Consider the following 144,179-nt stretch of genomic DNA (forward strand, 5'->3'; position numbering starts at 1 on the left):
ACATGGTTAGTCTGAGTATGGAACATTTTCATCGAATTGATTGACCTACTTTCTTTGGCCTTTGTGGCATCCATGTAAGATTTTTTTATTGTTTCTCTTAGGAAGAGGCCTAGTTCAACGGACGTGGGCAGGCAGTTGGGTTCTAGGCCCGGCTTCGCCTTAGGACGATACCAACTTTAGGTAATTAGATAGCTACCTTAGAATGGGTCCTTCAACTCTCTTAGTCTCCACTCTTCTGAAAAATGGGGAGAATTATATGTGCCCAGATATACTTCAGAAAGGTGTTGAGAAACCCAAAGAGCAAAATTAATGAGTGGGAAAGTGTTGGTACCATAAAAAATGCAATTATCGGTGTTAGAAAATTAAGATTAGTCTTCAAGCATTATTTGGTAACATGACTCCCTTCATCAATCCAAGTAAGATCCCTAATTATAGATGTTTATGCTTTCATCAGTTGACTCTTGTCAGGGAACTGTGATGTAGCCATCATGATGTGGGAATTAAAAACTAAGTGGTTGAATTTGATAATCCTATATCACATCAAAGGTGTTCGGCTGGGGAAGAGAAATACTTTTCTAGTACCAAATCATATTGTTTTCTGCTGTCATCGTGGACTTGGGTACATCGAGATACATTTTCCAACAAAATCCTTTGGTCTTTTCTTCATCTTCATTTATGGTAACCCTGCATCATTTTCTACTGCTTAATCTTATTAATATTATCTATGGTAATAGTTCACATTTATACGATCCTATAGGTAATATTAGTAACTGAATATTTTAGATGTGTCCAACACTCTGCTTCATGTATTATTCCAATCATTTCTCCCAATAACCCCATCTGATGAGCACTGTTACTATGTCAGTTTAACAAAGTAGAAAAAAAGGCACATAGACAGAAAATGGTAGAGCTAGGTGTGTCCGATACCAAAACATGTGCTTGTTGTCCTAGTGATGAAGCGATGAAGTGAGGGAGCAATCCTTGGTAAATTGTTGCTGGACCATTGCTGCCCTCTTGTCTCTTTAAAGATGGGTTCTTGGTCGTTGTCTTTGTAATTCTTACAACTACCATCACGCTTTGCACATAGCAGACACTCAATATGGGTCAAGTACCCTGTAAAGTTCGTTACAGACATTAACCAACAACGTGATGTTCATAACAAAACCCAGATGTATATGTGTTACTATTATCTCTATTTTGTAGAGTTTAGGAAAATCAAAATGACTTGCCCAAAGTGGCTCAGTCAAGCCAGGAGCCCCTGTCTTGAGCTTCTACCTCTCTACTAGGTCCCTGCCCTACAGTGGGCACCTCTGGGACTCTGCCCTGGAATTCGGAATCAGTGACGCCTGGTGTGCTGCCTGAGGATGCCCCCATGTCCCAAAGCTCAGGCCGGTGAGTGTTTGCTCTAGTATTCTCCCAACCCAGCCAGCAGGGTTCCTAAATAATCTATTGGGTCATATTTCTTAATACTATTATTTCAAGCTCCTATATTCTTTCTAACATTTTGTCTGCTCCATCTAGCAGTTTCGAAAAGAGGCAGGTTAATGTTTTACACCATGAATGCAGATTTGTCCATTTCTCCTTGTGAATGTATCAGTTTTTAAAGTCTGTGTGGTTAGGTGATCATGGTTAATATATATTCTTGTTAGGTTGTTACTTTTATCATTATGTGATGTATCCCTATATGGGCTTTATGCCTTAAAATTTATTCTGTTTGATATCATTACTGCTGTCCTCGCATTCTTTTGGATGGTATTGACATAGCATATTTTTTCTGTCCTTTTATTAACCTTTCTATATATAAAAAATACAGATTTTTTTAGGTGGACCTTATAAGCAAGGTATAGATTTATATAGATGGATTTTTAAAATTCAATATGATAATCTCTGCCTTTTAATGTGTAAATTTAATCCTTTTCTATATATTAAATTGTTGCTATGTTTGAACTCGTTTCTACCCTCTTCGTTTGTATTTTCTATTTATGGTATTCTTCTTTGCTTTCTTTCTCCATTCCTTCTGTATGTAGATAAAATCTTCTATCTTTAAATTTTCCCCTTTTATCAAGCTCTGGGTATTATTTTTATTCTTCAAAGTGGTTATTCTAAATGTTTACTTTGTACATATTTAGCTAATTAGCCAATATTTCTATCCCTCTTTAAAGATGATACGGACATGAATACACTTTACCTATTGAACAATGTGTCCCTAAACTTCCTATTATTGTTTAGAAGATCAATTTACTGTTTCTTTGTAAACATATATCATTAGTTATTTTTATTTTTATTACAGTCAGTTTTTTGTTAAATTTATGGAAACATACCTTCTCATTCTGTGCTCACAATTTTTTTCTTGTATCCCAGGCTTTGCTTCTCTTTCCTTCATTTCTTCTTCCTTTTTCCTTTCTCTTCTCTGTTTCTTACTTCCTTAAATTAAAAGGTGCAATTATTCTCTTTGAGTGAGGACTTGTGGGTGTTAAATGCTCAGATTATGTGTATGTGTGTACTTTGCTATCTCCTGAATCACAGTTTAGCTGGGTATAAAATTCTAGCTTGCCAAATATATTTTCTTGCATTTCGATGATATTATTCCATTGTTTTTTGGTGTGTATTATTGTCAATAAGAAGCCTCTAATTGTCATTTATTTTTAGGTGATCTATCTTTTTCTCTAATAATTCTTAAAGATGTTTCATTTATTTTTGATGTCCTGCAGTCTTACTGTTAAGTATCTACATGTGGATTTAGTTACATTTTTCTTACTTGGTACTTGCAAAAAAAGGACATGTAACAACGCTTAATTCTGATAAGTTTTCAACTACTGCCTTTTCAATTATTGCTTCATTTCCTCTATTCTTTCATCTGGAACCCTTTTTACATGTATTGTGCAGTTTCTCAATTTATTCTACATGTCTCTTAACTATTTTTTAACACTTTGTGTTCTGGGTGAATTTTGTGATAAGTCATCTAACTCACTAAGTTGCTCTTTAAAAGTGCCCAGTGACCTATTAAGTTTTTGATTACAAAATCTATTTGTCTAAGTTTGTTTACTTATTTATTTTAAGAGAGAGAGCACAAGCGGGGGGTGGGGGGCAGAGAGAAAGGGAACGAGAGAATCCCAAGCAGGCTCTATGCTGCAGCACAGAGCCTGATGCGGGGCTCAATCCCATGAACTCATGAGGTCATGACCTGAGCCAAAATCCAGAGTTGTATGCTTAACTGACTGAGCCACCCACGCTCCCCCAAAATCTAATTTTCTTTCAAAATTCTGGATCAATTTCATTGTGTAAAGCTGTTTTTATTTCTGTCTGTCTGCTTTTTTTGTCTTTATTTTTACGAATCTAGTTTTAGCATACTAACCACACTTATGTTTAAGTCTTTTCTTAAAATAACCTCTAAAACTTATTCCTAATGGAATAATTTGTATTTTTAATTCCTGATCTTGATTGTAGTCTTTCTTTATCTTAGATTTCTTCAAATGCAGTCATTTTAATTTTGCAAACTCATTTTGAGAGGGGGATTTGTTCCTATCTCTCTTCTCTGTTTAGTTCATTTGTGAGTGCTTCTTATTAGTTTCCCCCACCTTTTCCCAGGTATCTGAGTCTAGAACCAGATCTTATGTATATGGATGGGGGCTCCTGCCCTATGATGATACTGAGGACGTTTTAGATCCTGTCACCAGACCAGTGGGCAGCTTGTTTTGCTTTCTGCTTGTGGGATTGTTTCTGTTTCCTACCTCCCTCTGATTCCTTTCTTCCTTTATAAAAGCTGAGAGCTCACACATTAGCCAACAACAGTTGTCTTTTACAGCTTCCCATCATGGTCAGGTAGGTATTTCTGGCTTCAATACTTAATCTCATGTGGAGCACATTTGGTCCCCATTATTCTGCAGGAACTGACCTCCTAGCCATGGCTGTGCCTCTAGACCAGAAGCCTGGGAAGCCATGGCTTCAGCCCTGTTTACTTTTTGATGTTTTTATTTTTATTTTTTCTGGGTCATGGAAATTGTTATTTTCTTTTTGAACCCAGTTGTGTTATTTTAGTTTTGCTTTGTTATAGTTATCTATTACTGCTGTATTTTAGAGTAAAGGGATGTATTAGATTTGCCGCCTCCACTGGAAATTTTAACCCCATCGTTTGGCAATAAAGAGGCAAAGGGATATTTCCCAGGTTGAATACAAAGTATGTGTGCTTATGTATTTATTTATACTTTGCTCTATTCTCTAAATGATTTGAGGAAGTTTTATAGAACACTTACAATAGTAAAATATAAGTAAGTCTTAAGGAAAATACAAGTTAAAATAGAATATTAAGATTAGTAGAAAAACATAAAACTCACATATTCACATATAGAGATTATAAGGTCCCAAAAGTTGGGCTGTATTCTTGGCTGTGAGCTTCCAGGTGACCAAAGTGAAGAAACACAATTGATTACTTAGTTCTCTCTTTCCACCAAGAGAACACTTGCCAGTTCTTTGAGAAAAGTAAAGATTTTTGCCCACAAATTCTAAAATAAACTTCACCTGTGTGCATCATAGAGAAGACACTGAGAGGTGGGGTAGACGACGCTTTCAACAGCTTTGCTACAACATAAATTAGCAAGGCTGACTCTCACAGAGTCTCCCAATGAGATGCCAAGGCCTGATGCCCACTCAGCAGGCAAATGGGTGAGTTGAGACAAACTCAGGTACGTGGCTTCCTCAGGTGTTTAAACCTCACAATACTTCCTTCTCTCTAGGCTTGAAAAGATTTCCATGTATGAACTTTGCATTAGAACCCTTTGGCCAGCATGAGGCAAGAGGTGAACTCCCTTATCAGTTAACTTATTGTTTTTGTCGTTGTAGCAAGTGATAGGAACTCAACTCAAACTAGCTTAAGTAAAGCGAAATTAAAGTTTTTACAAAAGTCTTATTGAAACCAAGTGAATGATTGTAGAGAGGACAGGGTGGATCTGACTGCAGAGACAACCGACTCTAGGGAATCAAACACTGCCAGGATTCTCTCTCCAGCTTCTCTCTCCTTCTGCCTTTGTGTTGCCCCAACTCCTTTGTTCTCTCTGTTGGACGGTCTGGGTAGCCATAGGCGGCTGTAGCTTCCCAACCTTACACCCAAAGAGGAAAGAGAATGCTTCTTCAATGGATTGAGTTATAACAATCCTTGGGAGGGATTGCTGGTGTGGTTTGGATCATATGCCCACTGTGGACTTCTGCTAACATTTGTTAGGCACTTACTATGTACAGAGCTCTGAACTAGCACCTTTGTGTGGATTAGGTCATTTAACCTTCAGAATAATGTTCTAGGAGAGGTAGAAGGCAAAGGAGAAACAATCAGCCTTCTATGGGCCATTTTGCCCTCTCTGTTCCTTGTTCTCTCACCTGCAATGATCTTACCCTCCACTTCACCAGTCCTCACTCCCATGGTTATACGCTAAAGTTTACCTTCACCAATAACGGCATAATTCCTATTTCAAGTGTCCCACTCTTCAATCCCTACTTCAAGTACTCTTAACTTCAACATTCTTGGACCTCATTGGGTCTTCCAATCCTTCCAATAAGATCCTCATTGGATCTTATCACCTTTCACTGTCTTATCAACACTTGCTTTCCCTACCCCGCATCATATTTTTAATTCTCTCCCAACCTGGCTTAAAAACTATGGTTCATCATTGTCCTAGTTTGGTTCTCTCAGAAACGGACTCTGAGACAAGAATCTGAGTGTGAGTAGTTTATTTGGGAAGTGATCCCAGGAAGTGCTGAGGGGAGTATAGGGAAGTTCTACAGGGAAGAAAATGAAGTGAATAAAGGGCATTTATTGAACAGGCATGCGGAATAATCCTCAGAGTTATTTTCCCCTCAGGGGCAAGGAAACAGGGATATCCCATCCATCATTGGCTGTAGGTCATTGCCGGGGACACTGACTTACCGGCATTTCTGGCATGCCAACAACACAGATCAACAGGAAGTCCCCAGATAGAGAGTTGCAGGTGCTTCATGTAAAGAGCCAACATATGTATTGTTATGGGGAGCACTGAGAGTGGGGAAGGCACTGATGACCATTACTGGCCATTATCCCTTTAGGATACACTCCTACCCATAACTCCATCCATTGTACTCCCCTAGTACAATCCCAATCCTAGTGAAACCCAATCTCTTCCTGATCTGAGCAGGTGAAGTCATTGGAGAAAAGCACACAAACATGCTGATGGGTCTCACATTGAAAGGTCCGCCAACACCAAGTTCATCCTTAATTAATTCCCTCGACTACCCTCCAACACATTGGTTTCAAACTTTCTCATCTCTTGCCAAACCTTGAAAGACCCCCCTTCCTCATCCTCACATTTGATTCTTCTTGCTCCTTATTTCACAAAGAAAAGAGATGTTATCAGAAGACATCTTCCGTGTTTCCTTCCATGTTGCCTACCATGTATTTAGAGAAACACCTCCTCATACACTCTACCTTCTCTTCAGTTATAATAGACAAGTATTTCACAATCATTGGTTTTCATTGCCACCCCCCCCCTTAGGTAGTCTTTTTAGATAGAGTTTTTGCTAATTGCACAAGCTCTCCCATGAGATTTTATTACCACAGATATACTGTATATCTGCTCATCTACTGTAAGTATATGCACTTTACACCCAAAAAGAGGAAGAACCAATTTTCGCGCCCGTTGAGAATGTATGCAACACGTGAACCGTCCATGCTGCCACCATAGGCTAAAGCTTCCACTGCGCACTGGGTTCCAGCCCCTCTCACCAACTCAAGGGTATCATTCCCACCATCATCCCCTCTCTCCTCTGCCATTATTTCCGCCATTCTACTAGATCATTCCCTTCAGCCTACAAAACTGTTGTATGTTCCATCTATGAAAATCCTCCCTTGAACCTGTGTCTCGCTTCGTCAGCATGTCCCATTTCCCCCGTACCCCTTACAAAAAACTCAGAAGACATGCCTGTCTTTGCTGCTTTTCTTCCTCTCCCTTGTTCTCCCTTCAACCGTTTCTCATCAGACTTTCATTCCCGTGGCTTTACCAAATCTGCCATTGTCACCATGTCACTGTTCTCCACCTTGCCACGTCCAAACGTCACTTCTCAGCGTAACCTTCCTGACCTCTCATCAGCATTAGGCAGAGTGGATCATTCCCTCTTTCTTGAAACAATCGTCCTGTTCTCCTGGCTTTCCTCCTACCGTCTTGTTCTCGGCGGCTGGATTCTTTTCCTATTTCCTGCTTCTAAATGATGGCGTGTTCTTCCAGGTGTGTTCCTATGGCCTTCCTTCCTCTTTGGATGAGTTCAATGAGTCTTGTACTTGAAACATCATTCTTCTTTGACCCTTCTTCCTTCAAGGGGCGGGGTCTCTCTCCTTTCTCCTTTGAATCTGGGCTCTGCAACCACTTGATCGGTAGCACATCGTGACAATGGCACTGTGCCAGCTTCCAAGCCTAGGCCTTAAGATACGGGCAGCTTCCACCTTCTCTCTCTTAGGACGCTCACCTTGGGCACCTTGAGTGGCCACGTGGGCTGTCTAAGGGCTCTGGGCTGTGGGGAAGCTGGAGTGCAAGATGAGACCATGCGCCGGGGTATCGGCTGACAGCCGGCATCACTCGCCAGAGGGAAGGTGTCTCCAGACGATGCCAGGGTGAGCTTGAGTCAGCCCATTCTCCAACCTTGAGGTTTCCTAGCTGGGACCCCAGACATCATGGAGCAGAGACAAGCCATCCCCACTGTGTCCTGCCCCAATTCCTGACACACAGAATCCGTGACTGCTTTATGCCATTGTGTTTTGATGTGGCTGGTTACACAACAGGGATAACTGGAATAATCCATCATTGCAATCACTCCTCAATTTTTTGGCCCCTCTTCCAATTCTTTATTTTCACGTGACAAAATCCTACCCACCTTGGTGAATCCAACTCCCCTGCCTTATTCCACACCCGCAGCTTCATAGCAGAGCATGTTGGAAATGCTCGATCTACCCAGGTCGACCTGTGCCTCTACCCAGGAGGCACAATCCTTAACACAACCCCCCCCCCATCTCCACTCTCTCTCCCTTACTCTGCCCCTCCTTGCTATGCCTGAACTGGCTTGCCTGGCACGCTTCTGCCACAGGACCTTTGCACTCATTCTTTCCACTTCCTGAGGGCCTCCTTTCCCGGCAAGACATGGCAGGCTCCTTCACCTCCTGCAAGTCTTAGTTCCAATGTTACGTTCTCGGTATGGACTTTTCCAACCCATCTACTGAAAACTGCAGTGGTCCCCCACCCTGTTCCTCTTCCCTGTTTTATTTCTCTCTTAACACCCCTTGATGTTTACCGCTCATCTTCTGTATTTTCTATTCCCCACCTCCCCCACCCCCCCCACCCCCGCCTGGAATGCAAGCCCTGAGAGAATGGAGATTTTTGTCTGTTTCATTTACCGCTATTTGCTGATTTCCAATATGTAGAATAGGGCCTGACACAAAGTACACGCTTAGTAGGTATTTTGGAGTGAGTGACTCTCACTCAGGCCCTGCGGAAATTGTACAATAACAGCTCCCTGGCATCGGCAAGCCTAACTGTCTCACAGTCTTCGGTAACTGCTTGCTGGGGACACTTCCATCCCAGCCCCTCTGGAATGCAGCCCCCTGGCCACGTGGCACCTCTCTCTGGACCCTCTGAGCGACATTCATTGCTCCTCTGTCCAGGCAAAAGCACTCTGCTCCCGGCTGCAACTCTGGTCCCTCCCCCCACCCTCCCCACTCCCCTGTACCCGCACCCCCATCTTGGGGATTCAAACAGGCTTAGTTGGGGGCCAGGGGTGGAACCCCGGCCTGCACAGCAGCGTACCTACCCCTGTGCTTCCCCCGGGCCCAGAGGTCAAACCAAGGCCTTATAGAAACACACCCTCGTTTCCCTGGTGGCTGGCTATCCAAGCCCCAGGTTTTTCCATCACCTTCCCCGGAACTAAAGAGTAGATATGCAAACGAGACCCCTGAAGGTCAGTTATGAGAGAGCTCAGCCCTATTCCTGCCCCGTTGAACTAGGAGTTTGCCCACATGTCTGCACTTGGTGTGGATTTCCTGGTTTTTACCTCAGTTGGAAATGTGTCCACTGTAGCCTATTGATTTTAGGCGGGTTGTTTCACCTCTATGGAGACTTGGTTGCTGGTAAGAAAATTCCTTCTTTCTGGGATCATTTGAAGGTGAGGTGAAATATGTTAGTTTTAGGAGCCTTGGACAGTGATAAAAGGAACAGTAAAGTTTCACTCTCTTCTTTCCCCGGACCTTCACACTGCCTCCCATATTCTTAGATGAACTGAAGTTCATTGAGAGAAGGAGCCATACCTGCCACTTCTTTATGTTCTCCATGGCCCACGGAGTAGAACGTTTAATAAATTCTTATTTATTGTACTCCCGGTGTGGCCACCCCGAATTGAACCAGAGGATACAAAAATCTCCAAAGCAAAAATTTCTAAATAACTCTTAGTTGAAGGTCTTTTGGTATAGAATTCTTTTTTTAAAAAAATCACGTGAACGGGGCCTCTTGATTTCTGCTCAGGTCATGGTCTCACAGTTCGTGAGTTGGAGCCCCAAGTGGGGATCTGCACTGACAGTGTGGAGCCTGCTTGGGATTCTGTCTCTCTGTCTCTGTCTCTGTTTCTCTCTCTCTCCCTCTCTCTCTGTGTCTCTCTCAAAATAAATAAATAAACTTAAGAAAAAAAAAAGACTCTAGGGGCGCCTGGGTGGCTCAGTCAGTTAGGCGTCTGACTTCAGCTCAGGTCATGATCTCACGGCTTGTGAGTTTGAGCCCCGTGTTCGGCTCTGTGCTGACAGCTCAGAGCCTGGAGCCTGCCTCAGATTCTGCCTCTCTCTCTCTCTCTCTTTCTCTCTCTCTCTCTCTCTGCCCCTTCTCCACTCACACTCTGTCTCTCAAAAATAAATAAACATTAAAAAAAATTAAAAGGTTCTGTATGAATAGGGCGCGTGGGTGGCTCAGTCAGTTAAGTGTCCAACTCTTGGTTTCGGCTCAGGTCATGATCTCAGGGTTCGTGAGTTCGAACCCTGCATTGGGCTCCATGCTGACAGTTGGGATTCTCTCTCTCTCTCCCCCCGCCCCCACCCAAATGCTCGTGCTCACACATACACACACCCTCTCTCTCTCAAAATAAATAAAACTTAATTGAATTATAATTGTGCTAAGGAGAGAGATTAGTGCTGGTGCTCTTTGAATTATTGTGTAATGCTTGTTCCTCTAAATAAATAGTTTCTTAAATGTATCCAATTTGCAAAATCTCTTTGTGGGTCTTTTCCTTTTTCATGTCTCACTTGATTGACCACTTCTTGCCTGGAAGTTAAGAAACCAGCATTATGAACCATTTTACAGCCTCAGAGACCAGAGTAATAATCTCTTGCACATAAGAGGGTCTAAACACATTTCTTAAAGAATAAGACAATAATTTTCAACATCCCTATTCTTACACATTGACATGAAACCTGAAATTTTTGATTGAAAGAGAAACCTCTTTGCTTCTAATGAGATTACAAATTTGAGCAATCTGTGAGTTCTTTTTCATATTGTACCTTTTTCAATAAACTCTTGTGTTTTTTTAATTTAATTTAATTTAATTTAATTTAATTTAATTTAATTTTTTTAGAGGTCCAGCCCTCAGTGAGTGCTTAACTTTGCCGAATTTTGAACCCTTTTGCTTTAGGCTATGGGTCTTTTCTATATTGGCATTCAAAGCCCTGAATGGTACGGCTTCACTCTCTTGTTCAGTTTAATCTCTTTCCACCCCTCCGCACACCCTCCCTTCTCCTTTCTCTTTCCTCTCTCCCATCCACACATGCTCCTCTCACATCTGGCCCTTTACGCTCGTGTTTTCTTTTGCTTTCTGCCTTCTTCACCTGGCAAACTCCTAGCTGTATCATCTTAGTTCTAGTTGCTTCTTCTTCGGGGAAGCCTCCCCTGATCACCAGGACCAGGTGAGCTGCCTCCCCCAAGGCTCTGTCCTCTAACAGAATAGAAGATTTTGCGGGGCGAGGATCTCTCTCCCCACACACTGTACATTCCCCAGTACGCAGCAGACTCTCCAGGAACACACAACTCTGTTGAATGAGTGGAAAACCTGGCTTCCTGGCATCCTTGAAAGGAAGTCAGAAAATGTCACTGGAGAGATGATCACTTCATCATTTCATTAAAATATTTTATATGTTGGCAGCCAACTCCAACAGCGGCCAAGTTATGTGTTTGCCAGCCCTTCAATATACATTAATGATACTTTGTAAAAAGCCTGGGAGAATCTTGTAAACCGATAGGCAGTTATTTAGAGACAAAGCATCAGAATAGGAGAGGAGGGTTTAGAGTACAGTAATTATGATCTAGAAAGTAGTAGAGACACATGAATGTTCATGGCAGCATTAGTCCTAAGAACCAAAAAGTGGGGATAACTCAAATGGCCATGACTGATGAATGTATTCACAGTGTGGAATGCGCACACACTGGAATATTAGTTGGCCATGAAAAGGGATGAAGTCCTGAGACACATTTCCACATGGATGAGCCTTGATAACAACCAAAGCAAAAGAAGACAGTCACGTAAGGTCACATACTATATGAGTCCCTTCACATGAGCCGTCCGGAATAGGCAGATTTATAAAGGCAAAAAAAGGACATCAATGGTTGCCTAGAGCTGGGGTAAGAGGGAGAGTGGGGAGTGAATGCTAGAGGGTTTATTTCTGGGATGCTGAGAGTGTTCTAAAGTTAGATTGTGATGATAGTTACAGAGCTCTGTGAATATACTAAAAACCATTGGATTGTGCAGCCTAAATGGGTGAATTATATGGCGTGTGAATTATAGCTCAATAAAGCTGTTTTTAAAAAGTAGTAGAGAACATTTGTGGCAAAGTTGTACCTCAGCAGACCGTAAAAAAATTATTTTTCTAAATAATCTTTGTTTGGAGTGGTTCTACTCGATGCTTCTTGGTAAGCAAAAAAAACACCAAATCTCTAAAACTTAGGCCTTGGAGACCCTGGGCCCACGGGCCAGGCCGCCCCACTCACTGTTGACCGGGCAGTTGGTTAGAAGTCACAATTACAAGGTGGTAAAGATGCCAGCAAAGCTGATGCTGAAATCGGTGGGGAGGGCTGGACGCGAAGAAAATGGAAAGACTCTTCAGAGGACACAGCGTAATTAGGAAGGACACCGCAAAATTACGCTTATGGTGTACAGTATAAACCCATACCTAGAATCTGACAGCTTGTAGAAAATGGGACTGTTTCAGGGTGGACTCCTTCCTGGCTCGCTGTTACATCTGGGGAGTCTTCCAACTGATCGCCAACTCATGCGATTGGCCTAGTTGGAAGGAGTGCTGATCTGGGACTCGGGACACCCACATTCTCGTCCCGGCTCTGTCACTCATTCACCATTCAGTGAACCACTGTTGGAAGCCCACCGTATGCCAAGCATTGCACTTTAACCCTGGGGACCCAAAGTTCCAAGACACAGACCCCCTCAAGCATCTCACTTTTCAGAGAAAGACAATACAAAAGCATAAGTGTAACAGGAAGGAAGGGACCTATTCCCTCTTGAGGAATGGAGAAAGAAGAGGTAAGGGGTGAGGAAGAGGCTTGCCATGCATTGAAGTCGTATTGTTTCTCCGTTGATTGTTTGCTCTCTGAGGAGCGCGTCAGCCCCTTCAGGAAAAGGGAGACTTTTCGGTCTTACTTGTTATTCAAAGACAGATTTACTGAGACATAATTCACATACCGAGCAATGTATCTGTTTTAGTATGCAATTCAATAGTTTTTAGTATACTTACAGATTTGTACAATCGTCAGCACAATCTAATTTTAGAACGTGTTTACTACCTTGGAAAGAAACCCATTAGCAGTTACTCCCCATTCGCCACCCGCCCCCTCCCCGACCCGATCTCCAGACCTACTTTTTATACATTTCCAAACATTTTGGGATGTTTGACATAAATGGAATCTTTTTTTTTTTTTCAAAAATTTTTTTAACGTTTATTTATTTTTGAGACAGGGAGAGACAGCATGAACGGGAGAGGGTCAGAGAGAGAGGGAGACACAGAATCTGAAACAGGCTCCAGGCTCTGAGCTGTCAGCACAGAGCCAGACGTGGGGCTCGAACTCATGGACCGCGAGATCGTGATCTGAGCCGAAGTCGGATGCTTAACCGACTGAGCCACCCAGGCGCCCCTAACATAAATGGAATCTTACAGTATGTGGCCTTTTGTGCCTCCTTTCACGTTGCACGGTCTTTTCAAGATTCATCTAGGTGGCAACCTGTCTCACCACTTCATTCCCTTCTTTTAAATAAAGCTCTTATTTTTTTGAGAAATCTCTATACCCAACATAAGGCTCCAACTCACAACCCCAAGGTCAAGAGTCCCATGCTCTAGCTACTGAGCCAGCCAGGCACCCCAGAACTTCATTCCTTTTCATGGCTGAATAACATCCCATTGTATGGACGTGCCACAATTTGTCCATTTATCAGCTGATGAGTGTTTGAGTTGTTTCCACTCTTTGGCTCTTATGAATAATGTCACTGTGAACACTTGTGTACAAATGTTTGAGCGGACAAATGTTGCCGTTTCTCTCACATGTTGTGTATCTAGGAGTGGAATTGCTGGGTCGTGCGTTTGCTCTGTTTAATCTTTGGAAGAGCTACCGGCCTGTTCTCCACAGTGACTGTGCCATTTTACGTTCCTCCCATCAATTTCTCTACATCTTTGCCAAAGCATGTTTTTTGTCTTTTGGGCCATCGATGTCCTCGTGGGCATGAAGCGGTCACCTTATCCATTTTTGCATCCTGAGTGCCTTAAAGAGAACCTGGCACGGGCAGACGCACAATTTATTTGTTGAGCAAATTTGAGAACATGGTAAACATCAGCCATCTGGGGGCTCTCTAGCATCTGACCCACTTTTCTTTGTTTGGGGTCATCTCATAATTACTGGAAGGAAGCAGATCCCAATTACAACATAGAAGTAAAAAAAAAAAAAAAAAATGTCAGCTCCTTGTTGGTCCAGCTCTGCCGGCAACTAGAGCAAGAAACTTACGCTAAGCTTAGTAACCCTGATGGATCTGCCCCAGGCTTCGAAGAGGGAGCTCTGGTGATGCAGAGCAGGGTGGGTGCAGAATCCATTCTGATGACAGTAACAGGCACTGCAGTGACATCTGGTTTCCAGGGGCAACAGCACTGGTAATGCCAGTGGCAGGGGGTCCAGAGTCCAGCGCCATTGACCTGGAAGTGTAAGCTGAGGTATCCTGTGTTGAATGGTGGTGGCAGTGACGGTCACCTCCCCAACATGTTGTGCTGTAATCTTGGCTGTGACCCTAGCTGCTGCCCAGACTTCCTTGTTCTCGCTTATCGTCTGGCCTGCTTCTGCAGCCTTCTTAGCTATTGTGTCAGCCACCCCATAACCTGTCACAAGCGCCCTTTCTCCTAAGTCAGTAATGGCAGTTTCTTCTATGAGTTGCAGCTGAAAAACCTGACTGTTAACCATGAATACCGGATGGGGTGGGGGGGGGGGGAGGATGGGTGCGTGGAGGCATCCACGGCTGAATGGGACTTCATGGAAATCGTTTTGAAGTATGAGGAGGGGTTCATCAGGCACAAACATATTCCAGGCAGAACCAAGAGCACAGCATAGGCACTGAGGAATGAGACGGCCCAGTGTCCTGCTGGGAATTCAGTCTGGCTGAGGTCTAAGGAGCAAGGTAGGGAGTGGGGAGGTGTAAAGAGAAAGAGACTAGCCTGGCACAGATCAGGAAGGATCTTACAGGCTATGCTAGAGAGTCTTGATTCTATCCTGAAAAGAAAAAAAAAGGGGGGAGGGGAGGGGGGAAAACTATCAATATAGTCAAGATAGTGACATTATCAGCTTTGCATTTGTAAAACATGCTCTAAGGGAAGTAAATGTTGGCAGCGGGGAGGAGAATGAGTTGGAAGGGAGCAAGGGTGGAGACAGGAGGACTATAGTTAAGGAGCTAGAGCGATAATTCCCACGAAAGATGATGTAGCCTGAATCAAGGCAGTGAGCGTGGAGAGGAGGCATTGGTCCGAGATATGTTGAGGAAGTAGAGCCAGGAGGAGTTCTGCCCTGGCTTTGATATGTGGGAATTCAGCAAAAAGGACGATCGTGATGACGCCAAAGTTCCAGCTTAAATGAGTCAGTAGATGGTGATGCCATTTATATATGCATCCATTCATTCAACCAAAATTTAATTAGCAGTGAATAAAACAGACCTGACCCTCCCTACTGTTACTGTGGTACTCCCTTTGCTCTATATCAGGCTCTGTTTACGTGTCTTAGATTGTCTGAGCCTCTTGCTGTGTCTCAGCTGCCACCACAATTGACTTAGTTAAGTCCCTTCTGGTTTGACTAAGGCCAACCAGCCACATATCCATAGTCTTCTCACACCACTCCTGGACTCCAGGGCAGGTCACCTGGCTTTCTGAGTCGCTATCAGAGAATATGGATCATACGGTGGGAAGTATGGGAAAGTGAGCTCCCTTTGGGACCAGGTTTGACCAATAGGAGACAGGCGACATGCAGATAAATGTCTTCCCTTCCTCAGATTGCTCTAAGGCATGACTTTTCCTTATTGTCCATCGGAAGATGTCCTGTATGGCCCAGTGGCTGCACCTGTCAAGAGACTGGCTGTATCTTTTCAAGGCTTAGCATGAAGCAGTGTTTAGCATAGTGATGCATCTTTCTGCATTACTCCCCATTCTTCCTTGCTTTTTCTCTTGTGGTCACTGCTCTGGGATAATACCTCCTAAATAAAGCACCGGCATCCTTGGACCAGGCTGTATGTTCCAGGGAACCGGGCTAAGGCACACTCAGAGAGGAAAACAAAAGGAGTTGATCAACTTTCAGTTGATGTTGAGTTTGAGTGAAACTCATCCAACTATTCAAAAATATCTATTGAGGGCCTCCGTGTATGGTTAAATTAGGGATAATGTGGTGAACAAGAGAGACATGCTCGAGTAGGGATACTGTGGTGAACAAAGCGGACATGCTTCCTGCTCTTATAGAGCTCACATTTAGTGGGAAGGAGTGACAAATGATAGATCAGTACAGAAATAAGTGGATGTACTTCTCAATAGAGTTTGGAAGAGAAATTTAAAAAGGTGATAGGATAGTGTGGCTGCTATGCGTGTTTTGGGTGGGTGGTATATGCTAACCTAGACTAGGTGGCCAAGGGAACCGAAGGAAAAGCCTTTTCTAGGAGGAGCAGGTTTTTCACAGGACATGGCTGGAAGGATAGATCCGGAGACAGACATATAGTCTAATGCTAGGGGTTTAGGTGTGGACAGGAAATGTGTCCCTATTTTCACTGTGAAATAGTTGGTCAGGACATGTGCATAGAAGGTAATGGGAACAGGAGAATTGAAGAGAGCAGCAAAGGCATGGGTGAGGGTAGAGACCAGGAACAGGGATGTGAATTAGTGGGCAGTGTCAGAGCAGGAAAGGTAGATACTATGTGTAATTTCTGGAGCTAAGTGGCCATCGGACTTTGAAGAAGCTTGGGCCTGGGTTTCTTTATCTGAAAATAAGAGCATTGATCAGGCTCCGTGACTGTATGCATACTTCAAGGCAAGCAGGAGCTGATATGAAGCTTCTATGTAGCAATATAATTTACTCCTTGAAATCCACCATTGACGTCTTTAGGACCCAATAGTAGTTGGCCCTTTCCCACCATTAATGATGTTCTGGCCACTCATCAGCTAACCCAATCGTCAGACTTCTTCAGCAAAATGTCTTTTTCGTAGCTGAGGACTGTTTACAGTAAGGACAAACAACTGGGGCTCATTAATTCAATCATTAGGACACTGATTATGCATCTATTGTCTACCCTAGTCAGTTATGTTAAATAAGCTCTTCATTCTTCATCAGAGCAATTATGCTAACATGCTTGAAATTTTCCAAGAGCGTTATACCTTCATACATCAAACCTGCCTAGCAGCAGCCTGGCTCAGTCAATATTGTCACACACAGATGATTATAATCAAGGCATAAAGCCCTATTGTTGACATATGACTACCAAGTTACCCCTCTTTACAATAGAACTTTAAATAATTTGTACATTGTTCTTTTGGCATTTAGACATGGGCCTTTGTCTAGTTTTTCCCAAACGTATAGATCTTAAATAATATTTAAATGCCTTTATGGGCATGCTCGTTGCATCAAAACGGTTTTATAATTTACCAAGTAATATTTGAGCAGTCGTTAGATTAGCTATCCAATAATCAATTGATCCAATGATTATTTACACTTTTAAATGTATAGATAAGAAATATATTAATAATCAGATGCCTGGAGAACGATGAGACATACGTTTTAAATTTTCACTGAATGTTTTTCTCAACCAGTGCCAACTTCTCAAATACTTTCTCCCTTCAGATCTAAAAAACCCTAAACAAATGTCTTCTTTTCTTGAGAAATGTTGGCCATAAAATGAGAATTTTCCACCATGCTTTTATGATAGGCACATAACAGACACCAGATAAATGCCAAATTTAATTCTTTTTTCTTATACATACTTTATTCTCCAGCATTTCCATCAGATGTTAAATTTTTATTATTTTTTTTAATTTTTTTAATGTTTATTTATTTTTGAGAGAGAGAGAGAGACACAGCATGAACGGGGGAGGGGCAGGGAGAGAGGGAGACACAGAATTTGAAGCAGGCTCCAGGCTCTGGGCCATCAGCCCAGAGCCCGACGCGGGGCTCGAACTCACGGACTGCGAGATTGTGACCTGAGCTGAGGTCAGACCCTTAACCGACTGAGCCACCCAGGCGCCCCAGATTTTTATTATTTTTGATAAAAACTAGCATGTGAATAAAGACTGTGTGTACACAGAGGCAGGTACACATCTTCAACATGAATTCGTTTAAAAATTCATTTAAAAATTCATTTCAAAAAGTGCTATTTCGTCATATTGAGATAAAAATCCAGCTGGTGTCAGATTTCTTCATCGTCATTTGCAACAAAAGTAACACCATACCTTTGTTCTTTACAATTTCTACTTAGGTTATCTCATTTAATCGGTGTCCTTTTAGTTGTAAATGACTGGATCTTTCTTTAAGAGGTAGTAAGCTTGCTGCAATTGCGTTCCACCAGGATGAGCGAGTATACAGACTGGATGCTGATAGGATACTCAAGAGTTGTGTCAAGGGCAACTCAGAAGATTGGACAAAGCTGTGCAGAATGCCTGCAGACCTTTGACACACACAGAGCATATTCCTGCTACACAAATGCTCTATTTCACCTTTTTTCAATTACTTAGTAATTTTTTTTTTTTTTTTTAATCTCCGAGTTTGGGAAGACAACTGAGAACAAGATGCTGTCCTTGTCCTTCAGGAATTTACAATCTACACGGGGGAGACAAAACATACACATGAAAAGTTAAAAAACTGCTCAAGACTAAACTAACTGATCAAGGCATTAATCAAAGCGAAGTCATGGTATGTAAATCATTTTGACTACGAGAGAAAATTCAGAGGTGAGTGATATCCTTTGGGCTGGAGTAACCAGGAAGGGTTTTATAGATTTATCAGAGGAGATGGAATAGGAGTTATATCTTTTGAAATATCAGCAAAAGGACAGATTTTTAAAAAACTCAAACTGCCTAAGAATTAATGATGGAATTTAAGTTTTCCAACTTGTGACTCCACAGATCTCTTTCCAAAAGCAACCACCATTACTATTTGTCTTCTTTGTCTTTCCAACACATTTAACTACTTTTAAATTGCTTCTGAATTGATTTTTTTTAAGTTTATTTATTTTGAGAGAGCGAGAGAGCAGGGGAGGGCCAGAGAGAGAGAGAGAGAGGGAAAGAGAACCCCACGCAGGCTCCGTGCCGTCAGCACAGAGCCCAATGTGGGGCTTGAACCCATGGACCGTGAGATAATGATGGGAGCTCAAACCAAGAGTTAGATGCTTAACCGCCTGAGCCACCTAGATGCCCCTGAATTGATTTTGCAACGTCTATCCACATAAAAATAAGACTCAATACAATTTATACAATAGGGACCTACTGTTAGGTCTGTCTTGAGGTACCCCAGTGGATTTCCAAGCTGGTTGTTGCCACGACAATCTCTGATCCATCTGCCTTTAGTTTCTTTCTTGACCCCCTTTAGTTTAGACGCATTTCTAGCAGAGGGGACAGTAGGCATGCTCACACTTCTAAGCCCTTTGGGGACATCATTGTAGTCAGGTTTTCCCTCCTCCCCTTTCCTCAATCCCAGAGGTCCTGAAAAGCTTCCTAAAGGGAAGAGTTAGGAACCCAGATTCTGACACTTCGGAGAGATGGTCTAATGTAGACCTCAAGCATATTACCCATTTACTTAATGTACCCCAAAGCACCTAACTCCCATATTGGGAGCAGATTCTTCTGGAATCCCAGCCACCCTTGCTTTTGTTTCTACTCCCACTCTCCCACGTGGACACCCAAGTGCACATCCGGGTCACAAAGGAGAAAATATTTGTGTGACCCAGGGTAGCTTTTTATAAGTTATTTCATATTAAAACAGTTGGCTTGTGTTAGCAGGAAGAAGAACCAAAAATCAAAAACAGCCTTCCTACTTCTAAATGGAACAGGCTTTGTCCTAGACTATCCTCCCTGATGTCTCTGGGAAGTGGAAATAGAAATCTTAGGAGGTGGAACAGCTCCACCAATTGGCTTCCCGGGTCTCCTTCACAAGCTAATTTTTAAAAGGGGTGAATACAGCTGTCTCTAAACTGACAATGGTAGAATCCACCCTGGAGGTAAACTTGTGAAGAATTTCTGCCGAGTACGTTCATCTTAGCACAAACGCATGAAGGCAACAGAAAGGAAGAAATGATAACGACTATTGACTTTCCTTCCACTTCAAAGCCCTACGCTCTTCATAGTCATATTTATTTTATTGAATCACCACGTAACTATTTTATTCAAAAAAATTTTTTTTAACGTTTATTTTTGAGACAGAGAGAGAGCATGAACAGGGGAGGGGCAGAGAGAGAGAGGGAGACACAGAATCCGAAGCAGGCTCCAGGCTCTGAGCTGTCAGCACAGAGCCCTACGTGGGGCTCGAACTCACAGACCGTGAGATCATGACCTGAGCCGAAGTCGGACGCTTAACTGACCGAGCCACCCAAGCGCCCCATCACGTAACTATTTTTAAAGAGCCATCATTGCAGGTGAATTCCACTTGTCAAAGCTCACAGATTGGGAACACAGCAGCATTCAAAACTACAATTTGCTTAACTCCAGGGCTTCCATATTGGAGGAGGTGGTAGAAATGAACATCTTGATGGTCTGGAAAACATGCAGGACACAGAGAATGGCCAACTATCTCTCCAAGTCGATTTGAAGGCACGCTCTTCAGGGAAGCTTTCATTTCTGAAAAGAAAGAGTATGCTTCAAAACTCTTGCGGTTGGAAATGGTCACCTGGCCTGTTAGAAAACAGATGTGCACTACCAAGTGTCTCTTTCCTCGTTTGTCTTGAGCTCTCCGTTGAAGCCACAAAGTAAGGATGGAGGGGGATGAGTGCGGGCCATGGAGCCAAGAAAACCGAGTTCCGGTCTTGCTCTGGCACCAACTACCCGTGTAAGACCTGTTCCTTTTCGTCTTTGGTTCTGTGGTGCTCCCCGCCAAACGTAGTAGGTGCTTAATAAATACTTGATGTGATTAGCTGGGTTCAATGTTTCAGCATAGGCTTGGGTGTCCGTAGGGTACAAGCGACAACATTACCGAAGTGCGGACACCCACCCACCAGCCTTGGACAGCCAGCAGCTTAGGGCCTTGTATCGCACATGTGCGAAGTTGGGGCCTAAGAACATCGCCTCATCAGCGGAGAATTGAAGAGGAAGGGAAGATAACCCAGCAATTAGGGAGCATCGTGCTAAGCGCTTATCTTTTAGACTTCGCAAGGATCTTTCAGAGCATGCATGACTAGCACCATTTTTAACGAAGACAGAACCAAGATTCCGGTTCTACCTAAATACCTGGCATCCCTTACCCTGGCTCCTAAAGCCCGTAAAAATCCCCTCCTTGGGCTTATTTACATCTCGGACCCCGCCCCGTTTACCACCACGAGGGCCCCGCCCACTCATTCGCCTCTGGGCGGGCCCAGGGTGGGTCGGGTCCTCGGGTTTCTGCGGACCCGTTTTCTGCCCCACCTCGTCCTGTCCCCGAGGCGGACCCCGGGCCCCCTCAAAAGATGAGCACGTGTCCACTCCCGGCTTGAGTACGGAAGGTAGACTAGGCGGCGGCCCCCACAGGCCCCACCCAATGGCGCTGGCAGGAGACCGGGGAGGGGCCCCGGGCCCAGGCGATGAGTGAGGGGTGGTCGGCAGCTCGGCGGGTTCCGTGCCTTCCCTTCCCCTGCTCATCTCTCCCCTTCCCCTTCTCTTCCCAGAGCCTCGTGGGAGCGCGCCCTAGACGTAGTCAACCGAAACCGCGGGCGTCCCACTCCGCCTCATCCTCGGCCGCCCGGCAGCCCTCCCGCCCGGCCGCGCCTCGCCTCACGCTCTACGGGGGAGGCGGGACCAATCAGCGAGCGACGTCTCCCTTCCGATTCGAGGCCCCCGACGCGCGGCTCACACCCCGAGCACCGCGCGCGCTGATTGGCTGCGCGCGCCGCCGGTCCGGCCGGGAGGGCGGGGCGGCCAAAGGGAAAGAAGGTGGGGAGGTAGTGGCCCGCGACTCTCCGAACCCCGCTCGCGCCCCGACTCTTCCCGGGTGCTCGGCCTCCTTCCTTCCCTCCTCCGCTCACCCCGTCTTCCGTGCGCGCCGAGCGCTGCGCTCGGCCGGCGTGCCTCGCGCCCTAACGGGCGGCCGGGGGCGCCAATCAGCGGGCGGCAGGGTGCCAGCCCCGGGGCTGCGCCGGCGAATCGGCGGGGCTCGCGGCCCGGGGTGGGAGGCGGGTCTACCGCGCGGCCGCGGCGGCGGCGGAGCAGCTCCCAGCCAGCAGCCAGCGAGCGCCGAGCGAGCCGCCCGGAGGTGGGTGCGCCGCGCCGCTGCGGCCGGCGGCGGAGGGCGCAGGGCGGAAGCGGAGGTGGGCCGGCGGGAGCGGCGGGGGAGGGCCCGGCCGTCCGGGCGGCCCGAGGGGTGGGGGATGCGGGCGGGCGCGCGCCTGAGGGGAGGAGGGGCGGCGGCGGCGGCGGCGGGACGCGCGTCCCCACCCCCTCCCTCCGGCGGGCGGTGGCCGAGCCCGCGCCCCCTCCCCGCGCGCCGGGCCGCGGGCCGGGCAGTGGCTGGGGGGCGGGGCGGGCCGGGCGGCCGCGAGAGTGTTTTCAGTTCCGCCTCCAATCGCCCCTTCCCCTCTCCCCGCCAGCCCCTCATCCCATTCGGAAGAGGAAGGAACAAAAGGTCCCGGACCCCCGGCTCTGACGGGGCGGGACCCGGAGCCTCGGCGCGCAGGTAAAGCGGCGGCGCCCGGCGGGCCCTCGGGGCTAGGGGTGTGTTTGTGTCGGGCTCGGGTCGGCGAGGCTCGCCGCGTCACATGGCCGCGGGGGCTGGGGGCCGGGGTGTGGCGGGGCCGGACGGCCCGGAGGGGAAGGGGTCGGCGCCCGAGCTGCTCCTCCGGGAGCTGGGGCCGGCCGGGGCCCGTCCCCTCCGCCGCGAACGCGCTTGGTAGTTTGTGGTTCTGATTTTCAAAGCCGGAGGGACGGAGCTCTCGTTTCGGGAGTTGTTGGCAAGCCGTGTTAGGAGCGTGCGATACTTCGCTTCCACTTTCCTCCCCCCCCCCCCCTCGCCCCGTAACCTTTGTTAACCATTATAGTCCCGGGGTTCTGAATTGCTTGTGTGTACTCTCACAAGCACGCACACGGCTGATACTCTGCCGAGATCCTTCTGCATTCACTTGTGAAAGTTGCTCTGCGAGCGGAGCCCATTAGTTTTTATCACACGCCTTTAGGAAAGCACGCTAATTGATTCGCGTATTTCAAACTTGGTTTACAAATTGCAACTGTTTTGTTTTCTCTTGGGGGATACTGTCCTTGGGTTGGGTACTTTGGGCTTTTACTTAACCTTTTTGTGGTTATGGTTTCCTTTTGATCCCAAACAAAAGGAAAACAATACCTAGGTTGGTTTTGTTGTTCCTTCCTCTTGACCCCTTAAAAGTTAAATACTACCGGTTTCTTGTCAATTAAACCTTTAATTAGAAAAGCATCTCCAGGTAAAACGAGTTTGGAAGCATTTTTCCATCAAAATCGTGTCTTGTTTGTTACAGTTTGGAGTGTCCTAAATTTGGTTGTTTTAAACTTCTGAAGTAACACATGTAAAGTAACTGTTAATGGATAAATAAGTGGTCACACAAACTTAACTTGGGAGTAATTACATCTTTCAAAAGTGCTCCTTGAAATTTGAATTAATTTATAGAATTCTTCATAATTCTGTAATCTTTGTTCCTTTTCATTTTTTTCCTGGTTTTCTATGAATTGAACCTGTATCACTGATCGTAAGGATGTTTTTCCTTGAGCCACATAAAATAATTAATTTGCTGTTACTCTGAAAATACATTTGCTTTTCTAGTTTTGACCCCCTTTAAAACGTTTTCTTTAGATAGAAGTGTAAGTTAAGTAGTTAAATGAAGTTTGAGGAGTTTTAATGTAAATACATAAATATGCGAAGCAGATATAACAGAGATGGGAGACATCATGTAAAATAGATTTCATAAATGTATACTGGTTTGAGGATTTTTCTCATTTGCTTTAAAAAAACCATACAGGATATTGGAGGAATTTTCTCAACCAGAAGTTTATTTAGCAAACATTTATATTAAATTAGAAAAGTAACACTGATTTTTGTTTTTAAAGTTCCTTAATTTTTGCCATAAAATTAGTCGTGGTAATGAATATGTTGAGTCTAAGTGCTCACTTAGTACTCTTAATGTTAAAATTGAGTTTAAAGTAGTTCATTGGCAAGTTTTAATCAATGTGATTGGAAATCTCCATTTCTGGGCTTGTTTAGTAAGAAATTGCTCTCAGAGCTTTGCTTTTATGTGTTGTAGTTGTGTCTTCTAAAGTGCTTTTACATTGTAGGTGTTCAGCAAAAGTTTGCTTTTTCATGGTTGTAACTTACCTGTGCCTAGCCGAAAGTGATCAAATCTACACAATCTGTAAGGTTCGTGTAATAATAGTCCTGTAAGAAACCATGAGGGGTAATTTCCTGTTGTTTGTGGCTTGTCAGGCCTGGTATGTGTTTTAACTAAGTAGGAATTTGGGGTTGGTTTTGTATATTTCAGCACTCTTTAATAGGAACAAAGGTTATTTCTATTTCAAGATGGCAAAAGGTCCCCTTTTCATTTTCATATTGTAAATATTAGAATCATGTTGTTATAATATTCATGTTGAGGGGAGATATGTGGCTGCATAGCCTGCTGATCAAAGAGCCATTTATTAAGTTTTTGTATTTAGGTGATATTTTCAGTTTTGGCTCTTATAAATGCCTGAATGCTCTCCTTATTCTATTGGTTTTGTACTTTAGGACTCCAAAGGCCTTGTTTTAGAGCAGCTCTTTTTATACAGGTGTTTTTGTAATGCTTATAAAAGCTGTATTTGGCGCAGTCCGGCAGATGGGGGCTCATTCACGTTCTTGGGATGAGAGTCATTTTTAGAGGGTGGAGAGGGGCATGTCTTTCAGATCCCTTGTCTTTTGATGGGAGGAGAGGAACCGTTGTTAAGCTTTTAGTTTTTGTGAGATGAAAGCTGTTTTCCACTAAGTATTGCAAGGGTATGTCACAAGTGAGAATCCAAAGATTTCAAAACCAATTCAGGAGAGGTTATACATTTATTCAACAAATAACTTGTATTTATTGAACAAGTAGCATTTATTCAACAAGTAAAATAGGCTTTGCTGTGTGTCAGGCCCTGGACTCGGCAATAAAGTATCTAACAGGGAACAAGTATACCCCTGTTCCTTAATGGAATTAGAAAAAAGTAGAAACTCCTTCTATCTCCTGCCTTGTCCTCCAGTCTTCAGAGTAAGGAAATCACTTTATTGTACAAATTGAGGGAGCTTGCGATATGTTACTGAGCCAGTTTCTAAAGTATGCTTGCGTTGCATACTTTACCGTAGAGGACATTACCAGGGAAGACAAGTGTTAACTCATAGTGTCACTGGGAACAGTCTGTAGTTTGGGGAGGAGCTTGTCATCAGTTTTTCACTATCTATACAACTGAGGATGTGGCCAGTGTTTCAGAAACACATTTGTTGCTGAACAGGTGAACACTTGTAGAGCTAAACTTCCTTCGGCCTTAGTTTGACTATCCATTGCCCTTTAGTTATAGAAAGTGGCTGGAGAAAGAAAGCAAACCTGCATCAGACACATTAAGGTGAAAGAATTGGAAATAAAGTGCAAAGACAATGACCGACATCGAGAATAAGGATTGGGCTACAATCTCATGTAGTAGGACGGCCATGGGTTGTGGCATCAGAGAGACAGGCAAATAGTTGGTTTCTCAGTTACTATGTTGGGCAAATTGCTTAACTCCTGAGCCTTGTTTTTCTGGCTGAAAATGGTTGTAAGGATACCTGCCTCTTCAGGTTATTACGAGGATTAAATGATTGTGGTTGAAGTACCTAGAACATTGCCTCAGACATAGGGTCCTCCCAGGTGATCTGTTGCTCTCTTGTAGCTTTCTTTTTTCTTTTCTTTTTTTTTTTTCTTGAGTTTATTTTGAGAGAGTGAGAGCGGAAGCACGAGTTGGGTAGGGGCAGAGAGAAAGACTTCCAAGCAGGCTCCACCCTATCAGTGCAGAGCCCGACATGGGACTTGAACTCATGAACCCGGAGATCATGACCTTAGTGAGCCGAGATCAAGAGTTGGGCCCTTAACCAACTGAGCCACCCAGGCGCCATGTCTTCTGGTTGTAGCTTTCAGCAGTTCTTTTTAAGCTAAAGTTCTAGTGATAGGAGAGCCATCGAGACCCTTAATCGGAACCTGTTGGCATTTATTTCAGGTGTTTCTAACAAAGTTATCTAGCTTCTAAACCCACAGTAGATTAGAAACAAGTAGATTGTGAGTAATGTGGGAGGTTAAGAGGAGTGGAGGGGGGTGGTGGGGTAGGAGGATGGGGAACTGTTTCAGCCTCTGAGTGTCTCGAAAGAAAAAAAAAACAGATAACAGCCTGGTGAGGATAATAGAGATAATCTATAGGACACAAAACAAATATTCAGAGCCTAACTAGCATGTCTGGGACCATTCAGTGCAGGACCAGACCTGAAAGCGTAGTAATGAATGTTCATCAATTAGCTTAAGCCATGTTTGGGAAAATCTTTTTAAGAGTGCAGTAATCTACATAATATGCTTTAGATTGTCATTTGGGATGATTAGCAAATGTTCTTAAAGGGGTAGAACATTGTGCCATATAGAATGACTTGTTTTGTGAAAGATCCAGAGGACCTACTATGAGCAAGATGTTTTTCATTTGTTTTGCTATTTAGAGCGCCACTGTTCGTGACTGAAAAGCCTTTCATGCTAGGCCAGTAGTAAAGAAAGGTGATCTAAGTGCTGTAGCACCCCATGCCACCCCCTTTTTTTTTGGAGTAGGTCATTCCTTGTCAGTCTGCAGGGGTGTCAGCTAAAACATTTCACTCAGGCTTCAAGATAGAGTGTGCTGGAGATTTCGAGGACTGAACAAGTAAGGACAGTTGGCTAGCCTGTCTGTTGAGGGCTTCTTGCCTCTTATGTGTGACTTTGACCCAGTATTTAGCCTTAATAATTTTTTTGTTTTTAGATTATTCTCCTTCCTACCCAGGAAGAGTTACTTTCTGAATCTACTCCGTTAAATGCTAATTGGTGACCTTGTAACACATCGCCTTAGCCATTTTTTTTTTCCAGTAGTACGCAAGTAATTCAATCTTACTCATTTAAAAATGAGTTTGAGGCTTATGGCTTGTCTCTGATCAATTTTGATCATTATTCCAGATTGTTATAATTGCGATGTATTCAATTAGGGCATATTTCAGTGCTGATTCTAGCTAGTCATGTCAAGGATAGCCCTCAGCTTCAGTTTCTGTAATTTCATGTGGGGAGAATATAATTTTGCCAAGCTAGATGGATTTAGACACTGCCTTTGATTTGGCCAGATAGCCAGAAATATTAAGCTAATTCTGTGACTTACATTCTAGAGTACACAGGGTGTACATTCCTCTTAGATGTAATTGAGCCACAGTAGTAGGGCTGGTGCCTGGTAATTTAGATCTCTTTAGTTTGGGCTCTTAAGAAAATAGAGATCCTAGTGAGTGACTTTAATCCCATTAAAATTTGTGAGTTTATTTCATTGTCATATGAAATGGTCACTAATTCTTCTAGGTAGTCCTGTGATTTTTCTTTTTCCTTCTTTTTTTTTTTGTCTTTTTTTTTTTTTTTTTAGTCCTGTAATTTTTCAAAATCTGGAATTACTTTGGCCTGAGGATGAGAGCAGCGGAAAGTAAGTGTAGACTTTAGTTGCTATCTGTTCAGTACATGTGCCCAGTTTGCGTCTGAAAACCTGCATTTCCTTAAATCTGGTGTCCTCCTCCTAACTCCCTTCCATTTTGGGGGAGGGCATAGTTTCAGGCTTAATGTGTTCAGTTGGTAAGGAAGAATAATCTTGGGGGGAGCCATTGGAAGTCCATCAAGTTCATTACCTTGATTCAAAAAAGATGCCATCTGAGCAAGTAACATGGGAAATCTGTGATCTTGTAATTTGCCTGTGTCTAAGGTAAAGTGCATTTTCATATGCTGCTTCAGCTCTTGCAAAAATTCTAGAAAGAGATAATGGTTAGGGGCGCCTGGGTGGCTCAGTCAGTTGAGCGTCCTCCTTCGGCTCAGGTCATAATCTCGCGGTTTGTGAGTTCGGGCCCCGCGTTGGGCTCTGTGCTGACAGCTCGGAGCCTGTAGCCTGCTTCAGATTCTGTGTCTCTCTCTCTGCCCCTCCTCTGCTCATACTCTGTCTCTCTCTGTCTCTCAAAAATAAATAAATGTTAAAAAAAAAAAAAAGATAATGGTTAAACTTTTGTGAATATTAAGGAAATGCTCTGTTTTAATCTCATGCTTCTTTACAAAATACGGGGCGGCGAATCTGATTTGCAAAGTTCACAGAATAAACTCCTGATAAATGCTACAGTGGAAGCAGGGCCGTGAGCTTTCTCCCTTGATTTGAATGACCTGTGGAAACTTTTTTGTTGACTAGAGATGTTCTATCTGTGGCAGTGAATGCAAATTTTCCATGCTTAGACCAGCCTTTTACTTCACAGACAGGTGGTTAGGCAGTAGTTCACGTAAACTGGCCATTTAAACTTTTATTTATAAACTGTTTTAAGTATCAGAGGGTTCGGCTTTGGTCTGAGGTTTGTACGTCATTTCTGCTCTAAGCCAGTAGTTTTCAGACTTAACACGTGCACGCTCGCGCGCGCGTGCACACACACACACACCCACCCACCCCTGTATGCGCACAACAGCACCCAGAACGTACAAAACATTATGCAGAATCTCCAAATGTAAGGGGGATGGGCGGTTGCAGAAGTCCTGCCTGCTCAGTTGTCCTCTCCCGTGGGAAACCTTTGAAGCTCCCCCTGAGAACTAATAGATCGCGGAGAAAAACCTTGGCTGTAGACCCGAACTAATATGGTAGACACTAGCCACAGGTGGCTGCTTAGCACTTGAACTGTGACTGCAGTAACTGAGGAAATAAATGTTAAATTTAATTTTAATAGAAAGTTTTGTTGAACAAGCCTACTCTAGACTTTGCTTTGATTGCACTTGCCCACCCTGAGGACTGTAAGCGGCTGCTCCCAGGTCAAGACTCTGGGAGTTGGAAGGGCATTTGGAGTACTGAATCTTCATGCCGATTTGAGTCTGGGCCAGTGTGGTCTCCTAATAGTTGGAGATAGATAGATATATATATATATATATATATATTTTTTTTTTAATCCGGGAATGATAAACCAGCATGTAATTTTATGTTTACAAGCTGCTTACAGACATAAAGATTCCATACAACTCTTTCAAGGAGAAAGGAATAGAACTCCAAGAATAGGTAGTCTCTTTACACAGCAGTCCGTATGTAATGTGGCCTTTCACTGAGCTAATGACCTGCTTTCAGGGTTAAATTCATGCTCTCACTTTAGGTTTTAACAGTCCATAAAATTGAACACATGAATGTTTTCTATTTGCTTTCATTTAAAAGACACCCATCGTTCTCTAGTGGGGCCACCTTATGTTTCCAATGGCAGGGTCTTTCCTTCCTGGCTTACAGCTTTGGAAAAGAGCATAGTTACAGTGAGAATCGAGAAGTCTGTTTTTCAATGAGTTGTTGTCTATCTTTATATATATATTTTAATACTTTTTTATCCTCATTTCTTTGACTAAAACCATTGTCAAAATTCAGGTCATTAGTTGTTTATTATTTTTTGTTTTTGTCTACCTGTGTAGCACATGTTTGAACAGGATTGCCAAAAATCTTATGGTGATTTTGTACTCTTTCTGGAAGGACCTTAGGTGTTTGAGACAGCACTATTACATTTGAAGTATTTTATGTTGAAAAATCTAGCTTTCTTTTGAAATAAAAATTCATATAGGTATTTGGGGAATATTTTGTATTTGTAATTTGAAGATATTTGAAACCTACATTTGCTTTCTATATTTAATCACTTCCTTTGTTCTACACTTGAACCTTGGAAACGTTTTTTGCCACTCTTTCATATTCGCTTCCTACCTCCCTTTCAGAAGTTACCAGTGAATTCTGAACAGCCAAGTTTAGCAGTCTTTTTTAGTTATCATGCTACTTTTTCCAGTGTTTGTCATTATTGACTAAACTCTTCTTTACTTAGATTTCTTAAAATCACACAGACATGCCAAAGCAGACACAGATTAGGCCCATTCCACCTGCTATAAATGTTGAATAAGATGTAAGAGTTTTCCTTGGGTATATATATTTTTTCTCTTATGTATATAGTTGATCTAGAGAGGGAGGGGGAAAGGAAGGGAGGAGAGGGAGAGAGATGTTTCCAGGTACCAGAAACTTGGAAATCAGTCAGTGTTCAGGAAAAGCTGACTTCGGGGAGTTTACTAACGAATCCAGTTGCTAGGGATGAAGTTGTAATGATATGACTCTGGGAACTATGTGCTAAGTGTGTGTGTATGTATAAAAACTACTTCAGTGTCATTCAAGTATCTGGCCTCTGGGAAAAACAAGCCTCAAAGCTGTCTATGAAGAAACTAGAAAAACACTAGTCTTTATAGATGAACTTACATACCACATGAAGACCAAACATGGTAAATAAAAAGATACCAGCTAGATGCAGAATGAGGGGCTTTTAAGATAGGTAATACATTATTACCATTCAAAATTCAAAAGGTACAAAAGGATATATGGTGAAAAGTCTCTTTCCGAGCCTGTCCCTTGCCACCCAGTTGCCTTTCCAAAGGCTAGTAACGTTACTAGGTTTTTGGGTAATGTTCCAGTAATTCTGTCCATATATGAGCAACTTTGTGCATATATTACTTTTTAGGACAAAGGGTCACGTATTTTATATAATCATCTTATAGATTATTCCATGTCAGTACATAATGAGTACCCATTTACTTTGGTTTCAGAGTATTATTTTGTATGGGTGCTGTAATGTATTTGACCAGTCTTCTGTTGACGGACACTTAGGTTATTTCCAGTCTCAGGGTATTAAAAACAGTGTCGCAACAAATAAACTTAGTTTATTCATCATTTTACACATACATGAGGTAGGTTTCTAGAAGCAGGTCAAAGGATATCTACGTTTATGTATTTATTCTATGGAATGGACTTTATTCATGTTTTTGAGTAGGTAGTACATGAATATGGTGCAAAATTCAAAAGGAACAAAATAGTAAATAATGAAAAGTAAGTCTCCCTGAAAACTCCCACCTCCTACTCCCCAGTTCTACTTTCCAGAAAGGGAACCACTGTTATGAGCTTCTTTCTGGTGTATCATTCTAGAGCTGCTGTGTCCCAACATGTGGCCACCGAGCACTTGGAATATAGCGAGTCAGAACTGAGATGGGCAGCAAGTGGAAAATACACAGGAGATTTATAACATTTAGAACAAAAAATAGAATGTAAAGTATTTTACTTTTTAGTACTGATTGTGCATTGAAATAGTAATTTTGGATATAGTGGGATTAAATTATTAAATTATTTAAATGATTAATTTTATATTTTTACTTTAGTTTTTTAATGTGGCTAGTAGAAAATTTACGATTATGTGTGGATGGCATCCTATTTCTGTTGGGCAGCCCTGGTCTAAAGAAATTGCACGTGTATACAGACATGTATGAATACGTGAAAATTTCTCAGGCAGTTTTTTTCTTCTTTTGCATTGTAGTCTGTGGGAGCAGAAATCTCTTGCTAAGGTGGTGGTTAAAAGAGAGGTATCGGGTGGTTCTTTACTGTATCATTTACTCTTAATCATTTACGATGACCGTTGTGGGGCTCATCACAACGCTTCCATTGACTTTTATGATGTTTGTGCACTTTGGAGAGAAGCCTGGCATTCTTGGCTGTATATTTTTGAACTTGCTCCAGTTTGCATTGGTTGCCTGTATACCTAGGACACAGCAGTCATCCTGGGATCCCTCTTCATTCTTGGTCATCTTATGAGGTTCCTTCACCTTTTTTCTTTGTTAGATCCCTTATTCTTTTGGCTCTCCTTCCTTTTAATGAAACATGTCTGTCAAGACTTTCCTTGAGAAAGGGAATGTGTTGGGTAAATATCTGGAGATGTTACATGTCGAAAATACCTTTATTCTACCCTGGTTGGGTAATAGAATTCTCGGGTGGAAGTAGTCCCCCTGCCCCGAATTATGAAGGCATTGCTCTGTTGACCTCACTTACACTGTTACTCTTGAGAAAACCAAAGCTATTGTGATTCTTTTTAAAATAACTTGTTGTTTCTGCCAGGAGACTTCAGACTTTTCTTTGTCAGTAGCATTCTGAAGTTTCACAGCCACCAACCTGGATGTATGTGGGTGTGTTCTTTTCTATTGTCCTGAGGTCTCGATTGGCCCTTTAGGTCTTTCGGTTCAGGGAGTATTTCTTGATTTCTTTGATTGACCCCTGCCCCGCTGTTATCTCTAATGTCTTTCTGAAGTCCTCTTTGGACATTGGACCTCCTGAATTAAGTCCTTCAGTCCTCTTCACTTTTTCTACTATTTTTCATCCTACTGTTGTACTTTCTGGATTTCCTCTACCTTTCCAACCCTTCTATTGATGTCTGCCCTTTCTGCTATCAAGAACTCTCAAGCTTTCCAAAGCTCTTTAATTTTTTTAATGTTTCTTTTATAAAGCATGCTGCACTTGCTTCAGGGTTGCTCTTGTCTTCCCTCATTTCTCTAGCTATGTTGATGTTTTTTACAATGATTTCTTCTCTCTGTATGGTCTCAAATTTCTTGAGTTGCGTTTTTCAGGTTTGGGCCATTTTTTCCTCAGATAATGAGAGTCATCCTTGATTACGAAGGTAGGGGTCCAAAAAGCCGATTGAAAACTGAGCCTGTGGGTGAGGCTTGTCTCCTTTCAGTTTCAGTGTAGAGTAGTCTGTGTGGGCTGTTTGTTGGTAAACTCTCAGTATTAGTATCTGTACTTCTTTTCTCCTCGGTTGGGTCAGGCACCCCAGAGTCTTGATCTGACTAAATGGTAAAGGTCTGGCTGCTAGTATTTTGGGAGCCAGAACCCAGTGGAGGAAGGGATTGGGAGTCTGCGTTCAGCATGCAGTGTACTCGCGTTCATTTACTCCCTCTCTTTTCCCGGTGATCCCCAGGCCATCTCCTAGTCCAGTGAGACTGTTTTACTTTCTGCTGAGAATAAACATTTAGTCTTCTAGAGAGGGAGAGGAACAGGAACAGGTACTTAGTGACATAGAGTTGGAGAGCACATCTCAGGATCTAATTGCTTCTCAGATATCTCTCACCCAATCCTGCCTTTTTCATCTCCCCTCTCAGAGCCCTCAATTTTTGCTGTGACTAGTGCTGTCTTTTACTTAACCCTTTGAGGATTCTGCTGTGAAAATCAGGATGCTTCCCCATACCTCGCTTAGAGTTAGTAGAGTTAGTAGTCTCTGATCTGTTCATCCATTCATTTTCCAGTTATCAAAATTTTACTTGCTTTCTTTTTTACCCTTCTCTGTTTGCATGAGATTGTCTTTTTCTAATTCCTTTATTATGGTTTTTTAGTAAGCTGTGTTTTCACCTGCAACCTACTGATGAAAGTTTTCCATTAAAAAAATTTTTAAGGGTATCTCCCCACCTTTCCCCCCAAAAAGAATTGGAATTGAATGTATATCTCCAAATGAGGATGAGGGAGTGGAAATGAAGAAATTTGATCATTCCAACAGAAGGCAAAAAAGGAGGAAAAAGCAAAGAAGATGCAGAAGAATTACAAAACACAAAATAAGATGATAGAAAATTGGCCCAGGTATTTTAATAAAGCTTGCTGGTTAAAGGACAGTGGCAACTTAAAAAAAAAAAAAAAACCTCAAATGCTTTTTATTAGTAGACACAACTAAAAGTATGATGACATAGTTTCAAAGTAAAGGAATAAAAAATATACACTAGACGTTAGAATTTATGTCTGAATCCATTTTGGTCTGCTGTAACAATTCTATAGACTTGGGTGGCTTATAAAAACAAATTTATTTCTCACAGATCTGGAGGCTTGAAGTCTAAGTTCAGGGCACCAGCAGATTTGGTGTCTGGTGGGGACCTGCTTCCTACTTCTTAGACCGCTGTCTGCTGTACCTTCATCTGGTGGAAGGGAACAAGGGGATTCCTAGGCTTTTTGTTTTTTTTCCCCCCCTAGGGTTTATTTTATAAGGACACTAATCACATTCACAAGGAAATGTTTGTTACTAAAGAACTAAAGACTAATGCGTTAACTATACAATGTGATGAGTTAGGAAAAGGAAGGAAATAAAGTTGAGAAACATTAATGAAAAAAAAAGTTATAATCGGATCGACTGAACCAAAGGTGCCAAGTTGAAAAGACTACGTTTGACAAGATTGATAGAGGAGGAAAAAAAGGCACAAATGCATTAGAAGTCAAAAGGGGATATGACTACAGACAAATTGAGATTTTAAAGCTGAGAACACGGTGAACAGCTTTTTGCCTTTAAATTTGAAAACAGAATGCACAATTTCTTGTAAAATAAATTACTAAAATTGGCTTAAGAATAAGAAACTTGACTAGATTATAATTTAAAAACTTAAATTAGACAACTACCTACACCAAAATAAAATTAAATAAAAACCCAAAACCAAGAAACCAAACCCCAAGTGAAAACCCCAGATGGGCAAGTTGTATAGAACATACGAAGAATCCATGATTTCAGTCTTAACACGAAATGTTCTAGGAAGTAACAGAAAACATGATTTTGTTAGGCTACTGCAATCTAGATACCCCTGATGGGACGAATGTACTAGGCAAAGGGAAATGAATAGGCCACATCTCACTAATGAACATGGCAATAAAAATTTTAGGTAAAATATTAGTATTTGCTTAAAAAACCATAGCTAGTCAGGGTGTGTCACAGGAATGTAAAGATGATTAAACATAAGAAAACCCAGAAATGAAATCACATCAAAGGAAAAAAGCCAAATGATAATCTTGATGGGTGAAGGGGAAAATAGCATATGATTAAATTCTGTACTGATTCTTAGAAAACTAGGAGTATAAGAGAACTTGCTTAATTTGAGCAAAGGGTGTTGGTTAAAAAAAAAAAAAAAAACAAGTGTACATATGACATTCCAATTATATGAATTTCTAGAACCGGCACAATTACTTTGATAGAAATCAGATCAGTAATGGGTGAGGAGGGTAAGTTGAAAAGGGACACAAGAAAACTTGATGAGATGGTGGAAATGGTTCTATATCTTGATTAGGATGCTGGTTATGTGGATGTATATATTTGTCAGAACTCCTCAAACTATACATTTAGCATTTGTGCATTTCATTGTATGCAAACTAAGCCTCAATAAAGTTGATTTTTAAAGCCAATACATAAATACCATGCATTTCTGTATACCAGCGACAATTTAAATTTTTAAAAGTCACCATTTAAAATGGCAACACAAACTGTAAAATACCTAGGAAAAAATAAAGCCAAAATGTGTGGGACCTTAATGGAGAAAATTTTAAGGCTCATATAATTATAGGGAGATGTATATACTTGTGTTTATGAATGGAAGACACTATTATATATGTCAGTTTTCTTTCTCGTATATTTGGTGTCATTCCAATTAAAATCCCAGGAGGTGAAAGAAGTCACTTTCTCCAATATCAAGAAATATACTTTCACTTTAGTAGTTAAGACATGATGGTATTTGCCTTAAATATAGATTAATGGGGAAAAAAAGAAAAGGACCCAGAAACACAAGTAGCATTGTAACTGCTAAGGAAGATTCAATATATAGTACTCGTATACTTGGTTATCTTTGTTGGGGAGGGAAAGATCCCTACCTCACAACATACACCAAAATACACAAAGCAAAACTTGAGACTTTATGACTTTTAAAAGATGACAACATATGGAGGGATTTTTAAGAAGATACCCACGTAGGGGCACCTGTGTGGCTCAGTTTGTTGAGCATCCGACTTCAGCTCAGGTCATGATCTCGTGTTTCATGATTTCAAGTCCCACGTTGAGCTCTGCTCACAGACAGCTCAGAGCCTGGAGCCTGCTTCGGATTCTGTGTTTCCCTTTCTCTCTGTCCCTCCGCTGCTCGCTTGCTTTCGTGCTCTCTCTCTCTCTTTCTCTCTCTCAAACGTTAAAAAAAAAAAACAAACCCACTTCATTAAAAAAAAAAGATACCCATTTATACATAATATTTAAAATATTGATTAAATTTGAGCACATTAAAGTGAAATCTTAGTGTAAAAAGCCACCAAAAGTCACTTGCTGGGTGAAGAGATGTGGCAAGTGTAATTAACAAAAGGTTATTATCCAGAATCTATAAATCAGTCCCGTGATTTAAGAAAAAGGTGGTGAGTATGAACAAATGATTCAAAGGAATTGAATCCTGAAAAGTCAATAAACATGAAAATATCCTGAGACGACTTAGTAGTCAGGGAAGTGCAAAACATCAGCAACCCTCCGTGTCACACCCATCCTTTTGGCAAAAGTTCCAAGGGACTAAATAATGTCAAATGTTGGTGACGGGCTAAAGAGGAACTCCTACTTCCCTGGTGGGAGTGACAGTTGCTAGAACCATGTTGACAGTATTCGTAGAGTCTGTGTGCATGGCCTACTCTGCAGCCTTTCTGCTCCTTGGCATATGTCCCAAGGCAGTGGCTTTCGTATGTTTTTTACAGACCCTCTTGGAAAATGTATCTTACGTGTGATAAGAACAATTAAAATTTTAAAATAATTAAGTGTACTGTTTTCTATTTTATTGTCTCTACTTTTTATACTTAATTTTCGTCTATTTTTTCTTTTGCTTTTTAAAAGGAATTTTTCATAACCAACCAAATTGATTTCACGTTCACCAGTGGTTCACGACACTCAATTTAGAGAAATAGCAGAGGGTGACATACAGTAAAATGTCTGTTTTAATTGAGAGAGACTGATGTATTTCTCACTGCAGGTCTGCTCTTTTGATCAAGAAGTTTGAAAGTTTCTGCCCCTGAACAGCTCCCACATACGTGTAAGAAGGTACACAGACTACTCCTGGCAGCTCGTAAGAGTGGAGAATTGGAAACGATCTAAATAGGAATCAAAAGGAGAATGGACAGTGAGCTGTAATAGTGACACAGTGGCATGCTCTATGACAGCTGAAATGAATGAGCTAGAGTTGAGGATTATATATGTATCAATGTGGATAGTAATAGTGCAAAAAGCAAAGTGACAGTGGTATTAATGTGTCATAGAAATTTATAAAATGTGCAAGAATTTAGGGGTACAGTATGTACCCAAACCATTTAAGTGACAACAGGGGAAAATCAGGATGACAGTGATCTCTGAGAAGCAAGGAGGAGGGGAATGGAAGTGGAAAGGGGTAGCTAGGGGGATTTGAGCTCTATCCATCTATCATGTCTTATTTCTTCTATCTGGTCAGAATACCCCAGAATGCTAAGAGTTGACAGAGCTGGGTGGGAGGCCCAAGGGTGTTTCCATATTTTTTTTGGTATGACTGAAATATTTAATTTTTTAGATAAGACACCCATTCACAATGAAACCCAAGTACTTGGAAGAATAAACAAATTAAACAAGATGTGTGAGACCTTTCCGGAGAAAATTCTGCAACTTACTGATGGATCATAAGTTCAAAATAAATAGAAATACCTCATTTGCATAAATAGGGATACTCAATATTATAAACATGTTGGTTCTCCACAAAGTGATGTAATCACAATCCTGTGGGACTTTAAAGATAACTAACATACGTTTGAAAAACGAGGAGAGAGGGACTCACCCTGCAGATGATCAGCTTCCTAGAGAGCCGTAGGAAGTAAAACATTGGGATTCTGGTGTAGGTGTGAACAAGTACAATAAATAGAATACAAAGCCTGCAGTCAGACGTTGGTTTCTAGGGATTTGCTTTGTGACAAGAGCCACGTGGATTATTAAAGGAAAGATAAACTAACGGCCCTGATAAAGTAGGCTGTCCTACAGGAGATGTTTGGTCATTATCTCACGCCTTAACCAAAAGCAAATTCTTGGTATGTTGGAAACTTAAATGTGAAAAGCTGTACTAAAACTTCCACAAGAATATCTAGAGAGGGATATCTTTACATCAGGAGCCTTCACGCCTCAGATTCCTCATTCGTGAGTAATGGTAGGATGCTTAGAATTGAGTTAATGCTTAATTACCTGATTCTGAGACTAACCTGTTGTGTCATAAAGTAAGCACTAGGTGCTTGGGGGCAGGAAGGAATTTCTTTAGAAAGAAGCAAAGTGTGTCCTAAAAGAGTCTAAAGTAAAAATTTGTGTACTCTAGAAGACGGTATAGGAAAATGAGAAGACATTCTCAGGATTTGGAGGTTTTTTAAAATCGATATTAAGTGATCAGGTTTATATCAGAATAAAAACAATAAGCAAAGAGCAGCGTTGAAGGCTCAAAGAAATGAACTATAGTTTAATAAAATACGTAGAGAGTCCTATTTGTAAAACTATGTTATACAGTGATTAATAACTTGAAGGCTTTATTTTTGAGTTCAGGATAATCAGACCTTTTACTTAACTGAAACTTTCCAGTGAGTAATCTTCGAATCCTAGTTTTACTGATCTATCACTCGATAAGGTTTCTTATTGAGCTGTACAGATAAAGCCTTCCTGTTGTAATGAATCCTGCTTTGTAAGTCTCATTTATTGCTGGAATTAGGAACAGAATTAGTATCTGAACTTGTTTTTCACTTCTTGCAGATGTTGAAAAAAAAAATCTAATTTCAGTACAGAGCTTGCTGCCACACTATGGAAGGAAATCTGTATATTCCGTAAATGACTCATTTTTCAATAACTTGATCATAAATCTAGTTTTCTTATTCCATTTTGTCTTCAACTTGGAGCATATTGACATGGATACCTTGTAAAAACCTAAATTCAGTCTATTAACATTTCATTTCAAGACTGTTGGCTAAATATATCTTAGCTATTTAAAACGTGCAACTGGTTGAAATGTATTATCAGCATTCCTGAAAAATATTTTACCGAATACTTTAAAAATTCTCTGGAGATAATTAGCCAGGTGTCAGCCAGCCCTGGTTACAAAGACATGACGACTGAAGGCTGTTTACGTTCGGTAGTTACATTGTTCCAAAGTGCTCATAACTTTTTCTAAGACATGGGACGCGGAGATTGTGTGGTTCTACTAGGCCGTGAGGTCTCACAGATGACCCAGAATAGGCTTAAACTTTTCGGGTATTTATTCCCATGAAGAAATAAAATTAGAAAGGTTTCACAGAAAACTTAGATTCCCAAGAATACATCTGACCTCAGAAACATTTCTCCCAGAAGAAGGGTTTCTGTTACTACCTGTTACTACCACTGAGAATCCCTTTCAGTTTTGCTGATGATACAGTTTAATTTTTATTCGTTTTCTTAGGCTGAATTCTCATAAGTGGATTAACCAAGTTCAAGTGAATTAACCTTGAACCAAAGGTATAGATCCTTTCAGACAAATTCTTGTTATATTTTGTTTGTTCTATCAGTTTTTCACAAGGAACAGGGACCCCCTCATGGAACTCAGAGTTTTGTTCTAAGGGTAAAATGGGTGTGGGGCTGGGACGGACCCGGAGAGTCTTCAGAAACCGAGCCTCGAGACTGGCTGCATCTGCTTTTTTCAGCAGGGACGGTTGTCTGCCTTGCTTGGGCACACTCTTGTCTGTGTGCCGACTACCCTCTCCTGAGCCTCTGCGGTCTTCGGTGCTGCCTTCTGGTCACATGGGGGGCATGGTGACTTACACTAAGGCCTGTGTAGTAGTGACCCCGTAAACCGTAGCCTTCAGACTTGCTTCTCTTTCTGGGTTCCAGACAGCGACTCGTGTGCCACTACACGCTCTTCAGTTTGGTTGTTTAGTGGCAGTTGTCTGAGTCCTCCTTTTCCGGGGAATGTCCTCATCGGGGTGGTGAATTGTCTTGGAAATACCTGAAGGAGGAGACTCTCTTTGGCTCTGTGCTCTGGGCTGGCCTTCCCCTCCCCTGCAGCGTGCCTACCACATTGTTTCCTTCTACCCCATATTGTAGCGATACCTGTGGATTTTGTAACTCCTGGAAACTCTTTGGAAACATGCTGAACTTTCTGCCTGATGTTCTCTCTCTCCTCTTAGGCTTCTGCTCTGGTGTCCCTTTTGTGATCCTCTCCCTTCTGAAGGTTGAATTAATCAGCATGTTCTCTGTGCTCCAAAAAGACTATGTCACATGGTCCTGAGGTTTACACAGCTGGCTCCCCTTTAGCATGCTTTGTGGCAGAGGAGGAATTCAGCAGAAGCCACAGATAGGCAGGTATACCTTTGGCTGCCCGGTAGTCCCAAACATCTGCTTCGGTGGATTATTACATGTGTTTGATGGAATTTTGTGTGTGTGCTTTATTTTTCAAGTTGTAGTTTTGTGTACTGGCTTGCTTATTTATGGGTAGTATATAGAGTCAACCACTGTAGACAGCTTAACCGTGCTACTCAAGTTCTCGCTGTTCTTTACTTACCTTGCAAATCCCTAGCTCTGGGCAAACCTCACCTTCTCGCCATGTCTGCTGTATTGCTAAAGAAAGTCACAGAATCCTGCTTATTGGCTCCCTTCACATTTTTAGTGTCTAAACCACAGCTGGACTTTCAAGAGTGCCAGGGCAGCATTGTTACATGGTTCCAGGAGATATCCCTAAAGAAATGTACCCATTGGCTGGATAAATTTATGAAATTTGGCATACGGTATTGGCTCTTCTGGGAGACCCTTGGGACAGTGTCCTGAATTGGGGCTGGGGACCTTAACCTCATTAATTGTTCTTCCCCTTTGAGGGAATGAGTAGGATTATTTATTAGGTTGTGATCGTTATTTTCTAGCAAACTGTCCCAAGGCCCAAGTGTCTTCAGTTGGAAGACCATTTTGAGAATGGTCTTTTGAGAATCCAAAGTCCTTTTTTGAGAATTATATTTCTTTTTTTTAGCAAATGTATACCTTTATCACAGCAACCTTACCACCATGCAGATTCCATGCAGTTTTCCATGGAGACAGTCATATCACCAGAGAATTGCTTCTTTCTTTCCAGTCATTTTATTTTATTTTATTTTATTTTATTTTATTTTATTTTATTTTATTTTATTTTATTTTATTTTATTTCATTTCATTTCATTTTATTTCATTTTATTTTATTTTATTTATTTTTGTCTCTTGCCCTACTGGGCTGGCGAGAATATCCAGGGCTTTATTAAATAGAAGTGGCAACAGTGGACGTCCTTGTCTTATTTCCAGTCATAAGGAAAAGGGATTTAATGTTTTATCATTACATATGTTGCTAGCTCTAGGTTTTTCATAGATGTCCTTTTTCAGAATAAAGAACTTCTTCCTCTTTTCTATTTCCAGTTTGCTGAAACTTTTTAATTGCGGATGGATATTAAATTAACATACCAAATGCTTTCTTTTTTTCTGCATCAGTTAAGAGAATCGTAAAGTTTTTCTTTTTTATTACGATAAATGAGGTGCTTTATTTATTTGTTTATTATTTTACCGTTGAGCCAGTTTTGCTCCGTGCGGTAAACCGTGCATTGTAATGATGTGTTACCTTTTCTGTATGTATAACTGAATGTGACTTGCTGATACTTGTTACAGATTTCCCCATCTAGGAACAGCAGACCTTTGCTTTGTGTTAGTTCAGGATCTTGAGTCCCAGGCCAGTTTCTTGCTCCTGTGCCAGTGTCCGATAGCTTTTTCTTCTCCTTATTTCTCAGCATCAGTGTATCCTTGTCTGGGACTGGTGGTGACAGTGTTTCCTGCCTTCTTGTAGCACTAGACTGTGGTTATCGTTACAGGGGGAAAGGCTGGTGTGTGTGTAGCAAGCAGGTGGGCAAGTAGGTTCTGCCCCGTCCCCCGATAGTACCATGGCTTTTGCTCTGCTCTTCCCCTTGAGGCATGCTCTTTCCCTGGGCCCTAGGTGTGGGAGGTTTTCCTGATTCTCTCCTCCTAGTTGAAGGCTTTTGTTTCATTTGAGATGCTGCCAAGGCGGAAGAGCTCTCTCCCATCTTTCGCACCATGCGAGTCTTTTTCAAGAGATCTCAGTTGAAGCCCTTGGAGAAGAGCTTATGAATGAGTGCAGGTTCCCCTTCTGTCTGGATCTTCAGTGAAGTTTTAGCTGTCATCCTCGCTGACACTCAGCCTTTATCTTTACTCCTGTCTTTAACATTCAGCCCATTGACTGTGACTGTTTCCTTTGCACTTGTGGGTTGATATCTGCCATCATTTCCAGTAAGTTCTTGACCATTATCTCTTAATGTATTTTTTTTCTGTCCCCTTTTCTCTTTCATCTCCTTCTGGGACTCCAGTTAAACTCCAGTTAATAGATATTTGGTCTCAGATATTCAGGGTTTTGCTTTTTTTTTAAATTTATTTTTTTCCCTCTTTGATTTTCAATTTGGGTACTGTTTGGCCTGTTTTCAAGTTCACTGTTCATTACTGTCTTTTATTAAATTCATTTAAAGGAATCTTTAATTTCTGTTACTGTAGTTTTCATTTCGAACATTTCCCTGTGATTGTTTCTTTTCTGGCTTTAGTTCTGTAATGAAGTTCCCCGTTTCTTTAGTGTTTTTGTCATAGCCATTTTAGTCTGTTTGATAATTCTAACATCTGGGCCCTGTCTAATCTGATTATATTAGTAAATTCATCTTTTGCCTGTGGTTTGCTATTCCCTGTATCTTATAATTTTTTTTTTAAGTTTATTTTTGAGAGAGAGAGAGAGCTAGTGTGTGGGAGCAGGGGAGGGGCAGAGGGAGAGGGGGAGAGAGAATCCCAGGCAGACTCTGCACTGTCAGCGTGGAGCCTGATGCGGGGCTCCCTACCACAGCTGCAAGATCATGACCTGAGCTGAAGTCAAGAGCTGGACACTTAGCCACCGAGGCTAAGAGCCGACTGGGCCACCCAGGCACCCCTGTATCTTGTAATTTTTTACCGAAAGCTGAATATTTATGCAAAAACAGTACGGATTGAAGTAAATACTCTTTACTTCCAGAAAACTGCCTATTATTTCTCATGTTAGTTTAATAGACAGGTTAAATCCATAAGCTGTGTTGTCGGGCTAGTTCAGGGTTTTTTGCAACTTTAGTTGGTTAGTTCCAGTGTTTTGAGAGCAGGATTGAGACTTGACCTTCTGCAAGATTTGTTGTCTGAGTGTGATTTCAGTTATCTCTTTGTGCTTTATATATGAGCCTTCAGCTTTCTTGAACCTTGGGTGATTTCTCTGCTTTACAGCCCAATTGTCTGTCCCTTAGTCATTCTGCAGTTCTTTTTGCTCTCGTCCTGCCCCAGGCTTTTGTGCGTGGCGAGGTATCTCCGTGCTCATAACACCATTTCTTTTAGCAGTCCTTCCCTTGGTAGTTCATTGTCCGGAGTATCTGGGTGGAGTTTTGGTCTTAGCTCTCCTGTCTCACCTCGGCCCTTGGCAGCTGAACGGCTGAAATCTCTCGGGTTGATTTCTCTCCTTTCTGTCCATTCTTTCCCCCTCCTTGTCAGAGGACAGGTTACTTGCATTTGAGGGTATCTCTCAGCTTTCCAGGCCCATCTCCCAGCCTTCAGCATAATTTGGCAAGCCTGCAGTGGGGCCCAGTGGGAGTGAGTGGCTGGGTGGTACAGGTTTGCTCTGTGAAATCCTTGGAATTTTTGTAGATCTTGTCAGCACACATGTTGCTGTTAAAATTTATGAAAGGGTAAGTTGGTTTCTCCTTACCCTCCTCTGTGGTGGGATGATTCCTCCTTAGCCACTCCACCAGGAAGGAAACCATTGGGGGGGGGGGAACGGCTCTCTTTCACGGCTCAACACTTTCTGGAATTTAGTTCCACTTAGGTGGAACTTTTTTTTTTTTTTTTTTTTTTTTGCATCCTGAGCTTTGACAGGTTCAGAAAAACCATGATTTTGTAGCTTTTATCTGGCTTGTTTTGCTTGTTAGGGTGAAAATGATCGTCTGTTGTCATTTCTTCATCCTGATTAGAAGTGGGGCTCCTCCGAAGGAATACTTTTTACTGTGTAGCCTGGCAAATACCTGATCAAGTGTGCCGCCATCATTCTAGCTGGTTTTCTGTAGATGTTTCTTAGAGCTACGTTTCTAAATCTTCATTCTTCTCAAGTCCCAAGTCTCCAGTTCTGTCCTCAAGTGGTAAATGATCTTGTCTCTTATTTTGAGATTAAAGTCATCCGCATTAAAATTTAATTATGGGGCTTATGAGGAGTGTGGGGAGAATTTATGGTAGGTGCAGAGAAAAACTAAGCACATGACAAACTGAGATAAGAAAGAGTTGTACAAAAAGGGAAACATGATTATATAGTAGTTCACTACCGGTCTCATCAGGTGCTAAACTCCTTTGGGAGATAATTATTAAGGCTGGAGGAAAGTGAGTGGTTGTGGTGTAAATCCTCACGTTCTGTAATCGGTAGATAATACTACCCTGGATGTTTCAGGGGATACCATCATGAGCCTGTTACCTGAGATATAAATAGCAAGAATAAAGGGTAAAGATTTGAGGAATTGTACCTCAGTGTGAGAAGAGGAAATGTATTTGACTTTAGTCACGACGCATATTGTTACTTCGACAAAAATGAAAAAATATTTTTACAAAGAGGCCTAATTGAAAGTCTTCTTAAGGGATGGTAAAAGTGAACCAGACCTTGTCTTCACAGACTCTGTTTACCTTTATTTTCTAATTCTTGTTGGTTTACTTCACACTTGATGCCTTTTCCCTTCTTACAACTTTAGGTTTTACTTTATGATACTATGACGTTTTGTTTTTTAAGTTTGTTTCTACCGTTCATTTAAAGTAGTAAAGACCTTTTCGTAGGAGAAAAAGATCACTTCCGAAAGTCCCTGATCTGATTTTCTGCCTCCTTTTCACGTTCGCTTTAGATACAACATTGAAATTATTACTGGAGTTTGAAGTTAGCCTCTAAACCATCCTTTCCGTGTCTCTTCTAGGTTAGATAGAGAAGCGTCTTTTCTCAGTGTGGGTTGCGGCCTTTGGTAAGAGCATGTCGTCCATCTTGCCCTTCACTCCGCCAGTCGTGAAGAGACTGCTGGGATGGAAGAAATCAGCCGGTGGCTCTGGAGGAGCGGGTGGAGGAGAGCAGAACGGACAAGAAGAAAAGTGGTGTGAGAAAGCGGTTAAAAGTTTGGTGAAGAAGCTAAAGAAAACAGGACGATTAGATGAGCTTGAGAAAGCCATCACCACTCAAAATTGTAATACTAAATGTGTTACCATACCAAGGTAAGTGTCGTTAGAGCAGAAGTTCGATGGTCACACTGTTAAATTGCTTAGAGGAATCCGAAGGAACGTCACTGAAATTTTGTTACCTTCAAGTCCCCTGTAAATCGTGATTTTATTAAAAGATGACAGCTATCTTTAACCTGTCGTTTCAGTTTTGTGTGATTGGTTAAGACTGGTTTATTTTACAGATCCTTTTCTTGAACAATGAGGTTTGACCAAGCAAAATAAAATACTTAGTTGTAGTGTTTCAATCTTCACTGCGTTCATTGCCTGAATGCTTCACTGTAGCTTATCCTCGTGTCTGATTGAATGACATTTGAATAAAGAGTCAGAAAGCTTTTTCTCTCACTAGCGCAGCAGTGACTGACCGTTTTCTCTCCCCTTGGTCAAAAATTTGGTCAGTAAAGAGTTAACGGAAGCTGCTAACACAGTGATGAATTTTACTTCCATAATTTTTGCTCGAGTTGCAGCATGGCTTCTTAGAACAGTCTAGGAGGCAGCTTCTTAGATGTCTAGGGAGTCCGAACCTCACTCAGAGACCTACCTGCCTCTCGTACTGGAAGGGCCTGTTACTTAAGAGGGTGAAGTTTTATTAGCGTAAATCTAATTACTCAATAAGTACCACTGTCAGAAATACGGTTTCTTTAACAGAGAGGGTGTTTTTTAAGTGTTTCACTACACTCGTATGCCTTGCAGGGTTTGGGGAGTGGCAGCATACAGCATTTTCTAAAATGACGTGTGGCAGTGTCCTACGTGTAGGTTAGCATAAATAACGTGACCTCATTCTACTTCACAGGTTTCCCGTGAGCTGTGTGTGGCAAATGCAGTCAAATGCTTGTTGATAGTAGATCCCAGTAACACCAGCCTCTCTACTTGCAGATACTAACAGTAGGATGTTTCCTGCCTTATTTAGTCGATTAATTAATTACCCGTTTCTTTTACTTTACCTGTTTCATGTATATCTTCCAAAGAGTCACTCTTTTGGCTTATGCTTCTGAGTGCCTGCTGAGTGCAGGGCACTGTTTCTAGACCCATGGGGATACGATACAGTATGACCAAAACAAAGTTCCTTGCTCTTCTGAGGGATAGGTCCACGCAGAAAGCAAGTGGACAAATTGTAGAACTTGAGACGGTAATGAGTGCAAAGAAGACAGTGACTGAGGGATAAAAAAGCTGCTTTTGATTGGCTTGTGAGCCTCAAACCTGGCTTTGAGAAGTAGCATCTAGCTGGAGGAAGAGTCTTCTGGGAGAGGAAGGAGCCAGTGTAAAGACACCCAGCTGAGAAATAGCTGATTGTATTGGAGGATTTAAAAGGAGCCCCGTGGAAATGGAGGAATACAAAATGAATACAAGATGTAGAAGGGGTCAGATTATATAGGGCATTGTAAGGCACTGTGGAAGTGTGGAGTTTAGTCTAAATACAACAGAAAGCAAATGAGGACTTTGAAGCCTGGTTTTTTAATTTAAAGTGTGTGTGTGTGTGTGTGTGTGTGTGTGTGTGTGTGAGAGTGAGTGAGTGATTGGACAGTGGGTCTGGAAGGAAGGAGATCAAGAGGCTAGTAAAGTGGTCTAAATTCGAGATGCTGGCGGCTGGACTGGCATGGTGGCTGTGCCGACACGTGAAGTGGACAGATTTGGATGGAGTAGACCTGAAGGGATTGGTAATGAATTGGCTGAGGGTAATTAGCCAGTTAGGACAAGTCAAGCTACATTTGTTAATTTTTCATCGTATGGTGTCTGGTATTTCAGTTCAGTAAACATTTATTAAACAACCCACTACGTGTGTGATAGGCTCTTCCTCACCGGAGTAAAAATTCAGTCTTTGCTTTTGAGTTGTTTTTAGAAAGGGGGATAAACTTGACAAAGAAGATAATCTCATGAGGTGTCATAGGTGTTAAGAAAGATGTTTGCTCAGGGAGTTATGTCCAGAGGGGAGGAATTTTGCCTACTCTGCAGCTTGTGGAAGTTTCCTTCTGGACTAGAATCGGTGTCAGAGTTGAATCTTGATGGGTATAAGGGAGGGATTTAGTCAGGAGAGGCCCGGTTTGTCCAGAGTGGCGCTGTGGTCTTGAGAGGGACGGTAAGGGGGCTCTAGTTGAAGGATTTTGCGCCAACTAGTACTGAGTGTCCTGGGAGGCTCTAGATCGGGGGTGGGATGTGGTTGGGCTGAGGCTGTGTGAGGAATAAGGAACCACAACGTGAACCTGAACCTGAACCTGAGCGGGTGAGGGTGGAGTCGCTGAAGAGTCTTAGCACAGCATCGGGCTGCGGTGAGGAGAATGCTCGTGACACTGTCAGGAGTGGAGGCAGGGAGGCTGGTGAGTAGGTTCTCTTCCTCCTCCAAGGGAGCGTGTGTGCGGGAAGACCTGGCGCCATGGTTTTGTGCGCCATCACTGGAGGCTGAAGTGGCTGGTGCGGGGCAGTCTTGACAGGGCCGAGCCTGAGTAGAGCTCGCACGGTCCCTTCCTTTCAGGAGATACGGTGGGTGGTGAGCTGGTGATTGAAATGTGTGGAGGTCACCTTGGAATTCTTTTCCTATTTCCCATTTTTCTTTTGATAGCCTCTTTGAAAGATCCTTCTAGGGTTCTTTTAGGGTTTATCATCATTAAAAAAAAACATTTATTTTACTCTTTTACCTGCATAGGGAAAGTGGAGTGGTAGTCGTTCATTGTCCTGTCTCTTTTACTGTCCAGAGTTCTTTGAAGCTCACAAATTTGACGTGTCTAATTTGGTGGCTTTTGGTTTTTGCTTTTGGAAGACATGTAGATTTGTTAATATCGGTTGTTGTCATCAAGAAGTCTCAGTTTCTAATACTGTGGTTTGGTGCCGTGTATTTTATAGAGTTTGCCTCATTTTTTAGTAGTAGAACACTTCAGTTATATCAGATTATTAGCTATTTCTTAACGAAGTGTCCTTAAACGTTCAGGCAACTCTTTACTTATCTAGACTGTAATGTTTGAGGAATAGGAGTGAGAAAGTTTTGTTATGGATAAATCCAAACCATAGTTTAGGCAGAATTATTGAAAATATGACACAAAATGGTTTTACTGTGTAAGTTGATGTACTTAAAATTGCAAGGAAATTGTTAACAAAAACACGAAGGTTTTACAAGCCTAAAAATACCAACAAGTTCCTCTGATGAACAGGAAACAAATCCCTTAATTTTTAAAAACAGCAAATGTTTTCTGTTAAGATACCTGTTTTGTTGACTGTTCATACTTTTCCCCCTCGACCCCTCTTCTTTTAACGTTAGAGTGGACCAAAGGGCGGAAACCGTCCTGGCTTCATGTCCCTCCCACCCCTCACGCAATTACTCTGCCTCCATGGCTTTGTCTCTGGAGGGATAGAAGCTGTGGTTAGGTATATATGTCACTGCCTCTTCCCTGTTGTTGAAGGTGGTGGTACAAAGTGATTCATTGGTAGAACGTCACCTTCCCAAGCTGCAAGGAGCTGAATAGTATAAAAGTAAAGTTTTGTGAGGTTTTTATATCTCAAACACTTTTGAGACCAAGGAATGGAAGACAACTCCGTTGTAAAATTCGAATGGCATTTGATATTTGGGTAATGAATCAATCAGAAGAAGAAAAAAAAAAAAGGCTTTCAATGCATATTCTCTACAATAAAGCAAAATCTAAACTGCTGTAGGGTTGGGAACTCTGAAGTTGAAGGAAAGGGACTGTGAGGTCTAAAAGGGCCATTTTATAATATCCATTATATGTAAATGTGTAGGAATGAAGAATTCATTTTCACAGACGTGCGTTATAAGGCTTTCCTACAGTGGTGCTTTGACCATATAATCACATTTTTGATCTGTCATCCTAAGAAAATAGGAATATGGTCAGAGATTGCTAGTGTTCATTTCAGTTTTGTTGGTAATAGCAAAGAATTAGAAAAATCCCAATCCTGATCCTTCATTTTCTTACCTCTGATTGTAAAGGAAACTTACCAACCCATTTTTATACCAGAATTGAACATGAATAGTACAAGAAAAGTTTATTATACCAGTGTTACTTATAAAAACAGTTGCAAAAATTGTAAATAAATATCAGAAACTAGAGTTATTGGAACGCCTGCATGGCTCAGTCGGTTAAGTGTTCAACTTTGGCTCAGGTCATGATCTTGAGGTTTGTGGGTTCCGGCCCCGTATCAGGCTCTGTGGTGACAGCCCGGAGCCTGAGCCTGCTTGGGATTCTGTGTCTCTCTCCCTTTCTGTCCCCCCGCCCCCACCTCAAAAATAAGTAAACATTAAAAGAAAAAAATAGGGTTACTAAAAACAAAATCACAAAATCATGACTAGGAAAGGTTTATTGCAGGAAGGCAAATACGATTCAACTGCAGGAAACCTATTAATATGAGATACTCCACAGTCATATTTAAGACAACTCTGAGGCACCTGGGTGGCTCAGTTGGTTAAGTGTCCATCTCTTTGTTTTGGTTCAGGTCATGATCTCATGGTTTGTGAGATCAAGCCCTGCATTGGGCTCTGCACTGACAGCATGGAACCTGCTTGGGATTCATTCATTCATATTCTCTCTCTCTCTCTCTCTCTCTCTCTCTCTCTGCCTTTCCCCGCTCACACACATGCACACTCTCTCTCTAAATAAATAAATATTAAAAAAAATAATAACACTGATCATCTTGATGGATCTAGAAAGAGATTTTTATCAAATTCTGTATTTATGCAAGTTAACAAATTAGAAATAGGAATTTCCTTAACTTGATAAAGCATACTTGTAAAAGTGTTAACACTTAACCATGAATCTTTAGAGAGAATATACCAAATTATTTATGGATACTCTAAAAAAAAGGAATGTCCTATAATCTTTTCCTAATATTTATATATAAAAGTGTGTTTTATTTTTATAGCCAGCACAATGAAATGTTTAAATAGGACTTTTGGGCAATACATAAACTATTTACTTTTTTTTTAACCCTTAGAAGTCAATTTTTCTGTTAAAGGGTAATTGTATTTTTATTTTGTTAACAGTCTTTAGAAACATATACATTTATATCTATTTTCCTTCAAAAAGTATATTTCTTAAAAACAAAAAGTACGTTCCTAAAAAACAAAATATAAGGTGTACATGATTCAGAATTCACCCCTGTATGATAGGGTGGGAAAGGTCTCCCCTACCCAAGTGTCCCCATCTCCTCACCCACTTTCCCTCTTCAGAAATCATTGTATTACTGGGTCTCCTGTATCCTTCCAGGATAATGTGTTTCTTTTTAATGCTGTTATTGATTTTTGGTTTTGTTCTCCATCTTCTAAAGTTGTAAACATCAGAGTACTTTAAAGTAAATGTGGATTGTCAACTTTGATTTCTAACTTCGTATTCCTACCCTTTTACTTCTCTGTATAACCCAGGAAGAATTTTTAAAGAGAAGTCTTTTGAACCCGAGCAGTGGGTTCTTCTTAAACTAGTTCTTCAGTTCTTCTTAAACTAGTTCCTTTTAATTTTTTAGAAGAGAGTAAGAATAACCCTCCTTCCCTCGTTCATACATAAGATATATGCAACTTGTCAGCGTGTGTGTGTGTGTGTGTGTGTGTATCAGCCATAATATGTGTGAGAGAAGTCTGAATTTGAAGTCTGGTAACCCATTGAGTCGGCTTCAGTACTGGATGAATGTGGATCCTGAGGCATGTGATTACTTTTTACTGTTTCTTCACCTGTGAAAAGGGGTGGTAGATACTACCTGAGTACTTCCTCAGTACTATTTTTGGGTCCTTTGAAATAACGTGAGTTTGGTTTGTGAATTGTGAAACACTGTAACCGCATGAATGTGATTTATTTGTAATATTCACAGATAATCCGCGTCTTCATTTTCCTTCCATTTTTTTCTAAGAGGACTTTACACTAAGTTGTAGACATTAACTTGTATTGTCTATACTTAGACGAAGTTTCTGCCAGGTGACATTGCATTATGTATAATTTAGTTTATTCACACTATAACATTTAGTCGTAAAATCAATCAGTCAGAACAATGAAGCTTTTCATAGATGCGAATTAGAACTTGGAAATTATGGGTAATAGCTACCTTTTATCAGCCTCAGCATCCAATTTGTCATTTTCCATGTGTTCTGTGTCTAAGTTGTGAAAGCACTTCTGATGAGGTGCAGGGTCCTGTGAAACGCGGTTGGAAATAAGCTTTGCCTTTATCCGGTACCTACGTTTGCAGTTAGGATTTTTGAGGGAGCTCCTGCTGCGGGACACTGGTATTCAGAGCTCTTTTGTGTACATGATATATTCTCACATGGACATTTTTATCACTTACCTTATCAGGGAAAACAGCCACCTGCTCTGGGACTTTTGTCTCTTCATAAAATCACTGAGTTGCACCCAGACTAATTAACGTCTGTAAATACAACATTTAACACCTGATGCAGTAAGCATTCTCTCCACTTGTTTTTTGTCCCATTAATGTAATGGCTTGGCTTTAAAGAATACATTTATCAACCTGGCTAAAATAATAGGCATTTAAGAAATTACAACCACCTTTGGTTTTTGCCGGCATCCTTGGTTGTACCTGGAGCCATTCCAGCTTTGCTCAGACCATTTCTGTGTTACTAACCACGTTCTGGGAGGATTGTAATTATTGGGGATGTTTAACCATACTGTTTACTCCTTCTCTTTCCTGTCCTGTGGTAGAGTGTTTCCAGGCTGATGTGATCCCCACTAGTGGTACACAAGAAAACGTACGACCATCTAAGGGACCTGAAATAGAAAGCACCACACATGGACTGTGGAGATGGAAAATAATAGTAAAACGCCAGTTTAGGATATCCTGCAATCTTGTTTTAAATCCTCTCTGGTACTTCGGCTCAAACGACTAGATGCCACATATTTCTTATGCTCTGTTCTTTTCGTTCTTTTTGTTTTCTTTTGTTTTCCCTTTTTCAGTTTGGATACTCTGTTGACCTAACTTTGTGTTTACTGATCCTGTTTTATGCTGTGTTTCGTCTGCTGTTAAACACATTTAATAAGTTCTTAATTTAAAATACCTTATTTTTCTGTTTTATTATATGTTCCTTTGATATTGTAAATTCCAACTCTCATTTGAAATTCTTCATCCATTTCTGTTTTCCTTAATCATCTTTAATATTATTTATAATTTTTAATTTTTTTTTTTTTGAGAGAGAGAGACAGTGCAAGTGCGCATGAGATCATAACCAGAGCCGAAGTCGGATGCTTAACCAACTGAGCCACCCGAGCGCCCCTGTATTATTTATAATAGTTATTTTAAAGTTTGTTTGCCAGCTCTAATATCTGGATCATCTCTCGGTCTGCTTTCATCATTGTCTGTTCATTCTTGTGATTATTACATTTTCCGGCCTTTTACGTGCCGTGTAATTTTGATCGTGTGCCATATATCGCATGTCAGGGCATTATAGGTGCTGCAAATGATGGTTTTCACAAAAAGTATTTGACCTTTCCTATGTCAGGTGGATGGAGGGGCTGATCGCTTTAATCTGATCGGGGTTGAGCAGGGTTGGGGCTCAGTTGCCATTTATTTGGATTCAGTCTCGCACTGGCTTGTACCTTTTCTTTGAATAGTGCTCTCCTGGGGTTTTTTTTCATTGAAAGCCTGGCAGGTCTCTGTCTCCTACTCCCTCAAACACTGCGGGAGATTCACATCTTTCTTCCATGGTTTGAGTTTGGCTAATGAGCCTCCTATTGATTGCATCTTTAAAATCTGGCAGACATCTTTGAGGGAGGAGAATCCTGTGACTGTCCAAAGTTCTGTTACTCAGTAGAGTTTCTCTTCCCAGACCGAGCCTGACCCTTCCCCTATTCCTGGAATCTGCAGATGAGCCCTGGGAAGGGATGGCTCACAGTCCTCAGCTCACCTAGATGGGTTCCTTCTTACAACTTTAGTTCCTCCCGATCTCATTACTTCAGTAGCTTTCCAATGTCTTTGCACAATTTTTTGTGGTTGTGGTTATCTTTTTCCCCCTAGTTGTTGCAACAGTAACATTAGCCTTCTGTGACCTGCTTATATCTTAACTGGAAGTAGAATTGTAACAGTATGTTCAAATGAGAATTCTTTGGTATGTTTCCAGAGACTCCCAGTCTGAGATCAATAGATTGCAAGTAACCTACGTTCAAAACTGAGGTGCTATCTACCATTCAGATGTAGGACTTGCGCAAGGGGTTCCACGAGACAGGTATTGCTCTGGTTAACCCATCACTCATCTCTAGGCGATATTCAAAAAATGCAGGAGTTTGTAAGAGGGATCCCATATGAGAACTTCTTTGGAGAGAATAGTATGTGCTGTGGCATTCCCCCTTTCTTTCATCCATATTGAGAGACTTCAGGGCAACTCACTCCTTTGACTTACTGAGGTTTGGGAGATAGACTGGTACCTGACTTCCTCCTGAAAATGGCCAACCAAGTGGGAGACCAGAGGGAGCTGCCTCTGCATCAGTAGAATGAAGAGTAGGCCCGGTGAGAACGGCCTGCATGTTCAGGGTTTGATGGATCAGAGATGCGTGAGTTTTCCCAGGGTCCAGGTAGACTTTACTAAGGTAGTGGAAGTTGTCTGGAAGTGATCAAGAGGCCCAGCCTGGAGAGTCAGAGTGACCCGGGCAGATGGGCCGGGGAAGTGCCTGCACTAGGAACTAGCCGCAGGTAAGAGGCAGCCCTGGGTTTCTGACCTTCAAGGGACCTGACCACCATGTTACCATCACATCAGATTTCAGTCTGATCAGCCCCATGAGACTGTTCCCTTTTCCTCAAAAATTCCCTCTTCCTGCTGCTACGGGGCCCTTAACAACGACAGCTGGGGAGTCCCGGAGGAGGTGGAGTTAGCAAAATTGGTAGGATGAAGTTTTCACTTAGATCGGGTAAAACGTTAGTTTATGAAAAGAGATCTGTTGTTACTCCATATATCTGGGTATGACTACAACAGCCCTGGGTTCTTTCTGAACTGTCATGCAGGAGCGGGGAGAGCAGATGGACGACGGCTTGTTGGGGGTGAACCGATGTGAGAGAAGGCGGAGTCCACCTAGTCTGGCTTGTCAGGCAAGCGCTCTGTGTTCTTGTGGTGAACACTTGGGAATACAAGTTTAGTGGTGCTGGCGATGGGTAGAATGTATGAGGAGAATGGAGGGGCGTTATATGCCATTTGCACAACACATAAAACGTCTTTTCCAAACACAGAATATTTGACCATGATACCAGTCAGCTTATCCAATGAGGCTTTATTTCCAAAGAGACTGTGTTATTATGATTCAGATATTCTTCTTTCACCATCTGCCCCCCTCCCCAAACAGTTAGATCAGTCTTTCAGAATCCAACTTCAGCTCTGCTTTTGGGTGGTTACGGGAAGCCCTGTGCAGTGGTGGTCTTCAGGCTCTTCGAAAATTGAGATCCTGAATAATGCTTACATTAGAACAGAAGTATGTAAGACTTTTGACTAACCCCCTCACCCTGTACCTTTTTCTTTTCTGAATTTGGTTTATTTGTAATGGCTTTATATGTCTGTAAGAGGATATAATTTCTCCCTGATTTGATTTACTCCCAAGTTTGCCAGGCCAGTGCCAGAGGGGGTGAAGGGAGGCTATATGTGTGTTCAGGACAATGTGAAAGTTCAGAAGTAGATACCGAACAAGAATTTCTGAGGCAAAATAATTTAAGTAACTAGAAAGAACTTTTTCCTCATAGTTTTTATGTGATGGCTTGTATAATTTGCATTAACACTTAAAAATAATACATTTATCTTTATATATTACCTACGCATTTTAACTTCTACATGTAAAAGCATATTGTCAACTTCAAAGTGTGATACAAATGTGACTTGATTTTTATTTTGTAGAATGCTAATTTTTTTAATTGTCAAATTAAAAAAGCTTTCTTTACAACCGAATACAAGCATCACAAAAATGTATGACTTAGAAAGTTGAGTTTTTACAGAATTCTATTCTGTATTGCAATCCTCATTTTATGCATTTAATCTTTTAAAAGATTGGAATGGTATGTACTTACATCTTCTGTTGGGATTTTTTTTTGTCATTTATGATACTTTTTTAAATTGTGAAAAACAACATATATATTAAAATGAATTTAGAAAATCCATCAGCTACATTATTTAAATGAATACTTCTGAGCCCACTTTATCGTTAGCTTTTTTTTTTTAAGTGAAAAGTTTGTTTTTGGATGAACTTGAAATATGTGAGCGACTATTTTTAGAATTGATATTTAAATCATTTGTAGGGACTTCTGTGGTGGGGACTGTTTTCTTTGTGTGGGAGACGGTTTTCAAAGGCAGTTGAAACATCTGGCAGAGTCTCAAAGTAGTGTTCTAAACATAACATTTAGAGGTAAAGGTGAAGTAATTTTCCAATCCTTACCTGGTCCTTCTTCTAAGAAGAGCGCTACCAAAACCAGAGAAGAAGAAGAGTATCAACTTTGATTCTAGGGATTCTTTTGTCTCCTTCTATGTTGATTTGTGAGTGGCTGTGCCAATTTACTTGTCTAAAGAATTCTTTTTTCTTGAGAAAGTAACTCTTGGCGCGAAATGTCTAGTTTTTATAATTAAGGATAATCTACGAATGTTTTCCTTCTCTGGGATACTGTACCAAAGTTGTTGTTATTTTAGTTTTGTCTTGCTATGTTTTTATTACTTCTTTTTAATAACTATATAAGAAGCAGACTAGCGTCGATAATTAAGAATACAACTGGCTGTCTGACATGTTCCTTTTTCTTGGTGCTTCTGTTGCCTCCTTTGTCCAGCGGGGTTAACAGGGCCTAATTCGTGGGTTGTTGGAAGCTTAAGTGATATATGTGTCAGGTCTTCATGCTGATATGTACATTGTAAAATGACATCTCTGAAGTGCTGACATCAAGAAGCCATAAATGTAAACGTGTAGCTGTCTAATAAAAAAGCTTCGTGATACAGGTAGTAAAACTTGATAGAATTAATGGATCAGAATCACAAATCCGCACTTATGGTGGAGAGTTCAGTTAGGCCAAAAAAAAAAAAAAACAGTAAAGACACAGAAGATCTAAGTTACACTATTAACTACTGACTTGATATTTGTAGACTACTGAATCTAATAGCGGTGTGATGCACCATCTTCTCAAGTGCTCATGGTAACCTCACCAGAAAGACTATTTGCAGGGCACAAGTCTCAGTAAATTTGGAAAGATTGAAATCGACAGAATATATTCTCTGCCAACAACAGAGTGAAATTAGAAATCAATACTGATAAAACATCTATTAAAATATGGAGATTAAACAACACAGTTCTTTGACCGATGGGTTATTTAGAAGAAAACCCTGAGAGAAGTTAGGATATAATTCAAATTAAATGATAATGAAATTACAGCATATCTGTTATGTGGGATGCAGCTGAAACAGTGCTTAAAGGGAAATTTCTAGCTTTAAATAACTACTAGAAAAGTTACCTAAGACTTTATCTAAGAAATTATAAAAAAAGGTCAAAGAACATGGAGAGTAAGTAGAAGGGAAAGATAATAAAAATAAGAAATTGGTGACTAGAAAAGGGACAGAATTAATTATCAACACCAAAAGCTGGTTCTGTAGAAAGATCAAAAGTTGGCAACCCCCTCTTTGACTAATGACGAGAAAGATGAGAGAGGCCATGAACATAAATGACCTGTTGGAAATGAGAGGGATGGGTATCTTTCTGCTACGTCCTACAGACATTTTTTAAAGCACGATATGCATACACTTTAGTAAATAACTTTATGCTATTAAATTTGTATGGTCAACTTCCTTAAAAAATGTTACCCCAGCTGATGGAAGAAGAAATGGAAAATTTGGGTAGCCTTATATCAATTAAAGAAACTGAATTCGTAATTGAAATCTTTATCACAAAGAAAACTCCTGGTATAGGTGGTTTTACTGGTAATTTCAAACACTGGAGCAAGAAATAACCTCAGTCTTACAGGAACTCAGAAAAAAAGTTATTTTATGAGGCCATCATAACCCCGGTGCCAAAACCTGACAGATACGGTGCCGCCATAATTAAGAAAGAAGAAAATTGATAGATTGATATTTGTCAGGAACATAGATGGAAAAAACCACAAAATACACTCCAGCAATATACAAAAAGAATACATCATGGGTGAGATGTATCCCCAAAATGCAAAGTTGATTTCTAAATTTCAAAAATTAGTGTAATTCACTGCACTAACAAAGGATCAAAAACCTATCACCTCACTTGGTAAAAAGTAATTGACAGAATTCATCCATTCATGATAAACACCCCCACCAAACTAAAATGTAGAGTTTTCCTCAGTCTGATAAAGGTCATTGAAGAAAAACTGATAGCTAAGAATACACTTAATCATAAAGTAGAGTTTTTTCCCAAGATCACAAACAGGACAAGGATGTCCACTCTTGTGTCTTCATTTCATTTCATTATTTTAGTGGAGGACCTAGCCAGTGGAATATGAAATGGAAAAGGCATAAAGATCTGAAAGATTGGGTCAAAACTCTTGCATTTTGTAGATGACATGATTATGTAAGAAACCTTTTAAAAGGAATCTGTTTAAAAAACAGCTACTGAAGCAGATGAGTAAATTTAGCAAGGCTGCACTTTACAGGTCCCATGTATAAAAATCAATCTTTTTCGTAAATATTAATAGCAAACAAATGGAAGTGATATTAAAACAATGCTATGAATAGTTGCAGACTTAAACGTAGTATCATTAAAAATTAAAATACACTTTTTTTAAAAGACACAAGATCTCTACACTGAAATTTCAAAACCCTGAGGGAAATTAAAGACAAATTGAGAATTCTTGTATAGGCAGGTATACTTTTACCAGAATGACACTCCCTCAGATAACAATTAGAAACTGCACAAGATAAAAAGAAAAACATAAGGCACTAGAAAGTAAACAAAAACAGACATATTTTGGAGGGGATTTGACTCTTATAAGAACGGGTGAATTTTCTGTTTTTAATAAGCTTTTTATATCCATGCAGAATGTGCAGGATAGCCAAAATGTCAATCGAAAACCCGCTGTGGTTTTTTTTTTTTTTTTTTTTGTCCTGAAAAACCAGAGGTCAGAGTTTGGAACAACCACAGTGACTGAAGAGTAAGGGGAGAATCCTAGCAAGGAGAAAGCTACGGAACAGAGCAAGAATCCCAGATGCTGCTTAAGAACTTCACCAGAATCACTAGGCTGACCCTTAAACCCTCACATATGTGGGGTAGACTTAGTGCAGCCTAGCTAATGGTAAAAAATTGATTTGACTTATTCAAAGACATAATTTGCAGTTTGAGTGCAAACAAATTACTGCCTGCTGGAACAAAACCAGGTAAGACTTACTGGAGAAATAAAACAGAATCTAGCATCTTTATCACACCAATAACAGTGTCCAGCATACGGTCCCAAATTACTCAACATATGAAGAACAAAGAAAATGTGATGTTGTTTCAACAGGAAACCGGTGGAGACCAGCTCTGAGATGACCTACATGTTGGAATTGACAGACATATTTATGAGTTGGAACACTCAGTAACATTGTCAGTTTCTTCCAATTTAGTGTGATTCAAATTCATCTCCTAAAAAAGGTGTTTTTGTTTTTGTGGAAATGTAGAAACTTACCCAAACGTTTACATAGAAATGCAGAGGGCCTAGAATATTCAAAGCAATCATGAAAAAGAAAAACCAAGTTAGAGGACTTAAATTCTCTTACTTCAAGACTTTCCATGAAGCCACAGTAATCAGTACAGGGTGGTTCTGGCATAAAAACATAGATAAATGGGATAGCATAGATAACTCCAAAGAGAAACATGGTTATTTGATTTTTGCAAAATGCCACAGCATTCTTTGCCAATGTATAATGCTGGAAGAACTGGATATCCATATGGAAGAATGAACTTTGACCCCACCCATACACCAATCAAAAAATCAATTCTAGATGGATCATAGTTCTCTTCTAAAAGCTTCTACTGGAAAATATATTTGAGTTGGGGATAGGCAAAGGTTAGTGTGTTTTTTTGTTTTTTTTTTTAAGGGTATAGAAAGCTGTGGGAGGAATTTGATAAATTAGTCTTCAGTACTAAAGGGATCTCCTCAAAAAAACACTGTTAATAAGCAAATCACAAAGTAGAACAAAATATTTGAGAAACATATTTCTGACAAGAGGATTGTATCCAGAATTTATAAAGAATTTCTGTAACTCAACAGTTACAGAATTTTGAAAATGGGCAAAAGATTCAGCTACTTCACCAAAGAAGATATACCAAGGGCCAGTAAACCAGTGGAAAGTGCAATATTGTTAATCATCAGGAAAGTGAAAATTGAAACATTCTGAAATACCACTGCAGAACCACCAGAATGGTTGTAATTAAGTCAACTGGCCACACCAAATGTTGGTGAGGCTGTGGAACAACCAGAAACTCATAGATCGAAGGAGGGAATATAAAATGGTACTACCCACTTGGGAGGAAAGGTCTGGTAGTTTCTTCTAAAACTAAACACACATCTACCCCTTGACCTCTAAGAATTTCACTTCTAGGTATTTACTCAAGACAAAGCACATGTCCACAAAAAGGCACATACTTACTTGAATGTTCATAGCAACTTTATTCGTAATATCCCGGATCTGGCAGCAAGTCCGAACCATCAGTAAAAAATGACTTAAAAAATTGATTATGTAATGAAAAACTCAGCACCAAAAGAGTAGACTGCTGTCACATGGGTGAATCTCAGAATCGTTAATGCTGAGTCAGAAAAGCCAGATCCAGAGGAGAATATACTGTATGATTCCATATATAAAAGTTCTGGAAGAGATTAAAGCTATGGCAAAAAATATCCACAGATCCATGATTGCCTCTGAGGATGCTAAAGGGGATGGCAGGGAATGACTGATAAAAGAGCCCGAGGGACTTTCTGGATGGATGTTCTTGACAGGGTTGAGGGTTAGCCCATTTATACAATTGATAAAACAAGATGGCACTCTTAAGATGAGTTTCACGTTCCATAAATATTACCTCAAAAAAGCCCACAGGGGAGCAATGAATTCTAGTTAACGTATGCATGTTTAAGTGTCTAGATTTGAAATATCTGCAACTTAATTTTTAATATATCAAAAAATAAGATGGGTTGATAAATAGAGGGGCAAGGACTGAGGACAGCCCAGAACTGTTGTTGGAGTTTTCCAGGGAAGTAATGAGCAATGCCAGGTAGGTATGCTGAGTGAGATTAGGATTGGATAGTTTGAATAGTTTTGGCAGGCTCTGGACTGTAGGGCTCATTCCTAGCTGTCCAGTACCTAGCCCTAGGTGATTTAGGGCAGGAGGAATATTGGCATGATGTGTGAGAGTTTGAAAGAACAGTTATGGGTATAGGCCCTGGAATGGTTAATTTTTATGTAAGAGAGGTGCACTCACTAGAGAGTCTCTTGTTACCTCTAAGAGTTAGCCCTGTAATTAGCAGCTTTCCCATCAAGGCCCCCAATGCCAGGGTATTAATACAGAAAATAAAAAAAGACAGTCAATACATAGTCCTCTAAAAGATTGAGGTTGTGCATTTATACCTTCATCGTGCAGAAATGTGTACCATGAAAAATTTAGGCTCTTAAGCCAGCCAGGGATGGATGTAAGTCCTGGTTCTTATTTCAATAGCTGCAATAGCTCTGTGACCTTCTGGCTTATTTAACTGTTCACAATTTTTTATTTGAAAAATAATGGTGATGTTAACTTTATAGGGTTGATAGGAGTATAAATCAGATAGTATATGTAAAGTATTTTGAATATGCCAGGTACATAGTAAGTACTTAAAATAAGTGTTGGTAATGTTTTAAGTTTTCTGTAGCCAATGAAAATTTCTTAATTGTTTACTTGGACCTTTCGCTGATTTGTTAAGGACAAGAGTGTTCCTAATGCTCCTTTCTTGGTGATAGAAGGAAGGCAAAAGACCTATCTGGAGGTAGGCATTTTCTTTTTTTCTGTTTCTCAGCTCTTCACTGTATAGTGATGATGACGTACACAGAGAGGTATAGCATGTGTAATTATAGACACTTTATTTTTAAAAAATTTTGTTTTAACTTTTTTAGTTTATTTTAGAGAGAGAGCATGAGTTGGGGAGGGGCAGAGAGAGGGAAACGCAGAATCCGAAGCAGGCTCCAGACTCTGAGCCGTCAGCACAAAACCCGACGCGGGGCTCGAACACACAGACTGGATGCAAGATCATGACCTGAGCTGATTGAGCCACCCAGGCGCCCCAAGACTTTATTTTATTTTATTTTATTTTTGTTATAATGATCAGTTCTTGATTCCTGAGCTATTTAAAACACACACTTTAGTCTATATGAAATGAAAGGGGTGTTGTGTTGTAAGTAGAAATAATTATGGATGGGTAGTTTCTGATTTTTCCGTGGAAGTCCGTATTTCATGAGTACATCTGTAAACAAGAGCTGGAGCCTCGAGTGAAGTTTCTTTTGTTGATATCATTCTCCTAATTTGTTACCCCCTTTAATGTCACTCAGTGTGTTCAGCATGCCTTGTAGTCTTTCCACTATGACAACCTGGATTCTTCCTCTTGATTTGTAGAAGAAATACACTCTTTAGGCAAGAAGGTAATGAAAAATAATAAATTGGTAAAACAGTGAGGTTTATTGCTTTTGACAGTGGTAGTTGAGCTGCGTCAGTAAATCATGCAAATAAGGCAAGAACAGTAATACTTCATGGTATATGAATCAATAAATATACATGTCCTTAATACAGTAAGTTAATTAACAAACATAATGTCTTTTGGAACCAAAGTGGTAAATTGTTAACAGAGATGTGCACCTAAAATACTTCTGCATGTATTGGGGCGCCTGGGTGGCGCAGTCGGTTAAGCATCCGACTTCAGCCAGGTCACGATCTCGCGGTCCGTGAGTGCGAGCCCTGCGTCAGGCTCCGGGCTGATGGCTCGGAGCCTGGAGCCTGTTTCCGATTCTGTGTCTCCCTCTCTCTCTGCCCCTCCCCCGTTCATGCTCTGTCTCTCTCTGTCCCAAAAATAAATAAACATTGAAAAAAAAAATTTTTTTTAAATAAAAAAAAAAAATACTTCTGCATGTATATAGTTGGTAAATTGTACACTAGATTTCAATTTTTAACTTCAGTTTTCAAAGGCTGATTTATTCTTAGGTGAAGAAAAGCTTCAGTGTGTTAATTTTACTGATATTTACTGTAAAAGTTTAGTAGGGAAATTCTGGGAATTTCTGCCGTGTTTACTAACAAGTAAACCTAGCTAATCTGGCTGTTCTGTGATCAGTGATACATTGTATGTCACACGACTTTTTTGGCACTTTAGCGTCCTGATGATTTTAATAACTTTTCCAACTTATTTTTTTTTTAATTCAGTCTGTATAAGCAGGAAGTTCACACAGGTGATAGGGGATAATCTGCCTTTAAGAAATTGTGTTGCATACAAAGGACTGCAGGACTTGCATGAGATTCTCACATGGGCACGCTTGCTCATCTGTCTGTGTATTGATGCAGGGACAGCATTGTAGATGATTTACGGTCTATTACATCCAATTTCAACATAGTTTGCAACAGTCTATGTTAATTGCTTTAGTGAACAATATCAAACTTTGGTCAGGCAGAATGTATCTGAGATGTTCATGTTTTTAGCCACTTAGCTTGGTATTTTTTAATACTTAAGAGTTTTAGAGTGTCTTGAAGTCAGATGGTCAAATAAATTAAGGAAATGTTGAGGGGATGTGTCTGGGATAGTGCTGTCACAATGATAATAATAAAAGTCTATACTTTTTTGGGGTATATGACTTCAAGTCGGTTTATTAGTTTAGCATTCTCGGATCTATCCTGTATTATTATTACTCCTAAATAGTTTAATGTTGTGCCAGTAGATGCTTTTCACATTCAGGTACTGTACAGACATTTCTTGTGGCTTCCCTTAATATTGTTTAAATATATAGAAACAGAATGTAGTGTAAACTTAAGCCTATCAAAGAAGGCTTACGTATACCGAGCTCTGTAAGCAAGAAAATTCTGATGTCGGTTCAATGAATGATGCTGTTTTTCTGTTGATACTGGTTTTCTGTTTCCATTGTGGTTGTGGTGCCGCACGCTACCCGTGACTAAAGTTCTCAGGAGGTCAGTGTACTGCCACGTGCCCAGTGTTGCTAAATTCTCCTACTTCTTTTCTCTACAACTGCTGTGAAACATAATTTAAGTAGCACACACCCTGATACCATTTGGCCTTTCTGGTGTGATGTCATCATTTGCACGTTAAGTTGATCTATTTACCCTTGGTGCTGAGGTGCTTGTAACAGATCCAAACCCAGACGTTGAGGTGATAAAGCAATAAAGACTGGGGCTTATCCTGGTGACCCATATCCCAGGGTATGTGGATATGGAAGTTACTATTATCTCAGAATAAAAATGTAACTTAAAAAGTTACTGTGGGAACCAGACACACCCTTGCAAGTACTGTAGTTGAGATGCCCCAGTATCCATAGGCTTTAGTCCTAGAAATGCTGATGTAAGTTGGTATTAAAGTAAAAGCTTAGAAAGCTCTTGGTAGAGTGAGAGCGTTGTTTGGTAAGATGTGGACTAGAATCCTGGCCCTGTCTCTTGTTAGGTGTATGACCTTGTTATTTTATTTTCCCTCTGAGGCTGAGTTTTTTTTTTGTTTTTTTTTTTTTTTTTAATTTAAAATGAAATGGCAGGGGTGCCTGGGTGGCGCAGTCGGTTAAGCGTCCGACTTCAGCCAGGTCACGATCTCGCGGTCCGGGAGTTCGAGCCCCGCGTCGGGCTCTGGGCTGACGGCTCAGAGCCTGGAGCCTGTTTCCGATTCTGTGTCTCCCTCTCTCTCTGCCCCTCCCCCGTTCATGCTCTGTCTCTCTCTGTCCCAAAAATAAATAAACGTTGAAAAAAAAAATAAAATAAAATGAAATGGCAATACATAGCTTGCAGCTTATTATAAGGTCCATAATATTAAAAGTCTTACCTGTACCTGATATGCAGTAGCTAACTCAGGAAGGTAATTGTTAGTCCATATTTCATGGATTCCAAGATGACCATGTTTTCACCTTGGGATGGATCTTGTAAGTAAAATTAGAAGAGTTTTTCCTTTTTCACGGAACACAAAATAATGTATTTTAAATAGGTGACATTCTAGATTTATTGAAATAGGGAATGTGTAAAAGATCTTTTATGTAGTTGTTACCGTCAGTGCTATTTCTTTAACATTTTTCCTGCATTTGTTTCTTTTCACATTTTTATAGGAACTGTCTATACTTGCAATTACAAGTTGCCACTCCTTATTAACAAACTGAAAATCTGAGAGAGCCATTTTTCTGCACTGTTACTTAAAATAGATGTTTTAGTATGATTAGGAGTTTGGTGATTCAGTTTTTAATTTTTTTGTTTTTTTAATGTTTTTTTATTTTTGAGAGAGAGACAGAGCGTGAGCAGGGGAGGGACAGAGAGAGAGGGAGACACACAATCCAAAGCAGCTCCAGGCTCTGAGCTGTCAGAGCGGGGCTCAAACTCACAAACCACGAGATTATGACCTGAGCCGAAGTCTGATGCTCAGACTGAGCCACCCAGGCACCCCTGTGATCCAGTTTTTATGCTATAAAAATACAAATTTAGTCACCAGTACCTTGTTACTAGCTGGTAGGTATGCAGAGATCTTTGGGAGCTCAGGGTCTTATGGGCAAAAATAACATGTGGTTATAAAGAACCAATGTTTAAGGAAGAGGCGGTGATTAAAACTTGCCTGACTTAAATCCCCTAGACTCCGGTTGGTCTTAAAAATTGACCTGGTTTGGTAGGCAAACCGAAAGAATTAATAGTGAAGTCAAAAGGAGGCTAGGAAGGGGCTGTTGATATAAATGCATGTAGAAGAAAATGGGTTCCAAAGGTCCATGTTAGAGAGAGAAGACATTGTGCCAGAAGAGAATCAACAGGGCTCCAGCTGGCACTTTATCGTCTCCTGCAGCGATGCCCAAAGTGAGCTGAAATGACACAGAATAGGAAATAACAATCTGTACTTACGCTTAGTTAACTAAGGTTAGAAGCAGATCTTTTTATAGAAATGTCAAGATGACTTGACTTGCATTTAATTCTGTGGCAGTATTTTCTTTTGTTTCATTTGTTTCATCATAAAAGGCAATATATTCAGTGGTTTAAAAATTCATATACATTTATACATACACATACATGCATGCATACCTACAAACAGCAAACATTGAAAAGCCTTCCTTCTCACCTCAGATAACCTCTGTTCGTGTGTGTGTGTGTGTGTGTGTTTCCTGTATGTGTACACAAATACTTATAGATATTTCTATTTGTCCTTTTCTTTTTTTTTTTAACAGATACCTTACTATACATACTGTATTTGCTTTTTTGCACTTAATATGTATGATATTTTAGAGAGTTTCCCTATCAGTTCATAGGGAGCTTTATCATATACTAAATTACTGTATGAATATTTGTGTGTTGCTACTTTCCATTTTGAGTTTCATTGAGTTCTTTTGGGATTTTTCTTTGGTTTGTTGTTGTTTTTGTAGGTTCAGTTTTCGAATGGCAAAATACATAAATCATAAGTGCTAAATAAGATTAGATTTGACAAATGCACGTACAGGGTATCAAGATAAAGAATATTTTCATCACCCAGAACATTCTTTCATACTCTTTCCCAGTGGTTTTTCTGAGGCAACCACTATTTGATTTTTTTTTTTTTTTTTTTTTTTTTTTACTTTCAGTTTGGTTTTTTTTCCCCCTTCTAGAACTTCATGTGAATGGAATCATTCAGTGTCTAGTCTTTTATGTTCATCTTCTTTCAGCCAACTAAGTCTTCCCAAGATAAATATATCTCATCCATGTTGTATCAGTAATTCTTTTTCAGGATTGTTTTGCTATTCGAGATCCTTTGCACTTCTGATCAGCTTGTCAATTGTTATAAAAGTATCTTGCTGAAATCGTGATTGGGATGGATTTGAAAAAACATAGACCAATATTATCAGGGAATTAGGGAAAATAGACATCTTAATATTGGGTCATTTGATCTTTAGAGACAGGGTAGGTCTTTGTATACTTAGGTTTCTTTAAAGTTTTTAGATGTTAGTGTACAGGCCTTATATATCTTGCATTAAACCTTTTGTCTAAATATTTTGGTTTTTGACACTATCATAAATGGAATTAAATTTTTTAATTTTCAAATTGTTTATTGCTAGCATATAGAAATATAATGGATTTTTATAAGTTGCCCTTATATTCTGTAGCATTGCTAAATTTACTAATGAGTTCTAGAAGTTGCTTCAGAGATTTTCTATATAAATAATTATATTATTGTCCACAAACGCAGGGTTTCTGTTCCAACTTTCTTGAGATTATTGCCATATAACATGTAAGTTTAAGGTTTACAGTGTGATAGTTTGATGCACATTTACTGCAAAATGATTACCTCAATAAAGTTAGTTAACACTTCCATCCCCTCACATTACCTTTTTTTGTGGAGGGAGAGAGAACTTTGTAAGATCTGTTCTCTTAACAGTTTTCCAATATATAGTACAGTATTGTTAAGTATAGTCACCATGCTGTACATTAGATCCGCAGAATTTATTCATCTTATAGCTGAAAGTTTGTATCCTTTGACCAGCATATCCCCATTTTTCCCACTCTCCAGCCCCTGGTAACCAACATTCTACTCTCTGTTTCTTTGAATTTGGCTTTAAAAAAAGTGGTTTTATTTCTTCCCTTCCAGTATTTTGTTTTTACTTTTTCTTGCCGTATTGCACTGGCTAAGACCTCCAGTACAGTGCTGATTAGAACTATATCATTGTTGATTACATCATTAAAGTATTTATTCCTTCTAACATAGTTTTTAAGCAGTAAGTTTCCCTTTAATCATTACTTTAGATTTAGCACCCCCTCTCCAATTTCTTATACTGTAGATTCATTGTCATGTATTTTCTAATTTATTTTGTGATTTCTTCTTTGACCCATGGGTTATTTAGAAGTGTGTTGCTAATTTCCAAATTAATTGACCCTTCAAAAATTTTTTTGAAAGAGCGAGTGTGCAGCAAGCAGGGGAGGGGCAGAGGGAGAGAAGGGAGAGAATTTTACACAGGCTCCACGCCCAGCACGGAGCCCAACTTGGGACTCAATCTCCTGACTGTGAGAGAGATCACCACCTGAGCCAAAGTCAAGAGTCAGCTGCTTAACCGACTGAGCCACCTCCGTGCCCCTAATTGACCTATTTTTATGGCCCTAGCATACAATCGCTTTTTCTTATTGTTCCCTGTACACTTGAAAAGGATTCTGTACATGTCACTTAGATCAAATGGTTGGTTGATAGGATTGTGCAGCTCTTCTGTGATATATGGCTTTTTTTTTTTTTTTTCTTTTTGGCAGACTATCCAAAGAGTTACTGAAATTTCTGATTGTTGATGTGTTCATTTCTTCCTTTAGGTCTGTTAGTTTTTGCTTCATGCATTTTAAAACTGTATTTATATTTGTATTTGTATTTATATTTATTTAGAGAGGGCACAAGTGGGGGAGGGGCAGAGAGAGAGGAGAGAGAGAGAGAGAGAGAGAGAGAGAGAGAGAGAGAGAGAGAGAGAGAGAGAAGAATACCAAGCAGGCTCCACTCTGCCAGTGCAGAGCCCAATCTGGGGCTCAAACCCATGAAGCCATGAGATCATGACCTGAGCCAAAACCAAGTCGGACACTTAACTGACTGAGCCACCCAGGCACCCCTAACACTGTATTCTTAGATGCACATAGGATTGTTAATGTCATCTTATGAATTGACCTTATTATGAAATATGTTGTTATCTCTGATAATATTCTTAGTGTTAAAGTCTTATATTTCTGCTATTATGTTTTATTAAGCTTATTGCTTGCATGAATTGTGTATTTCCATTCTGATATTTTCAGCTTATTGGTATACATCTCTTTTGTAGATGTTTTATATCTTGTATTCATTCTGACAAGTGTCTGCTGCTTATTGGAATATGTGGTGTATTTGTGTATTGTTACTGATGTGGTTAGATTTACCCTTTTACCCATTACACTTTATTCTTTGTTTTCTATTATCATCTGGTCATCTTTTCTTCCTTCCTTCCTTTGAGGTTATTTTTTAGTGTTTCATTTTAATTTTCTATATGCATTTTTTCTCTGTCTCTTCCCCTTTTCAGGGGCAAGGGTTGCTTTCCCAATGACAGTATGAATCCTTAGCTTTGTGACAGTATAGCTGTTTTTAACACATCCTTTTGTTTCTTTTGCTGTTGTCCTACAAATTGCATCCACATGCTTTTAGAGTTACAATTTTTGCTGTAACCAGTCATCTCCTTTTTGTAGAAATTAAGAGAAAAATAAGTGTCTTTTACATTTTCCTGCAAACTTAATACTTTCTAGGTCTCTTAATTTTTCTCAGTGATTGAGAGTTTTCATCTGTTGCTGTTTCTCTTTATCCTGAAGAACTTTCCTTTAGCATTTCTTTGGGCAAAGTCTGCTACAAATGAGTTCTCAATTTTTGTTTACCTGAACATATTTTTGTTTTGGCTTACTATATGAAGGATATTTTTGTGGGATATAGATTTTAGGTTGAGTTTGTTTTTCCGTTCAGCTCTTTAAAGATGTCCCATTGTCTTTTGGCTTCTGTTTCTGATGAGAAATTGTTACTCATGTGCTCATGGCTCTGTGTATGTGGATTGTTCTACTCCAGCTGCTGTCGGAGTTAAAGCCAGATACTGTTTCAAGGTGGTAAAAACAGATTTTATTCAGTAATCACAATGGTAGGAGAAGAGCTGAGCTCAGTTTTGATTTGCACAGAGGTGACTGGGAGAATAGGAGAGTAGGCAGCGGGAATGAATAGAGGCTTGAACGGAGTTAGGGAACTGAAAAGTTACCAAAAAAAAAAAAAAAATGGGTTAGTGGGTTGGTTGGTCAGTGTCAATGTGGCCGTCTGTGTCTGCTAAATGGCATTTCTCAAGTTAGGCTTCTACCCTTTCTCTGAGGATAGCCTGGGATACAGAGGCCTTGTCCTTTCTGGTGACTGATTACATTTCAAAGGAATGGATTTCAGGTCCTTGAGAAAGACACTCCTGAGTTGTAGGAGACACATAATACATCTCAAAGAGACAGGAAAAGGATTGACAAGTGCAAGTTTTTAAAATAAATGCTCTAAGGAAAGGAAGTCAGGGGCCTATGGACTAGTGTTGGTTGGAACAAATGGTAACTTCTTTTGGCCGCCTTGACCTTTTCCAAACAGGAGCTCAAAAGGGTCTGGGTCCTATGAGGGACTTGACCTTAGGCTCCTAGAAGCCATGCTAGAGCTTAGTTAAGTGTCTTAGTGCAGGAGTTTAGATGGAGTCCTTGTGCCAAGAGTTTTGTAATTCTTAACCACTTTGAAGATTTTCTTTTTATCTTTTAAGTATTTCGACAGTGATGTGCCCAAGTGTGATTTTCTTTGTAGTTAAACTGCTTGTTATTCACTGAATTTCTTAGAAGTATCAGTTTAATTTTTCACTGAAGTTGAAGATGTTTTAGGCATTATCATTTCAGGTATTTTTTTCCGGTTTTTCTTGTTTCCTCTCAGAACTGCACATGTTATTGAGACTATCCTTTTTGTTATTCAGTCTTTTTTATTTTGGTTCTTCTGCTTTGACAATTTCTATTGACTCATCTTCAAATTGACTGACTGTTGTGTCTTCTCCAACCATCAGGTTCATTTTTTATTTTTGATTTTGTAGTTTTCAGTTCTAGAATTGCCTTTTGATTCATTTTGATAGTTTTCATCACCAAGCGAGATTCCTGTCTGTTCATTAAGTCTGTGAACATGTTCACAGTAGTTACTTCAAAATCCTGGTCTTTTAGGATTTTGAGGATCTATTTCTATTGGCTATTCTTTCTCTTGACTAGGGGTAACATTTTCCTATTTCTTCATATGTTTAGTAATTTGTGCTTTTTATACTGGATATTTGGGGTGAAATACTGTAGAGACTAAATTCTGTTATCTTCCTCTGAAGAGTTTTGATTTTTGTTCTAGCAGATAGTTTTGGTCAGCCTCATAGTCCAAACTGTCTGCCTCTGATGTAAAAGCAACAGTTGAGATTTTAGCACTTGGTGTTTCCGGACTTCCAAATGCAGGTTTTCGGCAGGCCACATACTCTCCCCCATGTATATAGTTGACAAATCAGTCGAGGATTTGGGCAGAGTTCACATTCATATTTTGATCCCCCCCCCCCCCACATGACTCCTTCTTTATAGGATTTTTCCTCTTCTTTTTTCAGCCTCTCTGGCAGCCCCAGATCCATTCTCTGATTATTTGTGCAAGTCAGTAAAACTGTGGTTTTCTGCTTAAGGTCTAGTTGCCCTGCCTAGCTTAGACTGTGGGGCTATCCTTGGATACAGGGCCACATAAATGCATCTCATTCACTTTCCCCTCTCGCAAAGGTTTGACTTCCCTTTGATGTTGTCCTTTTGGTCCCTCTCTACCATTTTCAAATGGTTGATTTTATTATATTTTGTTCAGAGGCTGTCATTATTGTCTGAAGGAGGGTTTGCCTAATTAAGGCTACTCTACAGACAGAACCTCTATTTTGTTTTATTCATGTACTCTTTTGCTAATTGTGTACAGTTTCCATTGAGAATTTATATTGTGTTTCAGAGTTCTCTACTCTTCTTTGTTAAAGGTTTCCTGATCATTCTTACTTATTTTGGTATGTTATATTTGGAGTAATTTTGTCTGAGCTTTTTAGTGAGATTGTATCAAATAATAAATTCGGCAGAATTGATGTCACTATGATGTTGTCTTCCTGAATAGGAAGATGCGCGTTTTTCTCTTTGCTTAGTTTCCTTTGTGTTCTTCAGTAATAATGAAAATGTTTCTTTGTATAGTTTTGCCACATTTGTACTTACGTTTATTCCAGGTGCTTTTGTGTTTTGTTATAAATTGATGCTTTTAAAAAATACTTTTTCTTATATAAACAAGCAAAAATTTTGCTAGCTAGAAGGAGATTTATTATTTTTAAGTAAACCTTCCAATTGTGGAGAGAGATGTTACCATAAACAGTAGAACTGAGGCTTAAATATACCTTAATATGCAAGTTGGAAAGTGGCAGAGTTAGGCTTGGGATCTAGGTTGGCCTGCCTGTTGATTGATTGCATGTTCTGAACATAATGTTGATTATTTTCTGATTTATTTCAAGGCTTGAATAAAAGCACAACTTAAGCTTTTCTCTCTTTTAGATTCTGGTTCTGTGTCAGTGTCAGAATTACTTTAGTGAAATCTTCATTCTACTCTCATAGGAGCAGAGTTGCCTCTGAATCTAATCTCTTGTTAATAATTTTCCTTGGATTATTTTCAAAGGCTGAAGAGTAAGCTGTATACCTTTCCTTCTGAGGTTTAAATTCAGATTCGTAACACTCTAGAATGTAGGTGATTTTGTTCGTGATTTAAGCTACATGGTGCTATATGTTCTCAGTAGACACTTGATAAATATCTTAGAAGAACCATGTGTGGTCATGGGTTTTATTTATAGTCAGTACGTCTTTGGGGGAAAAAGATTAAATTATTTTCCAGTTTCTTGGCTTTTTCTGACTTTTGTCTTTTGGAAAATGAAAGATTGATTTCTGAAGCCTGAAAAGCGAGAGAATCTGTTAAGTATCTTAAAAGGGTGCTGGGGAGTATCAAAAAATGCATTTGTAAAAGCCAACCAGTATAGTTGCTGTGGCCCCCAAGGCATGGCCTGAAAAGTGTCTGGAGGACCTGGGAGAGGCCCTGGAGCCCCGGAGCCCAAGCCCAGCAGGCCCTGGAGCCCCGGAGCCCAAGCCCAGCAGCGGGGATGTGTGTTTTCGGGCCACAGGAAGACGGCACTTCTCACCATTGTCCTTTGAAATGTTGATTCAGTTAGCTCTTTAGCAGTGTGTGCACCTGGAGTTTAATCAGTTGTTTGATTTTATTTTCAAATATTGTTTTGAAACGATTCTTCCTCCTCTTTGAAATTTTGATGATTTTGTAATATGAGAGAAATGGAGTTTGAGTTTGTTTCAGAAATTACCTTTTGACTCTGATTGTAAAAGTACAGCTTCTGACCTGAGACACGTTGACAGGCACAAGTTCCCATTCCAGACTGCCTTTGAAGGTCTCCTTCCCTCCTCCCACAGATAAGAAGTTACTTTGAAATTGTGGCAGGGAAAATAGGGAGAATTATCTCTGGGCATGCTGATGTTCTGGAAGGAGATGTGGAAGAAAAAGTTTGAGACCTTTCTGGTCTGTGTCTTTCAGGTGCATTGATTTTTGAAAACGAGACACAGCACATCTTTTATATTCATCCTGCCATTTTAGAATTTGGTACTTTGACATATCCTCACAGCAGTTTCTCAGAACTTTTAAGGTGGTTACGCTCTGTTAGAATGACTTCAAAATGCACTTCCTTCTCCATCGTAGCAATAAGAGAGCAGTAATAACTTCCAGTAGAACTGAACGTGTGAGTTTCTCAAACAAATAATGTGAAAATATTAACTTTGGGTATGTATCTAATTTAAGTGAAATTTTTCCTGTATTAAAAAGACCAGTCGACATCCATTTTTAGCTAAGTTTTTAAACTAGATTATAAAACGATGCACTGTTAGTAAGGCTGGTGGCATAGGTATTAGGTCTTTTGCTGTGAGTAGTGGAAATTGGAAGGGGCATTATAGGTATGATTTCATTAAGCTAGAGAGCATTGGTGTTCACATTTTTAAAACATAATCATAACTTATCTGGAGTCACATGTTCCATTTTATTGGCTTCCTTCATATAGAAAATATAGAAACCAGCACTAAAAGCCCGTGAAAAAGTGAAGCAATGTATATATATTTTCTGGGTGAAGGAAGTATTCTGTACATTTTCCATGTTTTACATCATGGTATTTTGAATAACCATGCTTCCATGTTCACATCAATTTTTTGTTTTTCAATTTATGCACAGCACTTGCTCTGAAATTTGGGGACTGAGTACACCAAATACGATAGATCAGTGGGATACAGCAGGCCTTTACAGCTTCTCTGAACAAACCAGGTGAATATTCTGCCCTCTATGGAATCCTAGCAATCTTGGGGCGGGGGGGCTGTTTTGGAAGACCTGTAAGGGGTTGCTCAGTATCATTTTGCCTAGGATGTTTCCTTAATGTAAATAAGGCATGGCATTTAAAATACCTGCTTGCCAGTATTAATGATATATTAAATGTGTCAGCTGCTGTTTTGATCAATGAAATTCTACTTTTGAATCTTCTTTAAATTACTGCATCCCCTAAAGAATAGGAACTTCGATAATAACTCTATTCTCATTTGATTTTGAGACTAGATTATAATCTGTTGTTGGCCTAATTTTCAAGTAGATACCTAACCAGTTTTTGCTAAATTTCTTGCTATCATCTAAACTCATCTTCTTTATACTAATAAGTACGTAGTTATTTACCAAGCCCCTCCTATCACAGTTCACGCTAGGCTAACTCATTTTTATGTTCTCTTTTTTTTAAAGTCACCTTATTCTCTTTTTGAGCATTTTGGTATATGTCCATTTCATCTCATCATACTCATCACCATCTGCATTTATGTGTGAGCTGTAGGAATATACCTCGGTCCTCAAAACAGTCACAACTGGGTAATGAGTTACATTAGATTGAGTAAGTTACTTTACATCATTGTTGGTACTTCCCATTCCTCACACTAGTTCCTTTTTTTTGATACCTCAGTCACCTACAGTATCAATGCCCTTCAAAGCATCCCTAAATAAGAGTTTGATTTACTCAAGATAGAAGTTGACAAAAAGTTTTTCGAGCAGACTCTATGATCCTTTTTTTAAAAAACTCAATTTCTTCCCAAGTGGTTAGCCATTCATTGACATCTGAGTCATTTACGTAGCCTATTTATGAGAAACATCTGTAGCGTGGTGCTGCTTGCTTTTATATCCGACCCATTAAATAGTACATTTTTCTTCCTTGTACTCACTAAAACTAACTAAATGTCTGTCATTCCTTTCTTTATGCTCGTACTGTATTAATTTAGCCCAGTCAGCTGCGCCTGTTTTTTTTTTTTTAAAGTTCCCACGTTTCTTTCCCCTTGCTTCTCGACAGGTCTCTGGATGGCCGTCTGCAAGTGTCTCATCGAAAAGGACTGCCACATGTGATATATTGCCGATTGTGGCGTTGGCCTGACCTTCACAGTCACCATGAACTCAAAGCCATTGAAAACTGCGAATATGCTTTCAATCTTAAAAAGGATGAAGTATGTGTAAACCCTTACCACTACCAGAGAGTTGAAACACCAGGTAGAAAAATTAGATTTGTTTCCTTGTTTTAAATTAAATGCTTGAACTTAAGTAAATGAGGCACTGCTATGTAATTGCCCCTGGGAAATCTTGGTGTAAAATTGCAATAAATTACCTGAAATTTAGTGTATTATTTGGTAATAATTAAAACTACTTTTAAAACGTTTTAAATATGGGAAAATAAACTTGAGAGGATAAGAGATGTCAGTTTCTTGGGATAGCATACTATTTGACCTCAAAATTACATATCCAGAAAATTCTTTTTTTTTTTTTTTTGTAATGTTTATTTTTTTTGAGAGAGAGAGAGTGCGCGTGCATGGGATTATGAGGGAGGGAGGGGCAGAGAGAGAGAGGGAGACACAGAATCTGAAGCAGGCTCCAGGCTCTGAGCTGTCAGCACAGAGCCTGACGCAGGCCTCGAACCCACGAACTGTGAGATCATGACCTGAGGTGAAGTCTGATGCTTAACCGACTGAGCCACCCAGGAGCCCCTATTCAGGAAGTTCTAATCTCCAGATTCACAGTCTGGTTGGAACTAAACTGATACACCTCTGTACCTGTCTGCTGCCTGAGCTGTTTTCAGTCATTTTATTCTTTAGTATTTTCTTTGAAGCACTTTAATGGTATCATCTGTATCTAAGCAGATTGTGAAATCCACAGCAAGACTTTTAGTTTACTTAGCTGCATACTTGAAAATTTAAAAATTTTCAATTTCAGTGCAGCTATGTTTCTAGAAATGGCCTAAATCTGACTTCACAGATCTTCCTGCAACTTTTCCAATGGGGATATATGAATTCTTACGGTAACATTATAGTATTACCAGAATGTCCTTGTTCCTCAAAGTACAGGATAAATTGAAACTTGGAAATTTAGATTCTGGACTCCATGGCAAATTAAGACCAATCAGATTTGTCAATTTCTTAGGAACTGATATAAGGCCAAATGGATGGACCCTAAATTTTAAAAATGAAGCAGGCTACTTCCTTTTTTGTGTGTGTGAATTTTTTAAATAAAGGTCTGGTCTGTCCCCCTTCCCTGGTGCCCATCCTGTGCTCTTTGCCATTAACCTGGGTTCCTTTTACTCTTTCAGTTTTGCCTCCGGTATTGGTGCCACGGCACACCGAGATCCTGACCGAACTGCCTCCCCTGGATGATTACACCCACTCCATTCCAGAAAACACTAATTTCCCAGCGGGAATTGAGCCACAGAGTAATTACATCCCAGGTATTTTCACCTTCTGAATCTCCTGAAAATTGGGATAGATAAACAGATTTTGTTCATAAACATTCACATACTAGTAAATTGTGATTTGACTTTAAAAAAAAAAAATGCTTCTGGATTTTGAATAGAAAAATCTGCTTTGTTGGTTGATTATTTTGTGAAATGTATAAGCCTCGTACTTTAAACACTTTTGTCTGGAGAAAAGTTTTACTTTATATTTCATTTTCTTTTGCAGTGGCTTTAATCAAAGTACTGTGAGAAGCAGAAAAGAAAAGATCTTAGTAAGTTTGTCTTAGTTGTTGAAGCTAAGAGAGATGCAGAATGTAAGCAAAATAACTTGTTCAGGAAAAAGGTATTCCTGAAGCAAGTGTAACTAAAAACCACCCAAATAATCATTTTCATAGATAGCTCGATAATGTTAAAGAGAAATGTACTATGCCTATAGAAGATAAAATATTTTGAGTTCCTACAGATGTAGCAACACTGCTGTACTGAAAATCATAAATCCTCTAATTCGGTTCTTTTTCATCTGGGCCCCAGTCACCTCTGCTGGGAAGTGAATGAATTTAACTACATGGTTCTCAAATCCTGCTCAGATTATTGTAGTACGTGACCTAGTAATACACCACAACGCACTTTTAGTTTTCACTGTTCTTTTAGGAGAACAACTAATATTTTCTTACTTTCTTACTTTGTGTTTCCCTTTTTTGTTTTTTGGGGTTCCCCCCCCAGCAGAAATTAAAGGTACCATATTCAAATGGGGATGAAGCTATCCGTTGGATATTTTAGTGTCTCATTTTTTTTCTCCTTTTGTAACAGCGTCTCCATTCCACTCTTATTTTCAGTATACAACAGAAAATACATAAGGAAGTTAGTTTCCAGTACATTTAAAAGATCTCTTTAATATGTCTCATGGAAGAAATGCTTGTTCGTTGACAATTTAAAGACATAAAAAGGATTTTTTAAAATAGCTAAATTTAAGGTAGAAAGTGTTTCCTGATTGTTTTAATGTGCGTAATTTTTTTTTTTTTTTTACAATTATTTTGTTCCAAAAGAGGGCTTAAGACTGCTTTTTAGGTTGCTAGGAAACACACTTTTTGAGAAGTTAAGAGGGCAGGGCCTAGAGCCGGGTGGAATGCGAGGACCAGCAGGGGAGGGCAGGACTGAAACAGGTCACTCGCCAGGGAAGACTTGGCCGGACATGGTTGTGTGTGGTGTGGGGGGCACATTTTAAGTCTTTGATGTGGGAATTTGTATTATTCAACAATACTAGGAAACCGAGACGTAAGCATACAGTCTTGTAAGACACCTACCCGGTAATTATTTGGAAGGCTGTTAATCAAAACGCTTAGTGGTTTTTCCTTGTGGAGATGCTTGGGTTTATTTTCCTTTCTTTCTTTGTTTAGATTTGGTTTATTTTACAAAGTAGCAAATCAAAAGTGGATCACACCTATTTGCCTTTCTGAACAATGGGGCTTTACCCAGCTCCAGCTGACAGTGAAAGTTAAGGGTTCGCTTTTTGTTCCACTTCAAAGGAAATTTTAGTATTTTCTCCAAAATGATAATAGCTTTATTTATTATTTTATACATAATAATGGAGAAAAGCAAAACAGGATAAAGTATTTAAAAGTTCTGTATTTCTTCCTGTTTAGACCTTTGAGACATGGATGGTTAAACTGGCAAAGCGTAGCTCTGTTTAATTTTATTAGCTTTAACCTTTAAGGTAGTGCATATTGATGTGCATTAGTCTTATTTTTGTGTTCTTTATTGCTTGAGCATTTGAAGGTATTTTATTCTGAGAATTTCATCAGTAACACTTTTAAGGTATTGACACTTAATGAAGAGTTTGAAACTTCAGATTTGCAGTTGGCGTGTTGAAGGGAGAGTGTAAAGGGTTAAACAAAGAAGCCCTTTAACCCACATTTTCTCCCTCTCCCTTTTGATAATTACATTATCTTGAATTGCTTAAAACTATCCAGCCATCTAAATGTTAAACTGTTGATAATCCCTTAAACTTAGTTTTCCTCCTTGAAATTATAATTGGTAAAATTATAGAAATGTATTTATCTTACATGAAGCCTATTCAGCTATTCAGATGCCTCCTGAATGTAAACATCTTGTTCATAAAGCATCTTGGAAATGGCACATTAGAATCTTACTTTTCTTACCTTCAGGGAGTATTTTACCTCAGGTTTGTGCAGTAGTCTGTTTGGATTTAAATTTCTGCTTCAAACACTCAGGATTTACTGCTTAGAAATCCCTGGAGAAGTATACTTTGTATGTGAAACTCAAGCGAGACCAGGCCTGAACCATATTACCCTATTTTACCCATAGAACCTAATGTGAGCCTGTAGTACTTTGTAATCTGAAATTTCATACGTGTGCTGTGTCCTTTAATCACCTCTTAGGTGTAACCCATCGATGATGGCCATTAGTTTAAAAAAAAAAAAAAAATTGTAGGTACTAATGTCTTTGAAGCATACTGATTCAGTACTGAGGCATCTTTGAAGTTCTATTTTTGGCTCTTGCCCCAGAAAATATACATATGGGAATGAGCCAGATATGTAAATAATAGCTAAGAAAATATGCCTAGAGAGCTTGATCATATTACAAGTAGGCTTTAAGGATTCACCTATAAGATTTGGATCAAAACCTGAATTTTAAGCCCTTAGTCCCAAATATTGCTTTTTATAATAATGTTATATACTATTCAGAGTGATTCTTTAGTTATCTTTGGTAGTAGGACAAAGGTGGTGAGATGAAATTGCAACTGTGCTTGATTTGTTCTGAACTTTTGTAGAAACGCCACCTCCTGGATATATCAGTGAGGATGGAGAAACGAGTGATCAACAGTTGAACCAAAGTATGGATACAGGTAAAACTTACCTTTCAAAATTCCTCAACAATGAGATAATATGTTTTTGTCCTGTTTGGAATCCACAAGAATTATTTACAGCTCTTTTTTTTTTTTTTTTTTTTTTTAATGTTTACTTTTGAGAGAGAAACAGCACAGGTGGGGGAGGGGCAGAGAAAAAGGGAGACACAGAATTTGAAGCAGGCTTCAGGCTCTGAGCCATCAGCACAGAGCCCGATGACGGGCTTGAACTCATGAATAGTGAGATCCCAACCTGAGCCGAAGTTGGATGCTTCACCAACTGAGCCACCCAGGTGCCCCTTATTTATAACTCTTAAATTTAGAGAAGTGGGGATATGCATCAAAAAAAGAACCTTCTATATTGATATAATCATATTTGAACCATTGAAAGGAGGGCCCTCTTGTCAATGAAAAATTAACACATGCTGCTGTGCAGAATAATTGTTACCGGTTTCTCTCCTTAGATTGAATGAAAATTTAGAAACCCTCAAATACTTTTTAAGTATTCTGTACTTCTGTTTAAAGTTTTAGTTACCCGATGAAAAAACGTGTTTGTGATGAAAAACCATAATGAACCCAATAACAGATTTTCTGAGGAATTTGCAGATGGGGGATGAGGATCAGCTTTTCAGTACTCCATTTTTTTTTTTAAGTTTTTAAAATGTTTATTTTTGAGAGCGAGCGAGCATGAGTGGGGGAGGGGCAGAGCGAGGGAGACAGAATCCGAAGCAGGCTCCAAGGTCTGAGCTGTCAGCACAGAGCCCGAAGTGGGGCTCAAACTCATGAACTGTGAGACTGTGACCTGAGCCGAAGTTGGACACTTACCCGACTGAGCCACCCAGGTGCCCCATTGTGCTCCTTTAACTTAATAGTGAGTTCTGAATGATAGTAGGTTGTTTACACAAAACACCTTGTACCTGACCAGATTCAGTTAATTCTTAATTTTTAGCTCTCCGCTCCAGATGCAGTGGAGAAAAAGTTTCAGCATGTAATAAATACTACATGTCAAAGCCTTAAAACAGTTCTTCTGCAATAAAATGTATAATCCATCAGAACTAATTAGGTTGCCAGTGAGATAGTTGTGGTGACATGGTAATTGTCTGATTTCCTCTGTTTCTCCCTGTCTGCAATCTTAAGGATTGGATACTTTAGTATCACAGCCTGTCAAATTACACCATCAGTTTTTCTACACAGTTTATACTAAAGCATTCTGTAGTTATGATAATCTAAGTTATTTTTACATGAATTAGCATTGACGGGAGTGGGGGGCTGGGGACTGGCTTTCACAATGATTCTGTTGTTCACATCTTTCCAGTATTTAGACTCCCAGATGAAGAAGCTTCTCCTGTAGCAGATCATACTTGTAACTGTTCAGAGTAGTAGATAACCAAGAAATGTAGATAATCTAATGACCACTGGAAATAACAGTGCATCTTAATGCACACTGTCTTACTGCACACATTATTTGGCTTTCCAAATACATCTTCCTGTCACGCCTGTATGCCAAAGATCTGTATTCTTGAACCGGTCGTGTTCCTTTTTGCCCCATGATGGACAACTGCCACTGTGACATTTAAAAGTGAATGCCAGGAAAAGATGCTCAACATCATTAGTCATCAGGGACATGCAAATCAACAGCACGGTACCATACCACTTCACACCATTACATTGGCTAAATCAGAAAGAGACGATAACAAGTGTTGGTGAGGATTCGGACAAGTCGGGAGTCTTCATTTGTTGCTGGTGAGAATGTAAAGTGGTTTGGTTGCTTTGGAAAAGTTTGTTGTTCTTTAAAAAGTTAAATGTAGAATAACAATATGACCCAGCAATTTCACTCCTAGGTATATACCCAAGAAAATTGAAAACACGTCCACACTAAACTTGTGCACAAATGTTCACTTAGGTATTACCCATAGTAGTGCAAAAGTGGAGGCCACCCAATTGTCCATCAAATGATGAATGGATAAATTAAATGAGGTGTGTCTGTATGGTGAAATATTATTCAACCGTATAAAAGAATGATGTACTGATCCATGGTACAACGAAGATGAACCTTGGAAGCGTTATATTAAGTGAAAGAAGCCAGACACAGAAGGTCACAAGGATTCCAGTGAGTGCATGAATCCCTATTTGATCATAGGGCTGACACAGGGGAGGAGCGATGAGGTGCAGATAATCATTGGTTATGATAAAGGTCCAGTTTGAGAAGGAGAGAAGAAGTGAAATCAACTACAACGGATTCAGTGTTTCGGGGTCTTGCTTTGAACCGAGGCTAATATTTCTAATTCCGTTACAGTGGGGAGATGGTACTTTTTCCAAATGATACATGTAAGTTATTTCTCGTAATGACAGTGTACATACTTGATTCATGAGGTGTTAAAAGTTGGTTCAACCACCAGGCTTCTACCCGCTATCTACTCCTCTCTCAGCACTGTAGTGAGTTCTGACTGACGCAGGGCCCCAATTTAGAGCAAAATTGAACTCTCTTTAAACTCTGGTTTTTTAGAATTGTGGGAGTTTTCTAGATACTTCCTAGATTTCTAACTTAATTCTATTACGGCCCAAAAGAACATGCACGATTTCAGTCTTTGGAAATTTACTAAAATTGTTTTATGCCACAGCGTGGCTTATTTGTAGAGATAAGAGTTTCGTGTATAATTGAAAAGAAGGTCTGTTCTGCACATGTGATGTTCTCTACGTCATTTCGGGCATGCTCAGTGGTGGTGTTTAGATCTTCCTAATCCCCTCTCATTTTTCTCTACTTGTACTGTCAGTAATGGAGAGGAGCGTTAATGTCTCCAACTCAGATATTGGATTTGCCCTTCTCTTCCTGTAGGCCTGTCAGTTTTTGCTTCGTGTATTTTGAATCTCAGTCATTAACAGGTGCACATTTAAAATTATTATGTCCTTCTGATGAATTTCACCCTCATTATAAAATGTGTCTCCTGTTAACATCACCATTTCTTATTTATTTCATTGGTTGTATGGTAGATTTTTCATCCTTTGAGTTTGTTTGTATCGTTGTGTTTAAAATGTGTCCCTTGTGGACAGCATTGTATGTCCTACTCTGTCAGTCTTCGTCTTTTAATTGGAATATTTACTCTCTTTTTATTTCATGTAATTAGTACTATCATTGGGTTTGGGTTACCAGTTTGCTGTTTCTTTTCTATTTGTCCCATCTGTTTTTTGTTCCTCTGTTTATAATTTGCCTGCCTTCTTTCAAATTCATCAAATATATTTATGTTTGAATCCATTCTATTCACTCTCTTGACTTGTTAACAGTAGCACTTAGTAGTATTCTCTCAGTGTTCTAGTGATTACAGTGCCAGTTTGGTCACCTTCTCCTTAGATTGTTAAGTTGGAATGTTTTACAGCTTCCTGTGCAGTGTAAGCATTTTACAACACTAATTCCATTCACCTACCTCTGTTATTTGTGCTTCTGTCGTCCTTTATTTTACTTACACGTGTGTATAATCCCCGAAGGGTGTTATTTTTGCTTTAGACTTTGAGGTGGTGGTTTCTTTAAAGGGTTAAAAAGTAACTTTTTGTGTTTACCTACATATTTACCATCTCTGCCCTTCCTTCCATTTCCCTGGACACTTGTCCAGTCATTCTGGTGCCATTTGTTGAAGAGACATTTCTTTCTCCTGTTGATTCACCTTGGCACCTTTGTTGGGAGTCAAGTGGTGTATAAGAGGGTCTAACTTTTGGTCTGCTGTTAAGCCAATTCAGTGAATTCATTTCAGATCATCTATTTTTCAGTTTTACAGTTTCCAGTTTAAAGTCTTGATCTGGTAATTCCAGTATCTGCTTCACATGTAGGTCTGCTTCTGTTGTCTTTTATCTTTTCATTAAGGGTCAGTCTTTCCTGCTACCTTGTATGTCTCATGTGTTCTTTTAATTGGATGCTGAAATAATACTAGAGAGTCCCGTAGATCACATTCTCCCTTGGAAAGCATTCCCCTTTTCTCTCTCTGGTTGCTAAGTTGAGGAGCTGATCTCTTCCATACGATTAGGAGTTGAGTTGGATGCATGATGATTTAATGTTTTAATCAAATCAGATCACCACAGGCTTGAAAGTAGGGGCAGCTTCCTCCCTCGGCAGGTTTTCAGATAGGAGTGTGGCAAGACTGCAGGACCTCTCACTGCTTTCCAGCCCCACCCACAACTCCCCCTGCTACCCTGTCCTCAGCTAAAGACCTGTGGGTTAACACTGACTGGCGAAGAGGACTACATCCGTGCTTGGTCTTTCAGATTCCATTTGCCTGTGCGTGGCCATTAAAATGTTACTGGGTTTTTCCTTTGGCAAGCCCGGTCCTGTGTGTGTGTGTGTGTGTGTGTGTGTGTGTGTGTGTGTGTCCCGACTTGGCGGATGCTCTCAGTGATGAAAATGGTTCCTACTCTCTGCTTACATAGGAAGACTTCATCCGCCTCTGTAAACTAGTTCACTTAGGCTTCATAAATAGATCTCCAGCTTTTTGGTAGCTCTAAAGAAAAATATAATTTTTTGTGTGTTTCCAGTATTTTCTTCTGGTTAATTTAGGATCCAGGGTTTTTCTCCATCTTCTACATTCTAATTATAAGGGAAACCTTGTAGAAGTTATTAATAAAACAAAAGAAAAGCACCTTTATTCTCATCATAAACAGAATTCATTCTCATTGAAAACTTGAAAATGCATATAACATAATAAAGAAGCACATTTTTGAGCTGGAATTGACATATTACAAGTGTCTTTTTTCTTTTTTTGCCTTATCTAATGTCTCTACCATTTTGTGTCAAATACAGGAGAATATTTTACAGATGAACTTATGCTGCAACATTTTGAATTCTGCAAGTGGGTGTTCATTATAAAAAATTAAAGATAGGTTAAAAAAAGAAAATACAGACATTCCATGTAATTTACATCATCCAGCAATAATTATTCTCTTAATAAAAGGTTCAGTGTTTACAAAGAATAAAAATAAAACAACATTGCAGTGAACGTCATAGAAAAAGAGCTAAAAAGTGAGAGAAATACGCACCTAGGATGTCAGATTCTAGACACCTCATTCTTGACTGCTGCACTAGACTTCTCTGGGCTGGTTTCATGACATAGGGAGAAATGAGATTAATGGCTGAGGTACGACTTGCTTGGTAATGAGGTGTAGAGCTAAGGTTGAAGGAATTACCCCGACATGATTCCCAGTTTCCTGAAAGGTTTGTGAAAGTGATTAGTCTGTATTCAGTAAATTAGATCCTTTTAAAGCTTGCTTTTCAGCAGGTGTGGTATAAAAACAAAAGAGTAGATAATTTTAGTTCTTCAGGGTTTTCACTGTAATATAAAAGCAAAGACATTCAGGTGAAATGGCCTTAAGACCTTTAACTGTCCTTTTGTATATGCCTTTTGAAAGATTAATTCTGTTTTTGTTGTTTTCATTTGAGATCTGTTCATTTATGGTTGACTAATACACTTGAACTTACTAATATATCTTCAGCCATTAATTTTGCTAAAGAAATCCAAACTAATACTCCTCAAAAGAAATTCCAAGATAACCCTGAACATGTAATTCATCTCATACCAAATGAATTCCATTTGGAGCAAACACTTAAACGTTAAAGATGAAACCCTCTAAGTTTTAGTACATGACACTGAGGAATTTCCTAAATAATCTGAACGAGAAATACACAAGGTTTAAAACCATCAGAGACAATATCGACAAGTTTAAATAAATAAAATTTAAAATGTTACTACCACACACCTATGAGAATGGCCAGAATCCAGACACTGGTGACGCCAAACACTGGTGACAGTGTGGAGCACCAGGAACTCTCATGCACGGCTGGTGGGAATGCAAAATGGGACAACCCCTTTGGAAGACACATTATGGCAGCTTCTTACAAAGCTAAACATACTCTTACCTTATGATCCAGCAGTCCCGCTCCATGGTGTTTCCCAAAAGAGTTCAAAATGTATGGACACACAGAAACATGCATATGGATGTGTATAGCAGCTTTATTCACAGTTGCCAGAACTTGGAAACAACTAAGAGGTTCTTCAGTAGCTGAATGGATAAACAGACTGTGGTACATCCAGAGAAAGGAGTATTACACAGCGCTTAAAAGTAATGGGCTACCAAGTCATGAAAAGACGTAGAGGAACCTTAAATTCGCAATGCAAGTGAAAGAATCCAAAGTGTAAAGGCTACATACTTTATGATTGCAACTCCATGACGTTCTGGAAAAGGGAGAACTGTAGAGACAAGAAAAAGATATGTGATATCTAAGGGGCTCGTGGGGAAGAAGAGATGAATAGACAGAGCACAGGGGATTTTTATTTTTTAGATTATTACATGGTGAATATATGTTATATTCTTGTTAAAACCCATAGGATGTACAACTCCAACAATGAAACCCTAGTGTAAACTGTGGGCTTTGGGTGATAACGGTGTGTGGGCGTCGTTTCTTTGATGGCAACGAATAAGCCATTGTGCGAGGTGCTCGTTGCAGAGGAGTTTGTCCGTGTGTGTGTACATGGGTATATGGGAGTTCTTTGTACTTCATTGTACTCACTTTTGCTGTGAACCTACTGCTCTAAAAAAGTAATGTCTGATTTAAAGAATTAATGCTACCTTGCAAGCTATGTCTAAAGAAACCAGAAATGTGGGGAAATAGTTGCAAATGAATGACCAGTCTTAATAACTGACTTCAAAATTCATTTATTTTTTCTAAAGTTTATTTACTTAGAGAGCACACACGTGGGGGCTGGGGGAGTACAGAGAGAGAGGGAGAGAGAGAATCCCAAGCAGGCTCCTCTCTGTGCAGAGCCCGACGCAGGGCTTGATGGCACAAATTGGGAAATTATGATCTGAACCCAAATCAAGAGTCGGATGCTTAAGCCGACTGAGCCACCCAGGTGCCCCTGATTTTGAAATTTAAAACCACTTATAAATCAAGAAGAAAAAGATGGTAGGTAATAGGAAAATGGACAAAAGTACACGAACGTGCTATTTCTAACGAAAATGAAAAGAAAATAGAGTAGCCTCTTTAACCCTATCAAATAGGCAGGCGTCAGAAGGTAGAGGCGCAGAATGAAGATACGCTAGCTCGTAACTTGTGGGACCAATCATTTGGGGAGGTGCTTTGGCACTTGTAAAAATGTAATACGCGTTCTTTTTGATCTAAAATTTCCTCATTGAAAAATGTATCCTACAACTACAGGCAAACTTGTATGCAAAGATACACAAGTATTCCTCTAGATGCTTCGGCTTCCAGTACTACTAGAAACCACTGCCTGAATACTGAAGATACTTTCTCTCGTTACTGGAAGTCGCAGACTTTAGTGGCAGTGTGAATATATGAGTAGCTAATTGGTTAATTATCCGTTGATCTGCATCTTTAAAAAAAGTTTCTAATAAATCGTTAGCTTATGTTAACATTTACACATTTTACAAGTGATTACAGTGAGCCATTCTTTCTAGATCTGGTCGCTTTTGATAAGTGACAAGTACTTAATAGAGGAATCAATAGCTGAAAGATAAGAATACTTGGGCAGTTTCTTCCATTTCTCATGGTAGCTTTGTTTATTTTATACCAGCTTCAGGAAACGGTGAGTTTTAGTTCATTGTTCTAAATATATTTTGACCTTTCTTAGTTGGACCTGTTGTGACTTGCCAGCAGATTTTTCAAACTGAAGAACAAAAAAAGAACTCAAGAACTTAATTTTTTGTTTGGGAAGACGGTTCTGTCTTCAGAAAAATAATTGTCACCTGTTCTCTATTTTTGGTTCATCGGTTTCTTTGGGGGTTGCCATCTCACCTGTTGCCGCCTGGTATTTTGTCCTGGTTATAATGGCGTGGGGGAGGGGAGACCTGCGCGAGGCTGGGGTCTCACCTGTCTTATTCTGCATCTGCACTGTTGCTGTGTTGTTTGAAGTGTGGGGGCTGTGGGTCGTGCTTTTTAGCATAACTTTCCCCAAACGTGAAGAGATGATGACCAAAAAACACAACGTATTCTGTAATTATAAGATTGCTTAACAGCGTTTACGACAAATGCGCTTTAAAATGTAATTGCATGGAATTGGGTGAAGTAGTCTCTGAAAGATTCTGGTTTTTTTCTTCTGTGTTTGTGTATTTTATGTATCTGTGCCCCCTCTCCTTATTGTCTTGATTAGGTTTAACCTGTTTGCCTAAAACAGGAAGAAATGGATAATTTTCTAAGAAAATGTAATTTACCAAAACTGACTCGAGAAAATAAAGCTATCTTAACGGTGAACTTTCATGGAAGGAAAAGAGAAATGTCTTAGGGTAAACCCTAGAAAATTGTTAGCTACAGACAATTTTACACAGGCATTCTATCAAACTATTAAAAATGCTTTATTACAATGCTATGTTAACTGTTACAGAGCTTAAAAAAGACATAAAGCTTCTAGATTGTCTCCACGAGGCAGTATAACATTGCAGTTAGAATGTAAATCCGCAGACCAGTATTGTTTGAGATTATTGTTGCAAAAGTGCTAAATAAGGAATTTTATCTCTCATCCCCAAATCAGCATCCTACTTAATGGGAAAATATTAGAAGTATCCCCTGAAGGTTAAGAGTAAGTCAGGAATATCCAACTGTCACAACTGTTTTATCGAAGTGTGACATATCCCAAAATGATTCACGAATTAAAACACATGATCGTTTTTAAAAATTCTGCTTAATCAAAATTAGGAAGAGTCAGTCTTAAGACAGATGACCAAATATTTACAACCCATATCATAAAAGGACTAATATCCCTAGTACATAAAGACCCTTGTATAAATCAGTGAGGGTGATCAACACCACTGTAGAAACATGAGCAAAAGAAGAGACTGTTCACAGAAAGGAAATGCAATATAAAAAAGTTTAATAAAGCTGTTCCATGTCACTTATAAGAGAAATACAAATTAGAACTCTACTTGTTAAAACCATGTTTTCACCTGTCAGTGATCACACATCAGCATCCTCCTCTCACCATTTATGTTGCCACCGGGAATGTAAACTGGTACCACCTCTATAGATGACAGTTTTGGCAAAATCTATCAAAATTGTGGATGTATAACCCTTTGACCTGGCGGTTTCTCTTAAGAGAATGATATGATTGGAAGTATGCAAGATGTACAAGATTAGTCATTTCTATCTTGGTTCATAAATCAGAAGATCGAAAATAGTCTGAGTATCCATCAATATGGGATCATAATACACCATAATGTAAGATTATGCAGCTTATGTAGAGAGAGAGAGAAGGAGGAAGGGAGAGCGATAAATAAGGAAACATCAACATCCTTGATAAAGTTCGGTAGTGAAAAAGCAAAGTTCAGAATGGTTACCATTTGTGTATAAAAATCAGGGTGGAAGGGCACAAAACAGTATATATTTGCTTGTGTGGCTCATAGACTGTTTCTGGAAAAGTACACAAAGAACTGGCAACACTGGATGCCTTTGGGAAGGAGAACTGGGCGGCTAGAAGCTAGGGCTGCTCATACGCTCGTACCGTTTATATATTGAAGCCTCCAAAATTAAATTCACATATCGCAGTTGCCTATTTTGAATTGTTAGGATGTAAACTATCTGTATTATTTGTGATAGTTACAACCAGATGCAACTAGTTTTACAATTATTTGGTCAGAAGTTCTGGAAGTACTTGCAGATCTGTGACAAAATTGACTCCTTTTGTTTCAGGATCTCCAGCAGAACTGTCTCCTACTACTCTTTCCCCTGTTAATCATAGTTTGGGTAAGTGGCAAATACTTCCTCTCCCCCACACTACCCCCCCCCCCACATTTTATAATATATCCGTTAATCAAATGTCTTCTCTGAAAATTATTTTTCATATACATGAGAAACAGATCTCAATGAATAATCAAATGATTGTTCAAATTAGTGCTTTTTAAAAATGATAATTTGCCTTAATACTATTAAAACTCAATACTATTAAAACATCAATACTATTAAAACTATTAAAACACTATCAAACCGAATAAATCTTTCTATCCATGGAAATCATATTCTTTATGGAAAGTTTTATGATATATTATGGCTAGATTTATATGGGTATGTTTATTTTACGATATTTTGTAATAGCAATTACTAATATAAAAAGGTGTGTGTCTGTATATATACACAGACACACAGTCACAAATATGCATGGGGTATGGAAGATTGCGTGTGTGTGTACATTGTGTAGTTTATCCTTGGCCTTCGTTTTACCTCAGTATTTCCCAATTTCTCTGCAGTTTCTACACATGAGGAGTTTATTCTACAAAATGTTCATGATACTCCTTGGGTCTTTTAATCAAAATTACAGAAGTTAAATTCATGTGGTCCATGAAATATGTAGATTCTTTTGATTCCATATTCTGTTTCTACTTACATGCCTTTTGTGTTTTATTACTTTCTGTTTCTTGTATATGCATGGGTTTTCTATTTGTGTAACTAGGGTAACTCACCGAGAATCTCATGTTAAAATAGACAATGTCAAAAATACGTCGTATTTTGTGTTCTATGATTATGATAGAATTTTTCTTCTTGTGGCGTTTGACTCAGTCCTTGCTCCAGCTTTATTCCACTTTATCCTACAAAAAATTAGTTTTATTATGTAAGTTGATTTACTTTACCCGTGATGGTTTTATATTTGAACAGGAACTAGGACAAAACTAATAGTAGAACATGACCCCCCCAGAAAGTCTAAAAAAGATGTTTGAAGATTAGATGATCGAATGAGATGGGGGAAATTTGAAACATTGAAAATCCGGTATGATCTAATGGAGACTGGAGTCTGTGGTGTAGATGTTAAGTCTGCTTCCTGAGCTGCAGCCAGTTTAGGCTGGCATAGAGCACGTACAGATATCTGATGATATTCTATCTTTTCTTGGCTTGAACTGTTCACACAACATTTCTTGCTTTTATGGGTTTGGTTTTTTTCCCCAGATTTGCAGCCAGTTACTTACTCAGAACCTGCATTTTGGTGTTCAATAGCATATTATGAATTAAACCAGAGGGTTGGAGAGACCTTCCACGCATCACAGCCCTCACTCACTGTAGACGGTTTCACAGATCCATCCAATTCAGAGAGGTTCTGCCTAGGGTTGCTCTCCAACGTCAACCGAAATGCCACCGTAGAAATGACAAGAAGACATATAGGTATGTGTTTTTACCTTGTGTCAAGAACCAGTGCTGTATACTCATAATGTGAGCATCGTGCAGTTTGCCACATCAGAAGATTGTGTGCAGAAACGCCTGCCTTGTCTCTTGTCAGTGTGAGTGCACAGCTTCGCTGCTTTAATAGATCCACTGCTTTAATAGATCTGCAGACTCTGACCTTCGGCTTCTCTTTATTTGGCACCCTTGGTTCCGGGAAGTCCTTTGATAAATGCATGTTAAAATTACTTTGCTGCACCTCTACCAGCCATAAAAGTGTCCTGTTCAGATTTTCGAATTACAATTTTAACAAACCATGACTTTTTTCCAGTCCCCTAGTATTTCCCCCTTCAGGGAATTAATATACTAAATAATTAAATCTGCTCACCCTTAATCTAAAGCAAGATACTTTATTTTATTATTAAAAAATTTTTTTAGTGTTTATTTTTGAAAGAGAGACAGAGTGCGAGTGGGGGTGGAGGAGGGAAGAGAGAGAGAGGGAGACACAGAAACCAAAGCAGGTTCGAGGCTCTGAGCTGTCAGCACAGAGCCCAGTGCAGGGCTCGAACCCATGAACCTTGAAATCATGACCTGAGCTGAAGTTGGACGCTCAACCGACTGAGCCACCCAGGTGCCCCCGAAGCAGGATATTATAAATAAGAACTACTATTTAATACGTAGGTCAAAAAATAGTTCAGAGGCTCTCAAAATGTGGTAGTCTCAGACACCCTTTCAGCAAGTTCGTGAGGTCAAAACTTCTTTCATAATGGTACTAAGATGCTATTTGCCTTTTTTTCACTCTCATTCACTCATGAATGTACAGTGAAATATTCCAGAAGCTACAAGGCATGTGATTTTGCAAGAGATTACATGTAGAATCTGATAAGAATCCAACTTTCTTCTCTTAAGCCAGACATTAGAGAGATTTGCAAAAATGTAAAACATTGCTGTTCTCACTAATTTGGGGGGGGGGGGAGGGGAAATAGTTATTTTTCATAAACATGTTATTTATATTAGTATTTAATAGATGTATTATTTAGAACCTTAAATGCATTATAAATTTTTTTTGAATCTCAGTTTTAATATCTAATGTGCTAAGTTTCCATAGATGCAATCCACATAAACAGCAACTCTTTGAGTCTCCAGTATTTTTTTTGGCAATGAGGTAGAAAAAGTTTGACTAATGTAACTGAACATAGTTCTCATTTCCTTAAAGTAACCTCTTTTAACAATAGTTTGCTTCAGTTTCTAATGAATTAACTCTGACCTCTTGTGAGAAATAATGCTGGTCACTAAAGAGCGAGTATCATTCCGCAAACGTGCTGTAACTTAAAGAGGTCTGTTAATGTTGCTTTGTGTGGAATTTCTCAAATCTTGCTTGATGTATAAATTTTGTGTAATCTTAGGTGTCTTGTGGGTAAGGAAGGCTTCTGAGTACCCACCCTACGTTAACTAAAATAATTCTGGTTTTGCCTGTGTTTTAATTGGGGTTCTGCATAAAAATTCAACAGGTTCCCTCTACCGTATTTACTTCTCTACATAATTTTAGGTTGCCGTAATTATTGGATCTTTTTACTTTCAATTTCTAACTTATTGGGTGGTTTTGATGAGAGACTATAGCTTGGAAAATCTCTGCTTTTTGGATTTAATCTTTTCCTGATGGTCAAGTGTATGTTTGGTTGTTTTACAAATATTCTGTGGTCACAAGAGCAGGGCATCAGGTTCTGTGTTTATGTATTAAATGTTTTCTTAGTTTTCATTTGCTGTGTAACATGTTACCACACGCTTGCCAGCCTGAAACAACACGGATTTATGATCTCACAGTGTCTGCAGGTCAGGAGTCCAGGCATGGGTTAGGAGTCTCCTCAGGATCTTACGAGGGGAAATCATGGCATTGACTTTGTCGTGTCCTCCTCTGGAGCTTGGAGGGCCTCTTCCAAGCTCACATGATTGTCACAGGGTTCACTTCCTTCAAGTTACGGCGGCGAGGTCTTCATTTCCTGCAGACTGACAGCTAGAAGCTGTTCTCGACAAGTGGGTGTCCCCTCCATTCCTTGCCTCGCGGGCCCTCTGTCTTCACGGTCAGCAGCCGAGAATCTCTGGTGTTGAACCCTCTCGCTCACACTCTGAATCACTTTCACCAGGGACAGCCCTGTCCTTTTTAAGGGCTAGCACCTGATTAAGTCAGGCCTGCCAAAAGAGGACCTCCCTTTCTTGAGGTCAGCAGATTTGAGACCTTAATTACATCCGAAAAATTCCTTAACGGCAGCACCTAGATTCGTGTTTGAATAATAGAAAAGATGTCTGCACACCAGGAGTGAGAACCTTAGGTGCTGTCTGAGATCTCTACCTTTCACAGTTGGTTTTTTAAATCCTTCTATCTCTGATATTTTGTGTGTATTTGTCCGATTCTGAAAAAAGTATATTAAAATCTTCCAGCATAATTTTTTCTCCCCTAGTACTGCTTATCTACCTAGGGATTTGGTGGTCACCTTAATATAATTGTAAAAATGGCAAATGACACTAACTTCTTGATGATTTTATTCACTTTTTTCTTAACCTTAGTGGCATCTTTAAGGAAATACTGTCTATTATAACGAAGGTGTATTTATCCAAACACTTAATTCCTTTAGACTTAACTCCATTTATTTTACGTGTTTTAAAATAATACATAATTTGTATGGAATTCTTTACATGTACTTTTTTACATCGTTTACGTACTTTTGACAAGCGTGTATTTTTTCAAATCAATAAAATCATTGTTAAAAAATCCTTGGAAAAATACAGAGTGGTATGTTTCAATGTTAGACCTCAGAAAAGCATTGCTATGGAAAGGTTATCAAAATACCTTCTATCATTTTAATCCTCCTCCGAGAAGACTCTCCCAAAGTCATACTGAAACAGGAGATGTTATGAAACTAATCCCATATGTATTTTGTTTTAGGAAGAGGAGTACGCTTATATTACATAGGTGGAGAAGTTTTTGCAGAGTGCCTAAGCGATAGTGCAATCTTTGTGCAGAGCCCCAACTGTAATCAGAGATACGGCTGGCACCCGGCAACAGTGTGTAAAATCCCACCAGGTATGGATGCATCTGTGTCAGCAGACCTGTTGTGTCAGCGCGCTGAGCTTCTCTAGTTGCTGTTAATTTTAGGAATCAGGAGATGATTGGCGTCCTTGCATTTTAAGATCTGTAGCCCCTTTAAAATTATTTTCTTGATCATGATATTCTTTTCACACAATTTTTTTTCTTTTTTTTCTTTTTTTTTTTTTTTTACTTTTTTCAATCGTAGGCTGTAATCTGAAGATCTTCAACAACCAGGAATTTGCTGCTCTTCTGGCTCAGTCTGTCAATCAGGGTTTTGAAGCCGTGTATCAACTAACTAGAATGTGCACCATAAGAATGAGTTTTGTGAAAGGGTGGGGAGCAGAATACCGGTATGAAATACATATTCAGTTCTTCAGTTTCCACAATGTTTGACTCTTTTCTCCCCCATTCTTTGTATCTTCTGGAGTTCACACGGATCTATTTTCCTTAAGGTTATGGAGTCAGCAGAGCATATGCAAAATCACAAAAGGGAGTTGGAGGTCTCTACGTTCAAAACTACTGCCAGTTGCTATACTGGCAGTGTAGAAGACAGAATTAGAACCTGTGCAGACATGCGCTGTAACGTAATGCAGGGTGTTAAATACCATAAAAGGGGTATATTTGAAGGCTATGTCAGTTCGTGGAAGGAGAGGCGCTTTCACTGAGGCTCTGGGAAGGCTTCTTCTGATAGAGATGCCACATGGTCTGGATTGTGAAAGATGCGTAGGATTTCAGTTAGGGGTTGAAGGGTTGGGCCACAGTGATCCTGGCAACAGAATCCAGTTCCGTGTCACTGGAGTATGGAAGGTAAAGGAGAAGGTGGCTGGACAGACAAGTTGACCAGCTGAATATAAGGTTAAGAGGTAGAACTTTATTCAGTAATAGAAGGGGGTACTTGTTAGGGGCCAGGCACTGTGCTGTGTTTTTTGTTTTTGTTTTTGTTTTTTAATTTTATTTAATTGTTTGTTTGTTTATTATATAATTTATTGTCAGGTTAGCTAACACCTAGTGTATATGGTGTGCTCTTAGCTTCAGGAGTAGATTCCCGTGATTCATCACTTACTTTATAAAACACCCAGTGCTCATCCCAACAAATGCCCCCCTCGATGCCCATCTCCACACACACCCGCTCCCCAACCCCCGCCACTCCCTTGATCCTCAGTTTGTTCTCTGTATTTAAACGTCTCTTATGGTTTGGCTCCCTCCCTGTTTGTAACTGTATATTGATATTTATATTTATATAAATATTTTTCCCCTTCCCCATGGTCTTGTCCTCTGTTTTATTTTTTTTTTATTTTTTTTTTTTAAATTTTTTTTTTTTTTTCAACGTTTATTTAGTTTTGGGACAGAGAGAGACAGAGCATGAACGGGGGAGGGGCAGAGAGAGAGGGAGACACAGAGTCGGAAACAGGCTCCAGGCTCTGAGCCATCAGCCCAGAGCCCGACGCGGGGCTCGAACTCACGGACCGCGAGATCGTGACCTGGCTGAAGTCGGACGCTTAACCGACTGCGCCACCCAGGCGCCCCTTGTCCTCTGTTTTAAATGCAATATCTCACTCATTTCAGCATGGCTAAGAATTAACTGTTTCTGTTCCCTTTTTTTTTTTTTTTTTTAAATAAGGTTGCAAAAAGCGGTTCAAACGAATGCTTATTTGGAAATAGGCTTAGAAAAGATGTGATAATTTGCCCAGGGATGCACTGTAAGTGGCGGAGACGGGGGACCTGACGAAAGCTCTCCTTGACTTTTAGCCCCCTCTCCGAAGGTAGCAGTAACAGTCACTTAATTGAGTTTTACAAAGGCTAATGTGTCAGCAGGGGATAAGATAGATTAAGTTATTACCAAATTAAACAGTGGATTGAATTCCACATCAGAGAAAGCAAAGACTTCCTCAGCATAGTTAAGGCTAGAATTGTAAGTAAAATACTTAGCCTTTCTGCCGCTCATACTCCTCACTCTCTGAACGCCTGCGTATGAAAATACTCATATAGTGTAGTAATAGTATTCCTGTTTCGTCCAGTAGTTTGAGCCCTTCTTCAGAATGTATTTCATTTCATTTGGACCTGATTCTGTATCTTGAACAAATTTTGGGAGGTGTGTGCCTCTTGGGATCATGAGACTTGAGGTCGGCTGGTCAAATGCTCTTATAAGAAATACATAGTGTGTTATATGTTTATATCCTAGAATGAAGACTTGTCATTATTTTGTCCAAGTTCTATCGGTAGAATAATTAATTTTGTGATTTTTCTTTTATTTTAATCATTCCCTTTTGACATATGATGCCTTTAAAGAATGCCGAGTTCCTTTTTGCCTTGGACTTAAATTGACCTGAGTTGATATTAAAATTTAAATTTAAATGGTTACTATCTGATACCAGGCTTTTAGGTCACACATTTTTTTCTTCAAAAGATTAGAATATTACAGAACATGGGAGCAGAAATTTAGTGGAATTCAATGTGAACTGTAGAGCTCAGGGAGAATTCCACATATGTCCGTAGGTCTCCTGCTAACCACAGCTTTAATTGGTGGAGAGAGGTACTGCCCTTCATGCATGACGGACTCTGCCGTTCATTAACTCAGAGAGAATTGAAAATCTGTAATTATGAGAAGCAGTAACACACAGTATGTTTTTATTTGTATAAAGTCCGATAGATCTACCTTGGGTAATAAAGTAGTTTCCTTTAACATTTCCTTTAACAATAATGTCAAATACTCCTATCTGTGAACTATTGGCAGTTACCAGGAACCTTTTATCCTTATTGACAGTGGAGCTGAGGAGGTAGAGCTAATGGTTACATTTCTAAAACTACTTTTCAGTTTCTTAAAATGCCAGCATGTTTGCCAACATTAAAAAAAAAAAAAATCAGGAAGTATCATGAACAGGAAATACAGATGTGCAAAGAATTGATACTTAATTGAGAAATATACCTGAGCTCAGTGGATTGATACTGAAGTGAGTAAATAGGGGGATAAAGAAGTTTTTGGGTGCATTTCTGTGCCCAAATACATATAGTGACAACCTTCTTAAACCTACTTACTTCCCATTCAGTGACCCGGATTAAGAATTATTCCTTAAGGTTAAACTAATCTGGTAATGAATGATCTGATTCAAAACAAACTGAGAAATACCCAGAAGTCCACAAATGACGGGATCAAAATTAAAAGGGATCCTGGCAAAATCCTACAGAATGCCTGATCTGAGGGAGAGATAGAAGGCAGGGGAAGCTTTATGTGAAGAACAACAGAGAACAGAGGGGAAAATGAAGAAGGGTCAGTCCTGCCTCTGCCTCATGGATAACATGAGTGAACTTGTGAAATGTGCCAGTGCAATTTTAGGCTGCATCGACCAAAATGTAGTATCTAAGTCAAAATAAGACGCTGAGTCTGTGCAGATCAGATTTGAGACTGTTGTATTGTGTTCCGTGTGTCATGTTTTAGGAATGATCACACATCAACATGTCTTAGTGTACGTCTCAGACCCTGAGACAAGGATTCAAATGCAAGGAGTTTGTTCAGGAAATGGAGGAAGCACTGGTAAGGAAGGAGGAAGTAGGGAAGTGAGGTAGGGGAGGGAAGGCAGCCAATACCATTATTAAGCCATCTACTATGTTGGGTGGGTCATTAGAGCTTTTTCCGCCAGGGAAACTTGGGAAATAGTAACGAACGTACAGAATTATCTGACCCAGAAGGAAAGGAAACTGGACATTTAAATGCCAACCCCCCTGTCATTGGTTGAGGGCTGCTCCAGGGAGGTTAGTTTCCTAGCACTTGCGTGTGGCCAGAGCAGAGAAGTTCTCAGGCACCGAAATTCAGATACATGCAATTGGAAGTTGGCTAGAGAACACTGAAAAATCCAAAGGTGCTAGTGGGGCACTGACACCATCTGCTACAGAAAACCACATCCTTTGAAATACAGTTTTAAATTCATTGAGCATGTGTCGCTTGGAGATGAAGAGTTGATAATGGCCTTTTCCCATGTTTGAAGGGCTGTCCTGCTAAGAAGCAAGCAGACTCACCAACTTACTGTATATAATAAATAAGAACTAAAATCAGTATGTGCAAGTGACAGGATGTCATTGAACAATTTGTAATTCCCAGAGTCTCCCATTATGTCGAAGTACTAGAGGTGTTTCTGATTAAAAGCCTAAATGATGTTTCTAACAGGGATGTTTTTCTTTGGCTTTGTCAGGGAAAAGCTGAACTCCAACTCTTAACATTCTGTGATAAGCTTAGGTCAGAATTCTGTTTGGTTTTGGTATACTTGAAATTTGAGCCCTGTTCCATTTAGACTTTCTTTGGTATTTGAATATCCTGTGTTCTATGGTTGAATAGTAAGTAAGGTATATTCTGGTTTGCTTGGGGGCACTCTGGTTGGAGTCTCTTGTCCTAGCATGGTTATTAATAGTGACTACATTCACTTTTTTTTTTTTAATATTTATTTATTTTTTAGAGTGAGAGAGAGAGAGAGAGAGAGAGAGAGTGCATGCGCACAAGCGGGGGAGGGGCAGAGAGAGAGAGGGAAACAGAATCTGAAGCAGGCTCCAGGCTCTGAGCTGTCAGCGCAGAGCCCGACGCGGGGCTCGAACCCGCTGTGAGATCATGACCTGAGCGGAAGTTGGATGCTTGACCAACTGAGCCACCCAAGCACCCCTGATTTCCTCTTAAAGGTGTCTCATTTTGGATGGTAAATAGTCAGGTCACCCTCCTAATTTTAATCTGAAGAGAAAAGGATGTTTTTGTTCATCTCTTTAAAAGCAAAAATAAAAAAATAAAAAGTCGTTAGAAGTATTTTGTTAGACTTTGAGGATTAAATCGTTTTCAAAGTAATCGCTATCCAGACTGAATGCTTGTTCAAAAGGATGTAGGTTTTAGTATATACAGCCTTTTAATTTATCTGAATTCTTAATGCATGTAGCTAACTAAACATAGCCATGTTCTTTTCATTTCATAATTATTTTCTTGTATTCTCTTAAATAGAAGGCAGACGGTAACAAGCACTCCTTGCTGGATCGAACTTCATCTGAATGGGCCTCTGCAGTGGTTGGACAAAGTGTTAACTCAGATGGGATCCCCTTCAGTGCGTTGTTCAAGCATGTCCTAAAGCTTCGGCACCAGTCAAGCGCCATCAAAAGACTTAATGTAACAACTCTTCCGTCATAGTATTTGTGTGTGGTCCCCACGGACTGTTTACTGTCCAAAAATTCCAGAGAGAAAACAGCACTTGAGGCCTCGTCAATTAAAGCACCTTGTGGAATCGGTTTCCTATATTCGAATATTAGATGGGAAAATTAGTGTCTAGAAATACCCTCCCATAAAGGAGAAAGAGAAGATTTTAAAGACTTGACTGATGTCTTGTTGGGCATAAAACTGAGTGTCCCAAAGGTTTATTAATAACAGTAGTAGTTATGTGTACAGGTAATGTATCATGATCCAGTATCACAGTATTGTGCTGTTTATATACATTTTTAGTTTGCAGAAATTAGGTGTGTGTGTGCTGCTTCTTGATTTAGGCAAGCCTTTATAAAGTTATAGTACCTAATCTGTTATTCCCACTTCTCCGTTATTTTTGTGTGTCTTTTTTAATATATAATATATATCAAGATTTTCAAATTATCATTTAGAAGCAGATTTCCCTTGTAGAAAAACTAATTTTTCTGCCTTTTACCAAAAATAAACTCTTGGGGGAAGAAAAGTGGATTAACTTTTGAAATCCTTGACCTTAATGTGTTCAGTGGGTCTTAAACAGTCATTCTTTTTGTGTTACTTACTGCTAAATCTCACTGTAACGAAACTTTGCAGAAAATCTTTCCAGACCTCTTCTCCGTTCCCGCTTTTGCCCTGATACCAAAACTGTGTAGCATGACATCCATCACTAAAATGGTGGCACTGATACTGCCAGCACCAGTTAATTCTGGGGCGCAGTGCGAATTCATATGGAATAAACCCCTCCGTCTTGCAACGAATTTCAACAGATAGTAATTGACTTGCGTAACCAAGCAGTCTGGTGATTTATCCTTGCACCTCATAAAAACGCAAATGGCAGTATAATTGTTTTCAGGGATATGCTACAATTATTTCACTGTATTTATCCTTTTTTTTTTTTTTTTTTAAGCCAGTCTCTAGATACAAACACTCTTTTTTAAAAGCTATTTTAAAATACTTCAATAGCGGACCTAGGGCTCTTTGAGTTTCGTGTGATTTAGTTACCAGGTTGTATTATGAAATGGACCTTTTTGTAAATGTAATTGCTTCTGCACAATACCCACAAAAGTGATGCTGAGGTATGATCAGCAGGTAAGGGCCATTTGTTTTTAAAGTATGTTGTATTAAATTTATAAAGTGTTATTTTACCTAATTGTGAATTGAGAATTTTAAAAACTGGGGGAGAAGCAGTTTAGCAAGCTTTTTTAGCTTATAATTACCTACAGTCGGAGGTGTTCTTAACTAATCCTGAAAATGTGGTTGACTATTCTACCCGCTGACGTTTTATGCTCTGCCATGAGAGGAGGTTCCAGACGCTCTGTTTGTAGTCCATGCAGCAGCAGATAATCCTTATGTCTAATGTTAAGTCTGCAGTTTAAACAGTTCTTGTTTGCATCTCTTTAGAAGTGGGAAACAGCCACTCCTGACCCCCTTCTAGTAAATTTTCATATTTTTGAAGATAGACACCTTTGGTACTTGTTCTTTGAAACCATATTTAGCTGTCTCTGTAGGTATCCTTTTCAGGGCTCTCAGTATTTGATTGTTTTCTATTAGATATTCCCCCATTTTCCTGTATTTGTGTGTACATGTATGTGTTCATGTAAACCTGGTATGGTAATTTTTTATTCTTTCAACGAATACTTACTGTTCACCTGTTACGTGTGCCAGGAACTTTCTTTGCCTTGGGTAAAGGTGAACAAGACAAATCTGGTCCCTGCCTTGGCTGAGACATCAGTTACTGTGACCCTTAATGAGCTTATGTGTCTATGAAGGAGATAAACAGGGTACTGTGGTAGAGCATGGCAGGGAAGGCTTCTCTAAGGAAGTGATGCTCGAGCTGACATTTGATGTGAGAAGGGAGTAAGCCATGGCGGGGAGCCAGGGAGATCAGCCTTCCTGGCCAAGAGAATGACGTCAAATGCAAAGGCTCATTTTGAAGGAAACTCACTATTGAGTATTAATGCTTATGTAGAAGTCTCTGCACAGATCCAAACTCGAGGATCAGAAGGGTTCTGTAATTTCTAAGAGTGGAGGGTGGCCTTACTTTGTGATAGATGGCTTCGTGTGTTCAGGTATGACCACTGTCAGGCCGGCTGGAGATAACCCAGACCAGCCTCTGCCCCTTTGGAAGAGTTGAGCTTACTTGAGAACTTGGGGTGATGTTGGGGAGCAGTTCCAGGGACAGAGAACAACCTTGAAAGTGGTAGAAGGTCCTGGTAATCAGCTACTCTTGCGCCGATGTTTCAAGTGGAGCAGTGCCAGCTCTAGCGTCTCAGGAGTGATGACATCTCTACAATCGTGTTGGGATTCTTCTCTGCAACATTAAACTGAGACTCAGCTCTTTGGAAATACCTGTAGTACTGGGACCTTGCACCTGTCGGGCAGTTGACTCTGTTGGTGTTCGATGACTTTACGTGCTTTTTAAGGAGATGCTGTGTTTACATTGTTTTGTCTGCTGCGGCCTAATTTTTGTTGGTTCCCTGCCCCCCCCCCATTGGGGTTGTTTTCATTCTTCTGAGTGATAAGTTCTCCTGTCTGTTGAATTTTGTCTTTATTTAAGTTAGCAACATTATTTAGAATTCCCCCTCCACAGCGCCGGTAATTTTCTCTGTTTCACATGAGAACTGAGTGAACATATTTTCTGTCACATTTCTAAGATGAATGGTGGTTTGCACGGCAGAGTCCATAGAGAGACGTCGTAGGGAATCAGAGGCTGGTGATGTTCCCACTGACTTTGGTTTAACCAGTGGCAGCTTCATTTTTATCCTATAATGGAGTTCTATTACAGATTTCTTTTTAAAAAAGAGTTTTACCGCTTTAAAAAAAAAGTTGAAAAGTCTGTGTAAGCACTGTTTAGGATTAGAACACATGACTGGACTTCGGCCCACTTTTTTGGAACAACCCTACCTGTGTTCTTTTCTCCTACTTCAGGGAACCTTCCTGATTTGGTTTGAGCTACGCCAGTTATACTAATTATACAGTATGCTATCCATTCATTCCGTGAACATTTACTGATGTCTGCTCTTTATCCAGCCACGGTGGAAGGTGCTCAGTAATGAAAAGATGACTGGGATTTAGTCCTGGCCCTCAAGCTGTGGAGTTACTCCTTCTCTCAGGACCTGCCACTTTGCCAGAAGGAAAACTGCCTAATTTTTCTCAAAAGCTAAATATTCGTATTCTGTACTCTTAATTCTGTATCCCAAGTATATAATTGCAAATTGTTTAATACCTAGTTTGTTTGTTTAACTTTAAACCATATCCAACTTTGCTTGATTCTTCTGCCTTTAAATGTGTCCGATTTTCTCCTTTGTTAAAATTACTTTAATTTCAGTTTATTTGTGCCTTTTAGGTCAGTTTTAATGAAGACTAAGACACTGAAGGTGAAGAACAATCAGTCTGGTCTCTTGCTAATTGAAATCAAGGAAAGGATTATATATACCCAGTTGGTTTCTCTACCTCTTCCAAAAGATGTCCAAATACACCTTTAAGATCTGTCTTCCCGCCCCCCCCCCCCCCCCCGCCAAAATGCTTTTGAGCATTTATTCAGTAATCAGCACCCTCCCCAGTCTGGTTGATGGTGAGTTATAAAGTAACACAAGAGAATGTTCACTTTGCTTAAAATTTGCCTTTATGTCCACTTGCTTTCATGGCTATACATGATAATTTCACAGACTACCCCCTTCCACACCATCTCCTCTGTCTCTGTAGATAACTAGGTAGTCTGTGGACGTAAGCAACATGTGATCTTTTCTCTTACTCTGATCTAACTCACCAGTGTTTAGACGTGACAAATTTTTGGCCAGTTTCTTTCCTTCATGAGCTTTACTCTGCTAAATTCTTGATAATTCATCAACTGAATTGTATCCTTCCTCCCTTTCTCATGACAGAACATATCCCTAGTGGTCTTGCTGGCTGCCCTCTTGCCAGCCATGTTTTATCTGCAGACATCAGAATGTTTCTCTCCATTGACCCTTACTAAAGACCAAAAACGATGGTGCTTTTCATACCCAGAGTCCTAATTCACCATGAAGGTTGATGTTGTTCCAGTTGGTCAATCACTTAAATCTTAACAGATGGCTGAGAAATTCTCTCCAGTTAAATGTCTTTGTGACTAGTAAATAGCTTGAATTACAGATTCTATTTTAAATTATGTTTAGGATTAGGAACTTTTCCAGCAGTTGCAGCCAATGATTTTCCTCTAATACCAGCCCATTTCCACCTTGGAGCGTATTGGGTTGTTGTTAGTACGATCAAGAGTAATGACGATAGTGAGTGGTCTCTAGAGGTGGTCAGAATCCTACTGTTGAGTTCCTTTTAAAGTCTTTTCAAGCTTTCATGAATATTTTATGTGTTCAGACTACCTTTTATGTGTGGGGATTGAGGGACAAATCATCTCTTGGAGTGGAATTCCTGTGTTTGGAGCCTCAACCAGGAAACGTCAGCTATACTAGATATAGACAGCCTCATGATAGCCTTTATGGTAAGAACTTGTCTAATTTCTTGAATAATTTCTTGTAAGTTTTTGAATAGGAACGGTTTTATCTTGGATATTATAGCTAACTTTATATATAGCATAACTGCCTTAAATCTTTTTAGTAGGAAATAAATTCTATTGTGTGTGTGTATGGATTTATAGATACATACACACTCCTAGGAAAACCTTAACAGTAGGGGTCATTCATCTGCTTACATTTTAGCATCACGGAGTAATGCTGTTGTTTAAATCTCAGATCTCACTGAGAGTTCCTTAATTTGCTTGCAGACATTTTCTTTTCAGACCTTCGGAGTAATTTATTTATTCTGCCAGAGTCCTGATTGGCGGTTCGGTTAGTATGCCATTTTTAGGCAGCTTGATAATGAAGAATTATAACTGGAATTCTTTAACATCAAGTAAAACTACGATAGACACCCATTGATTATTATACGTCCAGTGGTCTCTGGAAGGTACTAGAGTAGGGTTAACTTTTTTTTTTAAGTGTCAGATTGCCATCCCCTGTTTTCATCTTAGCTTAAGATTGCTGAGCTGCTTAAGATACCTGGGAGGTAGCACTACCAAGTTAAGTTCTCCTGTAGTTAAGGGCAGCCTGAAGGTGGTTCAGACCTGACTTTCTTAGCTGTGCTCAACAGAAATGGATTTTCCAAAGTTCTTTGGGTCATCTCTGATTCACAGACTCCTGACCAGAGTGTGTTAGCCTAAGTTAACTTCAGTGTCCATTGGTTTGCTGCCATGAGATCTGTAATAGACCACACATTTCAAGCACTGGTGGAGACAGAAGGGCCCTTGGAAGAATAATGCTGCTGTTGATGGGAGTGAGAAGGATTCGTTAGCACCACACAAAGGACGTATAGATTTTTCTCCAAAAAAAATCCTGCAAAATCATCTCCTACCCTTCAAAAAAAAAAAAAAAAAAAAAAAAAAAGAAAGCTCTGTTTCTCCAGAATGTTCAGTGAGAAGTTAAGGATTTACTTCCTATTTCTAATTAAAGATGATCATTCATTGAACCATGAAATCCATAATATACTGATATAAGAACAAAAGTGAAGTCTTAGACCTCGAAAAATACTTCATTATGTATTTTGCGTTTCACACTCCACTTTTCTTCTTTCTCTCTGTGGCTTTAAAGCTTTTGGCTATTTTACACTGTTAGTCACTAGATAACTTGCCATATTTCTGGTTCTATATTTAAGTTCTACCCTTTACAATGCCGTAGCAGAAAGTTGATTCTCAGCATCTGTCTGTAGGGATAGAAGTCTTACTAAAAGTCTCTTCCAAAGAGATTTTCATTTTCCTTTTTTCAGTAAGTCCCTTAAGAAATATGTTGGTATCGTTATTCACGTTCTTGGATTGTTCAAACAAAAGAGTACATTGGTGAGAATAGGGTGCTTTTCTGGTGAATGTATGTACCTGCTTTAAGAATGTAGTCATTTGTTGGTTTGTGTAACTACCATACACACAGATTAATTGAAATTGGGGGAAATCATCACATGTAGCAAGTAGGTAATCTGCATAGATTTAATTTTAAAAATCCTGTTTCTTGGCAAGACGCAGAACCCAAATTGGTCACTTTTTAGACCAACTTTACCTCAGGCTTCATTGTTGCTTCTCTGACCCTGACATTCAAGGCATAAATATTTATATCTTTTTATTAGCGATAGTGAAGCTGTGACACGAACCATTTTTACACAAGAGGGCAAAACAAGAAAAACTAGAGATTACGCCGAAAGCAGATGTGCAGTTGTTGAACTAGATCACAGCGTTGTAGGCAAAATAAAAATGTTCATATCTGAGAATACTCTTTGCCATCACTTCCCAAGGCCAGGCCTTCTGGCAGAACACTGTAAAAAGTAACAATTCCGGGCCTTTGTAATCTGAGGGGAGTATCTCCAGTTGGCAGTCTTTTCAATATATGAAGCAAGAATGTGGGAAATAGTTGGCAAAGAGTGTTTTCACCTAAAAAAAGAAAATGAAAAGACATATAAAACTGAATTATTCATTTAGCTCTGAAAATCTCAGAAAGATTCAGTGAAATACTATATAACTGGACCAAACGAGAAGAAGCTTTAGAGGATTTGTCTGAAAACAGGTTTCAAGAATGAACTTTTGTACACTGACCACTAATTTGCTTAGGTACCACCAACTGTTCTTACAATGGACGCTATTAAACAAAGAATCCATGGACTTCTAGGAGCTTGCCATTAGCAATGCCCTAAAAGTGTTTTTTGAGCTGATGTCCTCATAGGTAGCTTTATGATCTTGAAAATTCTTACCTTTTACCTAGGGATACAAGGGGAAGAGTGAGTGGTGTTCTCAGTGTGACCGGTGGCCCTGGGACACTTGGGACTGAGGTGTTCCCTGCATGCAGGACTTTCCGTTCCAAACCTGGGAAAGTCCTGGGTGCGCCGGGAAGAACTGTCACCCTAGGCGTTCTTACGACTAACCCTCACTCCCTAAAACATTGTGATGGTTACAGTTAAGTTCAGCTGCCTTAGGGCTTGTCAACATTGCTGATACTTGGATGTGTGTCCTCCAGTCACTTACTACTGTGGACGGAATGTGAGATTCATAACAAAGAACAGCAAGTGGCACCAACGTGGTGGTGACACTTCACACTTAGTAATCCAGGGAAGGTAACCAGGGGGTAATGAAACAGAAGAGGCAACTAGATAGCTAAGTTCCTCAGAACCTGTGTGTATATGGAAGTACAAATCATGTCTTTATGGGGTTAAAGCGAATCTGAAATTTACATGGTTCACAGTAAGAGAAAACTGAGTGGTATTGTGGATTTCTTCTCGCTTGAGAGAAAATACGGCCTTGGATGCTCTAGCCTCTGCTACATTCTGCAGACTGTCCTGCTCAAGAGGCCAGGATGTAGTGTTGATTCTCAGTGACTGTTGTATTGAGATTACTAAATGCATCGGCCAATGGCAGGGGAAGAAAGTGGGTGTCCGGATCCAGACTGAGCGGTGCCCTCAGTTTTAGTAGCCCCCTACCCCTCAGGTGTTTACCAGCTAGAACGCCAAGCACGGGAGGTGAGATTTTTCTAATACAGCATTAATTTTGTAATGCAATATATGAGGGATGCGGTCTGTCGTCATTTCCCTGTGGTAGTCCTCGGAGCCTGCGTCCTCTGTGCACTGTGATGTAGATGGTAGGTGTGTTCTTTGTAAGCTTTAATCCTATGGTTGTCAAAAGTATGATGTGGTTCCATTTTTTTCTTTTTTAAACGATGAGCTGAGGCTTTATTGCAGCTGGTTTTCAAGTTAAAATTGTGAAATACTGATTTCCTTCCCCTCGCCCACACCAAATATTTTAGTCTATTTAAAGTACAAAAAAAAAAATAGTTCTACTTAAGAAAACATTGCTTAAATGTCCTGTGATTTCTGGTCAATTTTTATATATATTTGTGTGTGTCTGTATGTGCTCTCACTTTTTACCTTGTTTGCTCTCTACCTGTGTTAACAGTACTTTCACCATTGAAAGGTGAACATTTTTCCTAGCATTAAAGAAAAAAAGCCATTTGAGTTGTTTACCATGTTATTATGGGACTAATTCTTAATTGTTTTAATTGATTTTAACTTAAACTGATCTTTCTTAGAGGGGATTATATTTTGCTGTCCATGCCCTAAATTATATGGAAACAAAAAAAAAATTGTGTGTGTTTCACATAATGGCAGTATGATACAAAGAGTTCATCTTTTTCTTTAAGTTTTGTGCTACATAAAAAGTTTATTCTACTCCCCTGGCAGACAGATACACACTGCTTGATATTACACCCCACAGCACACCCATAACACATACCCCCCAGTGCCGGTAAGTTACACGGTTTAGTTTCTTTCAGAGCCTGCTTGTGCCAAACTAATGATCTCCAATACGTATCAACTGCTGTAAATAAAACAGACTAGAAGGAGAAATTCACATTTACTCTCAAAATGTACTCCCAGCAAAAACAACAACAACAACAACCTTTTAAGCAAGATTCCATTGAAAAAAGAGCCACAGCTTACTCATAATTAGCTGTAGTGTCACAAAATAATTGAAAACGCTAAAAACTTTTTTAGATGAGCCAGTTCCTCTGTGCCTTGCAAGAGCTCAGCTCCTAGGATGAATCAATACTTCTGGTTAGCAGACTGCTTTCTTCAAGTCATTTAAGACAGATGCGCTTTAGGATGTAACAAAAGGGACTTCACAAGCGGAAGTACGTGCTACTCTGCTTGGCATTGAACAGTCTAGGAACTAGCATGGTTCCATCAACAATCTTGAACTAGTAGAAACCTATTTAAACAAATCCTACTTAAATTGCTACTCCATGGAACTTTATAAACCATGTGAAAGGAATCCTCCAGCATTAACTACATCACTGCACTAGACAGACGGCAGGAGAAGATCGTTTTCCATTGTCACCTCACCCTGGGAACGTTCCTGGCTCATTAACCTGTTAGTGACACTGGTTGTCTGCACTGGGAGATTTCCATAATTACCCTAGTCTCCATAATTGCACATGCTCACCAAAGGGCTGAAGAGTAGGGGAGGAGTATGTTGTATGTTTGGGCTTTATCACCATTTGACAAATCCTTTCCCCTCCCCCCCGCCCTTGCTTCAAAATAGATTGAAAGCCCCTTAGTTTGGGAAGCAGATCTTTTACTATCAAAATGATGTATTCCAGTGCTGTCATTTTAAGCACCTGATACATCCGAGGGTGAAGACCGTGTTCATCTGCTACTCAAGAACATACTTGTCCCGTGCAGTTGTCCAGCTTCCTTTCCTCCTCTTCATCACAATATAAAGATGAGCCCGACCTGAAAATGAATAGTTCACCAATGTAGGAATCCCAAAGAACAAAGGCATATATAAAAGCTACTTTCTGCTATGATAAATAGGTATGGAAACGTGTAGCATCGGTTTAGCTGATGGTTATTTTGTGTAAAAGCGAATGTCATGTTGGCTTGCACATAGGAAGACATTTCCAAAATCAACCACATTACTAGAAGGCAAGAACGTTGAATCAGACTTAATGCGTAACAAGTTCAGTGATAACCAACAACAGACTAAGCCTGCCTTTAGGAAGCTGCAAACAAACGATGTGTTTCTATGCTCCAATGCAAGTTACGTGACCTGACGGTTGGTTATGGGATAAATGGAGTTTGAGATAGGGTTTGGCCACCGCTTCTGTGTTCTGTCTTCGATAGTTTTGTTGGCTGCCTCTGCACCTACCTTAATGCTATCCAGTAATAAGATTGCTTAAAAAGTTTTGAAAGTAATTTAGGAAAGATGACCCCGGAGGAGGAAGAAGTTGCTTCTGAATGATGTGCGGTAAGAGAATGGACAAAATACCGTCTAAACACAATATTCAAGGATGCGCTGAATGTGGACGGATGGAGAGGACTTGAGAAGCTGTTCGAAATGAGGTCTTGGAGCCAAGCTCTTGCTTGTGACTTTGTGCACGAAAGCGGGATGTCGCAAAGGATAGGAGAATACCCAACATAACCCTGGCCAAGTATGGGCTGCTTGATTGGGCATGGGGAGTTGAAACACATTCGTGTGTGTGTGTGTGTGTGTGTGTGTGTGTGTGTGTGTGTGTGTTAACCGAAACAACTTTTTGCTCAACGTACAGCTGGAGATTATTAATCTAGAGAACCCTCTGGGATTTTATGCAGACTATCGTGTGTATGTAGGTTTTTCTGACAAAAAGTAGCAATCATCAGAGAGGCCTTAACCACTGCCCAACAGGAATTCTCCATTGAGATCCCCTGTCTTGAACTTAAGCTAGAATTTAGTCTGATTTTAAGTCTTGTTCAAGTTTTATTCATGAGCTACCTTATCTCTAGACTATATTTGATCACACTTTCAAATACACATACCATGTAAATAAGATTTTAATGCTAATGATGACCTTCTAAATGATTGCAGTTTTTAAGTATGTTTGGGCTGCGGTGGCTAAAAACAAAGATTTAAACAAGCCTAGCTTAACATCTGGAATAAAAGTATTCTGGGTTGCCTTTTTATATTGAGACTACTTTCATATTGAAAAAACAGATGAGGTGTCTTCGTTTTACCCAAGAACCACAAACTACATCGTTCCAACTTTTAAATCAAAATCTTGAATAATAGCATGTGGTAGCACCACATTTTGAAAACGTACTTAGTTGATCACAAACACATTTTCTAAGGAATTGAGTTTTATAGAGATAATTGAATGCTTTCATCTGTAACGGAATTAGCGGCCCGCAAACCACTGTGGTTTCTTCCTATGCTCTGAAGTTGTCAAAGGGGACTTTTCCACTGCAAGATTCTTGTATAAAGGAAGTACGCAGCAGAGGAAATTCAGTCTTCAAACTCAAATGACAACCACTGACAAAATGTTACACTCTAAAAGCTTAACTACCTTTAAACTAAAGCATCTCTTACCATTTCAGTATCCAGGTGCTTAAATTTTACATACATATGAAATCAAATATGTTAATAAAGTCAAGCTAGATTTGGCAAACTAAATTTGGAGTTTCTAGCAACGTCTGTACAGTTTCCCTCGTGGTGCAGTCGTCATCTGCCAATGTCAGCTGCTTTCTCCTCTGTGTCCCGTCCCCCCCCTTTCCCGTTCTGCCCCTAAAACCTCCTGCACATAAGCCCCCAGAAAACTGCCTTATCTTACAATACGTAATGGATTTGTTTGTATATTTTGTAAGGCCTGAGATCACAAACAGGGGTGATGTCCTAGGATCTGGCCTGTTACTACATTCTTTAAGAGACTGCCTTTGAAAATTGGTGCGTATGTTATGTTTCCGCTATTCCCTAACTTATATTTACGCGGGGTATTTTTCCCTAATTAGTATTCCCACCAAGCAACAGCTGATCTTCATATATACAATTTACATATTTAGTGATTGGCTGAAGAAGAGGGAGGTTGAACGTAAAATCCTTTAAGGTAAAACTGGGAAATAGGGGATCTATATGATTTAGTCTCAGGTCGTCTGGGTGTTTCTCAGCTGGGAATAGCATTATCCTAAGGGCCATTGAGGCAGCAAGAATGCTGAGTAAGGGTGAAATGCTGTCATGGTCAAATACTTCAGTTATCTTGGATGATGGAATAAAAACTCACTTGTGTTCTTTAAACAAACTTTTTCTGTCTTTGATGACTTCGGACAGGGTACCATTCTGCTAGTTTGAAGCCTTGGTGATCATTTCTGATGTAATGGGAAATGGCACTAGGTCTTGGGTTTGGGCCCTGACTCTGCCAATTTATGGTGACGTTAGATAAATCATGTCATCAGACTGCCTCGCGTTCCTCGTTTCCTCAGATTCCCTGAAGTGAGGAAGTGACTTTTCAGAGTGCCTATGGGGATTAGCCCAAAGTGGGTGCTCGGTGATAGATGACTGAATCTTCATGGTGTGCAGGAGAGGGGAGGGTGACTGTGAGGTCTCTACTCCCGGATCCTCCTTCTCTCGGAAAAGTTGGGAGACATGTCACACTCCGAGGTGTCAAGCGAGGCAATTCTCTCTTGCCACCCAAGTGATGCGTAACAACCCCAAAAGTCCAGTGACGTGCAACAGTAAACATTTATTTAGTTTAGGAGTTTGATCAGTGATTCGGGGCCGGGCATCTGGGCACTTCTTCTGGTCTTGCCTGGCTCACCTCAAGGCAAGTCAGCCCTGCCTGGGGCAACTCAGCCCTTCTATGTTCCTATCCTCCTCCATCAGCCGGCCCAGGCATGTTTGTGTGGAGGTGGCCGAGGGCAGCACCAGCACCCAAGGCCACAAAGCCCCTTTCGGGTCTGCCTCCTTTATGCTGACCAGCATTCCCCAGAAGCAAGGCACAGGGCTGAGCTCAGAGCAGAAAGTCACCACGGAGTGAAATGGCAAGGGGTGGGGGGGTGGGGGGTGGGGGGGGTTGGGACAAGGAAGGATGAAGAACTGGGGTCCTAAATGCACACTCCACCACACCCATGCTTCGTGTTGTCGGACGGGTCTGCTTGTTTGCCAGTGAGGACTGGAACACGTGGAGAAGCTGAAGAGATCCCAAGCCGGGGTCTGTTTGGTTCAAGTGTGTTTTCATTCCCAGAGCATGCAGTAGACGCCTGTTCTCACGTACACCATGAAGGGGAGTTAAAACCAAAGGAATGTGTTCTCTGTCCGCTCTTGTAGGTTCATCGTCGCCGCTGCTCCCGCCGTTCTCACATGACTGGAATTCACACCCGCTCAACTCTGAGCCTTGCTTGTGCAGAGCTAGAAGAATCCACCTCACAAATGAGGTAACAGGAAGCATTCAGTTCAGAAGAAATGTTAATGATAAACATTTACATTCATTAGTGCCACTTCCAAGACATTTGTGGGACTTAAATGTGGTGATGCAGTCTGCACCCCTGCTGTACGTACTGCACGGTGGCCGTTTCGGAAGCATGGAGTGCTTCCGGGGAGCTTCACCAAGACTAATGCTTTAGCAAAGATCTGCTTGACTGATCGCGGTATGTTGTAACCGACACAAATCTTTAAAAAGGAAACACTGCAATCATCTGTGGCCCGTTTCTATATTGCAAGTATCAAACATTGTCTGGGGAGGCTGAGTCCCTGCGATGCAGGAAGTTAGGAAGTGAGCTTCTCTTTGGTGGGACAGCTGTGCTGGGTAGCCCTCGAAAGTAAAGTTGACCTCAGCCTTCAGCTTTTGTGTGTCCAGCATTTATTTACCACGGTTTCTCAGAGCACTGAGTACATTTCTCCTTGAATATATATTTAAATGGGCGCCCCTTCCCCACACTCTTTTAATGGTCACACAACTCCCTTTGATTACCACGTTCATGTGAATACACCAAAGTTTTTTGTAGTCTTACTGGCAACCCGGTGAATGGGACTTTTTAACATCTTTGTTGTCTCTAATATACCCATTTTTATGAAATACAGAACCGCCTAACAAAAACCTCACTCAGATCATAACAATCCGAGAAAAACACTGGTGTATATTTTTTCCATTCTTTACTTTGGATGTGTATATATATTTAACAGGAAATGTTTGGAGCTTCTCTAACGGCATAGTTAGAGCTATTGAAAGTCGTTGAGAAAAATCTTAAAATACATCAACCCATTCAGCAAGCCATAGTGGACGTTCAATATAATTTCTTTTTATTTGCTTTGAGGAACACAAAAGATCTGTGTTGGTTTACTTAAAACTTGGGCTTTGAAATTAAATACAAACATTTTGGACATCCTTTTCATGCACGATTTTTTTCTTTTTTATGTATCTAAATTGAGCTTCTACTTTGATTAGTGGATTTTTGGCAGCAAATATCCCTTTATCTTAAACATCCTAAAATTGCGCGGTGGAACCAAAGAATTTTAGTGATCAGCTATCATTAAGCATTCAATTATTTTTTTTTAATTTTTTTTAAAACATTTATTTATTTTTGAGACAGAGAGAGACAGAGCATGAACGGGGGAGGGTCAGAGAGAGGGAGACACAGAATCCGAAACAGGCTCCAGGCTCTGAGCTGTCCGCACAGAGCCCGACGCAGGGCTCGAACTGACGAACTGCGAGATCATGACCTGAGCCGAAGTCGGACGCTTAACCGACTGAGCCCCCCAGGTGCCCCTAAGCATTCAATTATAATGAGTATAGAAAGTGTATTGGACATACATATTATTCAAGATGTCAAGTGAATCAGTAGCGTTACATTAAAACATTTGCGATTACTTGTTAATGTTTTGATAAATTGCTTAGGCAATTATTAAGCCAAGATCTGTCTTTTTTCCAACTTATAAGTGTGTTCAGAAATACTATACATCTCACATATAATCTGAAAAGATGGTGAGATGCTTTGGGTATTTTTTTTTAAGCTACATGGTTATATAAGAACATTTTTTTTCATAAAAAAACCCACAACTGCTGAACAATACATAGGTACAGTTGAAAAAAATTATATTTCCTTCCATTCCAGCCCATCTCCACTGCCTTCCCTGAAGAATTTTTGGTATTTTGGTATTTTGGGTCTTTACTAAATGTGGAATGGAAGCTAAAATTTTCCAAGGAAGCTGAACTTGTCTCCGGGTTCTGAGAAGCCCCACCGTGTCTTTACCATCTCTTAGGTGACCCCCTGTGGTTCCCACCGTGACTCTCCAAAGCCTTTCTCCTCACCACCACGTCCTGCTCGGAGGAAAAGGCGACTTACGGCAGGGCTCAGCCCTGTGCTCTGAGACCTAGTTGGTTCTGCACGGCTTGTCTCGAGTGCTCCCAATCAGACATTCCGTCTCAGATTTTCATTCCAGGTGCCCCTTTGCCCACAGCCCCTCCACTTTAAAAGACAACAGGAAGATGAAGACAAAGTTCCCTTGCAACCTGCATGACTACTTCCTGTCTCATCTGTGTGTAGTCAAGTGGATTGAGACTAGCGGATCCCAGCCAGCTCCGGTTCCTGTCCCAGCTCCCCACTGCACTCAGCTGCACTTGCCGTGGTTGCCCTCGGGCACTGCCCTGGTCTTTTCCGTCAGACCCAGAGGAAGGGATATCTTGTCCCGGGCCGATGCTCGCATCAGTGCTTGTGCTTCCCATATTGGAGTCACAAGGAAAGCTGTTAAAATGCAGCTTCCTTGCCCCGCACCCCTCCCCTCTCCCCAAGGATTCTGACTGTGTAGGCCTGGAATTGAAACACTGGGATCTGCATTTTTAGAAAGCCCGAAGCGATTGTCAGCCGGCAAACCACTGCGTTAGACCACGTTCCCTGTGGGCTTTCAGACCTTGCTCCTTTCCCACCTCCCACACGTTCAGACTCAGACTGTGCAAACAAAGCTGTAGTTTCTTCATTCCATACCACTAATTTAAAATCTCTCAGGAGCCCCATCAAGCCTTGGGAGGGGGTGGGAAGAGGTGGATGGCCTTAAACTTGCAAATCAGAGATAACTCCTTCTCTTAGTCTGTCTCCGGCTTCAGACTGCCTCCTTAGAATAAACGCTCAGCTTCGCCGAGCCTCCCTTCTCTTTTCCTCCCCGAGACGGCATCTAACAGATGGGAGAGGAGAGGTTATGAAAGTGGGTCCTCCAAGGCTTGCGCGCAGGTCCTTGGGCAGTCTTGCTGCGGTCTCTGTCATTGGCCTCTGTCAGTGCTGAATCTGCTGGGTGATGTAAGTGACTCCCTGGCTTTTGCTCACATACGTGTTGGCGTTGTCCTGCTGTTGACCACAGCTCTGCCATCACCTCTGGTCTCACGGTCTTCACCTTCAACGGTCTCCATTTTCCAACACGAAGACCGTTTATCGGCGTGGCCTTTGGGGGTGGGGGATGGGGGAGGAGGTGGGAACTTGGGGATATCCTGAACATCCTGCTTCATCTTTGGGAAGCCGGCAGCATTTTCTCCGACTAGCCAGACAGCTCCCTCTACCATTGGTGAGCCAGTGCCTCTGTGCTGCTTGGATGTGTCTCAGGCACAAGGAGTGCTTCTCTTGAGTGCTGGCCGCCTTGCCCAGGCTGTGCCTGGAAGAGCAGCCCATGAGCCCACCATGTAGCTTCCGTCTCCCCTCCATCCCTACCGCTCTGCCCCCCACGCACATGGGGTTTGACCCCAGGAATGAAGACACAGTCACACGTGTTCTTAACTTCCTTGCAACCTACTCTTCCTTTCGGAATCTCTCTCCCTGCCTTAGGAGTCATTCTACTTTCTCCCTAACAAAGGGGCTCTCCTTAGATCTCATAGGGGCTAAGTTCCTCCTGTCTGTGGCTTAGAGTAAAATTGCCCGTAGAGTCGTCCAAACTTTACCTTTAGTATGGGAATGGGGCCCTTAGAATTTGACACTCCCCTTTCATCCTCCATAAACCCTGACTTTCAAGACTCCTTATCATCTTTCTAGAGATGCCAGAGAAGAACAAAACCATACAAGACCCTAAGGGTCACAGCTAAATAGTAACTGTTAACTGCCCGAGTACACATCCTTTCCTTTCCTGCCATTGTTAACCTTCATGGCCTAGCTTTAGTGGAAAGACTACAGATGGGGGAGACAGCCACAAGGAAAACGGGGTCTGTAAGGTTCTCAAAGTATTGGCCCAACAGAGACATGCTCGCCCTGGACCTGCTCTTTCGAACTTCAGTGCTTGCCTGTTCCGTTCTTCCTTAGAGCCTTGAACATCCTTCTGTTGACGGCTGGCTGTAACCCTAGTCGTTCTGCAAAGCCTGCTTCAGATACCACCCCCACCACAGACCTTTCCCCTTTCTTCCCTCACTCTGTTGCCCCTTGTGAGCACTCTCTTCAGAATTTGTTTATACAGTGAGAGAGCCTTCATCATATTCTAAGTAGGCCTGTACGTGCCTGACATTTAACTAAATCGTGAGCTCCTTTCTGCCTTGGAAAGCTCTCTGGCCTTCCAAATTTATCCGTTCTTCAAGACCCAGCTGGGGGTCCTGGGGGACACGGTCAGGGGCACCTAAGAAAGGAAACTTGGCGGTGAGTATGCATGTACAGGGGGCCTTTAGGAAGAGTGGTTTAGATTCAATGGTACCTCTTACGTTAAATCTCCGTAAGAGCAGAGGCTAAAATCGGTTTTCCCCAAACGTTTCTTTTTTTATATATGCTACATCTTCGCGTCCATTCCAGCATTTCCAGCAGTGGCTTATGCATAACAGGCAGGCAGTGAATATTTTTGATCAACTGACAGGTGCTCAGAAAACCTAGCCCGATTGATTTTCTTGTGATGCCTTCCTTTCCTGAGAGCCCATTAATTTTTAAGTTGTTTTCCTCGAAATGTTGGTATGCTTCCCCCAACCCCACTTTTTTTTTTTTTTTTGCCTTCCGCGGGATCCCATCCTGATGAGCTGCTCTCATCTTCTCTTTTGTGATCACAGGTTTTGGCAAGCCTTAAAATGTGCATTTGGGGTGGGAGCGGTGTAGAGAGACAGGATTGGAGACCAACCCATTTTAGCTCGTACAAGTGAAGTGGTCCCTGAAGGGCGCAGAAGCGTGTCTGTGAATTTCAGAGATAGCTTCTTTCACAGCCGTGTAGGCTGCCTGATGGGGGAGGCCATAAGCTCTGTGGTTGTCACCCTGTCCCCAAAAGCCAGATAGACAGCAAGTAGTTCTTACCTTCTTTATCGTACATTTGGGCCTGGGGACTAGAGGTTAGACAGGTCTCAGCTGAAGCTGTGGGTACTGCCGAGGGATCCTGACGAACACCCCTCGGTGCTCCAATCCTTGGGGGATGGTAGTGCTCATTCCGAAGGAAAAACCTCTGAGTCAGTAATTACTGTCTTCAGAGAACGAGGCAGGCGCAGAAGTTGTTTGGGCATGAGAAAGCCGTGATTCGCATCCCCCGACTCACGTGCAAGGAAGACGGTGCTGAGCGCGGATGATGGTGCGAGAGTCTCACGGTTCAGCCATGGCTGCTATTGCTGATACATGGGGTTATCTTATGTACATTTCGAAATCAAATATATTGGTGGGTCAACTTGTCTTTTCAAAACACTGATTTTGTGCCTAGCACTCTGGGTCCTCCGGGAGAAAGGCACTACCTGCTTGGGAGGGTCTTGATATGCCGTCATGGATGTAGCCAGTACAGGTTATAAAGCAGTGTGGAATCAGAAGATCGAAAGCACAGGCTGGGGCACAAAGTGCCATAGGGTCTCAACAGGAGTAATGAAGGTGGACTGCCGTAGGCAGAGAGGGTGTAGCATTTGACCTTGAAGAACACAGCAGAGGCACGGTGGGGATGTGAGCCATGGAGGAAGGTGGGTGCAGGGATGAGTGGTAGAGAAGAGGGAGGAGTGGAAAAGAAGAAAGCCCAAGAGGTTCTGGAATGAACAGGGACATGGCTTGAATGGTGGCCACTTTGTTTCTTTTTATGTATATGCACTTTGGAATTTTCTTGGTTCCTCGTATTCCTGGGTCAGACACCATCTTTCTAGGATAAGAAGCCATCCCACACACCCTGATTACCTGACTATAGTATTTTCCAGTGGCTCCTCTGTGACTTTGCTCAGATGAACTGGTCTGGGTGGCCGGGATGACAGGAGCCCTCTGACTTCATGTCTGCAAGGGTATGTGTTTCCACTATATAATTAGCAGCACTTAACAGACTGTATCAGCGCTCTTTAGGGTGGCTTTTGGCAAATGGGATAGAACTCTATTACACATTTAAATTATACTCAGTCTTCTCTTTGAAAGGTTTTCTGCAGCAAGGCCACTCCTCTCCATGTTCAAGTGTATCTCAGACCTTGAGTCAAAAGGAAGTAGGTAGCTTGTTCTCTTGGGTTGAAGAATTAAGAAGAAATCTCCACCCAAATAACAGGTATGTGGCGGGGAAAAAAATAACATCCCTCTCAATGTTTAATCATCAGGCCAGGAGAGGGCCAGGGAAGTGCTTGGTAATGGGGAAACCTCAGAAGATTTAAAGAGAATTACAGCCCAGACAAGGCTGAACATTGGATGCCATCCAACAAAGCTCTTAAAAGATGGGAGTCACTGCCCTGTTCTTGAGCTCTGACCTGGAGGGAAGAGGAGTCTGGGAGACCTGGCACAGACACAAGAGTGCTTCATTATCTTTCTGCTTCTGGGTCCTCTTTAGCTCCCTGGGAAGGGGGGCCAGGGGCGGGCTGTTCTTCATGAGTGCACATATCTATACCTGCTAGTCTCATGTGCAATCCCCTGCGGGTTTCCTCAACCTCTGCCCAGTTCAGTTTCCAGACTGGAGGGATGATACAACGCCACTCCCACCCCCACTGATCCTGCCGGCCTCTGACCTGGAAAGCTGTGACATCCCTTTATGACCAACTGACATCTACCATATGCTTTAGGGAACTGGATAAAGGCAAAGGTGGGGATCTGGGGCCAACTAGGGAGAGTAGACTGCCTATGTTCATAGTCGTGCAGAACTTCACCCCACAGACCGTCTCCCACAGAGGTGCCAGAAGCATTACCGAGACTCTTCCATGAGCACCGCCTTTGACTCCTTTCGTCATGTGGGTCAGTGGGCAGACTGTTGGAAATAGCTATAAATCACTGGGTTGATTCCCATAGAAGGTGCTGTTTACTGTTAGCAGTAAAAGTGGCACTGAAGCAATGAAACTGGTTTTCCTTGTGGTTTGTCAATTGATTCTGATATCAATTCTTAGAAGTCCAGAAATATTTCAAACAAACCAAGGTTCACTGAGATATGGAGATAGCCTTGGGTGTAACCAGTGTTCCAGGCACTATACTATACTACTAAGCACTATGCTATGCTAAGGGCTTTACATACATCATTTCCCTGAATCCCTACAACACTCCTAGTAATGTTCCCATTTCACTGATGGGGAAACTGAGTCACACACAGATCAAGTGTCTTGCCCAGGGCCACTCAGCTGGTAAGTGCTAGAGTAGGGATTTGAGCCCAGGATTTTTTGAAGGCAGAGCTTAAGCCCTCAATCCTGACACCGCATTGCCTTTCTCTACGTTGAAGGGCATCTCTCATTGGAAAATAATAGAATAGATCCGTTAATTTAAGAACTTTTACTCAAGTCACATTCCCTATGTGCCATGAGGTCAGAGGCGGTCTTCTCTTTTGTGCCCCTATGGAGCTGTGCAGAAATAGAGGCTCAACCAGGTTGAGCAACTCCCCCAAAGTCAGCTGGTTTTTTTTTTTTTTTAATTTTTTTTCAACGTTTTTATTTATTTTTGGGACAGACAGAGACAGAGCATGAATTGGGGAGGGGCAGAGAGAGAGGGAGACACAGAATCGGAAACAGGCTCCAGGCTCCGAGCCATCAGCCCAGAGCCTGACGCGGGGCTCGAACTCACGGAGCGCGAGATCGTGACCTGGCTGAAGTCGGACGCTTAACCGACTGCGCCACCCAGGCGCCCCTTAAGTCAGCTGGTTTTAAGTGGCAGACCAGGGATTTGAGCTAGAAGCTTCCTGGCTCTGCTCAGCCCCTTTACCACCATCTGGGGGGATGTGGCTCCTGTTTTCATGGGAAGGAAGGAGGATCAGCTGAGTTTTCCTCCTGTCACCACCCCTTCCCCGTCTCCTTAGTCTTGCCCACTGTTCCACCAGCCTTCCCTGCTCTGTAGGGTCATCTCCCTTGGGGAGATGGGGCTGGTTGGTGATCAGAACAGCCTCAAGTTCAGGGTGGAGGATGGGCACGGCTTTGTACAGAGAAGGAAGAAGCAACACCTACGTGGTTTCTACTCTTTCTGGACAGAGCCCCCCTTTGGGCTGTTGTATTTGGGGCACTCTCTATGGTGACTCTTAGGTTCTCTTCCCAGGCTATAGCTGATAGAAGAAGAACACCAGGACTAACAGGTAACAATTGTAAAAGTGCTTCACAAACTAGAAAGGAGCCGTAAAGTTTAAAAATGTAGATAATGCTATTTATTCATTTGTTCCTTCATTTTTGCAGATTGAGCCCTCTTGAGATTACCTCTTTTGGGGTATGCTACCGCCACAGATTTATTCAGGGAATATCAGATACAAATTATCTGAGGCAATATATCACAAACACATTGTGAAGGATGGGTGGAAATGTTGCATTAGAGTACTGTGTTGGTTGTGATTTTGCACAGCACATTGAGCTATGCATTGCTAATGGGAGCTATGCATTGCTCATATGCACATGAGCATATGCACATGAGCTATGCATTGCTAAACATGTCATGGGAGGTCACTGAACGTATCGTGGTGCATTATCAATAAAGCCTTTAGTTATGTATATTCGCCTGTGTTACTTGGTGACCCACCCTGTACAAAGCACTGAACAAAGGAAGGGGGCGGCAGAGCCCAGAGCCCAAGCTGCTGTGAGCACACAGGGAGTTATTTCCACCTTGAGGTCTGTGGCTTCTTACTTGCCTGCTCCCAGGTCTATCCATGCAACTTTTCTTCAAGGTGTCAATGAGGTCAAAGTACACGGTGTCATGGGATCAAAGGGTTGTCCACGCATGGACAAGATAGAGTCTATCCAAGAAGGCTCCCAGAGTACAAAAGCTTAGCTAAATCCCAAGACCCCTCTAGCCAGCAACACCCCAGGAAGGGTGGAGAGATATTTGATATCCTTGGAGTTAGGTGAAAGCGTGTCCCAGAAAAAAACCCTCCTGTCTGCCTGCCAAGTGACTGTCATTTCCATAATTAGTCATTCTTGTTAGTGGCTCCCAAAGTCTCTGGTTCACATGCTCATATTTATGGGCTGGGGCAAGGTTAATCCACTGATTTCTTAGTCTATTATTAGGATAAGAATGAATAGAATGGGGAGCATAAAACTAGCATAGGTCTAGAGACCTGTGTCCTATTCTGGGAGCCTTGGAGGACAGTGGTGGTATAGTAGGGAGTGCCCTAGCACCTGTGCTCAGTGGATCTGAAAGGAAACAGCTTGAAAAGCCTGCCCCATATGCTTTTCACCCAGAGCAATGATTGTAAAACAAACATCCCTTTACCAGTGCAAGGTGGAGTTGTTACTCATTATATCAGCAAAAAGGACTCAAAGTAATGGGGACATGGGATGGGCAAACTTTGAGCCTGATGGGTGGAAGAGGATGTTGGTGGGCATATGAGAGAGAGGCTAGGGGTCTAAAGGGTCACCCTGAAAGGTCATTTGGGTGGAGACACTGTGATAGTAGTCCTTGAGAGAGTTTAGTGCTGTGTGTGTGTGCATGCACACATGCGTGGAGGAAGGATCTCCGAGAAGGAGTGATGGCATAATTGGCTTTCAAGGCAGGAGTGGGAAGCAGGAAAGAAAGGAAGACTAAGGAGAAAAGACCCTAGAGTTCACAGAACCCGTGCTGCTTCCCGTAGGTTAACAGGTAGGGCCAGTGGAAAGGTGGAGTCCTGGAGAGTGGGACAGGAGGCAGGTGGGATTTGGTTTCAAGACTATAATAACTAGAAATGACTCGGTACGGGGTTGGAACCCAGGAGATCTAAGGTCTCATACCCACTTGTCACTAATAGCTATTCGGTCTTGGCAAGATCCTTCTCCTCTCTGGGCCTGACACAGGCATTTTACTGGTATGGTTTCTTCTTCGACATTTTTAAGAAAATTTATTTATTTATTTTGAGGCAGAGAGCTTGAGCGAGTGTGGAGGGGCTGAGAGAGAGAGGGAGAGAGAGAATCCCAAGCTGTCAGTGCAGAACCTGAGGCGGGACTTGAACTCACAGCTGTGAGATCATGACCTGAGCCAAAGTCAACGCTTAACCGACTCAGCCACCCAGGCACCCCCTTCAGACATATTCTTGAGAGAAAGCAGCACACAGACGTTCTGGAGCAGAAAGGGTTCAGATGGCCATGGAGGACACACTACTTTTCACATGGCCACCCAGGCTCAGTCACCAACAGCTTTCTGCCAAAATACACAACCTGAATCTAATCATGGTAAACAGTTGAAAAACTCCAGTTTGGAGACATTCTAGGAAATAATTATTAGCAAGAAGGTAGAAGACTAAGTAAGATAAAGGCAGAGAGGTAAAAATGAGTCTTGAAGACTATTTTAAAGGTCTTTGTGGGGTTTTAGGCAAATAAGCCTGAAAGCCAGTGATGGGTTTTGAGCTGAGAGTGGCATATCGGTATAGAGGCAAGGATAGAAGCCATGTGAAATAACCCAGGCAGGAGACATTGAGGACTTGGACCAGGGTGATCATGATAGAGGTGGTGAGAAGTGATTTTATTCTATGGTATTTCAAACATTTATAAACACAGAATAGAATAACAGATAACCATATACCCATCACCTAGATGCAACAGTTACCATCTCATGGCTGATTTTGTTTCATTTATATTCCTCCCCACTTTCCCTTTCCATTTTCTTTGTATGCAATTATCAGATGTTTTATTTCATTCTGGATATGCATTCCAGAATTCACTGACAAATTGGATGTGGAATGTGAGGGGAAAAGAGCATGGACGTCTCCAAAGTTTGCTGTGAAGGATGGAGGTACCATTTGCTGAGATGGGAAGACTGTACATGGAGGAATTTTGTGAAGGAAATGATCAAGAGATTCCGTTCATGTATAGTTTGAAATTCCTATTTGACATTACAGAAGCTGTTGGATATACAAGTCTGGATATCAAGGAGAGATTGGGGTGTAGATATAAATTTGAGAGTTGTCAGATGATAGCTAGCATCTAAAGCCAAAAGATTGAACCTCCAGCCTCTGGTAATCACAGAGTAGCTTCTCTCAGACCAACTCTTGTGCTGATGATAATAACAACTCTGGAGGCATGGGAGAGCGACCTAAAGCAAACAGCTACTGGAGGAGATTCAACCCTTTAGAGAAGTGAAACACATTAAATGAGACCCACGTTTATACAACTGTTTTCCTAAGGGTGTTCACTGGCCCACACAATACACAGTGAAAGAACTCAAGCAGAGTTCTTGCTGGCTGAGGCTTCTAGAGAAGCTGGAAATTGAGGACGAAAGGAGGAGTTATAGGGCAGGGAGCCCTGTAATATGTATATAAACTTTTCTCAAGTCCTTTCCTGATTTCTTAACTGTGCATGCGGGGCTCAGAACTCCAGGTGCCTCAAGGAAAGCAACAGCTGGAAAGGTGATAGAGCAGAACTGAGCAGAAATTTCAGCTTCTCATTGCACTCAAGTTAGTGGGGGCCTTGGTTTCAGACCTTCCGTGGAAACTCCAGAAAGCCCATAATTTAGGAGTAAAGATATATCCTGGGACTGAGATTCATTCTACAACTAAGGAAAAAAGTGAAATAAACCCACTCTTTATTTCTGTACTGTAATAGATACTAAAACTAGGCCATCGCAGGTTTAAGATGATCTGCTAGTAATTTAACATACAATAACATACAAATTAACATACAATATTCTTCAGAGGAAGATAACAGAATCTAGAGCCTTATAATAAATTTATCATGATGTCTAATATACAATCCAGAATTACAAGAAATTTTTAAAAATAGGAAGATGTAACCCATAGTTGAAGAAAAAGTCAACAGAAGCAGACACAGATATAACACAGATATTGGAATCAGCAGATAAGGTCTCTAAAATAAATGTGATAAGTCTTTTAAATTAATGGATTAATCAGTAACAAGATAAGAAATTTAAGGATTAATAGGAAAACTCTCAAAAGGAACCAGATGGAAACCCTAGAACTGGATTATATAATATATGCAATAAAAAATTCAGAAGATTGGAGGTGCCTGGGTGGCCCAGGTGGTTAAGTGTCTGGCTCTTGATTTTGGCCCAGGTCATGATCTTGAGGTTGGTGGGATTGAGCCCGGTATCAGGCTCTGCCCTGGCAGCATGGAGCCTGCTTGGGATTTTCTGTCTCCCTCTCTCTCTACCCCTCCCCTGCTCACTCTCTCTTTCTCTCTCTCTAAATAAATAAATAAGCATTTTTTAAAATTAAAAAGTTGGATACAACTGTGTACTTGAAGACAAGCCAATATCCAAATGAAGCACCCAGAGAAAAAGATACTGAAAAAAAAATGAAGATAGTCTCAATGACCTGTATCAAAAAGTGTGACTTTCATGTAGTTGGAATTGCACAAGGAGAAAAGAAAGAATAGGACAGAAAAAACATTTGAAGAAATGGTAGCCAACATTTTCCAAGTCTTCTCAAAAATAGCAACCCACAAATCCAGGAATATCCGTGAATCCAAAGCAAGCTTTGAAAAAAAAGTACTAAATACACATACTTAAACTGCTAAACCAACATACCAAATATGGGGGAAGGGGGGCAGATCTTAAAAATAGTAAGAGAAAAAAACATTCATCGCATACAGGGGCACGACATTAGGAATGATGACTGACTCCTCATCAGAAAAATAAGTTACTAGACAAGGAACGGATCTTTAGGGTGCTGAAAGAAAAAGGCCTTGTCAACCTAGAATTCTATATCCTGCAAAAGTATGTCTCCAAAAAGGATACGAAATAAAGACATTTTCTGATAAACAAAAGCTGAATCTGTTGCCAGCAGACCCACACAAGAAAAGAGACTCAAGGAAGTTCCTCAGGCTGAGAGGAAATGATACCAGAATGGAAATGGTACCAGGTAGAAAGGGATGAAGAATTCTGAATGGGCAAGTATGAGGGTGTCTTCTTGGTCTGCCATGACGGAATACCCACAGACCGGGTGGCTTAAACAATAGAAATTTATTTCTCACGTTTCTGGAGGCTGAGAAGTCCAACATCAAGGTGCCAGCAGGGTCAGGTTCTGGTGAGCGTTCTCTTCGTGGCTTGCAGATGGCCACCTTCTTGTTGTATCCTCACATGGCAGAAAGAGAGGGCTGTGGCCTTTTCTTCTTCTCATAAGGTCACTAATCCCATCATGAAGGTTCTATACTCATTACCTAATCACCTCCCAAGCCCCCCCCCCCCAGATACCACCACATTGGGGATTAGAGCTTCAACATATGAATTTGGATGGTGGGGAGGGATACATGCATTCAGTCCACAGCAGTGGATAAATATAAAGTCATGGGACGGATGATATCTCCAAGGAAGTGGTATGAATAGAGACAGAAGAGGTAAAAGGACCCAGCTTCTGGGTAGTCCTTTCTCAAGAGGTTGGGAAAATGAGGAGGAACCAGCAAAGGACACTGATGGGGAGCTGCCTGAAAGGAAACAGGAAAACTAAGTGAATATGGTGGTGGGGGAAGTGAATGGTCAACCTGTCAATTGTTGTGCTGATGTTGTGAAGTCTAGTTAGGTGAGGACGGAAAAGTCATCACTGGGTTTAGCATCCTGGAGGCCATTGATGTGTATGACAGGAGTTTATTTGGTGCAGTGATGGGAATGAAGGCCTGATCAGAATGAGTTTAAAACAGAGAAGTTTAACAACGGAAAAAAGAATAGTGTCAGTAGTAGCCCGCACTCTATGCTCCCTTCCAGGTGAGGATTAAATGGTAAAATGCATGTAACATGCCTGGCCCACAGCAACGGCCCACGATTACCTGGTTCTTTCTCTACATCTCTCTAGAAGGAGGCCAACACTGACCTGTCCCTGCAATAGAACGGACCGCCTCTGTGGTGTTGAGGGGGAAAGTACCAGAGTTCTATTGTGACCGTTCCTCTCTCTAAGCCCCTTACCCAAGGACCCCGAGCTCTGGCTGGTTGTGGGGTTTTGTGGTGCACTGCTAGAACACTGCTGAAATCTGGGACACTGTCCCACCATATTAGATGTGAACCCGGGAGAGAGGTCCATAAAACCATATCCAAAGCGCCAGCTCCCCAACCCCGTGTTACCATGGATGGACTTCTACTCAGCTTGGCTGCTGGCAGGATTCTCCTGCCTGGGTCCTCTTTCTCCCTGCCCAGTGGCCTAGATGGCAGTGATTCAATTAGAATGCTGTTGGCTGAAAAGAACAGACACTCCATTCAAAATAGCCTCGGTAGTAAAGAAGCTTAATGTCTCACAAAATAGAAGTCTCAAAACGTCCTAGGCCCTGTGTTGCACGAGAGTGAGTTATTTCCTGTCTCTGCTATCTCCCCCATGGGTTCACACATTCCTTTATCCAACAAATATTTGTTGGGGGCCTACTGTATGCCGAGCATTGCTCTAGGGGCTGGGACTACATCAATGTACAGATGTGCATACAATGTACATCAATGAACGGGACAAATAAGATGTCTGCTTGTGGCATTTACATTCTCTTGGGGAGAGAGATGAGAGGAAAAAAGGGGGGCACATATGATACACAATATGGAAATAAATCAAGTCAGGCAGGGGTCTATAAGGTGACAGCAGTTGTCAAAAGTCTATTTTATATAGAATGGTGAGGGAAGACCTCTCTGATACAGGGACTACCTCGCAGAGACTTGTGGAAGCAAGCCATGTGGGTCTCTGGGGGAAGAACATTCCAGGCTGAGGGGAAAGCCAGTACAAAGTGCTCCTGTGGGAGTTGCTTAGTGAGTTTGGGGGCATCGGGATGGCTGAGGTACAAACCTAGAGGGACGGAGAACCAGTAGCAATGGACCAGATCACACAGGCCTCTGTAGGTTATGGAGGGTGCACTGGGTTTTACTCTGCGACGGAAGCCTTGGAGGATTGGGGGAAGAAAATACCTTGATTTAAGTTGGCCTTGAAGAATCACTCCATCCTGGAGGAGGACAACGACAGAAGCAAGGAGCCCAGTTACGGGATGTGGAGTGAAGGAACACTCCTAGTTTTTGACCTCAATGACTCGAGGAATGGAGCCACCAACAACTGAGGCAACAGTGAACACAACCACGGAGGTAGGAGCAGTGGGTTTGGGTGTTAAAAATCAAGACTTTCGTTTGGGACATGTTTAATTTTGTCCAAATGGAGCTGTTGGTCGCGTAGTTGCCGCATATGTGAATCTGAAGTTCAGGGGCGATGATGGGCCCAGAGAGGTCAGTGTAGAGATTATCAGGATGCAGGCGGTGCTCAATGCTGAGTGTCTGTGAGCCCACCGAGGAAGTGAGTATGGATGGAAAGGAGGTATGAGGATCAAGTCTTGGATTCTCTGACATTTAAGAGTCGGATTAACCGCGTGGGGTGGGGTGGGTGCGGTGGAGGGGGGCCAAGGGAGAAGGGCGGTTGAGGAATTGGAGACAGAGCAGAGCAAGTTTGCAGAAATTTTGCATATACAGGAGCAGGTGCGAGGTGGGAGCTGGAGAGGGGGTAGGGTCAAGGGAGTGTTTCAGGATGAAGATGAAGCCTCATGTTTGACTCTAAGGAGAATGGTCCAGCAGAGAAGGGAAAATGGGGGGGGGTGGTGTCAGGGAGACAGAGAGGTATTCAGGAGTCGGGGACATCTAGGTCACAAGCAGAAGAGTCTCTGGATGGAAACACAGAAGGCTCAGATCTGGGGAGAGGAGAGAAGGCAGAGTTGGTCGCTTTGGTGCTGGAAGTATTGAGAGGTTTCTTCTGGTTGCTTCTGTCTCTTCTGTGAATTAAGGACAGTCATTGGCTAGAGTGGAATTGTGTGTAGCGGGGAGCTTGGGCATTTGAGATGGGTGGGAAAGGCATCAAATAGAGGTAGGGTCGGGGGGGGGGGACCGAATGGACGGGCCAGATGGAGCCCATTCTAGGTGAATGGCATGCCCTACAAGAGAGGCTGTGTGCCCACCTGTTTGGTAGACTGCATTATTTTGCGAAAATATTCACGAGCACTCCGGGGGCCGGGGGTGGGGGGGAGAACTCTATTTTCCTGCCCTAAGGACACTGGGCTTGGCCAGAAGACTTGCACAGATCAGTGAATTAGGAAGGGAAGTGATGTGTGTCCCTTCGAAGCAGAAGCTCTGTGACATCAGGCGTGTTCACCATGTTCTCTTTTCTCTCGACCCCGAGGCTGGCCCTATCCCAGACAGAGGCTGCTCCATCAACCTGGACTGGAGAGAGGACCATGGGCGAGAGCCACCTGCGGCTCACCTGTCCTCTCCGAGTGGAAAGTGAGCCTCTGCCATGGCGGGGCCCTGAGGCCTGGGGGATGTTTGTGACGGTAGCGTGACCGGGGCTGACTGATACAGCCTGTTTGTATGCTTCTCTCCAGCTCTGTTCCCTGCCCGAGTGCAGGAGCGGAGACGACAGACTCTTGATTTCCCCAGCACTGGGATTTTGCTAGAGAGGCATGACAGAGGGGGCAAGGGACGAGGAGACCGAGGGAGTGTTTAATGAGGCTGAGGCTGGGCGGGAAGGGAAGGAAGAGAGACGCCAGATTCATCCTGAGGTTCTTTACTATACTTATAGCTTCAGGAAGGCTGCCAGAGACAATTGGGAGGAAATCTTTCCTTCTCATGTCCCCGAGGAGAATTGTCCCTGTGCCCAGTTGGAACTTCTGGCAACACGGAGAGTCATCAAGCTTTCTCTTTGCAAGGGCTCATTTTAATTTTCTTTCCAGCAGAGCCCCTGCTGCAGCCATTCCTGGTACCCACTTTTGTTTTGTCCTTTTGAGCTTGAGATTGGAGACTGAGAAAGAGAGACAGAGAGACAGAGAGACAGAGAGAGAGAACACATGCTCCTTCCTGTCCAGTCAGACATTTTGGAAGCTGGGCAGGCGGGAACCCGGCCTGCCCAACTCCAAGTTGATGTTTTCCTTCTACATGGTAGCAGCAAGGGGCTAGAAGGCTCCCATCCTCGTGACCCGCCCCCGCCCCCCTTCTCCTTATTAGAGAAGCCAGATGAGCCTACAGCCACGGGCCCCGCCCACAGACACGATCTGCAAGTTCTGGCACCAGCCTTCAGGCCCTCTGCCCAGCCAGCTCTGGGGAACAGCGGCAGTCCTGCCTGGATGACTCTCCCAGCCACCCACCCTTCTGGCCAAAGACACTGGACAAGAGCCCACATGTTTCACGCTCCTCCTCAGCCTCCATTTGGGCACCGGCATTTAAAAGAGGCTACAGGACGGAAGATAGGAATGTCCAGACAGGCCCCACTTCCCAGGATCGGAGGGGTACGTGCCTCAGCTGGGCCAAGCCACGCCCCCTCGGCCAGGCATCTCTTCCACAGGATTCCGGTCTCACTCCAGACAGACGCTGTGGGCCTGCCCGGCACCCTCATCCGCCCTTGGCAAAACTCCCCCTGAAGGCAGGGGCACGGCAGGGACGACCCCACAGCCAGGGGTAGGGAGGGGCAGGCTCGAAGAGCGAGGGTGTGTTTTACAGAGGGAAAGCTGGCCCTCAGCGAGGGGAAGTGGCCTCATGCCACGGGGTCCGGTGCTCTTTCCACCACGTCTCAGCCCCGGGGAGAGGGCCCTGTGCGCCCAGTGTCGTGTTAGCTCGCGGCCTCAGCCAAGCCGCGCTGCCTCTTCAGGCCTTTTCCCTGTGACACCTGCCTCAGCTGACTGGTAGGCCTTGCCCAGGGCTCCGGGCTGGGCTCTCTCAGGGCATGCTGGGACACCGGGGGGTGGGGGTGGGGGGCAGGGGAGGCTGCTGCATAGAGCAGGCCAGTGGGGCTGGGGGGCCACCCCTGCCAGACTTCTGCGCGGTTTCCCAGGCTCTCGTAAAGGAGGGAGGCTCCTTTGGTGTTTTACAAAAAGCAAGCGTGCCATTTGCTCAGTGACCCCAAACATCACCTCAGGTGCCTTTGAGCAAACTCTGTGTGCGCTTGGGTGAGTCGCTTCCCTTCGCCTCAGTTTCCTCATGGGTTTTTGCCTTCAGCGGTCAACCGCGGTGACTCCGAGAGGGCAGGACACCGGGCCTGGCTCAGAGGGGCCCCACTCTGCCACACGGGGGGAGGGCCAAGTGGGGTGTCTGGTGGTCGGAGAGGGTCAGTGGGCAGAACTGATACCCGTGCCTGCCAGAGACAGTGACTCACCACCCTGGGGCTCTGGGCAAGTCGGGCAAGCCAGCCTCAGTTTTCCCAGGTGTAAAATGGGCGGCAGGCCATTTTCTCCCGTGGGAGGGCCCGGAGGGCTATAATTACAGCAGGGTGTGTAAAGTCCTGGGAGCCCACGACGGGCGTCCTGAGGAAACCGGTGGGATGGCCATGGGCCTCAACTGGCGAGGGGAATTGAGAAATCCCTTTAGAAGAAAGCACGCTGAGTGGGGGGAGGGACTGTGAATGGCAAGCCGGGGAGAAGGCTCTGGTGCCCTTGGGAAGCCATCTTAGCACACACCCAAGCCCTCTCTCAGAATGCAATCAAGTTGTTGCTTCTGTTCATACCAAAAGGGCCTTTTTAAAATACAATTAGGCTCTGTTTTATTATGTGTGACAGACGAGGCCATTAACCATTCCGACTATTAAATCAGACTTCATTAAAAAAAATGGAAGTAACTGTAAATTGCCTTGGGTCACGATCGTTTGGAGCGGAGACATTGCAAAGAAAACCATTAGGGAGCTGTCTACCATCAAGAAGTTAATCAATCTGACACCTCTCGGTGGGGCGTGTGCACCCGAGGAAGGGCTGCTCGCTCGCCTCTCCCCAGAGCCGGGCTCCTGGGGCCGGGAGCGGGGGCCCGACCTCTCTGCTCTCCAGAGGAGAGCCAGGACCCAGGCACCGAAAAGAACCTGAAAATGTGGGGGAAAGGGAATTTCTTTTTCCCAGAGAGGTTTTGTTGGTTTCCTTTGCTGAAAAATTATCTAAATATATCAAATGTGATATCGAGTCATACATAATACATTTTTTTTTTAATGTGTTTGCACCAAAAAGTGACTTTAGAGCTATAAGGAGCAGTGCTATATATAAGATAATGTGTCTCCCCTACATCCCAAAGTTGGGTGGGGTGACGTCTATGGACTTGCTGGTTGTCAGAGTCTGTGTCTCTCCACAAGGCCTCCGGAGCCTGATGTTGGCTGTGGGTGGGTTCTGAGGGGAAGGCGCCTGTGTTGGGGTGAATCCTGGTCCCCTGTCCTGTGTGGGGGTGGGAAGGAAGGGGGCTGCAAGAGACCAGAGGAGACCCAGCCCCTGAGCCTCCTCTGCCCGCCCAGTCTCCGCTTAGCCTGGAGAGACCCAAACCCCAGTGCCCTCCAAAGGGGAGCAGGGCCTGGCCTGGGACAGAGGGCGCCCAAAGAGGGCCCCCGGGCAGGGTGGGTGGCGGAGTTGTGTCTGGGGCAAGTGGCCAGCCTTGAGATGGCACCAGGCAAGGGGTGGGCCCAGGATACTCAAGGCCGGCCCAGGCAGAGGGGAGGGGTAGGCTTGCCCGGTACGTGGGCCTGTCTACACAGGGGTTTCCCGGCTGGATATTTAGTCCAAGTCCGTCTTGGTCGTGTCGGGGGAGTGTGCCCATCCAAGAAGCTGTCAGCTGCTGAGAGCTTGCTCTGGTGCCTTCCTTCTGGCTCTTTCCTCCTTCCTGTCACCCTGCTGAACAAGAGGCATGGGACCCACTGGGCAGGAGCTCTCCTTCCTTCTGGTGTGGTCTGGGGGCCTTCAGAGGCCCGCACAGAGCGTGTCTCCTCCGTGAAGCCTCCCAGGCTCTACCTGGGCTGTACCTCTGTGCTTGGGACCCTCTGGCCCCCTGAATTTCCTCCTGCCCTGCTGCCACTGACAGCTGTTAAATCAAGTAGTTCTTTGCCAATATGTCTCCCTCCCAGGCTCCGTCTCTGTTCCAGCACACCCTGCCCTTCCTTGTCTTCTGCTGAACTGCTCTAGACAATTCCCTACAGCCCAGGGACATGGCTCGGACCCTCAGGACCCTTCAGGACCTGTCCCACATACTTCTCTGGCCTTCTTGGCCGCAGCTCTGCTCCAAGCTCTTAGCACTTGGGCTATGGCTCCTTCCAGTCTCCCTAACTCTGTAGCAGCCATTCCCTATGTCTGACTGTCCTCTCTTCCCCCACCCGGGGAAATCCTACTCCTGCTGTAAGGCCCAGCCGTAGGCCACCTCCACCTGGAAGCCCTTCTCAGATCTGCCAGGGTTGATGAGTCATGCTGCCCTCCCCGCCTCCCTCCCTCCCTCCCTCCCTCCCTCCCTCCCTTCCTTCTTTCAACAAAGAGGCACCGAGCAGCTTCTGTGCCAAGCCCTGTAGCGGGAGCTGAGAACTCCAAGGTGAGCAGGACAAGGTCTCTTCCTTCACGGAACTGGCATTCTGGGTGAGATAATCAATCAGTGTAAGCCTAGGAGGTGGGAATAAGTGCCTTGAAGAAACATAAGGCAGGGTCAGGGGAGAGGACAGGGGGCGATGGGGTGTGGTCAGGGAAGGCCTCCGGCACCGAGGAGTTTGGGCAGCACCTGAAGGCAGTGGGGGAGCAGATATCCATCCGCACAGAGTGGGACATGCTCTGTGTTCCCACAGCACAACCCCGGGACCAGGGCGGCTCTGGGGCCTGCTTTGTATCGTGCTGCCGCAAGCCAGAGTCATTCAAGTTTCTGCTTCCTCTGGCCTTGGGAGCCACTCATGGGCAAGGACTGTCTCATCGCTCCCTGGATCTACGCCCGAGCCCAGCCCGGCATCGGGCACAAGAGGGCAATTGCCACGTGCCCGCAGAGTGGTGGGACGAATGGCTGTATGACACAGGAGGAGTTGAATGAATTTCTGGCCTCGTGTGGGGCCCCGCAGGGTCTGTCTCCAGGCATCCACTAATGCTCCCGCGCCCCAGGACAAGATGACAGGGTGCTCCCTTCCCAGGAGCTCCATCCTGGGACTTCCTTCTCTTGCATGAGAGGCTGACCACCCAGAACGTCTCAGGAGCCCCACGCGGCTCTTTCCTCCCGCTGCTCGCCGGGGGCCCACACACCCTGGAGATCGGCACTGTTGCCAACCGTGGTGATTTCAGTCCTTCTGTTTTTCCTTCCTGGAGACCAGGACCTTCCTGAGGTCCGTCCGTGCAGAGCTCCTCCCAGGCGCTCCTCGGGCGGCCGTTTCCTCCACAGGCTCCTCCCTGGGGAGGAGTGAGTCACCAGACCTGTCTCTGTCCGTCTGCAGAGGGGTAGAGGCTGCGGTGAGGCGCTGGGGGCAGGGGCCTGGCTTCCAGGGGGTGGGGGTCCCCACTCGTGTTGCCTTTGGCCCTTTGCTCATGGCTCAATAAAAAGCAGAGTTCTGTTCTAACTTGGAGCACGTCTAAGTGATGGCCCAAGCCTGGCAGGCCTCTGGTTTTCTCTGGCAGGGAAGGACCTTTTCACAGCTTTCTGCCCGGGGAGGGCCTCTGTCTTTGGAGGAAAAAGACTTCCGGCTCATACCTGCTGTGGCTGGTTAACAATGAGACACCAGGAGAGGGCGCCCGAGGACCGGTCAGAGCTCTCATCCTGGGGTCCCTCCTGCCACTCAGCCCCCAGCCCCAGCCTTTGGGTCCCCTGTCCCGCGGACCCAAACCTGCAACTCCCAGAGCCCTGACGAGCGAGCGGGCCTGATGATGGGTTCCCGGGGCAACGGCCTTTAACAAGCCAAGTCGTCTTTGCAATCATGTCTCCCCCTGGACCCCTGTGTTCTTCACCTGGTAAGTGGGGATTAAAAAGAAGAATGAAAAGAACCACCACCCCGTCTTGCCAACGTCATGGAGCATGAGGCTGTGTGAAGCTCCAGGCAGCTGAGGCTGGAAGGCCTGGCTTAGAAAACGCAGGGTACTATGCAGATACAGGCTGGTGGCTATTTTTTCTTTTCCCCGATAAATACAACGCCAGCCTGGGGAGAGACAGCCAGTTAAGGGAAATATATAAGCCTTTACAAGGGGAGATAATGAAAGATATTTACGTCAAGGTGAATTTTCTTTAGCAATAACAAAAAAGTCAAGAGCTCAGTATTAGCAGTTAACCAAAACCTGTCACCCGACTTTTTTTCCTCCGCCGTATTGCAGAAACACACAGTTTACGGAAAAAGAGAATAGGGAGAATGTTTACTTGTGCAATAAACGGAAGACGGCAAATTACTGAAATACTGCATCAAGCCTACCATTAGCGGCCGCTTTGTTCTTCGATTTCTCCAGTTTGGAATTACGGCGTTTTCACACAGCCACTGCCAAGCGCGGGAACATCCGTGACTCCAGGGGCCTAGTCCTGACTCAGTTCTGACTCTGTCTCTGGTTCAGAGGTGGCCTCCAGCTCTGAGGACACGGGTCCTCTCTTTGGTGTCACCGTGACTTTCACCTTGAGTGCGGTGATGCGTTACTTCGCAGCTCCCTGGTCCTGCAACATCAGCGAGCGGCCGTGACTTCAGAGTTTGAAACAAGAATTAAAATCCGCATCCAGGAAGTGGTAACTGAGGAAGGGACCATCCTGCGGGGTTTCTTTAACACGTCCAGCCCTCATTCCCCGCGACCCTTGCGAGCAGACTTCACTCTCCTCAACTGTCCTTTTGTGCCCTTCCATCATGAGCGTCCGATGGTCTAGTGTCCTGGCCCCAGAAGAGGCAGGAGCAGCCATCAGCTGGGCCCTGGCCTGTGAGCCTTCCAACCTGCAACCCCCACCCCGCCCCCCGCCCCACCAGACTCCCCCCTTCCCTCCTGTAACAGTAGACAATGGGTCCCTTGGAGGCTCACTCCGCTGGTGCCCTGGCCGCGCCCTGCGTCTTGATGTCTCCTTCTCTCTCGGATCAAAATGCTCCAGTCTTTCCCATCCCCTCAACTGCCCGCCTTCTGCTCTCATTCCCAGTCGGGGGTGTCCACACATCCTCCTGCCCTCTCTCACCTTTCCTGATCCTCGGTTCACTCCGGGGAGATTCCTGACACTGAACCTGCTCTTTTGGCACTGTCTTTGCAGGGGTCACCAACGGCCTCCATGTTGTTAAACCCATCCGGCCCAACTGAACACCTATCCGACTCGCCCTCTGAGTGCCTAACAGGCCAGTTTCCATCTTGATCCTTCTTGAGTCCCTCCCTCTGGTGAATGTCAGGGACCCCTTTCTACTGGTAGCCTTTCTTCCTTCTGTTTCCTTTGCAGGATTTTCCGCACTCCCCCATCTGACTGCTTTAAACGCTGGAGGTCTTCAAGGCTCTGTGTTGCATCCTTGTTTTCCTTTGAATCTTTTTAGTCTAGAAAATTTCAAACATAGACGAAAATCGAAAGAACAGGGTAATGAACCCTTGGGTATGCATCGCCCATCTTCAACAATTGCCAATTTAAGGCGTAAATATTCATAATATTCATCCTTGCCCTGGTTTACTTGTAGGTAAATCCCATGCTACGCATTATTTTACATGTAAACATTTTGATATGTTTGTCTAAAAGATAAGGAGTCTCCAAACATAGCCTTGATATCGCTAACGCACTTCATGTTTACTTAACAATAACTAGTTAGGTTGTTGGGTTCTCTCTCCTTCAGAATCTCAGTTACATCCATGGTCTTGAGCAACCTGCATAGGCCGCCGACTCCCAGGCTTAAATCTTCAATCCAGACCTTCCTTTCGGCTCCAACACCCTATTTCTTTTTTTTTTTTTTTTTAACGTTTATTTATTTTTGAGACACAGAGAGACACAGCATGAATGGGGGAGGGGCAGAGAGAGAGGGAGACACAGAATCCGAAGCAGGCTCCAGGCTCTGAGCCATCAGCCCAGAGCCCGATGCGGGGCTCGAACTCGCGGACCGCAAGATCATGACCTGAGCTGAAGTCGGACGCTTAACCAACTGAGCCACCCAGGCACCCCATCCAACACCCTATTTCTAATTCTCTATTTGACATTTCCACAGGCCGGGCTTGGAGGCACCTCAGGTTTAACGTGTCCCGAGTAGAGTTCATGATTTTCACCCTAACTCTGTTCCTCCTCTGGGCAACCCTGTCTTGGCATACAGCCTTGGTCTCCAACCAGGCGCCCACACCGGGAGCCTAGGCGGTGTCCTTTACACCTCCTTCACCCTCACCCCCTCGTCCAACCCATCACCAGGTCCTGTGAATTCTTCCAGCAAAATATACTGACAATCCATTCACTTTTCTCCGCATAGCCATGCTCCGAGCCCCCACCGCCCGCCCCCACCTGCAGGGCACAAACCTCTTGGTGGCTTTGCCTCTCTCACTTGTGCCCTCTGCTGGGTCTCCGTTACTCACACAGCAAGTGCATGCTGGGTAGGAGAAGGTCAGAATAACTAACAGTCCAGCCAGTTAGTAAATGATCACTGCCCTGAGCCACTCCCCACCTCAGGGCCCCACCCCCATCCCAGCCACCAACCTCCTTCCATGGCCAAGCAAGGGACCTCAGTGACCTTGCTGCGATCTGAGGCTATGTGCTCAAATACTTTAAAAGTTCACATGGTATTAGGATGACATAAGACTTCAGGTACCTTCTCTAGTGAGATTCAAGGGAAAAATCCAGAAACTTCTGTGCCTCTACCCTCCAACAGCCAGAATTATATATTGACAGTATGTACGTAGCCCTATCTTGGAGGGGAGAGGTGGTAGTGATGGGAGGGGAGGGGAGAGGAACTTTTGGGGTGCTGGTGACTTTCTACTCTAGATCTGGGTGGTGATCACACCAAGGTATTCACTTTATGAAAATTCATTGGTCTGAGCACTTACAACTGTATACTTTTCTACCGGTCTGTTCAATTTCAATAGAGTTCATTTAAAAAATAGCACCCAGAATTTCCCTGTGGTTGCTGCTCAAGAGGGGAGCAGTCTCTTGATCTTACTGTTTCTCTTGTTCACATTCTCTCCAGAAGGTTCCTGCACCGTCACGGGCTCCCGTGCCATCACTGAGGAGCTTTGTCTGTCTTCCTACCCCATGGGTCACCACCAGGGGTGCTGAGCTGATGATCGGTGAATGATGGGGTGGAACACAGGCCTCTTGTCTCTTACGTTTGCCCTTCAGCCTCCACAAGATCAACAACTTCAGGCTATTCAAGCAATGGGGAATATCTTTCCCAGGGGCTAGGAGAGTTTCTGGAGTTATTGACAGCCAGGCCAAAGATTTAAGTTCAGGCCCTTCTGCACTGCCCCTTGAACCTCACCAGGAGAGTTACCTAAAGATTCAGGCCATTAAAATAAAACCATGAAAAGATTCTTGATCTCACAGCTAGTAAGTGGAAATTCACATTCAAATCCCAGGGAGTCACCATTTCATACCCATTAGCTTGGTAAAAATTCCGAAGTCTGATAATACTAAGTGTAGGCAAGGATGCGGTGAGTTCAAACGTTTACAAGCGGGAGTATAAATTGGAGAGACACTTTCAAGAGAAGTTTGGCAATACCCAAAAGAGCCAAAGATGCCCCTGCCTCCCTGACCCAGGCATCTCCACTTGTAGGTCTATACCACGGGGGAGCATGGGAACCTCATCACTAGGAGAATCTTCTTTTTTTTTAATGTTTATTTTATTTTTGAGAGACAGAGAGAGCACCAGCAGAGGAGGGGCCGACACACACACACACACACACACACACACACACACAGAATCCGAAGCAGGCTCCAGGCTCTGAGCTGCCAGCACAGAGCTCAACGTGGGGCTCGAACTCGTGACCCGTGAGATCCTGACCTGAGCCGAAGTCACATGCTTAACCAACTGAGCCACTCAGGTGCCCCTGTTGTCCCATTTCTTAGAAGTAAAAATCTGAGGTAAATATGGTGTATTGGTAACTTTGATAAAGCCAGATAGCAGAAGGGGTTTTATGGTCTATCCTTGTCTGGATGTTTGATGTTTTCCAATAAAATCAAGTAATGGAAAAAGTTACTTAGACCTCTCCAAGGACGGAGGGCGGGGGGGGGGGGGGCAGGGCCTGAAGGATTCGTCCCTCTCCAAATGCCTCACCTGACCCAGGTTTGGTCTTTGCTCCCCAGGACCTCCCCCTCTTCTTCAAGGAGCTTAGTTGGAAAACTCTAAAGCACAAAGTGGAAATTTCCACACGTCTCCCAGGCTGAGCCTGTCAGTGGAGTCCTTTCCTCAGCCCCACATCTCACCCTGAGCCCTTTGGCGCCCCCCAGTGCAAGCAGCCGCGGTGTTTGGGAGCCAGACTGGCTGGGTCTGAATGTGGGCTCCCCCAGCTACCTGTCTGCGGGGCCTGGGACAAGTCACTCCAGGTCTCTGTGTCATAGGATGGAGGGAGACAGCTGGAGAGGGTTCCCTTTCTGCACCAAGGGTTTCGGGGAAACATGGGTAAGCTGGCCACCTGAGCTCTCTGCCGAGTTCTCCAGAATGGTCATGAACCCCGGGCACCTCCAGGCTCCTGCCCCTGGAAGGTGTTACGGCCACATGGCCTCATGGCCTGAAGACACCACACGGGTCCCTTCCATCCTGTCTGCTTTCTCTGCCCCTAAGTACTTTCACGTATGTGGCCTTCTGCGACACTTGTAGGACTTCCTGAGATGGGAACGGGGTCATTGCAGATGCCATGGTTAAGATGGGTGGGCCCTTATCCAATATGGCCTGTGTCCTTATAAAAAGGGGAGATGGGGAGACAGGTGCACAGGGAGAGAACACCATGTGATGGTGACGTCAGCTATCAGAGCGATGTGATTACGAGCCAAGGAAGGCCAAGGAAGCTACAGCAGCGTCGTGGAACAGACTCCCTCACAGCCCTCAGAAAGAGCCCACCTTGGTAACACCTTGATCTTGAACTTCCAGCACCCAGAACTGAGAGACCGTGCATTTCTGTTGCTTCTGCACCCCATCTGTGGTGCTTTTTATGGCAGCCCTCGCAAACGAATCCAGGGACTGATGTTAACCACTTTACGACGACGGAGGAACTGAGGACCCCCCGAGAGCCGTCAAGGTCACGCAGGTACTGAGAACACTGAGCTAGCACTTGATTCCTCTGGCACTGTCACAGGGCGTTTGACAGTTTATACGAGGCAATCAGTGATTTCAGCAGGGGCTGGGAATAAAAACATGTTGCGATTTATTCTCCCATTAAGCGTGACCAGTTACAACTGCTTTCTGGGTGGTCTGTTCTGAGCTTGATCTAGATGGTATTTGGGGAAAACAATACTTTCACTTATCACCTGCGTAAGATCATATAACAAGCCAAATGAATGCCATGGGACCCATCGTAAAGACTGCAGCCTTCAGACACGCTATCAGCATGCTGGGTAATTAGAACGAGACTGGCATGTTAGGCAGCTTAATTTACGGTCCCTTTGGCATTTTGGCACAGCCTTGGCCTTCTGATCCAGGCGTCCTTTTCTGCTGAGCCGGTTCCCACACCGTGCTGTCAGCCTGCCAGGGGAGTTTTGGAGTGCGTGGAGGTGGGAAGGGCAGTGGCCATCGGTGTGGAGGTCTGCAACACATATTTCCATCGATCGTTGTGTGGCCTTGGCCAAGCCAGCTCCCCTTCTGGGCTCTGGTTTTCCCACCAGTCAACTGAGGGGCTTGGACAGGAAGGTTTGCTCTTGCCAAACTGGGAGGAGCTTGGAGATCTGCAAAGAAGATAGAGGAGGCCAAGAGCGGGGCTGGCTCACCAGCTATTTTTGGTGTTCAAAACTCCCATGAATGTGGTGGGTTTTTCTCCATCATGAGCCTGAGAAGGACATCTGGAGGTTGGGCATCCGTCAGCTCAGCTTGGTCCTCTAATTTTGCCCATGCTCACCGGACCCTCTTGGGTGAAAAAGGCAGGAAACATGAATTAGTTCTAATTTGTACAATGTAATTGGTAAGCAACTCTTCCAATAGACGTCTTTTATTAAAAGACATCTTTGATTCTGAAAACGTGGAGAACAAGGGAGCTGGCGGACCCCAGACGGCTGTCCGCTCTAAACGCCTGTGATCCCAGTTCTACACAGGACTGGTGCCCTCAGGCTCAGCGGTCCAGGTGGCAGAAGCCCAGCATCTGTGACCCGTCTCTCATGTTCTCAACAGCTGTGTCCCGTAACTTCCCTCCCTCCCCTGGTCATGCCACATCCTCTCTCTTCAGGTTGTAATTGAGGGTCGTATGCTCTGGAAGGGTTTCCAGCCCCAGCTGGTTGCCAGTTGCTGAGATCATCCTTGGCCGTGTTTGTGTACCTCTCCACGTTGAGAATGACTCTTGAATATGTCTTCGTGTTGCATGTGGCACCCCTTCGCTGCAAGACGTGCAACTCCTTGAGTATCGGGACGGGGCTGTTGACAGCCGTAACTGGATCTGGGGCCATGGATTCTTCCAGCCTCTGGCCAAGACCTCTGCCTCCTGCACTGTGGCGTCAGCTTCCGTGAGGAAGGGTCTCGGGGGGAGTGAATTGGTGATGGCCAGCGCAGCTAGTGAGGGGCCGAGTCGGAAAACAAACCCAGGCCTGGCTGATTTGGTAAGCAGTGTTCCCTTCTCTGTAATGATGTCATATGCCACACCGCAGCCCATCTAGCTCAGGGGGACTGGGGGTGATGGACTCAGGGGGCAGGACCGGCTTTAGTGGGGCTTAATAACAACATATAACCTTCATGGGGCAAGAGAAGTGCTTTCCTGAGCTCCTAAGGCATCCAGAGGAACAGCAGGGTCAAGGCCAGCTTTAGAGGCCGGTGGGGAGGTCTGCTTAAGGTCTGGGCGTGGCTGATGCGGGCGGTGCACCCGAGGTGAGTCCCAGAGGCTCACTGGTGCAGCGTGGAGAATCAAGACCACAGGGAGTGCTGTTGTCTATCCATTTCCTTCTTTTCCTCTAATGATAGAATTCCCTCCCTTTTTCTGAAGTTGGGCACGTCGCTGCCCCACCTGAGGGCTACTTTCCCCAACTCTCTGGCGATGTGACTAAGTTCTAGCCAGTGGGTTGCAAGCAGTAGTGAGGAAGTTTCCTTGAAGAGAAGGAATGTTCCTTTACCTTCCCCTTTCCTTCTCGCTGCAATCTGGAAAGCAGACGTGATGGCTGGTGTTGGAGCAGCAAACTTGTCCTTGAAGTGACCTCGTAAACCTGAGGGGACCACAGCATGGAAGGTGCCGCTTCACGACACTGTGGAGTATTATACTAACTAGAGGACTCTATCTCTGGATAGCCTATCTCTGGATTTGTGGGTGAGACACATAAGTTTCTTTTCCTTTTTTTAATTTTTAAGTTTATTTATTTATTTTGAGAGACAGAGAGAGATCGGGGGAGGTGCAGAGAGAGAGGGAGAGAGAGAGAGAATCCCAAGCAGGCTCTACAGAGTACAGAGACTGTCATGGGGCTTGAACCCGCGAACCGTGAGATCATGACCTGAGCCGAAACCAAGAGTCAGGCACTTAGCCCACTGAGCCACCCAGGCGCCCCAGAAACAAGTTTCCATTTTGCTGAAGCCGTGGTTCCTGTGGGGTTTCTGTCTCCTTATCCCAAATTCCAGAGAAAACTTAATTCTTTTGTTTTTTCTTTTTTTTCCAGTTTTTCTCTCTTTTTTTTTCTTTCTTTTTTTTTTTTTTTTGGTAATTCTTTTGATTGCCTTTTGGTGCTGGTCTGTCCTGAACGCCTCTCTCACACTTGCTAAATCTCCCCTGTTTCAGCGAAGAGAACAGAGCTCGCTGAGGCCCAGAGCCTTTGGCAGGAACTAGCATCTAACTGTAATTGACTGACATTGTTTTGTTTCTATGGTATTTATTTTTACGTTACCATCTACTTAAGGTAGGTGATACCCTTTTCCATTTACAATAGTGACGTGAGGTCACTTTCCTTTTAAAATAGTTTGCTTAAGCAAAAACAATTGAATTGATTTAACAGACATTAAGTGACTAAGAGTACAGTTTATGGCTATGATGGCAGAATCGAGGAGGTTATGACGATGGCAGAATCGAGGAGGTTATGGCTACAATGGCAGAATCGAAGAGGTGGCTGGAAGCTGACTAAAGCTGGGGAAACACGGGTGTCGCTTGTGCTGCTTTAGAAAGGATTTCTTCCTTCAGTATCTTATGGTTCTTGTTTTTGATGATTCACAGTATTCTCGCAGTAGAACTACCTAATCCTTGAGGGCAATAATTTGGTAAATACTCCCACGGACCAAGCATGATAGTTAAGAGTATGAGCACTGAAGCCAAACTTTCTGCGCTCAATACTTTGCTCCTGCAATGATCAGCTGTGTGACCTGGGGCAGGCAACTGTACGTCTCTGTGCTCGACATCTCACCTGTACGATGGAGCTGATGACGGTATATAAGGCACTGAACTGGGTAGCTGACATCCATTAAGTGTGCAACAAATGGCCGCTGTTATTCCTGATGCTATGTCTGACTTGAGCACATCAGGAAGTCCGTGTTGAAGGCTTTATACTAAGCCCTTGGGTATCGAGTAACTCTGTCCCGATGCTCAAGAAGTTTTACGTCTTATTTTTTTTAAGTAAAAAAAAAGTGTCATTTATTTTGAAAAAGAGATAGAGAGCAGCTGGGGGAGGGGTCAAGAGAGAGGGAGACAGAATCTAAAGCAGGCTCTGAGTTGTCAGTGGCCTTGAACCCATGAATGGAGAGTTCCTGACTTGAGCCGAAGTCAAGAGTTGGAGGCTTAACCAACGGAGCCTCCCAGGTGCCCCAAGAAGTTTTACATCTTGAAGATTTTCCCCAGTTTTTCTACTAACATTCTGTTCCAGCTCTAGCCCAGGATACCACATTGCATTGATCTTCACATTTACCTTATTTACCTCTCTTCTGTAACAGTCCCCCGTTTTTTCCTTGTCTTTAGTGATCTTGCCACTTTTTAGCAGCACTTAGGAGTCTGGTATTTTACAGAATTTCCTGAAGTTGGTTTAGTAAAATGCTTTCTCACAATAGGCTGATATTATAGATTTGGGGGAACAATACCCAGAGGAGACATCTCACTGCATTATATCACGGGGTATATGATGCTGATATGTCTTATTACTGGTGATATTAACCTTGAGCCCTTGGTTAAGGGGGTGTCTGCCAGGTTTCTCCACTATACAGTTAGTATTTTTCTCTCTTTATACTCTATTTATTAGGAGAGAGTCTATATTCAGCCCACACGCATGGGGAGAGAAATTAAGGTCCACCTCCTGAAGGAAGGCATAACAAAGAACCTGTGAATATATTCCACCACAGTCATAAACAAATATTTTGAGGAAGATATTTTGAAGCTATATCCTGTTTTCCCTGAAACTTTCACCCACTAATTTGAGGATTCGTTGATGGATCTTGCCTGCAGCCATTGCCATTGAGATGTCCGAATGGTGATTTTCTATTTTTCCGATTCATTCTACATTTATTCGTTATGTATCTCATTTCATCCCCACCCTGTTCATTTATTTTTTCAATTATTTGTTTATATCAGTATAGACCAAAGGATATTTATTTTATTCTTTGGGATATAATTCAATACTAACACATTGGGAGCTCTTTTAGAGTGGCCTAAAGCCTTTGACATGCTCCCATAATTTTTTTGAGTACTTCCTTACTTTCAGGTACCATAGGATGCTCAAAGTTCATCTTGTATTTTCCCTACCCCAGCCCTGGGAATCGACCGTTTCTCCAAAGAACTCTGCTTCAGAAAATGGTATTTAGAAACCAAGATCTGAGCACTAGGTGTTCTCACTGCAATTGTGGTGTTAGTGTTTCTAAATCCTTTCAGTGAATAGATTTAGGAATGTATGTATATGTACTAACTTGCGTGAACCCATCTCTCTCTCTCTCCCTCTCTCCCTCACCCATCATCATCATCATCATCATCATCATCATCAGTTTCTGATATCTCCAACACTAATACAATACAACCAAGTTTATTCTAGCCTTCCTTTATTTATCTTGCTTAATTGTAACTTCTTTCTCCAATAGTGACAAACTTCACTCTCAGGACTAATAGCAGAATGGAGAAGGCAGAAAAAAGAATCAGTGAATGTAAAAGTTCACCAGTAGAAATGTTCCAATCTGAAGAAGAAGGAGAGAAAGATTTCTTAAAAAAGAACAAGCCCTCTAGGATTTGTAGGACAATAGCAGACGTCTACTGATGTCTCAGAAGAAAGGAGAGAAATGATGGGGCAGAAAGAATATTTGAGGAAATAGTGACTGAAAATTTCCCCGATCTGCTGAAAGTCATGAATTTATAGATTCAAGAAATCCAGTGAACCCCAAGGAGAATAAACGTAAAGAAAACCACATCTGGATGCATTATAGTCAGAATACTGAAAACTAGAGAGAAAGAGAATATTTGAAAGCAGTGAGAGAAAAACAACACATTACGTAGTGGGCAACAGTAATTTTGACACCCACAGACTTCTTGTGAGAAAACATGGAGTACCAGAAAATAGTGGAACAACATCGTTAAAGTACCAGAAGGAAACATTGTCAACCTAGAATTCTATATACAGCAAATATATCCCTCCAAAAAGAAAGCAGACACTCTTTTACAATGCCAGCAGACCTTCACTGGAAGAAAAGCAAAACAAGTTCTTCAAGCTGGTGGGAAATTATACCAGAGGGAAACTTGGACCCCCAGAAAGGAATAAAGAACACCAGTAATGGTAAATGTCTGGGTAAATATATACAACTATTTTTTCCTCTCAATTTCTTTAAAATACATGCGGTTATTTTAAAACGAAATTATAACAGTGTAGATGTAGATGTAATACACGTGACAACTACTGTGTAAAGAATGCTGGGGGTGGGGTAGTGTAAGGGATAAATGATGGAACTATACAGTTGTAAAGTTTCCACATCTTATGTGAAATGATAGAATACTGACTGAAAAATCAAGAGTGTGTGCTATAATCCTTACTGCAACCTCTAAAAATCATGCAACTATTTATATTTAAAAGATATATTAAATAGATATATTAAATGTAATTCTAAAATACACTTAAATCGTCCAAAGTAGGAAGGAAAGGGGGAGTAAACAAACAAGAACAGAGGAGACGAACCGATAACAAATCATAAAATGGTAGACCTGATTTCAATCATGTCAATAATTAAATGTTGATGGATGAAGCAGTCCAGTTAATACATAGTAATTCTCATTATGATTAAAACCATTATCACTGTGGGTTGCAGGAGAGTGAGGACATCTTTCTGATCTGATTAATCTTCTAGAATATCATTCAACCCTGAGCACCTAGGGTTTGCTTTGGGTTATCTGCTGCTTCTGGAAAAGGCTGCCTTGTCTCCCCACCAGGCAGTGTGCTCCTGAAGGGACCATCTCTCTGCTGAGTTCCCAGGCCTGAGGACAGAATTGGATGCTTATGGCATGGTCCTGACCAAATGCAGAACATCCCAGAATCAGCACCCAGGAGGACACAGCCGTCACGGAATCCAACCTGACAAATGTCTCAGTCTCCCTTAATAGAAATCTCTCATCTAAGATTAGTTTTTAAACAGATTTCTTAAGGTAATTAACGTGCACATTATATTTTTAAAAACTTGGCCATTAAAAGTCAGCCTTCCTCCTATCCTGGAACTATAAACGAATAAACCCAAAGTTTTGCTATGTGTTCAGTCTGAACCCCCTCCTGGGGGACAGGTGGCAGGGCGTGGGGTGGGGCTGGACACACCAGCGACAGGAGCAGTTGGGTTTTGCATTCTTCTCTGCTCAAGCAGATGTCTGCCTCATGTTCTTTTTTTAGCTTTGGAAACCAACTTCCTGGAATCTATGTCCTCACCATGGGCAAGCAATAATAGTATTCCAGAAAGCTTGTTTTTATGGAGGAAAATCCAGCTAAGCATAGTGGGCTGGTCCTGCCAGTTTCATAAAACGCAGAATTTGCATGAAGAGGAAAGTCCTTCATAACTGAGAGTTGAAGGAGTATGGGTGGGGGAGGGTAGCTAGAAATAATCTCTGCTGGTTAAATTTAGGGATTTAAAAAACAAGCCACTGGTGAAACGCTATTTAATATTCAAATGGCTTGGAATTGTTTCTCTTCAGAGGACAGGAAAGAGTGGAAAAGTGAAAAGGTCATGGGCTATGGAATCTGATAGAATTGGTTTCATTCCCATTCT

General features: G+C 42.0%; 1 protein-coding gene across 4 annotated transcripts; it reads left to right on the forward strand.

Moving 5' to 3' along the window:
• Positions 1–21,902: 21,902 nt before the first annotated feature.
• On the forward strand, positions 21,903–105,689 carry SMAD2 (SMAD family member 2). 4 transcript variants are annotated; one of them, XM_047086337.1, is made up of 12 exons: positions 21,966–21,983; positions 22,318–22,403; positions 44,600–44,888; positions 72,807–72,896; positions 73,954–74,147; positions 75,238–75,372; positions 78,170–78,244; positions 87,927–87,980; positions 89,175–89,387; positions 92,329–92,466; positions 92,678–92,822; positions 97,448–105,689. In XM_047086337.1, exons 3-12 carry the CDS (start codon positions 44,653–44,655, stop codon positions 97,569–97,571), a joined length of 1,404 nt encoding a protein of 467 aa, XP_046942293.1. In that variant the 5' UTR covers positions 21,966–21,983; positions 22,318–22,403; positions 44,600–44,652; the 3' UTR covers positions 97,572–105,689. The 4 variants fall into 4 exon arrangements, with proteins under 4 accessions (XP_046942294.1, XP_046942293.1, XP_046942295.1 ...); XM_047086339.1 differs by having other exon boundaries at positions 89,223–89,387; XM_047086338.1 differs by lacking the exon at positions 22,318–22,403 and having other exon boundaries at positions 21,903–21,983.
• The last annotated feature ends 38,490 nt before the right edge of the window (positions 105,690–144,179 follow it).

This window comes from Lynx rufus, unplaced genomic scaffold (assembly GCF_022079265.1).
Source record: "Lynx rufus isolate CCGP_SWC_20201006 ecotype Redwood Valley unplaced genomic scaffold, mLynRuf1.p SCAF_20, whole genome shotgun sequence".
Lineage (NCBI taxonomy): Eukaryota > Metazoa > Chordata > Mammalia > Carnivora > Felidae > Lynx > Lynx rufus.

Coding starts and splice junctions, on each gene's coding strand:
- SMAD2 (XM_047086338.1), top strand. CDS start 44,653: ATGTCGTCCATCTTGCCCTTCACTCCGCCAGTCGTGAAGAGACTGCTG. Junction 74,148..75,237: donor CCAGAGAGTTGAAACACCAG/GTAGAAAAATTA, acceptor TTACTCTTTCAG/TTTTGCCTCCGGTATTGGTG. Junction 87,981..89,174: donor CCCTGTTAATCATAGTTTGG/GTAAGTGGCAAA, acceptor TTTTTTCCCCAG/ATTTGCAGCCAGTTACTTAC.